Raw genomic sequence first — 144,179 nt, forward strand, 5'->3', positions numbered from 1 at the left:
ACCTTTAGAGATCATCTAGTTCCAACCTCCAGTGAATGCAAAGACAACAATTCTTAGTAAACATCTTACTTTTTCTACCACACGTTCTATTAAAGAAAAACGCAAAGCTATGATAACTATGAGAAATGTGTTTTTTCCCAGTTTTACTGACAGATGCTGCACTGTCTCTGCCTCACAGAAATGCTGTGGTGCAGACCTGGTCCTGAGCAGGATCCACGTCCTCCTGCAGGAATGGGCAGGCACCATCACTTGTCTCTCAGCAGGACGAGGGCATTTCTGGTCCGAGCTATGGGTGGTTTAGATGCATGTTTTACTAAACCAAGTGGTTTGAGAGACAAAAATACATTCCAATGAATCTCCCTTGTTTTCTCATCCAATTCATTGTGATAGTCTTAATAAGTTGTGGTAGATGTCATCCTGATGAAAACAAAATGAAAAATCTGCCATATTATCTTGAGTGAACAATATTACTGTAGTTTTAATGACAGCACTCATTCCTTCTTCCTTCTGTTTTTTAACTAGTTCCAGGTAACTGTGTGTAAGTTGTGTTGGAGTCAGCGCGATGCATGTTGAATTTCCTGATGGGAAATAGGAAATCACTGGGAAATGATGACACAGCAGGTTAATAACACAGCTCTCACGTGCCTAAGTTTGGTCCTAATATATATTCACAGGGGAAAAAAAAGCCTTGAGTGTTGTATTGTTCAGTAACTCACTATGCTAAAGACACACGACCATTTGATACAGCAATAAAGAAAACAATCTGTTCTTGATGACTATATATGGTGCCTTGTGATACCTGGTAGTGCAATTGCAATGAAATCAGAAAACAATTGAAAAATGATATCGTAAGACGTCACAAAAATATGGGAAGCATATGTCCCTGTGGGGAGATAGCTGTAGTGGGAGGAGAACAGCCACCAGATCCAGCACTGCAGACTGCTTCTCATCACAGAGCACAATGTAATAATCATCTGAGAGCCCCTGTTGCGAGGAAGTATTTAAAGATTAACGTTAAAGGAAGAATAAACCTTTCCAATCAATTGTGAAAGTAAAATCAGCAGTGAAGCAACAAAGGAAATTGAAACACAGCTAGAGGAAAATTAAAAACAGCTACCCCAAAATACCTGTTGTAATTAAATCTTGGTTGGGAATATGTGAATTAAAAGAGGTATGACATTTGAATTAATTTAAAAAAAAGCAGCAAAAGGATGCAGGTTATTTTTCTTTGAATGCTGGTGCAATTTACGGAGGTTCAAGGCATGTCTGCTGTCAGACAGAGCAGCTTTACATGGACACTCAGGGAAGAACAGCTCTGTCCATAGTTAATCGAGTGCTGTGCTGAGTTCCCTCACGTCATCCATCTGTAGAGGCTAATCAAGCTTTCAGCCACCAGGATGTTTCAGGTTGCAAAAAAAAAAAAAAGAAAAAAGCAAGCATGGATGTTTTTTTTTTCAGGCTGTAAACAAATGTACAGATTGAACTGCAAGAATACTGCAGCATCTAGATAGCTAAAAGATGTTGAAGTGCACATTGTAGGCATGAGAGAAACAACCTTGAAATCTGCCCAGAACATTTCTGTGCTAGGGAATTTTTCCAACACTTCCAACACTTCCAAACATATGTACAAATGGAAAAATATCATAAAGCCCCAGCAACTGGCTGTGTTGGCTTCTGAGTGCCCCCCAGGTAAGACTGTGTCTCAGCAGCGCTGGAGGAAGGCAGTGCAGTTCGATGCTCATTAGAAGTCTGTAGATGATCTCAGCCTCTCCAGGTATTGAAGATTCATCAGTTTCTTTTTCCACAGGAATGCAGCATTCTGAAAGTAGAGCAATAGGTACCAATTATATCCTCCTCCAGTCCGTGTCTGCATACAAAATTTCTGTTGGGGTGGAATGGTATTAAGGTTAACAGTATTTTGCCAGAATTTGCAGATATTAGCTATAAATTGTGGCACGGTGACAAAACCATGTTCTTGCAGTCTGCTGGAGCCTTGGAGGAGGAAGCTGGCCCCCTCCCTTCCCTTCATTCCATACAGGAAGCACGGAGCCTTCAAACTAAAATACCAAGAGCATTTTTGTAGGGTTGGCCATCCCCAGTGCTCATGGCCCCAGTGGAGCTGCCAGCTCTGACACCCTCTGCTCTGCCTGTATAGTTGTGAAAAGGAGTTAATAGTAAAATCAGCGAAGGTTTCAGGTGTACATCAGCTCCTCCAAGCACAGAGCATGAGCCTCTGCTCTTGTCTGATTTTTAAGAATATCCAGGTAAAAGCTAACGAAGCACATAAATTAATTATAAACACAGTTTAAAGAAGGGTTGACTTCAGGCTTCTGTGTGTTTGCACACAAGCATGAGTCACACAAGCACTTTCAAAAAGCTTATTTGTCATCCTGTTCTTGTACAAAGATGCCCTTGGTGCTTTGCAGCCTTACCACCAACAGCCAATATCCTATTGCATGGGCTCCCCACACACACCTGCAGAGAAGAACTGTAAAATGCTGAAGAGAAGGCTCACAGAGGTAATAAACCAGACAGAGGAAATACCTGAGGTGGGAGCACAACACAGCCATACATGCCTATGAGAATAATAACAGGATACAAGTCAATAAATACATGCTCATCTCTATACAGTGCCCAGCTTCTAACATAAAGATGTGTGAAATGAACTGCCTGGAGGAGCAAAGTATGAGGAGTGAAGGAAGTGGTGATTTTTGCTATGTAATGAGAAAACTTTCATTTATTGACTGTACGAGGCAGCTGGACCTGCAGCCAGCAGTCTGGAGTCGAACAGGAGGAGATGAGCCTTGGAAAACAGCGTTGTGATGGTGATTGCAGGGTGAGCTGGAATTACTGCTAGAGAATAATCAAAGAAAAGAAAAATTAAGAATATTAAATGAAGCCTGGAGAAGTGGGAAAGGGCAAATGCAAGGAAAAGGTTTGTAAAGAATGGGCAGCATGTAATCTGGTGAAAGCAAGGGCAACAAGTCCATGTGCTATTTCCACATTTAAAAGCAGAAGTAATCTTGAAGTTATTAAAAGCAAAACAAGAAAAAATACTATCTATGTGAAACAAAGGAAAAAACCTCAGCGTTCAGTTCATTTCAGCATCACAGAGTATTTGTCCTAAAGGACAAAATGCCTGTGCCTGCCAAAGCAACATCAGAGAGTAAAACAAGACTTAAAAGCAGAAAACAAAATTTGAACAATAAAATGACAGCAGAGACAGTTCATCCTTTACATTATGATAACTGTGTCTTCATGAGTCCTCCAAGTGGGGGACATTCCCCAAGAAGAATGCAGATGAGGGTGGATTTGCAAGACAGCAAGGCTGGAAATTACAGCAGATAGTACAGTGGAGAAAGAGAAGATGGTTTGGCTTTCCCCTGCTGAGCACGGTGGTCATGCATGCTCCATCAAGTACATATCCTTCACACACTAACAAGAGGGTGTGCAGACATTCTGGTGGCTGTCACATGTTTTCCTCTTCATTAACGCTGTGTAATGGGAACTTTATAAATCAGCAGCAGTGCCACCTGATAGCCACGAGCTGGAGAACGTCCCCTTGGCTAATTTTCCAGGCAACTTTTTGGAAGAAGGTCAAAAGTGGAGATCCAAGTACATCGCCCAAAGGAAAAAGGAGGTTAGCTGTGGCATTTCAAAGAGACATATTCAAAGCTCTTGCATATGAAAAATTAATAAGCTAACCAAACATTTGAAAGCTGAATAAATAACATTTCCCTAGCAAAAATAAAGCTGAACGATCTATAACAAAATAAGGGCATTCATCCAGCAAGAAGGAAAAGATAAGCTGTTTTCCTCTCTAAACTTTCCCAGCTTTCATTAGAGGTCACCCAGTTCAAAGAGGCTTGAGTTCAAAAAGGTCTTCAGCATTTCAGTCCAACCTTGATCACAGTGTTTTTTCTTGGGCAAGAAAAGTTAGGACACAGAATCATAGAAGCATAGAACTGTTTTGAGTTGAAAGGAACCCTTAAATGTCATCTAGTTTAATCCTCCTGCAATGAACAGGGACATCTACAGCTCCATCTGGCACTCAGAGCCCCATCCAGCCTGATGTTAGGTGTCTCCAAGGATGGGGCAGCTACCGGCTCTCTGGGCAACCTTATTGTAAAGCACTTCTTCCTTATATCCTGTCTAAATCTCCTCTCTTTTAGTTAGAAACCATTTCCCCTTGTCCTATCACCACAGACACAACTAAATAGTCTGCCCCTTCCTTCTTACAGTCCCCCTTTGTGTACTGAAAGGTAGCTTGGGTCTCCCCAGAGCCTTCTCTTCCCCAGGCTGAACAGACCCAGCTATCTCATCCTGTCTTCACCATGAAGGTGCTCTTCTGGTTGATGTACATGTAGAAGCTTCTCTTATCCTTCTTTGCACCTCTTGCCAAGCCCATTTCTAGTTGGCTTTCTTGAGCCCACCACCCCATCCCTACACAGCCTAGCTGCATCCCTTACTCCTCCCACGGTACCTGTCACTGCTTCCACCGTCTTGCATTTTCTTCTTGCTCTCCAGTTTGGCCATCAGGTCCCAGTTCAGCCATGCCAGTCTCTTCCTTTCCTTTCCTCACCTCCTCCACCTGGGGTGAAGAGATCTTGTGTCCTAAGGAAACCTTCTCTAAAGAAGCCAGCTCTGCTCTGCTCTCTTGATCTTGAGTACAGATTCCCATGGGGTTTTGTTGATTAATTGTCTGAGGAGATGCAAGTTGGCTTTCCTAAAATCAAGCTTCCTGCTTTTACTCTTTGCTGGTCCAATATCTCTCAGGACTTTGAACTTAATCATTGCATGATCACTACAGCCCAGGCAGCCTGCAATCCTGATGTCACCAATCAGTTTGCTCACACAGCTGAGCAACAACTCCAGCACTGCATCCCCTCTGCTGGGGCTGTCTATTACTTGGTTCAGGAAGATATCCTCAATTTGTTCCAGGAGCCTTCTGGATTGCCTACAGTTTGCCATGCTACTTTTCCAGCAGATCAGTTAAACTCCAAGCTAAGGTGGCACACCAGAAAGCACAGGCTACAACTTTATGTCCTGAAACAGAAGCTCTGTTCCATTTCCCCATCCCCTCCTGGTGGCATCATTCATCACCTTCTGGGGCCACACGGGTTGCTCAGCCCTTCCAGCCACCTCTGGAGTATTCAGAATGGCTCAGAAATAGCTCCCATCTTCTTACTCTTGCACAAGCCCGTAACTCCCCCAGGAAGGAGGACTCCCTTTCCTCCATGAGGTCCCTCTGGTTTGTTGCAGAGTGATCTCCACAGATCAATGCTCTTAGCCACTAGTACACTAACCATTGCATGGTCTTCCACATAGGAAGGAAGTAAAATGCTTGGAGGGTGGGAAGAAGAGATGGGAAGATGCATCCCACAGAGGGAGATTCAGGCAGTGGCGCATCCTGCTTGTACAGGCAGCAGCTTTTGAGTCATTAATTCAAATTATTCAACTGTGAGTCACATTAAAAGAATCTTTCCAATAGCGCTGCTCAACCCACTCTTTTTAAGGCTTGAAAATTCATTCTGAGTCAGGCCCGTCTATAAAGGCAGTTAGTTGAATATTCTTATTGGGTTCTTGGGATGCTTTTTTTCCGTGTGAGTTCAACGTACTGTGCTGCAGCTTTTCCCCGAGCCACGGAAGAATCAAAGCCTTTTGTCAGCTCTCCGCACCGCCGCACGCCCATTTTCCCCACTAAATACCCTCGTTTCAAAGCATCAGCTTGACTCACAACCTCACGCTAGATCTGCAAACCAAGGGTAATTAATATACAGTATATGCCCAATAACAAACAGCTGATGAGTCACTTCCAGATCTGTCACGCACTAACTTCACAGCCGATCTCCACTGGGAAACAGAGAGATGGTGCTTTGAAAGAGCTTCAGAAGAACTCAGGGGACGTGCTGAACTTTCAGTTTGTTCACCAAAAGGCACAATTTGATGGTATCAGTAATATTCTGAAACGTCAGAATAACACACTGAATTTCTCAAGGCTTTCTTTGCCTTGATATACAGTCCCACCCAGCTCACAAATAAAGTAGCACATCAGATATGCTCACATAAATCTGCCCGCAAAGCTATGGCCAAAATGTAATAAAGCCTACAGAAGATACTTTCCCAGCTTCACTGCAATGGCTGATAGTAACAGCTTCAATTAATTTCATCTTACTTTTCTATTAAAAAAACTCTTCATCCCTGGAAAGCTTGCACAATCAATAGTGCTAAGAGTGAAATGCAGCCTGACAGTTACCATTCGAGCATCAGAAGGTGGTCAGAAATCAGAACGCCCCATTGTTTCGAACGGGAGAGTATGCAGCAGTTGGGTTCAGTCCTCACTCCCTCCATCACCACATCTCTGAGCACATGTTACCATCCCCTCACTTACAGTCCCACATTCACCTTGCAAGCTGTTGTAAGACTGACACAGACCATTCCTCCCCAGGTTTTTCTCACCCAGAGCAGCTCTACCAGACAAGGACATGAGAAATGGGCCGGTACTGCATTGGACACATCCATGTTGTCTCAGCAGAGCTGCTGCCACCACTCCCTCAAAGATTTCAGTGCCCTAGAATTAAAAAAAAAAAGCTTTATAGAAAGAAAGGCTTTTCTTCTGGAACGTTTCAAATCAGGATCTATGCTGGAGCATGCAATTATCCTACATGTGCCCGAAATCAAGGAGAGCCAGCCAGATGCCTCTCTATAGCAGCGTGTTACTTTCACAGCATATAATTTTCAGATCACGCACATCACTATTATAATTGGGTTATGGAAGCAGAGGGTATCTTTATTTACATACATTTGTTTTAATTCAGAGAAGTGCTATAATTTCCCTTCTCCTTAGTAAATATTTTTCTCTCCCAGTCTGCACCACATTATAATGACTGTATGGCTGCATTTTGCACTTGAGATGAATGGCCTATGGCTGTGAGAGCCCTGCTTGCTTAAGAGGTGATTTCATTTGGTAAATTAATTCTAATTGCAGGTGTAACTCCCACAAAGTGTGTTGGATTGAAAGCTTGGTGGAGTAGAGTCTTTTTGTGGCTTTAATCAGAAAACATTTCAACACAAACACTTAAAACTCCCAGAAATAAGATTAATAATAAAATTAATTAATACGATTACCTACTTGAAAAAAAAAACGTTATGTATGGAGGAGTTATAGGCTTGCATACTTGCATTCCAGCAGCCATGAAAAGCACACAAACTAGGGAAAATATAATAAATATAAAGCTAGGGTTTCTTTTAATAAGTACCAGAATGATGCCTGAGTGGCAAATCCAGATGAATCCATTCCGGATGATTTCTTTATTTTGTTTTGCTTTGTTTTTAACTGTGCTACAGCCATTTTCATTAAGCTTGCCTCTGATTTTCCTGCAGTAAGTGCCTTGCCTAAGGAGCTTTTGGCTCGCAGTTTCCCGGGCTGACCTTAGTGCTGTCCTTGTGTCTCTCACAGCGGAGCCCGTTGCTCTGCCGATGCCATTAAGTAGATTGGCTCAGTGAATGCACATCTCTTCTGCAGTGGGGTAATTTAGGGGAAAGTTTGTTTAAGCAAAGCCTAGATGATTTAGCCTGCACAGAGCATACATCCAGTCACAAATGCAATGGTTTCCCTTTAAAAAATAATGACTAATAATAACCAGTAGCCTCTGCTGGGCAGCAGGGAACATACTGTCTTGAGGAAACAGAAGTGGGCAAGTTTTCTTCTTGTGAAGAAGAAAAGTATGGCTACATCAAATGGCGTCACAGAGGTATGATTATAGCACCGAATGCCACATGGAAAAATACAAGAAAAGATTTCTTTTGACAAGCTTAAGTAGCTCTACCAGTGTTCATAAACAAGGTACTTAAATTGTTCCTTCAATTTCATGTGGCTTTTCACTTAGAAATGTCCATTTGCTTTTAGTTTTTAAAACTCGTTCTTGCAATCAAACAGGGATATTACATTATAGTTTGATGTGAGGCTGTTTTTGAGAACTTGTGAAGTTATTTCTATTAATTATTATATTCTGAACCTCCAGTGAGCTGAAAAACAAGTTTCCAAAAAAACTCTGATTCTGTTGTTGTCCTTCTGCAACTCTGGCTATTACAGATGTTTCAGCATTCTCCTCTAGGAGTCTGATCACCAGAATGAAATGATCAATTGCTCTATTTTGCTTTTAAGCCAAACAGAATCTAGTTCTCTATGATGTCTTTGCTGACGGGTTTTCAAAACCCAGCCTCTTAGAATAGGGGGAGAAAGGTACTCCTACTGAGAGGTGGCTGCAACACAGCAGGCCAATTTCCTGCCATTTAATATCAGAATAGTGGAGTCACTGCTAATAACAAATTCAATTTATAAATCCATTAAACAACAAAACAGCCAGGTTTGCTACATAAAAAGTAATGGGTTTGTCCTACAATAAAAGGTGTTTGTCTCAACAAGACTGGTAAGAGCTGCTCTGTGATTGCTGTCCTTTATGTCCCTTCTGCTCACACAACACAGAAGATTTGTACATGTTCTTACTTGCAGTGGCTTTCCAGGGCCAGCTCCTGCCCTTAGCTGTTCTCAAGAAAACCTGCTTAAATCAAGAACTGAACCAACATCTAATTGAGGGCAGAAGCTGACCCAGATGTGCTCAAGCAAAAAGACTCAGGGGTTTGGCAGGAATTCAACTTTGAAATGGTGATGAAAAGCAGCAAAAGAGGGGATCCTATGCTGCTGTGGGTGCTGAGCTCCCCTTGCCCCAGTGCAGGGGATTGGCCCCATCTGACCTACTGTCATGCTGGACACACAGGTTCCTGCAGAGCTCCTCATCAGCCTTCCTTTAGGTGCCTCACATGGGAGGTCCCATGATAGGGCACAGCCTCTGTCACAGAAATGGTGGGACCAGCAGTACAGCAGTTCAGAGGCAATTATCATTATAGATGCTCACGGCAGCCATTCTGCAGTCAGAACATCAGGGTAAAGATTTTGAAGGCAAATATCAAAGTCAGATCACTTTACACGTCTTTCAGTAGAAATCTTTGCACCTTGCTAACTGAATTACGGCGAACAATGCAGACATTTGATAGGGTAATTATTCTTAATGAGATTTTGACACAGTCTTTGGGAAACAGGCATTTGAGTCAGACGAACTGATTTTCTCATGAAAAACTGTAGAAATGGCGAGGTTGTTCTGCTGAAAAGCCGACCACAACAGCTTAGTGGTAAGAGATAATCGCTTACACGCAGGAGAGGGGTCAGGTAATCCACTGTGAGGAGGTGCTGCAGGGACCCCAAGGCAGCATGGAGCCAGCTGAGGACATCCCAGCTCTTCTCATGTCCAAGGAGGCAGCAGCACAGCCCTGCCTTGCAGACCTCCCCCTTCTACCTCCTCCTGCTAAATACCCTATCCAGATTTCTGGTGTCTTCCCATTTTTCCCAGAGTCCTATTTCCTGCTGTGTGCCTTCCTCACCATGGTGTTTATGTTAGTCTGCACCTTACCCACATCTTAAAAATGGTCTTATATCCTAAGAGCTGCAATAAACCAAAAATAATGAGGAATAAAAAGAAGAAATGAGTTCCCAAGTAATTCCAGACAGGTGCTGCATCCCCTGGACTGCAAGGTGCCTGCTGCAGAGATCACTTCTACTTCTTTGTATAAACATTACAGAAAACATAGCTAGTGTGGAACAAGAAAGCCTGCAAGCACTCATTTCGGAGCCTTTGATTAGATTTCAATGGAAAAACAAAGGAAGAGAAAGTAGATTTTCATCATAAAACAAGAAGAAAGAGAAAAAGATCTGAGCTTTGCTTCATCCCTGCCTGATAGCAAGGAGGAATTCTCCACTTTTTCTTCCACTAAATAGAACCAAAATTTTCTGGAAGCTAAAAATAGGTTTGACCTGTTCTTGGCTCTCTATGACTGCTTATTCGAATTTTCCATTTCTTCCATTTATGCCATTTGCTTGAATAAATTGCAAAGACTCACTGGTTTAATGTGTGGCATAGAGATGTTTTCCTCTTTTCATCAAGATCCCTCCCCAGGGCAAAGAGCCTGCTCGTCCATCACTCATTAGGCTCCGAATAGCCGAGAGATACATCAGCATCCCCTTGAATGGAGCCTGGACACAGCTCTGCTCTTCCCACTTTCTTTCATCTGCCTCCCAAACAGCCTTTGGTAATCTTTCTATTTGAAATTCCATCTTCCAAGTGGCTGAATTTCACTGTAACTCTTTCACGATACCTGAGGAAGATCAGCACCAAGGTATCAGTCACGTTTACTCTTTTTCTCTTTTCTTCTGCCTCCAATTAGCTCTGCTACATCTTAAATACTTGACTTTGGGTTTTGACTTCTGAGTAGTCTGACAGTTTCCATCAGCTTCCTCGCATTTTCTGCCCTAAGGAGGTGTTGAGTACCTCATAAAACAATGCTCATGTCATGTTTCTTATTCCCTGTACCATCTTCAGGCCTGCAGCGTGCATCAAGTGCACGTATCCTGATTGTTGGAAGCATGAGAACAAAGGAAGTGTGTTCTACACCTATACACTTAAACTCTCAGATAGAAAGACCAGTATTCTTTCCATGTCCTATAGTGAAATAGGAGAAATGTTCATCCTGTGATTAGATTAACACCTAGCTTACACATAAATTGTAGCATATCATTTCCCTGCATTCCTTCTGTGTAAATCATTTTTTATTTTCTCAGTCTCAGTTGCAACCTGGCTCTCGTTCTGGGAGATGGACACATTTGACTCTGCCCATGATGTCCTCTTCAACAGTCTTTGATTCACAGTAGCCCTTCCCTGTAATTTGGTTTTCTAACTCATTCAGAAGCTGCTGCCTTAATATATTAGGAATCAAATTATCAAAGTGTCAAAAGGGACAGACTGAGGTGTGTACATTTACTCAGGTTTCCCCATTTTGCAGTAGGAGGCCCAGTAGATACAAGCAGACATTTTTCAAGAGATCAGTAATCAGTGTTGTTTGCCAGTGTTCTCAGCGTAGTATTTCCACCTTATTCCCAGAGCACAAAAAAGGCTCAATTCTGATTTAGGTACCACCGAGCAACAGGCGATCTTTATACACAGGCTTCAAGGAGGTTTAAAATAAGACAAAACAAACTCATTCTTCTCCAACAGTAAACATGAGAACAATAAATTGTCTTAACACAGATCAGTGGTCGTGGCCAGAAGAAAATAATGAGCATCACTGTCTGCTTCTGAGGGATTCCCTGGGGATGCTGTACAGCCAGCAAATGCTTTTTTTGTCTGACCAAGAAAAATCAAGCTGCAGCTCTGTCAGCCTTTCTTGTAGAAGAAATGAGACAGAAATACTGAAACAGCAATCATCAGCAGACCCATGAATTATGTAAAAAGCTGAATGTTGGCAGGACTGTTTCGAATGCGCTAACTTTATTTACTGCATGTAACACATGGGATGAGCATGTCCATAGTCAGACTTGGATGCACACTACACCACTGCAAGCACAACCTGTTCCTGACATGTGTATCTGTATGCCTGATGGTGTCAGTGAAAATCCCATTGTAACTGATGGGATTACCTATCTGTGCCTGTTAAGTTTCTCCACGACATCCCAGTGCTAGGCAGGAAAAGAATGACAGACTCAATGGAGTGCTAGATAAATTAGACTAATTATTTGGTCTGTTCTTTGACACTCTGAAATGAAATTGCCCAGTTTAGCTCTAGACTGTCAGAAAGAGTCATAATTTAGCTCTGATTCATGGGGAAATCTACCGTAGTCATCAGAAGTTCATGAGAGGTTGAGAGCAGAGGAGTGTCTGGAGTGAACTGGACTAAGAGCTCATGCTCCTCTGTCATGAAGGGGCCTGGCAGCATCACTGGAGCAAGAGCCACATGTACCTGCTCCACAAACAGCACAGTACTTCTGCTCTGCTTACAGATTTCAATTGCTGATTTATTCTAACAAGTTGCTGATTAGAAAAAAAAACCAAAAACCAGAACACATATTTTCTACCTTTGTCATCATGAAAAAAGAGATTACAGTTTCAATGGATTCAGAGTCAATAAAGCTGCCAATGAGTCAAAACCCTCTGTGTCCATTTAAAGATCATTGCCTTTTAGGCTAAGTCCTGGCAGTGCTAGCAGACTCCAGCATGGCATGTGGTGCCAGCGGCTGCTTTCTGCTGTGTGACTGGCACTTCAAAGATGCACCAACCTGATCTGGAGCTGGGATGAATTATGTAATGCTTGCAGACAGATGATCGTCAGTGGAGGCTGGCTATATTTGATCTTGCAAAATTTCATAGCTGAAGCTAATGAGAGATTTAAGAAAGAAGATGTAAAAGGAGATAAGAAAATGAAATGTTTCTAAAAACAAAAGTGAAAAAAAACAACAGCCAGTAAGAGCAGATACAACATAACATTGCTCTGCAGCCCTCTGGCTCTCCCATTTCTGAGGTGGACACGCTGGGGTTTGCATCTCCCCTGAGTTCTCTTTCCAGGTTGCTCCCACCAGATTGCATTACCAATGCTTCTAAACGTGAAGGCAGAGGACACTGAACCTGATTTCTCCTTTTGGTCTGCTTTCCCTGAGTACCTTCACAGTCTGTGTTATTTACCTCCAAACAAATTTTGTTTTCAACACCTTCAGGAGACGCTTTCTTCAGTAGCAGTTTGTTTGCTCCTCTAACTTGCAGATGCTGACTTTAAAGCAGAGGGGAACTTAACAGCAGTCAGCAGAAATGTCACCAGGTATAAGCAGCTCCTCCGTAATAAATACAGAAAAGCCTATTTAATTGGCACAGCTCTGGTAGCAGCAGAGAGGTTGCAGCTCAGGGCGTCCTCTCCGTGTCACAGCAGGACAGGGGAACACATGGCAGCCAGCAGGGAGCAGAGGGACACTCCGGGTCACCTTGTGAACCCCTTACCCTGCACCCCTTACAAGATGGGGCAGAAAGGGATCTGTTCAGCTGCTTTCCTTATGCACCCCAAAGCTATTGCTGAACAGCTAGCAGAGAAGGATTGTGCAGTTTTTCAGGTACATTGTGCATAGTCAACAGCACAGGTTAACCATGTCAGATTGATACCTTCTGCAAGTGATACCAACATGTCAATACCTTCTGCAAGTGCGTCTCCAGTACTCTCAGCTGGATCCATTTTGCCTAGCAGCCTTCTCTCACGAGGACTTTGAGATTCAAAATGCCACCCAGTTTCAGGTTCCAGAGGACCAAGTAATAATCATACAACAGTACTGAAGAGAGAAGGAAGAAATCTTGCAAGGTCAGTTAATCCCTTCCCTTCCCCAAGGCAGGACAGCTCTGCTAAATCAATCCTGACATTATTTGTCTAAAACGCTCTGAAAAACTGAACAGCAAACCTTACATGGGCAAGGCCAGAGTCTTGTCCTTCATACCTCTCCCAGCCACTCACTGTTCAGCTCAGTGACAGCTGAGCAGGGTGGCAGGAACCCCTCGCAGCAGTAATTTTGAGGTGTTTTGGACTTCAGAGCAGGCTGACAACACATCTCCCCGGGCTGGAAATGAAGCTGGACATTTAGGATCTACAGTTTGCATTCTGAAGTTTTCTTGCTGTGCTCTCACAATGATTTCATCATTTCTCTGCTAAACAAGAAAGTGCTTAATCCCTGTGTTAACTTTCTTTTGATATTCCAGGATTCTCATTTATTTCAGTCCCTCACAGCTTAAAGGCAACAGTAAAAGAAAACCCCATGGAATACTCCTAATGAAAGCCTAATGAATTTAAACCAGCCTCCATCCTACAACAGCAATATAAAACATAGATTCATGTAAAATACCACAGGTATATTCACAGCAACAAATGTTTTTTCTTCATGTGACACTGCCATGATAAAACCAAATGTGTTTACATCACAAAGCTGAAGGCAGGGACTCACGTGCAGGAGAAGTTAGAAGTACATGCCAATCTTTCCCCATTTTCCATCGCAGCTACTTCCTCCATACAGAAAGAACTCAAGAATTCATTTTTCCCCTACACCAGATCAATGGAGACTACAGGTCTCCACTCATGTCAGGTTTTCTGACATCCTTAAATGGGATTTCAACCACCCAGCAGATATCTCCTGAGAAAGCAATACAGCAATCTGCAAACACTCCAGGAGACTCCTGGAGTCTATGGATGACAACTTTCTTGTTCAGATATTGGACAGACTGACTGGAGGAGAAGCTTTGCTGGACCTGGTGCCCATCAGCATGAAGGAGATGGTTAAAGGGGTTGTGATTGGAAGCATCCTGGGCTGCAGCAACCATGGGTTGCTCAGTTGGTTGAATTCATGATCTGCAGGAACATGGGTCTGTTAAAGAGTGGAGTCAGGACCCTGAGCTTCAGGAGACTGAACCCGAGGCTATTTAAGGAATTGTTGGATGGGATTACAATGGGAAACTGCCGTTGGGGACAATGGAACAGAACAGAGCTGACAGCATTTTAAGGATGCCTTTCTGAGAGCATAGGAGCTCCTCCACCTCCAAGCATAAGAAATCAGACAGACAAGGCAAGAAACCAGCATGGATGAACAAGGACTTGCTGGTCAGGCTGATGGAAAAGGAGGATAAGTATAAGTACTGGAAGCAGACCATGAGTGGCCTGAGAAAAATATAGGGATAGGATTGGGAAAGGCAGGGGGCAGATAGAATTGAACTTGGTGAAGGATGTGAAAAATAACAAGAGATCTTTTAGATACATGGGGCAGAAAAGATAGGCCAAATAGAGCATACTCCTCCTCATAAATGAAAAGGGAGAACTGGCCCTCTCAGGCATAGAGAAGGCTGAGGATCTTAAAGAGTTCTTTGCCTTGGTCTTCACATGCCACTCATGTCCATGAAATTCTGTACAGGGGACGAGGAAACCAAATCTATCCCACTGTAAGAGTGGAGCAAGTCTGAGACCACCTCATGAGGCTGAATGTGTACAAGTCCTTGGGACCCAATGACAAACATCCCGGAGCCTGAAGGAACTGGCTGTTGTGGCTGCCAAGCCACTCTCTGTCATATTTGGAAAGTCCTGGTTGTCAGGCGAAGTCCCTGGTGACTGGAACGAGGGAAACATTACTGCCATATTCAAGAAAGGGAGAAAGGAAGACCCAGGAAACTACAGGCTGGTGAGCCCCACCTCTGTGCCTGCAAAGATCATGGAGAGATCCTCCTGGAAAAGATGTTAAGGCACATGCAAAAAGATGAGGAGGTGATCCAAGACAACTGGCACAGCTTCACCAAGGCCAGACTGTGCCTGAACAATCTCACTGCTTTTTATCATGAAGTGACAGCATCAGTGGACAAAGGAATGACAACTGATGTAAGCTACCAGGACTTATGCAAGGCTTTTGACATGGTCCCACACTACATCCTTTTCTCTGAGTTAGAGAGATATGAATTTGAATGCTGGACTGCTAGGTGGATAAAGAATTGGTTGGATGGTCGTAGCTAGAGCGTTGTGATCAGTGTCTCTATGTCCAGGTGGAGGCCATTGACAAGTGGTGTTCCCCAGGAGTCTGTCTTGGGGTTGAGGCTCTGCAGCATCTTTACCAACATTATAGCCAGTGGGATTGAGTGCACCCTCAGCAAGTTTGCTGATGACATTAATCTGAGTAATGCAGTTGACACAAGTGGTGCACTTGCAGTCCAGAAGGCCAAAAGTGTCCTTGGATGCATCAAAAGAGGGGTGGCAGCAGGGAAAGGAAAGGGGTTGTCCCCTTCTGTTCCACCCTTGTGAGGCTCCATCTGGAGTACTGTGCTCCCAGCCCAGGAAAGATGTGGAGATGTTGGAACAGATCCAGAGGAAGGCCAAACAGATGGTTGGAAATGATGTCCAAATGGCTGGAGCACCTCTTCTATGAAGAAAGGCTGAGGGAGCTGGGCTTCTCCAGCTTGGAAAAGAGAAGACTCTGGGGAGACCTCCTTCCAGTACTTGGAGGGAGCTTACAAGCTGGAAGGGGATTGCCTTTTTTACCCATAGATCTAATAGGACAAGGGGAATGGCTTTAAACTAAAAGAGGGGAGATTTAGGTTCGATGATAGGAAGAAATTTACTCAGAGGGCTATGAGGCTCTGGCACTGCTGTCCAAAGCTGTGGGTGCCCCATCCCTGGAGGTGCCCAAGGCCAGGTTGGATGGGCCCTGGGCAGCCTGAGATGATGGGGAGCAGCCAGCCCATGGCAAGGGTTGGAACTCAAAGATCTTTAAGGTCCCCTCCAGGCCAAGCCATGCTATGATTCTATGATTGGAAATCCCAGAAAGATCTAAAATGATAATAACAACAAACAGAGATAAAGAGGGAAGTAATGTCATATTCTTACACTGCTGTATTACAATAGCAATATCTGACTGCCTTCAAGCTGTTAAAGTAACAGTAATATTTTTCTGGAAGAATAGTGCTTCTAAAACCACAGTCAGTTAGAAGTGATAAGAAGTTAAAGAAGTTGAAGCAGTGAGAATAGAGATGGTGAAAAATGACCCATTTGACCATCTGTTGATAAAACAAGTCAGCTGTATACCCTTGGACTAAGAAAAATCTTTGGGCCTCTGAGAAATCATAATGCTGAGACATTTGTGAGTCATTTCCATGCTTTTCATTGCCACTTTTAAAGTGACTTTGAACAGTGTCTATCACAGAACAGGGTCAAACGCGCTCCCTTCGATAAGCAGAAGGAAAAAGCAAGCACCAAACAGATTTTTGCTCCCAAGTGCTTACGCATTAAGCTCTCCAGTCACTTAGACATTCACAAATATGTCATCTCACTGTTTTGTAACAATATCTGGTACATTATCCTGTCTGTCCCTGTAAGGAAGAGAGCTTGGACAGAGGCCAGCCACCAGCTGAGAGCTCTCCTTGCCAAGTCTGTCACATAAACTATTTTCTTCCAACCTTTGGGCTTTTTGAGCAAAAAGAAGCCATACTTCATCTGCTTTTTGCACAAAGGTTTTGGTGCAAAAATCTCAAATCTGGACTAGAAGACATGAAGTGTAACCCTACAACCCATCACCTACAGAATTTTTGCAAGTGACCTACGTTTGAGCCATCCAGACATGCTGTCTTCTGGTACTAAGTCATCTGGCCATCCGGAGGACCAGAGATGTCCAAAAAACCTCCCATTCCTCAAAACCACAGCCATAATACAAAGCACAGAGTGAGTCCCCACATGCACATCTTCTTGTGCTGAAGACCAGCTCTGTCAACACTGTCCCAGGCTCCTGTCAAGCATCTGTGGTGGCTTTGTTGTGTTTTTTGTTTGTTTGTTTGTTTTGCATTTCCATCATACAACTGTTTCTGACTTCATAAGTCAGAAATCAATTTCAGTTCTTGAAATCAATTAGTAGGCTTGTTAAAAAAAAAAAGTCAGTGAAGGGTATTGGTTGTAGTGGGGAATTTTGCTCAGGTGCATTGCTGCCTCAATCAAAAATAACCCTCAAGAGCAGTGAAAGAAACAAAATTTGAAGCCAATGGAAAAAAAAAAGACAAAAAAACAACACACTTCTGCTGTCATAAAGCTCTTATGATTTCTCTTGAGTTTTGCAAGAAGGGAGGAATAATAAGACAAAAGCTTTTATAATGTAGAGATACCACATTTCTTGTTTACGGACGTATTTCACATCAGCCCCTTCCTACAAATTGGAAGGAGATAATTGCAGTAATCTCTTCTGTGGAACAGCCATCAGAGCAGCAAAGAACAAACATCAGTGAGGCCCTTCTCAATGCCAGCCATACAGGCAATGCTCTCTGGCTCCCCAGCCCCAGGAGTATGTGTCCAGTCCCCTCCCTGTGTTCCAGTGCCAAGCATCTTGTGTGAGCACCACAGCACCTCCTAAAATCTCCATGCTGACTGTCAGGTTGGAAAAATGCTTTAATTGTCATAATTTCCTCTTCAAAGCATGGCAAGCAGACAGTCAAAATCCAGCCTACCACTCTCACCTCTAATGTATAATCATCTCTAACTTCATTTTCCAATTGCTTTGGTTATATCTATATATTCATTTAAATGGAAGGCTGATAGCATTGATTTATCTTTAAAAAACAATAAAAAAGAGTTCTACAGCAAGCCATAAAAAATGACCATCTGAACCATGAGAAAAAATTGGCAGAGATGTGGAAAGCTTGGCAGAGCAGATTTGCAATCTTCACAGCTGGAAACTGAGTATGCTGATAGCTCCACTCTGAGTGAAAGTGAGAGCCCAGCAAAAAGACTTGCTTGAGACTCCAGAGATCACCCCAGTGACCCAGTAGTGTGGTATCTGCTGGATGCAGGGCTCAAATCCTGTAGGTGTTCTAACAGCAACAAGAGTCACAGCAGGGCAAGCAGTGAGTGCCACAGCAGAGGATGGCCCAAACCTACTGAAACTCCTGGGGAAAATCTGTCCTTCTGTCAGGGTTATGGTCAATGTCCAGATGGAGATCAGTGCTAAGTAGTGTCCCTCAGGGGTCTCTACTGGGACTGGTGCTCTTTAATATCTCCATCAATGACATCAACAGTGAGATTGAGTGCACCCTCAGCAAGTTTGCAGGTGACACCAAAGCTGAGTGGTGCAGTCACATGCCTAAGGGATGAGATGCCACCCAGAGAGACCTAGACAGGCTGAGCAGTGGGCCCAGGAGAACCTCCTGAAGTTCAACAAATCCAACTGCAAAGTCTTGCACCTGGGTTGTGGCAACCCTCACTATCAGTACAAGCTGGGGATGTAAGGATGAAGCACAGCCCTGCCGAAAAGGACTTGAGGGGAGCTGTATGTAGGGGACAGGCTTTTTAGCAGGGTCTGTGTGACAGGACCGGAGGAAATGGTTTCAAACTATAACGGGGTGGATTTAGATTGGATATAAGGAAGAAGTTTTTTGCAGTAAGGGTGGTGAGGCACTGGAACAGGTTGACCGGAGAGGTGATGGATGCCGTCATCGGAGTCATTCAAGGTTAGGCTGGATGGGGCTCTGAGCAACATGATCTAGCTGTAGATTGCAGGGGAATTGGACTAGATGACCTTTAAGGATCCCTTCCAACTCAAACAGTTCTATGATGTTATAATTCTGCACACGCCGGGTGCTCCCAGGAGGGCATGCAGGCTGCACCTCGGCGTGACCCAACCAGGCCCTCCACAGCACCTTCACTCTCTAAAGCACCACACAAAAGTGTCTGACATTTTAGCAACCCACAACAACAAGAAGAAGGATCAATGTCTGCTCCGTTCAAACAAGTATGTGCCGTTTTAAAAGCATCCATTTGCTGTCCTTTCGTGTAAATGTTATTTGGTCATTTGGTGGAATATCATACAAATTTCCTTTGCTCTATAATATATAAGGGATGAGGTGAGGGAGTGAGGGATCTGTATATCACTGTTGACTCAGTGCTATCTAAAAGGGAAGCCTGTGCTGGATTTGACACAGTTTACTGTTTACCTCAAGCATATTAAATATGAATGCCAAAGTTCTTTATTTTCTGCTAAAGAACAGCCTCTCCAGAGCCAATCTCCATAAATAAAGATGCAGTTCAGCAGACACCACAGCAAAGGATGAGATTTCATGGTGCTCAATCCGACAGCTGTGCACTTGCTGCTGGGAGGGCAGGAGCCAGCCCACTGAGCAGCCGCAGTGCCTGCTGCTGGTTCACAGAGCAAAGCAAAACTCCATCCCAGTTTGCCAGCCTGCAACACCAGCTCACAGAGAACAAACCAGTCAGAAGACAACACTGATGGCTCTTCTCACCCCAGGAAGCTGTGACAAGAGCCAAGCTTTGTGGAACAGCAGCTGCTGGATGGAGATGTCGGGCTGAGCGCACTGCACTCATAGCTAAAGAGGCAACATACATGTGCAAAGTTCACCTATGAAAACAGGAAAGGAATGAAAATGGCTGACAGAAATAAGCAGCCTAAACACTGCAAATTCAATGTTTGTAGGGGAAAAAAAAAAAAAAAAAAAAAAAACTGTACGGGATTTTCTTTTTTTTTTTTTTTTTTTTTTTTTTTTTTGCTTCTCAAAAATGTCAAGAACTCTTTTCCAAAGAATTCACCAGGAGCTTTTCTTTCCAAAAAAAGAAAAAATAAGATTTTCACAGACAGTTCTGTAGAAAGCTCCTCACTGTCTCGCCAGCAGAACTGATTGCATACAGAATGAGCATTTTTTTTCCTTCTCCAGCAACTGCAAGCTGAGCTTCTTACAAGCCTCATGTCCTATCTACTGCAGGAGAGGCTTTGCTGAAGCTCACAGTTAGCTGTGAGGTATAAATCCATGAGAAATTAGGCTTCCATACCTTCTGGCTCCAGCAGACTTTCCTCATTTAGCTGCTGGCAAAGCACAGCTCTGCTGGTATGGCTGATGCTGTCTTTGGAACATCTCTAGTTTCCCTGTTCTGCCACACCACCAGACAGGCTATCACTCCCACTGCGGTGCAAGGAAGCATAGTTTCTATCAGAGACCATCTCCATAAAGACAAAAGGAAACTCGATAGATTTTTAAGAGGTTTTAAAATGTATTAGGCTCAAAATCGTGGACTGCTTTATTACTAGACTTAATTTTGCATAGCTGTATGTGTGTAACGCGTGTAACCTTTCGGTTTCAACACTGAAAAAAAAAAAAGATCATAATATCCAGGCTTCAAGAATGCGCTAAAAAAATATATCAACTGTCAAAACTCTGCTCTTAAGGAAGGGTTTATTTTCACAGTCTGTCACTATAATCAGATCAGTGTCTTCATCCCACCGCAATACCCTACGTTTTGCCTTGACAGTAACAGCAGTCACAATAACAACACGAGTCAGAAAGACATCAAAGAAGCAGTGCTTTGAGCCTGTCCCCAACGTACAGCTGTGCCCGTCTGTGTCTGTCTGTGCCACTTCAAACAAACTTCCCTGGTAGCTCCCTGCGGAGCTGTGCCTGCACTACCCAGACACACAGATGCATTTTAAAACCTGAGCTTCATCCCCAAGTGCCACACTACTTCCTCTTCTGGGTTTACAGTGCTGATGTTATCTTAATGCACTTTCAGGTCTTGCAGACTTATGGGAACCTTCTGAGTGCAGTGCAATTGATTTCGGCTCCTGCAAGCGGTTTGTGCCCAGCCTGTTAACCATCTCCTTGGAATATGTTGGCTTCCAATGATTGCTAATATACCAGAATCATAAAGGTTTGAAAAGACATCTAAGATCTACCACACAATCCATCCCCACCATGCCCCTCAGTGCCACATCCCCATGGTTCTTGAACACCTCCAGGGACAGTGACTCCATCACCTCCCTGAGCAGCTGTGCCACTGCCTCACCACTTGACCACTGAAGTATCACAATACTTAACCAAAGTACCACAACACAAGAAGAACAGCCCAATTACATCCAACAGACTACTCACGTTTCCACTAACGGTACCTTGAAGAATGTTGCAAGGGAAAGTTTTAAGTTCTTTACTATGAGAGTGGTGAGGTGCTGGAACAGGCTGCCCAGAGAGGCTGTGGATGCCCCGTCCTTAGAGGTCTTCAAGGCCAGGTTGGATGGGGGCCTGGTCAGCCTGGTCTGGCATTAAATGTGGAGGTTGGTGGCCCTGCATGTGGCAGGGCATTGGAGCTTCATGATCCTTGAGGTCCCTTCTAACCCAGGCCATTCTGTGATTCTGTGACTCTGAGAAAGCAATGCAGGAGGACAGGGCGCTGACTCCACCTAAGGCACAGTGAAGCATGCCTGAAAGTGATGGTAGAGGGCAGATGGCAGGCTGGTTCAATCAGCTTGTAATTCTGATAGTGAAAGACTAAAAATGCTCCCAGGATAGAAAAAAAGTTGCTTGCCCTAAAATGCTTGGGCAAGACCAGGGATACTGAAAATAAATACACCAAGATTAGTTCCTTAGGAATGGTGAGCTGGAGTTCCCCCTCCCAGCCAAAAGCTTTGCTGGAGAAGTTGGCTTCTTAGGAGGAACACAGAGTCTATTCACTGAAAAGGGCCATGCTGGAACATTTTTCAAATCTCTTGCCAGGCTACAATCAATGGAGTTACAAAGTGGCCAGAGCTCTCCTGGCTGCCCATGGCAGCAGATCCAACAGTTAACGCCTTTGGCCAAAGAGTTGAACGCTCAGCAGCTGCTGCAGCACTGCAAAACAGGTGGGATCAGAATCAGATCCTTTCTAAGGAGCAGCAAGTATCCTTGAAGAGGGGTATGAGCAGAGGTCACTTTGTTCAGTAGTTGGTTATACTGGCAGGACACTTTTAAAAGAGTAAACTCGGTGCACTTCCCTTGTGCATTGACCATCTGCTTCTTTCCTGGACAGCAGAGCACCTGGCATCTGCTTATCCACCATGGAGCAGCTCCAGCATAAAAGGCAAGAGCGGTGTGTATATGTATTTTCTTGTTTCTGTGAGGATTATCCAAGAGAAAAACAAACAGCCATTTGGTTTCCTTACAAAATCCCAATCCCTGCAGAACTCCTGAGGTGCAACCCCTATGTACGAGGCTGGGGCATAGCCAGGAGCTCACCCCAGAATGAATTCCAACAGCACGGGGCCACCATTCCTGCCCACTGCAGGAGCCCATATATTTCAGCAAGGCCTGTCCTTATTTTTCAAAGTGCAATGGAAGCACTGGGCCTATTGTTCACATTTCATTGCTAGTTTTTAGCTCTCTGTGACTTATGCCTTCCTTTAGAAAGCAACTTTCTTTAGCAAAGGCTATTCTTCAGCAGAGGTTCCTTCCAATTCATCAACTTCACCAGCACTTTTTTGTTTATAAAAATCATACCACCTTTTAAACAATTCTTCTGTCATCGTATCCTGAAAATCTCAATCAGTGTTCCTTCCAGTCCCATACAGGTCTTTTTTAGCTCAGTGCAGACCTCCAAAAAAGACACTAGCTTGACACCAGAGCAGTGGGATCTCTGCAATCCACAGCCAGATGGCTCCAGTGTACACTGGAGGAAGCCAGGCACTGACATGAATCTAACAGAGGCAGAGGAGCAACCCTTATATGGTCCAGCCTCCTTTCATCAGGGTATTAAGGATCCACCTTCAAGTACTTAGGCTCCTTTGCTTAATCTCCCTTTAACTCCTGAAAGGTCCTAGAGCAGCTTCTTTGAATTAATAATGTTCAGTGCTAAGAAGCTCGGGAATGGCTTTGGAGCACGCCGTTTTGGAAACGCCATATTGACTTTCCTTGGCTCCCAAAGCACCTATTTCTTCCCTTCATCTGCTACGCATGCAGCAACCCTGCTCAGTTAATCAGGGGAACCGCCTACTCAAACCAAATTCCGGATGGAAAGGACAGAAATAGCTACCTAATTTCTGAACCAAAGCAATGAATGTTGTGGCAGAAATCCACAGGCTGGGATGGTGTGGTCTCTGAATTTGTAAAATAAATAAATGAAATTTAAATAAACTAATCCTGTATATTCCGCTCCATGTCATGTATTTTCTTGAGCAGAAACAGAGATAAAACAATCAACTAACCCCAGATATCATATAGCTTTAGTGAAGACTCTCAGCCAAAGTCCGAGGAAGAGGTCTCTGAATCAAATACCAGAAAAAGCAATGAAAAAATTCTTACTACACTGAAAGGGCTTTAGATGCAAGCCATCTACTCCACTCTCTGGGCAGAGCTATTCCTTTTTACACCAGTGACAATATCTACAACTTGAGAAATAGCCTTTTGATGCCTTCCACATGGTTACCGTATCCCAGCTGCGCTCCAGAAGTACCCCATGCAGACCATGAAGTGCCTCACCGAATTGCAGGCATTTAGGCAAGTTATGCATCAGTAGGGCATCCAGAGTCCAAGAGTTTTATCCCTCCTTATCTACTTGATGAAGTGATTCATTCTTCAGCAAACATAGTATGGTTGCACTTTATGATTCTATGATTATTACCTGCATTTACACAGATTCTCCTGTGCATTTGAATAGAAATCAATGTCAACACGTTTATATAATTCACTGGCCTACAGAACAACTCATAATTTGGTTGCTTATTTTACAAGTTTTGAAAATACAAGTACCTAGCCTTCGTTAACAAGGACATTACAGTCAACTAAACATATACCCCACTATCTCCACAACAGTAAGCACAAAGAAAGCAACACCAACCCCAGAAGGCTGTATCAGTATTTTTAGTTTACCTGAATTTATTCCCAAGCAGCTGAAATCCCTTATCACTGGCAGTTATCTCTAAAGCAGAGCCACCAGACCACACTAGGGCCAGTTTGTACACCTGGTGCTGAGTCCAGGGCTAGGAGTAAAGGTTGGTTTTCCAATGGTAAATACAAGCAAGGCTCAAGTTTTGAGGAGAGGCGTTCTCAAATCTGGTTAGACTGAGATATTTCTGAGTGACAGAAAAGAGTGAAACAGGGCAAAATATAAATGATGATACTGCAGTAGGAGTTCAAGAGGATCCAATCCGTGAAATGAAATTTATTTTTATTTGTTTATGGCCAAATCAGCACTTTGAACACTGAAGAGAACTGGGAGGGAAGATGGAGCAACAAATACATACAATTTTTATGAAACTTTACCCTCATTTTTTGTTACATTTCAAGATACTGATGAAAAAGCCTATCTTTATTTGGAAATAAACCAATATTCATCTTTCTTTGGAAATAAAATAATAGGCCATTTTTTAACCCAATATCAGATCTTTGCAGAAGATATTTTCCATAATGTTCACCACTAGAAAGTATTTCTTTTTTTTTTCTTTCCCTAAAGAGATTAAAGTGCAATTATTGCTGGAATTTGTCCTACTTCTCTACTGAACTGTTAAAGGAGACGAATAGCATTTTCACTAGACTTAATTAAAGCTCATGTTAATAAGGTGGAGTGTAGCAAACCAAATATAGTCAATATTTTACTACTACTGACTATCTACCAAATATTTATTATGTATTTCTGCATTTAATGTATTAAGTTATAAGAACTGGTTTATTGAATATAAGTATCTATTAAGTATAGCTATCCAAGTGTATATAGATAGATGGACAAATAGATGGATATAGATGTCTGTTTAAATTCAAGAAGATTGAATTAACATCAATACTCTCTAAGTTACACTGCTTTCCCCTATGGCAGGTAACAAAATCACTGATTTATCACACAGCTAAAATCAATGTGTCAAGGTACCGAGCTTGTAAATACATACTTCTAGGCTTCCTGCTTCCCATAGCACTCTGCAGGCACTTAAGTCCAATATATCAGTCTCCCAAAGGATAAGACACCAGAAAGAAGCAGCAGAAATTATTGAAAATACAAATTACTACTAAATGCACAGGGAATTATTATTCAGAACTCCTCGGAGCTTGACCCGTTTTACCACACGAACAAGAAGCATATTCACAGCTGGCAAAACTCTGCCTGGGTTACAAACAGATCTGCTTCTGAAGTCCGTGCCCACCTGCTCTGCAGTGAGGAGTAAGCAGCTCACAATAAACTGAGCTCCTTCCCCACAGCTACTAGCAGTAACTTGAAGTACTCTTACAAGGAACATTGGCCTTTAAAGTCTGGTTTTGGAATTAGTGCGGTTTCAGAAGGAGCAAGTTCTCCTCAATCTGGGAGGTTTAGGTTGGATATTAGGAGGAAGTTTTTCACCCAGAGGGTGGTGAGGCACTGGCACAGGTTGCCCAAGGAGGCTGTGGATGCCCCATCCCTGCAGGCATTCAAGGCCAGGCTGGATGTGGCTCTGGGCAGCCTGGGCTGCTGGTTGGTGACCTGCACACAGCAGGGGGTTGGAACTGGATGAGCACTGTGCTCCTTTGCAACCCAGGCCGTTCTGTGATTCTATGACTTCTCTTTCATCTGTCCCCACTGTGTTTGTCCAGTTTCCCTCTTCCAACAAAAATCAAGATGCAGCTTCCTCTTCAATAAACAAAAAAAGGCACCAGACTTCATTTGCAGCATAGCCCTTTCCTCCTGGTCAAGTGCAGCACAGAGGAAGCAGGCTCTGGTTTAGACCCCAGCTCCATAAAACAAAGCAGGAAGGCATGGATTACGCCATCTTTCTTACCATCTAGCTGCTTTGCCATCACTATAACTCAGATTATTAAAGCTCCTTCCAATTCCTGCCCATGACATGGACCAGTAAAACAAACTAAAGCAAACACAGCCCCGTGGCATTCCGGTTGAAGGAAATGTACCTGAGGTGTATATACATGCTATGACAGAAGCATATTGACAAGAACATCTATATTGTTTTATTGGACATAAAGGTGGAAACGTGCTGTAATGGACTGCAGATGTTACAACTTCTAGCATCCAGGTGATCAGAAATTCAAGATCTCGCTTTTAAAAAGTGAAAGAACTGAGCTACAATTCCCATTTATTCACTTTTCCACTCCTCCATCAAAGATTTTCACTCTACGTGCAGTACTTACATTTCCAAAAGCTGTCAAGAATTTAAGAAATTTTGGCTTGAGGAAAATCACCCAACTTTTACTTAGTGTCCTGAAAGATATTAGCATGCATTTCAACCCAGACAGGGTTGCAGCAACTGTATGTATGCAGATTATACTACATTACATTTCCTCAAGGTAGGGAATGATTGCTTTTGAAGAGAAAGGATAAAGCTCCATGAAGGGTTCTGGAAAGACCCAGAGAGCCCTCTCAGCTCTAGGCTCCTGTCCTCCATTAGCTGGAACTGCCTCAGGGCTGTTTATCTGCCTCAGCCTCTCCCAAAGCATCATTTCTCAGCTACAGAGCGTGAACACATAACATCTTGTTCAACTAATTTCTCAGCATGTTCCATTATCATTCAACGTTGGGCTTATTTTGCCATTCCCAAGCTTACATCTTTGGTGCTCCCGGCAGAGGAGGCCTTCAAAAAATAAAGTTATGCCTCTCATATTTACAGCGCTTTTCATCTCTGCAACAGTTCTCTTTCACTGTTGGCTGGGTGAAAAGTGTTTTCCCACAGCTCTGAGCACCCACGTTTCTTAACAGAGCACGTTTTACTAATGCAAAGCCAGACAAAGGCAACAGCTTTCATTCTTCGTTCTTCCTCTTTCAGGGAGAGCAGAATATCTTTGGTACTCCTTCACCTCAGATTAGGCAAAGCAAATTTCTTCTCCTGCTTCATCCAACTTAAACCCTGCATGGTACATATCAGTGGCTCATTCCTGTGAACCTGAAGCTCCTGTCAGATCCGGGGTGGCACCTGTTTCTCCTGACTTCAGATTAATCCATGTATAACCTTAGAGGGGAATTAGTGTCACTTTCAGTGTCCCAGCACTTTGGGCGCAGTTTTGCCTTGGCTAAGGGAAACTTCCAAAGGGAATGTAGGATATAAAATCATTAAGGTTGGAGAAGACATCTAAGATGGTCTAGCCTGACCATCACCTCATCACCATCATGCCCACTAATGCAGCACTAGGCGCTTCCATTACCAATATGCTATAAAATACAAGGTGAGGCATATGCTGAGAGGCAAAGTTTATGAAGTTACGGCCCCATCACAGCATCAAAGCAGAGGTTTTCAGCAGTACTTTGGCTTCCTATATGCCTTTGTCTTGCAAAGTTGGTTCTCACCATGCCCTCATCTGGAGGACAAAGCTAAGTCATTGCAGAGGGCTGCAAACAAGCAGCTGATTACAATGCACAATTAAGAGTCAGCACACAGTCCCTGCAGACTGGTGCAATGTGCGACTCTCCATGAACAAAAGGTCAAAGAAAGTGCAGGAGTTGGGAAGTTGAATTCCTGCTGGCCACACAAGCAGATTCCTGTATTCTGGGGAATGCACAAATATACATTTAGATTTCAGTGCAAGCAGCAAGCCAGAATGCCAACCAGATGGCAGCAAGGTAGGCTATCACAAGCAAGTGAACTTCAGTCAACAGCCCAACGCAGAGAAAATGAACCTTGAAGGCTTGTGAACATTAATAATGACAATTATTAATTGTATCTTTGCTACAGGAGTATTAAGATGCTCTATAGCTGCTGTGGTGACTTGCACGTATTTGTAGCATTTTAGACATCTGTCTCTTAAACACACTCTTTCCAACAGGAGGCTGATGTGACTTGCACTGTGTTTGCACTTTTCTACTGCTTTTAATGAAACTGCCATTTGGAGAAGCAAACCTCTGCACGAGCAATATAGTTCTGTCCTTTATTTTAGGTTACTGTCTGAAGTAGAGACTCACAAGATTGCACACAGCTGCAGGAAGTAAAGGAGAATGGTGACCACAGCTCTCTCACAGCCCTGATCCACACTGTTACCACACTGTTATACATACAAAAACGAGGCTAAGGCTACAAATCTACAGGTTAAGTTTTGCCTCTCTGAATAAAACTAGAAGCATTTGTTCTCTGAACAACCCTAGGAAGCTTGCTCCTATCTCCAGGAACATTTCTATTCTTCCTTGCATCTTCCTGGGGTGAATTTCCCCAGCTGGATGTGCTGAGGGTTGGGCCATCTGTAGCCAGATGCCTATAACTAACTGCCAAGTGACCCCCAATCAGAGCAGAAGTGGGGGACTGGCACCGAGTGACCAGAGAAAGACAGACGGATGTTCTTAAAAATGTTCTGCTCAAACTTTATTCTCTGTCTCAAAAGAACAAAGCCTTTTTCAAGGAGGTTGTGTTTCCCTTTCCACCATGCACTTGTTGAGAGGGAGCACTCTCTCAGGCTCCAGAGACAAAAGATTAAGAAATCTTTCATGTCTAATTTTGGTTCAATGTCTGTTATGACTCCCTGGCTCCATACCAGGATTTCCTTTGACTTCTGAAGCACAAGTACACTCACATATTAAACAAAAACTTAGTTTTAAAAGGAAAACAACTGAACTTTTTATGTTGAAGATATTTGTTCCAAACTTTATCTAGCATCTACCATCTTCATCACACAATCACAATCAAATAAAACTGTTCTATTCCTCTTTTGCTGCATTTACAGTGAAAACATTCAAAGGCAAAGACAGCCATGGATGTGCTATAATAGAATTATAGCAAATGAAGAGTTAATAGTGAACAGCTGGTTTTCTGCTCATTTGCTGGAGCCAAGTTCTCTCGTGTTTAAACATCTCTATTGTACTGCTCTTCCACAGGAGCAGCAGGGCACCTGCAAGCCTTGATCTCTCTGCTTTGGGTGGCTGAGCCTTGTATGATCACAACACACATGACACCCTCTAGTTACACAGGAGACAAGAAACCCTAAGGCATCTCCTTCTGGGGCAAAAAAAACATCCAGTTCTTGTTTTATTACATAAACTACCTTACTTATTACCTTACATCTGTATTACCTTACAGATGTTGTGCTAAGAGACATGGCTTAATAGGTAGATGATTGGACTGGATGATTTTGGAGGTCTTAGCCAACCTTGGTGATCCTATGGTTCACTTAGCTAATAACACAACTGCAGCTAACTCTCCCAGAGCTGAGCACCACAAAGCCCCAGGGGTGTTTCAGGTACCAAACACAGGAGACAGAGTAAAAAAATAACAACTTCTGAGTCTATAATTATAACCTGCATCACCTCGGATGTGCATAGTGGAAGGAGAGAACAAACTGAGGTCACCCAGGAAACTTTGATGCTGGCGTTCCTTTGCCTCCAAGCATCTGACTTTGCTGCTTTAATAACGTTCCTGTCATGAAAGGATTTTGTGTAGCTTTTATATAGATTATGAGTTCCTGTCTATTGGCAGACTCCCATAGAATGGTCCGAATGCAATTTAAATACAGCAAACATTGCCTCTGCTGAAAGCAGCTGCCTTAACTGGAAGGGCATTTCAATGCAAGTATTACTTCCGCTCTGAAGGATATAGAAGCCTCATTTCGATTATGTGAGATGCTCAGAGATGACAGCATTGCTTAATGTATCTATCAGGTTCCTAACTTGACCATGATTGAATGGGGAAAGGCAAATCTGACCTTTCTTTTAAATTACCATTACAGAGTCTTAATGGGTTTCTCAAAAGTTATCGTTATTAACACGAGTATTACAGGATTGAAATCAGCCCATTAAAGCCAGTCATCACAATGCATACACGACACTGGTACCTGCAAAGAAGCTGCTGATGTATCAAGCACTGTCTTCTACCTAAAAAAAGGCGAAAGCCAGGCAAATGCATGGACAGGTTGAGATAGGGATAACAAGAGTTATCAATTGTTGTACCGAGAGTGGTGGAGGGAGGCAATTAAATGGGTCAGAATTCATGCAGGGAGGTGAAGGTACTTTACAGTATGTTCTGTGGTTGATAGGAATAAGCCAATCTTCTGCATCTTCCATGCTAGGCTTGCTCATGGTGGGGATCAGCTGTGCAGTGCGGGGCACCAACCTGTTCCACATGCTGTGAGCCTGCAGCTATCAGCACACGAGATCACACAGCTACATATTATTATTAACGTCAGATTTGCAGGCAAGGTTTGCGAGCAACACCAGGGAACAAATCCCTAGGCCACCATTAACCTCAGCAGTAATTGAATCATTTTGAAGATGCCTCTATTATTTCTAAGTCAGGAGTGAACTCACTGTTCAGTTATTTAGAAGTTCAACCCATGCTCTGCTGGTCCTCAGCACCTGCTGTGTATGCATGGCTTTTTCTCAGTGGACAGAAAAGTACAGCAGTGGTTCTGAAAGGTGCCCACTCAGCCAGGAAGAGGTAGGACACACAGAGCAGTGATAAATACCTCCTGTGTTGAGCTGGCCCATAAGCACGCCTCAGTCCCAGCCTGCAGTGGCCATGTCTGGGTTTAAGACAAGTGTTTGGGCTCTGTCCTTTGCTGATGAAAAAGTGGCTTGTTTCTGTGCTGTGCCAAGTTTTCCCACTAATCTCAGAGCCTTTCTCTTTACTGGGTTTAACATGCTAAATGCCACCCTATGAGCTAAATACCACCTATAGAAATCAATGCATAACTAACTTACTGATAGGTGCAATTGGCTACAAAGAGCAAAGGCATTCTTAAAGGGAGGATTCAGTTTTTTTCTACCATGAAACAATTTCCAGCTATTATTGCCCTTTCTTCTTATCAGGAAATACCCACCTCGTTTACAAAGAGACAACCAACATTCACAATCCTGCAGATAGGTCAACTTGAAAAACCATGAATGGTAACACTGGGCATTGGGGAAATGCAGTTAGCTATGTACCAAGCTTTGTGCAGTGACTGGGTATGTGTGATGTTGGTAAAGACATCAAAACTTACTGAAAATTGACCATACCAGGACCTGGGGAGTATCATGCCAACAGCCACCTTCTATCTGCCCCAGCTTCCAGCCCATTACCTGGTGTTTGGCCAAAGCCAGCAGAACCAATTTCTGTGGGACATTTTTTAGGAAGCTGCAGCGAGACACAAAACCTGGCTGCTCCACAATGACTACCAACAGGTTTCCTGTAGAGAAGGCAGCTATCTGCCTCCACTCCCTCCAGCACTGCTGTGTCGGTGATTCTGCTGCTCCTGGGAGCTCACAGCAGAGATCTTCTGATTGAGAGGACCCACATCTGAAAGTGTGTATCTGGTTGTGCAAGGAGAAAAGATGTCATGGTGTAAGAATGGGCACACAGAAAGGCTCTCAGAAGGCTTTGCCCAAGAAGGAATCTTCTCCTGGGAGACTGCAAAACCCTGTACTGTTACGAAAACACAGATTCTCATGGTAGTCTTTAATGAAACATTTACATGCAGATTCTTTCATTATATGCTGACTGCACTGCGCACATTACATTTTTATACATCCTTAATAAATTTCCCAATGCTGCATTTCATCTAGCTTGATCCAATATGCAGAAAAAAGATCCCTGTTGCACAGAATCCCCTCATTTATAGAAAAGCTTTCTGGTAATCATCTCTTCTCCACAGGAGCCATCAGACTTCACATCACAGCTGATCACACACCTGACAACCTCACTGCAACATGCTTTTGGCAGGAGACAAAGTGCCACTGGTGTGATGCAGAATGCTTGGCAGGAGGAGCAGGGGAACAAGAGAAGCTTCAGAGCCTTCAGCCATCACCCAGGGTATTTTGCACCACCCTACAGCTCTTCCCAGCCCAACAGCCAGGGCTATGCTGGCACAGAAAGTGCTGTTGGTATTTGCCTGACCCTCTGAGAAACTAATGGCAAAGGAAACTAAATACCAGTAAGGAAAAAGAGCGTTTGCTCAGGATGACAAAAACAGGAAGGTTACTGGATTAGGAGGATCAATCTATCTCCATAGCATCCGGTGATATTTAAGATGACACTTAGAAGTCATTTTCACTATTCCAGAAATGCTCTTTTTGGTCTGTGATTGCAGATAGCAACTTCAGAGCTGTCAAATACAGCTGCCCCATTTCCCAGTGCTTACATCAGCTCATCTTTATGCTACAAAAGCTGTATGCATGACAGCAAAATGCTACAACAACAGCTTTCTGCTCCTTCATCCTGAATCCAGGCCCAGGCTTCAGACTGGGGATGCCTATCCCTCCCTATGCATCTGCATTCCCATGGTTCTCAAGGCAGAAGTCACCATTTGCTGCAGAAAATACAGTTGAAAGGCCTAGGACATTACGTTTACTATGTTCTTTTGATTCAGAATATTTACTGCAAGGTGTCAACAGAAAGAATTTCATTTCGTTGCTTATTTCCCTGAATCAACGCCCACATCCTAAGGATCTCACTCTGAACCCTCCTGGAAATCCACTGGAGACACATTCTCTCCTGTCAACAGTAGCCCTGGAAACAGCAGCTGGTAAAAGGCCCCAAAGTAAACAGCAAATTAATAGCAGTTTTTAGCATAAGAGAAACACCAAATGTCCTTATGCTTGAATGAGAGGAGGCAGGTTTGAAAACACAGCTGTACAAGGAGAAAAGGTGTTACGGTGCAAGGATGGGCACACAGAAAGGCCCTCAGGAAGATTTCTGCCCAGTCTTTTCCTGGCAGTCTACAAGGGCATTTTTTTGTCTGACCTGCCACCCATTTACTCTGCTGCTCTACGGATCACAAGTAATCAGCTCCGAGTATTCAGGTGCAATAGAACACATCTGTCTACCACTAGTTTTCAAAGGAGCATGGGCAGCACACTGCCACAGACACCACAGGGTCACTGCAGTTGGAAGGGACCCTTAAAGGCACCATCTGGTCCAACCCTCCTGCACTGAACAGGGACACCTTGCAGCTCCATCAGTGCTCAGAGCCCCATCCAGCCTGACCTTGAATGTCTCCAGGGATTGGGCATTCACCAACTTTCTGGGCAACCTGTTCCTTTACTTCACTCTCCTTATTGTCAATGACACCATCAGACGCAGGGGCTGGACCAGGATCTGCACAGTTTCAAGGACATCTCCCCTCCCTCTCTGCATGGTACAAAGAAAGCTGTCTGAGCAGATGACTGCACCATTGTGGAGCACTTTTTCCACTGCTACTGGCATCACTGCAGGTTGCGAGCACTTAGTCCAGAGTTTTCACCAAAGTCATATGAATTTTGAAATACAATGACTCTGCAGCCCCGGCCAAGGATTTCAACTGCATTCCCCAAGCATTGTGCTTACTGTGCTAAAAAGCACCTGCAAAGCATATATTTGTGATATTTACTTTATGAAATTAAAAGCGCGGAGAGAAAAAAAAAAAGAAATCAGTTTCTTTCTACTACTCCTCAGTTTGCATAAGCAGCCAATTGTAAATGTCAGACACCAGTGGTGCATTAGAAATGGATCAGGCTGAAAAAACCCTGCCCTGATGCCCGTAGACCAGGCTGCTATCAGCTCCAAGCTTGTTCCAGTTTCACAGACAACATCCTACATTAGGTCTGTTCGTAGCAATGCCCAATACTGCCATCGGAACTCCAGCAACTAAAGAGGCTCCAGCAGCCTGGGTGCAGAGTTCTCACCCTGTGCTAAATTTTGGGCAGTGCCCCTTTGCTTCAGTTAGCTCTGTCCAGGTTCAAATGGGCGAACAGGGAATTCTGAGAGATCCGAGCTCATTAGAAGAGCAGGTGGGGATGTCTGCAGCTGAATAAGCAGGTTGCTTTGGGAATAGCATGAAACAGATGTCCTACCTTCGCACTCTCTGAACATTTTCTTCAAATAAATTGCAAGTGCAGAGTTTAAGGCCAACTCTGCCATTTATCTTGTTAGCAGCAATTCTGTTTTTTTCAGTCTGTTTCTTTAAGGGTAGCAAGTCCCTCCTGTGATAGGATGACTTTAGAAGCTAGAGAGCAAAAAAGGTTTTTTTCCATTGAGCAAGGGAAAGGAAGCGTTCTCTGGTGGGTGAGTTTACAGAAATTTCAGGTGGAGTTATGGGAGATGCTCTGCACACAGCATGGGACAGGCACATGCACAAACAACGTGGCAGCTCATTGAAGAAAGTCATCTCCTAGGATTTACTCAGGGGATTTCCCTTTGGGACACTTCCCCAGCAACATCAGGTGTTCAGGCTGGGGAGAGGCAGTTGTTTTATATAGACAGTGATTGCATACCCAAGCCCTGGGAAATACACAGGAAGATCCAGAACAATTAACAGAGAGATGGCAAAAACATGCTCACCGATGCAGAGAATAACATGAAGAGATGCACGCAAGGAAGAGGGAGAGACTTGATTTTTCCTCATTCAGAAAGATTGTATTTTGAAAGACCAAGGCACCCAGACTCCTACACAGACTCCTGTACACAGGCAGTTTGGGTGTCTCCCTTTTGGAGACTCAGCCTTTAGGAGAAGACAGCTCATCAGCATCTGCTTTCCACCTAAAAGTGGCTCAAGGATAGGCTCCTTTCAGGCAAGAAGTCTCTTTTTGCAAGGTCCAGGGTTTATATATCTAAAAACACATCGCCCAGAAATGTACAAGGGACTGAAATAGAAAATAAACTTATAAGATATGCTAGGAGAAAAAAAGTCCACTGTCTTTGCTTATGATTGAGAACATATCCCCCAGTGATGTAGGAGTGCCATTTACTGTCTACTTTACTGCCTGTGCTGCTGGAACAGCCCTTCTTATGAGCAATGCTCTTAACAACGCGCATAACTCAGACTTGTGCAAAGGAAGCTCCCAAACAACCTGCATGGGGAATTAGTTCAGCTTCAAGACAACGAGGCAATAATTCAACAGCTCCATCATCACTAACAGAAGTTAATGCAAAACAAATTCCATGGGAGTTTGCAAAAATGTCAGATGACAATAACACCTTGGTGAGGCAGAGCACATTTTATGCACCCTGCTCATTAGCTGTTAAGCCTGTCTGCCTGCATGACTGTTCTCTCTCATTTAAATTAATCACATTCTACATTATGGAGAAACAAGCTGAGCCCTTTAGTACATAAAATGCTTAAAATGGTGTTATTTTAAAATTTATTTTGGACATTTGCAATTGAACATCTTGCACTCAGTCCTTCTCCTACTTCACAGTTTGCATCCAATCAAAGGTTGAATAAAAAAGAAAAAAGCACAGTATTATTCTGAACGGCAATTAATTTTAAACTCTGAGCTACAGAGCGGCTGTTTGGCATGGTTAGATTTGTCAGACTAATTCACAGAAAGCTCGTATCTCACCTCTTCAAATGTTAGAAAGAAATATATGTTTTTTCCATATATGAAGAAGTTCCATATAAACACACAGAAGTACTTATTCATGGCGGGGCTGATGGAGCACTGGGACAGGCTGCCCAGAGAGGTGGTGGAATCTTCTTCTATGGAGATATTCAAGACCTATCTGGATGCCTACCTGTGTGCCCTATTGTAGGGTACCTGCTTTAGCAGTGGTGTTGGATTCAGTGATCTCTTGAGGTCCATACCAACCCCTGCCGTTCTGTGATTCTGTGCTTCAGAGCTCAGTTAGATCTGATATGCAACCTAATTCCAATACTAGGAACCCAGAAAGTCTATTTTCAGTCTAGGCCACAAATATCACAACTTCCTCAAAACAATGATGGGTGCTGAAGCTCCTCCATAAGTAATATCTTGGCTGGTCTGGAGTAATAACTATTTAAAGAACAAAAAAGGTCCTTTGCAAATCAGTGAACCAATCCTCCCATCTACCAGTCCTGTCTACCAATCCCCTTTCATGAACTGAGTGTTAATTTTAAAAAGAAATCCAAGTTTTTCCTTCTTTCTCTATAGGAGGACACTCCTGCTAGCTGGAAGCCTTCTCCAAGTTGCTACACAAAGTGCAGTCAGCCCCAGCTTACCCCCACCTGCTCCAGAACCAAACAACTCTTCTTCTTAGATATAAGGAAACAATCTTTTACAGTTAGGGTGGTGAGGCTCTGGGACAGGTTGCCCAGTGTTGTGGTTGATGTCCTGTCCCTGAAGACTTTCAAGGCCAGGCTGGATCAGGCTCTGGGCAACCTGATATAGCTGTGGTGTCCCTCTGCACTGCAGGAAGTTGGGCTAGATGGCCCTCAGACGTCCCTTCTAACTCTAAGGACTCTATGGTTCTATGATTCTCTCTAGCCCCAGTCAATCAACAGACAACAGCATGCAACATCCAGCCAGCCCTAACATGACTTTTGAACTGCAGTACTACTTCGAGTACCAGCCAGATGCAAAGCACTTCTGCAAACACAGATCCTCTGGCTGCTAAAATTAATAAAAACAGGAGGTAAACACATAATTAATTTCACAGCTCTAACAGTCTTCTGAAATTTGGAAAACACAGCAGACAATGCCATTTTACCCACTTAGCTCAGGCACCTGCGGACGGCAATGATTAAGGTTGGTACAAGGGCAGCAGGTCCCAGTGCTAAATGGGCAGAATGGCATCCCCAGCAGTTTGGTTTTTTTTTTCCCTCATTCATTATCAGTGAATTTTTAGAGTCACCACATAACCCTGCCCACCCTTCCCCGCAGGGATATCGGTATCGAGCCATTTGTCAGCAGAATATTGTCACATTTTACAATATCACCCTTCAACGCAGCAGAAGCACAGGACGGTGCTGGAGGTTATTGATTCTGAACCACTGACACAGCAGAGCATCCCCAGCAGGAGGGATGCCCAAGGTCAAATGCCTCCTTAAAATACACATTTGGCTACTGGGAGGTTCATTAGGTTCCATACACCATCAGGTATCGATGGGTGGCACTATTTATAATCGTCCTGTACAGTGCTGACAGTCTTTTTATTTAATGAAATTTGGGTTTTGTTGTCAGTGTCAGGTATTCTGAGCCAGCAAAATGCCGTGACCTCTCCCACACTAAAAATGAAACTGTATACAAAGATGGTCCTAAAAGCCCGGCAGTAGCAACAGCTCCCGGAAATAGCACGTATCTATTTAGGTAATATAAACAAGATGTCAAATCTTTAAAAGCATCAGCTGCTAAACAAAGTGCCAAACCATCCATAAGTGTCCGTGTACCACAGAGAAGGAGAGAGCTCCATCCGTCATTCAGACTCTGTAAAATAAATAACAAGCTATGCAGGAGTAAAATGTGCATTATTGCAGCAGGGGCATCAAGTCGCCTTGAATCAGAGGGTGGTGAGGCACTGGAACACGTTGCCCAAGGAGGCTGTGGATGCCCCATCCCTGGAGGCATTCAAGACCAGCCTGGATGTGGCTCTGGGCAGCCTGGGCTGGCGCTGGTGACCCTGCACAAAGCAGGGGGTTGGAACGAGGTGTGGTCCTTTTCAACCCAGGACATTCTGTGATTCTATGAATCGAGACACCCCAGAATTAAAGCTCTGCCTCTTCCTGCGTTTCCTGAAGGAGAAGAGTTTCCCAAGGCACAGCTTTGTGCAGAAGGCTCCGGAGCTCACCTGACCTTTAAGTTCTCCCACACCATATGCAGGGGGAAAAAGAGCAAATCCCAACCACTAAAAAAATAAGGAAAAAAAAAAAAATCAGGAAATCTAAGCTTATAACTTCAGGCCACACTATATTTAGCAGTTCCCTAGTGTAGTGCAATGTTCTTAATTGCTGTTGTCAGAACATATGCAGGAGAAGTCACAGAATCACAGAGTCACCGAGGTTGGAAAAGACCTACAAGATCATCCAGTCCAACCATCCATCCATCACCAATAGTTCTCACTAATCCATGTCCCTCAACACAAAATCCAAATGTTCTCTGAACACCTCCAAAATCGGTGACTCCATCACCTCCCCGGGCAGCCCATTGCAGTGCTTGACTACTCTTTCAGAAAAGTAGTATTTCCTAACTTTTCTGAAAATAGCTGCTGTTTTAGGAAAGGAGAGCCCTCTGCATACAGTTCGGAGCACAAGTGCCAACAGGCCGATGAAAGAAGCAGAGGCTATGGTGTCAAACAGCATGATGCATGTACCCATATTTATACCTATCCTATTGCCTCACAGGACTTTGAATTGCAGGCAAGCAGTGTTCACTGACATAGCATGTAACGTGTGGGGGAAGGACAGACACAGAGTTATCACGAGGCAAGATTAAAACTCTTCACTTGATCTGTATTGATTTTCTTTCTGCAGCAGCGTTTGCCTGAGCATACATCTTCCCATTTCCACCCCTCTGCTGGGCAGGAGGGGATGCACAGAGTACATTACATGGCAGAGAAACAGCTGCTGGCATCCCTGAGTGGGCACAAATTGTTCACCACTCACCAGGGGACCAAACTGAAGCCAGGACCCAGCTTTCAGCATGCCAAAGCCAAATGCTGCCAGACTATACCCTTGCCTGCTCTACTTGCGGCTGGGCCCATCTCATGCGGCCCTGCTCACTGCTGTGGGTTGGACTTGATGATCTTCAAGGTCTTTTCCAACCTGAGCAATTCTATGATTCTAAAGCATGATGCACTGTGGGCTTGCACCCAGATAAAACAGAGCTGGGAGCATCTCCCATACCACCAACCCATTCCCAGCCCTCCTGACTGACTCTCCAAAGCAGCAGATGACATGAAAGCAGAAAGAACACCTCCTTCCCAACCTCGTTAGCATTTGCCAAGCATCAATTCAGCCTCAGCACTGCAGATGTTTACCAGGTCCACACTAAAAGTCTTTGAACCTTGCAATCAATACAAGCAAGCCTCTGCACAGAATTCATCGTTATCCATGTTACGCCCCGTTAAATGTTACTTTTACAACATCCAGATGTATAAAATTGTTGAATAGGTTGTTGCATCATGAGCTCCAAATAGCCATGCAAAACTGACTGCAAGCAAAGTCACTCAGCTTTTGCCCTACAACATCAGTTTGGCCACTGCCAATCTTCCCACTCGTGGGTTATGAGAAAGGACACTGTAAAACTCTTGAAACTGTACATATATACATTTTAAAGTGTATCAGCTCCCCTGGAGCAGGGAGACAGAAGTGCTGAGATACAGCAGCGCTCCTTTGATGCCTATACAACCCTCAAGCTGACTGAGTTACACAGATTTGCAGCGGTATGAATGTGCCCACTCGACAAATTCATAATCAATGCTGCTTCTCGGCCTCTCTTTCATGATCCATGGACTTAAATGCGAAACAGCAACTCTTGATCTATTCCTGCTGCACTGGGATGGCAGGGAGCGCCCAGCAAGCCCTTAGCCCACAGTCAGTGTACTGCACAGGCTAAACCACGAGGACTGATAGCAAACCATCACTCTCCTACTGCTGCTAACAGCATTATTTATCTTCGGGACAAGTGCAGTATTTCAGTATAAATGGTTTTACGTACTCATATTCCCCCATTTCTATGGCCTTGGGTCACAAGCCTATATTTTCACTTGCAGAGACAATAGCTAGTAATGAAGAAAAATATTGTACGTTCATTACAAAGGGGAAAAAAGTATGTTCAGCATTCTCATGATTCCTTCATGCTCTGGTTAAAGGTTGGGCGCGCCTCTCCATTCTTGTCTCCTTTAATTTATTAAACCCTCTGCCTCTATAAAATTAATAGCAAGTTTTTGGAGTAGATAACACATATTTCTGAAAACAACTGTCACACTGCACAAAGAATCAGTATGATTTAAAATTAAAAAACATATGCTTTTAAAGATATCAAGTGCAGATCAGCTGCACCACCCACCCCTTGAGATGCACCATGGCCACCACGGAGGCAGGGACCTCCTTGCTGCACCCCCATCTGGATGAAGGAAATTTGCCCAAGTGTTTTGGAAATTGCAACTCACTTTTGCTTGCTGCAAGAGCCACGATGACATTCCAGCAAACTGGAGCCGTGACAACACTGGGGCATACCACTCCTTTTGGGGACTGCGTGGCAGCCTTCAGAAGCATCCCTGTTTAAGAGGAGGCATCAGAGCATTAGACCAGTAGCCAAGAAATAGCAGCACTCTCCTTTGTGAGGCAGGTAATAAGTGCCAAAACATAGAATACTGCCACTTTCACCCTGGCAGTCCATTTCACAGAGTTAACAATTACCTAGTACAAACTCTCCAGGCCATCATTCACTTCTCAAGTCAACAAATGAGTACTGCTAAGTTTTAAGGGAAATCCTTCAGTTGCTACAAACACCACGGCCAGCAAAGGACATACGTTCAGGTTTGGAGTGCTGCACTGCACAAAGTGATCAAAACTGCCTGTGCAATCACATCACCTGGCGTTTCACAGTGCCCCCTCAAGCAGCATCAGCAAAGGCATTCAGAACATTCTCCTCACTGGTATCTTATTTCTCTTCATCCCTCAGTTTTACTTTGAGCAGTGAAACCTCACTGGCTGCACTGGCTGGGAAGCAGTCACTTTGACTTCACAGCTAAAGCATCGTGCAACACAACACGTTGCATGATGTCCTTTGTAAGGGCAAACGTGTCATGTTGCATGATGCTTTAGCTGTGAAGTCAAAGCACCATCAGCAGGATAAATAGTTGACAGGCTGAAAATCATACAGCGAATAAACAGACATCCTACAGGACGGAAGGAACGGAGAGCAGCTCTTTGTTTCCAATTGGTTTGGCATGAAGCTTTCCTCCAGCACAGCCATTCTCTCAGCACTGAGGCAGTAAAGGAGAAAGAGAGCAGTAAGCCTTCCTTTGCAAAGTCTTGTTTGTCTGAGCATCGACAAAACACAGATGGTCTTTTCTCTGAGTGGAGACCATTTAGCACCTGGAAAACACTAGGCTAGGAAGAGAGACCAGAAGGCAAATACGTTTGTACTGACACTTTGCTTTGCAAACTGAGCTGTACACCTTTAATCAGCAGCAAATGTTCCTGGACACAGCAGTACTGTGTGCCAAGCAAGTGTATCTGTCAAACAGATGAAGGTATTTCTTTGTGTAAAGAAAGAAATATTTTGCACTGACTTAAAAAAAAAAAAAAAAGTGCCTGTTAGAATTTTTAAAATAGAGGGAAAAGTTGTTAATAGTGTTAATGAGGCTGCTTGGGACCTGCTTTTTGCCAAAATCATTTTGAAGGAATAGGGATGAAGGCAGGAGTGGATCAGAGTCCTTCCCAGGAAGGCAGTTCAAAAAGCAGTACTTCTGTGAGCAGCATTCCCAAGGGAAGAGCACTGGGGACACCCACTGCCATCTGCATCTGCCATTTGCAAATGGTACCATGGAAAATGAATTCGTGTCGTGTACTAAAACACAAACCAAGAACAAATGAACTGCAGCTCCAGAGTGAAACCCATCCAGACTCACCCACTGCCTTCACCAAGCAGGTCCACAGGACTGTCTGTCAGTGTAGTCACACTTCCCATCTGATAGATTCCCCACCTAATGCAGCAAAGCATCCAGTAAGCTACAGACCAACAGGAAATGACTTCACGTTCTCATCAGCAGAGAAGAACCTGGTCCAGGCTGTGCTCTACTCATGTAAAGACATTGGTTACATTCCCACTCCCTCATCGACTTGTTCTGAGCTGGATAAATGAGTTACACAGGAGGGAACAGGAATGGGAGATTGCAGATCGACCCCACAGACTGCCTGAAGGCCTTTGAGAATCTGAGCTTCAAAATGAGGGAAACTTCCTTTTGAACTCCGTTAAGCTGGTTTTTAATTACGAAGTACAGATCACTGCACTTCACCCAGAACTTTTTTTTTTTCTTTTTTTTCTGGTACAACACGGTTGCATTTTTTTGTAATTCAAACCAGCACAACAGCTGCATCCTTTTGATAAATACTTAATTGTCCTACCATGCACCACTCTGTACGGTTATTCATGAGAGTGCCTACAAAGTGCAACTATCTCTGACCTAGACGATTAGATTTCTACTGTTTATTGACCAAACTTTGCCATGAGGTAAAGAGGGAGAAAATCCACTTACAGCAGAAGTATATCAAATGGCATTAGTTCAGGAGCTTACCTAGTGTGTTTAGCTTTTATTGGGACAGCTCTGGCACTTCCTTTCAATACATATTGCCATTTTTACCTTAGTTAAAGGTTTTTTATAAACTGATTCCATTTCTGGCCCTTTGGTCTTTCCCAGCAGTCAGTAAAACGGAATGCCCACCAATGCCCACCAATGCCCACCAAAGCTGATGTCATTGGCCACCTTCAGCATCTGCTCGTCTTTATCACCAACCGTGCCACCCATTGCTTTCAACAAGAAGATATGTTAAATTAAAGTTTACACCTAATTACTACACATGACAGTTTGCATGTAATTCACCTGTTCCTCAAGCAATTGCAACAGACACACCAAACAGAATAGGAAATGCATCATTTTGAGATAATTTTCCAGCCATTTCTCTGTGTGAAATCCCAGTTTGTGAGACTATGTCTGTGAAACGGCAATAGAAATGTGAAAGAAATCATGTCCTTTCTTTGAAGTGAATCTCCACCCAGCTAAACCAGAAGTACCTTTAAATGTTGTGCAGACATTTAGGTGATTAAAATAGAAGATGTGTTCTGCTGTGCAGTTCTATCTTAGCCAAGACTACAGAACTGCAGTGGTACTTTTCCTGCCCTGCAGTCATCTTCATTCCTCCGCAAAGAATGAAAGCCTACAGGGGGCATGTGAGCAGAGAACAAACAACCCAGTGTTATTTTGGATCACTTGCACAGCTCTCTTCTAATATCATGCTTTAATTATATAATTTTAGCTCCTCTTCTCCAGGCCACCAGAATTAAGGGCGTAATTACATGAGAAGAAGAAATTAGAAATGTGACCAATAGTTCACTCAGAAACCTGTTAGGGAGCGTATTTAATTACTCCTAGACAAAAAACAATCTGTCTGCTTAACACTTCCTCCAGGTCCAAACAGATAGCACGAGATAATTAAAGAAAATACATTTCCAACTCTTGCACTCACCCCAACTTACAGACTTGGCTGTTTACATTGTTCCTATGATGACAGAAAGCTTGAATGCGGAAGACACGATTTAGAATATGTTTTTGTACAATCTGCATTCAAAACCTTTCTTTCTAATCTTTGGTACCCATGGGCCTGCAGACCCTCAGCACTCTGCAGCACAGCAGCAGAGATGCAGCAGCAGAGCCTGAGCAGCACACCTCCTGCTTCACTGCTGAGCCACAACTTCCTTGCTTACATCCTTTCTGTTATTTCTGGAAAGCCTTCTAGGCTGGGTAATAGCAGCACACAGGCAAGCAGAGGCTATTTTAAGATATTTTCATTCTATCTCTCAGACAGAATTGCTTTCTCGTATAAAATGAGAATCATCTGGAAATTCCCCTTGCAGGGAAGAGCTGTGGGATGCTGGAGAGGACCCAGCCTTGCTCTCCTGCCAAATTCTGGCATGTAAAGAAAGCACAAAAGTCACAATACCTGCTGTGGCAACAGCCTACGGGGCATAGTTACCAGTGGTGCAAGTGTCCTGACTTCATTATCTGGCCCCAAAACCACAAAACTTTCACCCCGTATTGCTGACCCTAAGACACAAGTCTTTGGAGTTTCTCCACACCATCCCCAGGCCAGAGTGCAGGAACAAACTCCTCCATCCCTTCACCAGAAGCACTGGACCAAAACAGACAACGAGCTTTTCGATTGACAGCTGAGCACTGCTAAAGGAAGCTGAGAGTCAATTATCTCATCAAGATCAAAGATAAAAAACGTATCTGCACTTGTCTCAGCATCACTCAGTAGCAGACCAGATCACTGGGAACATTATCAAAGGTCATCTGCTCTCTATTGTTCCCTTCTCCTGTTAATGTGGGGATATTAGCAGGGAGAAGCTCGAGCACACAGTCACATGGGCCTTTTATCTGAGGAGAGGAAGAACTTCAAAGGGCCGAGGAATGCTTATCAGATAATACGAAGTAGTCATTTTTGGTTCTTGTTGAGGGAAACACAGCATCTTCCTGAACCTGAACATTTCTCCAAAATGACCTCAGAGCAGAATGCTTATTGCACACTGCTTTCACAACAACCTCAATTTTGTTGGACACAGAAAAGTTATGACTTAACATAGGCACGTCTCGAGGTTTAGGAAGGTTGCATACTCTGTCAAGGTACCAGCATAGCCTTCGTCTCTGCAGTCCAGCATCTGCAGTGCATGGAGATGACCTCTGCACGTCTATAGGGCCAAGCCCAAGAGTCCCACCTCTCCCTGCTGGCACTCACCAACAGCAGCAGCTTCCCCTGCAGACTATTGCATGCCTCTCCTATCCTGTGCACTTGTAATGAATCACTTCAGCATGCCTTCCACAGCCTAATTAAATCGTGGCAGCACCTCTAGTGTACACAAGTGACTTGTCGAGGTCCTCAGGGGCCTGACCCCTTTCCTCTGCCACCACAATCAGTCAGGTCCTGATGTGCAACCATCGGGCAGACCTGCTCTGCAGACAGCTTAATTACAGCCACATGCGACTGGGGTCAGTGCAGAACTTAGAGACTGAACTCCAGGTAACATATGGCATAATTTATGATGACAGAAATATAAGAGTCCTCCTGTCTTTCTCTGTGTCTGCCCAGTTATGTGTGTGACTGCAAACCATGTGGAATGCATCGAGTGGAAACAGCCCTTTCCAATCAAGATTATCCATCAATCATCATCAGTAGGCTGATGGTTGGACTAGATATCTTAGCAGACTAATTTTCCAAATCTTCCCTTCCAACTCTTCTATGACTCTAGAATTCATAGGTTCTATGATCCTAAAAACTGGGAGAAAGTGGGATAGAATGGAAAAAGATGGGACAGCATGAGAAAAGTTGGGAGGTGTTGGAAAAGCATGGGAAAATTTGGTGAAAGTTGGGAAAGCAAGGGAAGAAATGGGAAAGGTTGGGAATGCAAAGAAAAAATTGGGAAAGGATGAGAAAAATTGGAAAAAATTGGGAAAAACTGGGAAAGAAAAAGGTGAGAAAGCAAGGGAAAAGGAAGCAAAAGTAGGACAAAAGTTGGGAAAGCATGAAAAAATGGGGGAAATTGGGAAAGGAAGGGAAAAGTTGGGATAGCACTGGAAAACTGGGATACTGTGGGAAAGGAAATTATAGGAAAACTTAGGAAGCATGGAAAAACATGGGAAAAGGTGGGAAAATAAGGAAAACATGGAGAAATTTGGGAAAACGTTGGAAAAGGTGGAAGTAGAGAAAAGGTGGGAAGAAGTGGCAATCTTAATGATTTTATTCTATGATCAAACCCTCAGGCTGGGGACAGACTGGCCAGGCTCCCCATGGGTGCAGCAAGGGGATTACTGGTCCTTCTCCATGTTCTCTGGTGGAAACTGAGTGAACGTTTTCCTGCATGGAAACTAAGAGTAATTTGCAGCTTTGCTCCTCTAGTGAAGCTGTCTTCATGTCTTCACATGCTGATCCTGACAGGTAAAATGCCAATGATTTATACAGTTCTCTTCCTATACTGTACATAAGTTCAGTAGAACTTTTTACATCATGCATTATGAATATATATTCAGATGTACAGCCACTGAGCTTTTGCTCTCCTTCCAGACCTACAGGTCTGTTGGCTGTTCCCTGGCACACAGGGGTGATTCCACGTGCACCAACAGACAGATGCTGATGGACAGCAGTGTTGAGAGGCAGCTAAATGAGGACAGATGGGACTATGGTTCAGCAAGAGAGAAAGTGAACCACAAACGCTGAGATTTAGAGGTCCTTATGCTATTTGTGACTTCTTGTTCCCTTGGAGAGCAGTCTTCTTCCCTTGGTATGGAAGATCTGCCTTTGTAGATGGCGTCACCCAGAGCAGAAGGCTCCAAGAAGCAGTGTTTGCATTATGCATATTCAAAGCAAGATAAAAGAAAGCCAAACCCAGAGCAATTACTGCACTGTTACACAATAGTAAGAGTCAACCTTCAACCCTAGCCAATTGCTATTCCACCTCTTCGTGCCCTTCCTACAAACCTGGCCACACACACCTGGAAGTTCATCAGCACCACTCCCACTTCCTATGGAGCCATGCAATCACTCAGCCTGAGCATCAGTGGCTCCAGCACTGGTTAATCACATCTGAGAGCAGCTCAGTTCTGTTAGTCACTATTGCCACTTCAGATTTTAATTGTCCATGACTACACATGCTAACCCTCAGCTAAGCTACTGTGAGAGCACATCCCTTGCATGCTGCAGGTAAAAAGCACAGGACAATAAAACCTCCAGTTAACATTTAGTGGGCTACCAGCAGTCCTAGCAACATATTGCAGCCCTGAAATATCCAATCCAAGAATCTTTAGTGAGAAGCCAAGGTGATGCTCTGAAATGGCCATAACAGGCTTAAAAATTAAAACAAAACACAAGAGAAAGTGTAAAAGTCACAACAGAAAGAAAAGAACACATTGCTTCAACGTCAGCGTAAGGTGAAAACATACTAAAACAAAATTGGCTTTGAGTGGAGTTCCACAGTCTGCTGATATTGAAGGAAAAACCTTATTCAAGACAGCATTCATGTTGTGCTTAAACACAGGCATGTGTTGGGGTTCTAGCCTGAAACAAGGGGTTAATTCTCCATTCATTTCACAGGATAAGAGCTACACATTTTTCCCCAGGAAATGCAGTGTTACTGTGAAGCCCATCCGCACACGCTACTTTGCTACTTCATAATTCATGCTTAATAAAAAGTGAATTCTCTCCTTTGTCTAAATAGTTTGCTTTGGCTCAGCCAGGAGCAGCAATTAGCAAGACAGCCTCCCTGAACACATTTGATCTGCTACAGAGCTTCCTGCTGCGTACCAGAAGAACAAAACTGATTTCACACAATCCATGGGGTTTACGTTGGCTGGATGGTGCTATAATTAAAACAATCTTTTTTTTTATTTTTTTTTCCCCTCATTTTCCTGAGGGCTTTGTTTATATGCTTGATTTTTTTGTGGGGAGGCATGCACGTACCTAATTTAGCAGGTTTATTCTGCTCTTTACTGGTTCCCTTTGTGGTGCTCACTGTTTGTAGTTTGGCACAGAAACTGAGAGTTGCTACAGGTTCATTTTATTAGCAAGAGTTCCCATGGAAACACTTCCATGTTTCTCAGTGTGCTTTTCCTGGGATTTTCAAGGTTGCGTAGGGTGAGTTCTGGTTCCTTTTAAGTAGGAGCGTGCAGCAGCCTGTGAACACATCCCCTTCAGTAGTGGGAGAACAGCAATGTTTTTAGATTGTTTCCACTCTTATGAAGTCTAATGCCTGTGCAAACAGAGCAGCTCAACATCCCCATGCCACAGAGAGATGCTCCCATTGCCCTACCTGATCCTGTTCTGAAAAGCCACCTCAAAACCAAAAGCAAGTGCTTTCCTTTCACTCTCTCACCTTTGCTTTGAAACCATGAGTGATGCTATGGTTTAACAGTGCTCAGTGCACTCACTCATCTCAAGATGCCCTCATGTCACTAAGGATTTTCAAAGCTCCTTGAAAAAAAGATGCCATCATCCCTCTGCAGCTGAGGTGCTCAGGAGCAGACAACGCCACTGTTCATGGGCAAACCCTACCCTTAGCAGTTTGAAAGAGCAATGTTTAAAAAAAATAATAATTTAAAAAAAAAATCATAAATGAAAACTTTAAAATGCTTTCTTTCTCACATAGTCTCTCTTGGGCCATGCACACAGCTGAGTTATACTGCAAGTGGGTTATGCTGCTTGTGGCACTAATGTAGCAGCAGGTTGGCCTGCATCAGACCCTAGCAGGGCAGGCTTTCAACCCCCTTCTCTACGCCCTCCTTTCCAGAGTCAGGACACGGCTTCCAAAGTCTTTTTTTTCTTTCATTTTTTTCATATGAAAGCCTATAAGTAAGTTATTTTTAAAATCTACTTCCACCTATTCGCAGCAGCGAGGAAAAAGAAACAAACAACAGCACACCAAGCAAACTTCAGCATCCAGACCTCAGGGCCAAGGCCACTGCCTTGAAGGGAGAATTACGACAAATTTTTATTCAAGTGGAGAATAATTACCGTGTTCTGACATATGAAATAATTCATTATTATTATTTTGGCACTTCATGAGCCAGGTATTCAGGAAGCAGCTCAGATGGAAGCAAGCAAAAAGGCCCTTCCCATTGGCTGGTACTACAGGAGTTACCAACACATGGACAAGGCTGGAGCCACCCAGAGCCCCAGGAGACCCCAATACCCCCCCCCCCCCCCCTCCCCCACCATCACCTCTTTTTCTCAAAGGAAAAACAAAACAAAACCACACAGCCAGAGAAAAGAATATATAAGTCCAGTGGGAAGTGTGCACTGAGAGGAAGGGAACAGCAAAGGTCATGTTGAATAGGGCTTATAATTCTTTGGTCAACACGTTTATATGAGAAGTGGGAAGTGCAGCCACAGCCCCAGCCTGGGGGAAGAAAGTGATGCTGCGAATACGATCATGGTAGCAGTGAAATAGCTGAAATGACAAGGCTCCCAGCACCTTCTGGAAATAAAAGCAAAAATACTAGTTGCTCTCTCCTTCTTTTACTGTATGAATCAGATAGCGTTTGCCAGAACTAACAACCCATATCTCACAGTTCACTTCTGGGCCACACCGTAGGTGCAAGGAAGTGCTGTAATTGTGATGCAGCCCAGCAAGCACCTCTTGGCTGGTTGATTTAACAACACAGAGTCTTTACACATTTAATCCAGGCAGGGCTGTTATCGAGTCAGCTGTTCTTACCTTCATGTTTCTGGGAAAATGCATGGCTGGGGTCCCCAGGCACATGGTTCACCCAAGCATGAAAAAGAGGAATCTGGAGATACAAAGACATCTTGGCATTACATACCTGGCAGCTGCTATCATGACCGTGTTCTGCAAGATTTCAAACTAAAGGACAGCCTTGCTGAGATATTCCCTCCCTCCCCCCACCCCCCCATCATTATCTTTGGTTTGAGCCACTTTCTTCTACATTACAATGGTGAGATTACAGGACACGTGGAAAGTCCACGGTGCTCTTGGGAGGCTGGGGCAGCACAGAGTTGGGTGCCATCCCTGAGGTGCAGGGACTGTTTGGGCTGGCTTCCAGCCTACTCTTGAAATACTAAAAAGGGCATGTTGACTTGGCACCATGTTCATAAACACGTCCATCAACTGCAACCTTAGGGGAACAGGCTCTACTGAAACCATTCACTTGCAGAAAAACAAACTGCCATTCTTTACTTTCTGACTTTTATGCAAAACAGCTTTTTTCCACCACAGAAAATAAAATCCACTTGCCATATATCTGCTATGCAAGTGCTAGTTAAAATCCACACGTGTAGGGAATTTTATAGCTCATTCATGCTTAACTCTGGAGCTGAGCATGGCCCTATAACAACACGTCCATGTTTTGTACTGAAGCAGTTAAGCTAAAATGCAACAGAATGAGGAACCCATGAGGCTTAGTGTGACTACATCTTACTGAGAAGCATCTGCATGAGCAGAGAGCATGACAAGGCAGACAAAGGTTTCTAACTGCTACAGCAATGATCACTCAGCAGTGCAGGCTACTGGACCCCACAACAGCACTGACCCTCCTTGCACACATCCCACATCTTTCCCCCAGTAAGCTGTATCTTTAGGAGCTCTCATAGGATTCAATAGCTTCAAAACACTGACTGCCATTCTTTGCTTTCTGGCACGAGCAGCAGCAGGCAGCCCTCCCCTGGCACGCACAGGGCACGGGGGAGGCAGCTCCTTGGGCAGAAGAGTAGCAGGTGCAGAGGGCCTCTTTGGGTCTCTTACCTGGGAAAAAGGCTCCTGGAGCTCCACATTGCCCATCCTTGCTCTGAAGCAGCCCTGCACAAGAATGGGACCAGATCAACCACGAGCAGATACTCCAGGGCTGCCCTTGTAGCACAACTAGGACTTCAAGGGGCTAGTAGCATAGCTACAGCATTTAGCTCACAAGGTACAAGCAAGTCCATGGAGCCAGGATTACTGGAGACAGCTGGAGAGAAGGTGAACAAAAACCCACTGCATGCAGCTAACATCTCAGTCAAACAGCAACATTTCAGCAAGCTCCTTCAAATCGCTCCAAGAGCGATGTATCTCCCAGCTTTGGTCATTAAAGGAGAGCAAACAGTGGTGAGATTCTATAATTTATTACCATTGCTAAGATGAACACAGATACTTGATACCCAGTCGTATGTGGAACTGTAAAAAAATAGTTTAATACAGTATCAAAATTTACACAAGTATAGTGTCAAAAGACCAGTGTCCCTCAGCTCTGCCCCTGCACATACATACTGCAGGCACAAGTACATGGTTTACATTTTCATACATATATATAGATACATAGGAATACAACAATTTAAGTTTTACTATGCAAACGATATGTACGGGAGAAAACAATGTGTAAAGACAGCAGACAGCTGCTGGACCTGGGTTATATATGTGAGAAATTATGCAAGAGGGCAATGTTTGAAACGCAAGGCCAACGGCACGTCCAACTGAAGCAGACGGAGCAAACAGGAATTCTGTTGGGAAATCAGTGCTGGGTCGGAGGCCTTATACTGAATGGTACCAAGCAAAAATAACAACAGAAACCAGTCTAATTGCTGCTGCAAACTAACACAGTTTTTTGTTTCTGTTTTTTTTTTTCTGAAGACAGTTAGCAGATTTTTACACCATATTCCTACACAACAAAAGATTGTACAGCAACGGAGCTACATTCCACCGCAAATAGCTCACAAACACAGCATGTTGCAAGCTCAGAGAAAACTGATTCTGACAGACCCAAACCTTCGGAACCAAGAAGAAACCAGAAAGAAACCCAGGAATTGTTGCATTCCTATTATTTTTTCTTTAACTTTTATTATTTCTTTAATGCTTGGCTACGGTAAAAAGTTAAGCAACAGCGGTCACAAGCCTGTTGCACATTCATACATGAAACTATTGTTGCTTTTAGATAGACACAAAATACCTATCATTGCAGTTTGATACACACAACTAGTATACACAGAGGTAAAAAATAAACTAAGCACATCTAGTCATCTTCTGGTCAAACCTCAGGCAGTCTGAACATGAGCTTTCTGCCTCGTAACAATGAAAGACATGCTCCCAGTATAATAAAACCTTCTTCTTTCAAAGAATGCTACGGTAGCAACAAAAGCTTTATTATGATGCAGTACAATCCTTTACATTTCTATTCTTACAGACTCTTGTTAAATAAACCAGCATGTTTCTAAATTAAACAGTAGAAATTAGCATCCTGACAACTGGAAAATACTTTCTGAAAAAAAAACTCTGATGGAAACTCTGAGTTGAGACCTGTGACAGCAATGCCTCAGCGTTCTGTTTGTGACAGGGCCGTGAACGTCAGACACATCTTCAGAAGATTCTCATCAAAGTAAATTGAACAGAAAGCTATCTTCACTTTCATTTAGAAAGAAATCGTGTTTCACTACAAGTACTGTAGTTATGCTACACTACTGGCTGGTTAGGAGACATTATGGTCTTTTAGCACCTCCAAAGGCAGGTATTCTACCAAAGCAAATAATAATAATAATCAGCCGTAAATTGCTTAAGCACCATTAGCTGATACCTTATAGACTGAAGTGTGAGTTGCTAAGAAATGACTTTGTCAAAACTGTGGGGACCAAAGGCACAACAGTTCATCAATGTCTCTCCAGTCTGGCGAAAAACTGGTAAATCTAGTGGACAATTTGTTCAGACTTACTAGAGACTCACTGTAGCTGACCAAAATAATGACTCCCTTCATGTAAGTGCTGCAAAACCCCTATCGTCTTTTCGTTAGGAATGGAAATATCTCAGTGCTTCTAAATGTGGTGCTGAAGGGACGATGCCGCGGCAGCGTTTCAGTAGCCAGCATGGTGAGACAGCAGTCCGTGGGTCACTGCAATGCCAGCACCTCTGACAGACCCCCCAGCACCACTGAGGAGCCCCCAGTGCAGCCCGTAAGGGCATCCATCGTCAGCCAGGATGGTGCTGAGCACACCGCCAGTTCCTTGCCTCTCGTCAGCAGTTCCAATTCTTTCTCATCAGGCAGAGGATGTGCTTGAGGCCTTTTACATCGGTCCTTTGTATTGGTTTCCTGACAGATGTTGCCTAATTCCAGGGCACGACCCTGCAGCATCTCCAAGTTTCCTCCACACAACCTAAAGGGAGGGATGAAAAGAGAGACCATTAGCACCAGTTGGGACGGACCAGTGTTCATATAGGCATGCATCAGGACATGCCACACATCCCTTACACAGACCATGCAGTGCAGGAAAAGACAGAGCGGAGGGACACAGAACAGGAAAACAGTGCTTCCCAGGAGATAAAATGTTCCTTCCAACGGGGAAAGCACATGCCTCTAAAAATGGTTAAAAATGGAGACGAATGGACCAACACGTGCATCACCAGGGCTCCTTATGCTTCAGACACAAGACTGAGGGAATTTACAGGACTCTACTGAAATTTCATTCAGGCATTTCCCACGCCATGTCTCTTGAAGAACATAATTCAGAAGCACACGACTCACTCCAGCAGAGTCTAAACATGTCCAGTTAAAGAAGCATAGAGAAATTCATCTCGTTTCTCTTTTCAGACTTTACTTGTTCTCTTAAAATCAAGCAGGGTGTTTGCTTTCATTCATTCTTCCTTGAGCTCAGAGGAATCATGCATGCAGTCACTGCCTGTGTGTTATGCTGAAACAGAGTGAAATCTACCCATTAGTAAATTTATCAAGTGGTTTTCTTAGCATGGACTAGACATTATAAAGATTTCCTTCCTCCTGCTCACATCTACTCCCTTCCATGATTGCATACCATCCATGTTACACGTATGGAACTAAAAAAGCAGAGATATTGTAGCAAAAAGCATTCATTCAGGAACGTGTTTGATGATGAGTTATATATAATGAGATGAACCAACAACAAGCAGGGGAATCCACAGTGAGCATGGTGTCCCCAGGCACAGCCAGGGGCCACCAGGAGAAGAGTGGTGATCACTACTGCACTGCGTGGTGCAATTCAATATGCTGTCTGTTTAGTAATCATTATCAACTAGCAACCAGCTAATGTATAGCTTCTATTAAGCTGCTCATTAATCTCCGGAGCAACAGCGGTATGTCTTGAGAAAGGCTTTTCCATTGTCATTATTTATTATTTGTGCCTAAATCCCAGAAGCGAACTGGCAATGAATATAAACACAGAGAAGCTGGATCCTGCAATGTTAATTGTCTGAAAAGACACGAGTCCTGGCTACTGCCCTAAGGTCTCTGTGCAGGAGATGGCAAAATAACCCTTTAATGGCTGGATGTGATCAGACAAGTGTTTCTTTAAGATATTTGCTTGTTGTTCCTAACTTCTTACCAAGAGGCAAGGCCACTCCAATGCCTTTTGTCAGAAGACACACTGTACAGATATGCCTTTCAACAATTGTTCTGGTCAATAAACATTAGACAATATTTACTGAGCAGTTCCTGCTGACACATAATAAGTGAAAAGATGACACTTCTCAAAGTCCTTCATTTCCAGTTGAACAACTGACCTTTGATTGCTAGGAAGGAACACATGCATACAAGACAGCCCTGCAAAGCTGACATCCTAAGCAGAACTGACAAGGTGTGGTCAAAAGAAATATTCATGCCACATTTCTGGGTAGAAAACAGACAAATCGTTACCAGAAACCACTTCTGCATATGCATGCGGGGCAACAGAGGCGTGGGTCTCAAAGACATCACAGTCATTCTGTTTGCCTCCTTTTCAGAAACACGAGGCAATACAGACTCCAGTTCTGAAGATTTGTCACCAAACTCTCCTTTGGTGCTGGCATATGTACAGCTCTCTGCTCAGCCACGGCAGCTGCACATCCTGCTGTCTCCTGCACACACAGTTGTTTGGCACTCTGGATTTGCATCTTAAATTCACCCTCCTCTCAGCTCGCGAGTTCAACACTGACTTGTCATGCAGCACTAATGAAATTGGTTTTTGCTTGCAAGCACTCAAGAGTTGATGTAATACCTGAGCATTCTTGAATGCAATTTAAATACTTACAGCAGAATAAAAAGTCCAAAGACGTGGTTCAACATTTCAGCAGAAGCTTTCACCAAATAAAGGACAGCTAGAAGGCTCACAATAACATCGTGGCGATTCCTTTCTAGCTTCCTTCCAACACACAGAAACCAAAGGAGGGAGAAACTCCCTCCTGGAAGTCGGGCAGGAGCCTGCCCCCTAATTGTGGGTGGCATTTCACGTGCAGTGTGAAATACTGGTGTAGCTCCCTGGGCTCTGAGATTCCCAGCCCTGCTGTCCCACCGACCCCACACAGCATCCCAACCCTCCCTGTGGCTCCCAGTGAGCGTGTTGCAGCCCTGTGAGCAAAACTTACCGGTGATCAGAGGAAACTCATCATGAAAACATCAAGAAAATCATCAAGAAAGCCACCTGCCCTCTCCAGACTTAATGCAAACATTCCTGAGCTTTGAAATTACCTCCACGCTCACTAAGAATGTGATAAACTGCCTCTAAAGCTGCTGCTACGCATTGCTACATTCTCCTAAGACAACGCAAGCATATAAGCACAAAGCAAAAACATTCTCTAACATATTTTGGATGAGGTGGCATAAATACCATATTCCCACCTCCATTATCTTGATATAACGTTGGTGAAGAACCAGACAACAAGAGTTGCATTGCATTTTGGTACCAACATCAAGCCAGTCACCATGCCACTGTGTTCACAGGCAGAGCAGTGCTGTGCGAGTGTTTCACACAAACAAAAACATGCAGAATAGGAATCTGGAGCAAAACTGTGAGAAGGGACTGTAGCGAGAATGCAAAAGAAAAGAAACATCATGATAAGTTTGTCACAAATCCACTGCGCTTTTAACACTAGACTGACTAGAAAAAGTGAAAGCAGGAAGGAAACAACCGACTGTTTGAAAAGTCTAATAACATAGCAAGGGTCAAAACGGACGTAGATCATCAAGCTGGAAGCAAAGGCAGCGCTTCAGTGCCAGCAACAGAGCCCTGAATGGCTAGGGAACGGAGAGGCAAGGCAGAAGACAAGTTTGTACCTGGGACTGACAAAAATGAACTGACAATATCGACAATAGCATGCCAGCAGTTCTGAAGTGGTGCTACTTATATCCTGAGAACTCTCATGGATTGCTACTAAATATTTTTGAAAATGCCTTTTATCCATTAATTGCAAAGCAACAGCGTAGGCAGGAAAGTACAGATGTGTCATCACACAGCTGGGGAAAATGAAGCTGCCAGACTTCATCTCGCTTGCAAATTTTACTCTTCTGAAGAACAAGCTGAGGCCAGCTGAATCCCACCGTATCCCTAATTTATTGTCACATTAGAAAATTCTTATCAATACAAACCAACATTGCATCCCTACTAAAACATTAATTCAGGCAGTTAGCTGACTGTTGTCGTCCCACAACTATAAACTCTAGTCTGCTTCCCCAGGAAGCAGCAGGATCTGCTCTCTGTCTGGAGATGGGAAGTTTGGGCAGTCTGCTTGGCTGACAGCTCGCTTTCCATTTCAAATATAACAGCATCATTTATATCTATTTCTGCCTGCTGCAAGACCTCCTAGCAAACTAAAAGCTGAGATTTCACACCATATTGAACTAAATTCTGTGTACTTCTTATCAATTTATTTCAGCAGCCAAGGTATCGGCCACCGTTCAAATATTTCACTTACACTAACCAGCTATTACAGGTTGTCAAGAGCACGCTGTTAGAAGTTCCATTCAGTGAAGTAGCTTTGCCAATGGGTATTTTAAGAGGACTGCAGAAGGTTTTTTTCAGCAAATACGTGTACTGTCTTGGCAGAATCTGTAGCTTTATTTCCCAGGCAGCAGCAGGAGATGTGCTGGGGAGCTGCACCAGGACTCCATGCACAGCCTAGTCATGGAAAGCAGATTTGCCACACTGCTTGCCTTAATTGCCCCTAGCAATGCAACATAGCAGTGAGGCATTGGAAAAGGTTACTCAGGGAAGTGGTAAAGCCACCATCCCTGGAGGTGTTGAAGAACCATGGAGATGTGGCACTGAGCGACATGAGTGAGTGGGCATGGTGGGAGTGGGTTGTACTAGATGACCTTAGAGGTCTTTTCTGAGTGATTCTATGATTCTGTGCTAGGTCTTGGCAATCCAGCCCTGACTTCAGAGCAAATCACAGCTGCTCTCACAAGTTTCAGCAGCAATGTATGGTCTTCAGTCCAATATTCTGTTCACTGTACTGTGAATATACCATGCATGCTGGCTCCACCTCTGCAATACAGGTTTTCTCTCTATAAGCTACAGTACTCCTTTACACTTCCCCAGAGAACAAATGTGCATCCTAGCTGAAGCAGAAAGACTTGCTTATTCAGAAAACCACCACTTCCATCTTCAAACAAAGGCAGTACTAATGTAAGTGAACTGGACTGAGCCTACAGCTGGCACCGTCCCATGGCAATGGCCTGCCCCTGCCCCAAAGAACACACAGCTCACAAATGCAATGAGTGACAAACAGAAAAACAATCCTGCTGATGACAGCAGCATCCCGGTGGTGCCCACGGGAATGTTGCCAGGACAATATGACACATGTTGAGGAACAGACAAGATGTTTTGCACAGACTGTACCGGAGGAGCGTTACCTTCAGAGCATTTACCACTGATTCAGACTGCTGAGAAGCTGAGCCATGTCCACTGATGCTAGCTGGCTCGTTTGCTGAGCAGTAACTCCCCTCTGACCCTCCTGGCATCCTAATGGGATCCTTCGCAAAAAATTAAAGACTATTTAATAAAGAAAAGGGTTGGTAACTAATTAAAACAGATGTCATTTTTATTTTTTTTTTAATGCTGAGAAGCACTGAAGGCATGTTTTACTCCAAAGTCACCCTCCTTTTGAGCCACAGTAACCAACGTCCATATGAGTATCTTAAGCACCACTGTTGAGCATCATCCACACACTCCACCCCCCAGGGTTATCTATCTGGAAAATCAGGGCAGAGCAATAAAATTTTGGTATGCTTCCTCACAAAAGTGAGGTTCAGAGAGACGATTTTGACTTCAGGGGAAGGATTTCAGAACACCTAACTTTATCCCAGGCATTTTGGAGGTCATAAACTTTGATGCAGAGAACATTTTTAAGCTGTGCTGCAAAGTGTGGCTGAGCAGGGAAGGGGCTGGAGCAGCCAGCACTCCTTCTCCAGTTGTGGCTGCTCCAGATTTGCACCAAAGAAAGGCAACGTGGAGGACTTTCTCTCACCAGGGGGTGCTGAGAAGGGTTTGGCAGGATGCCACTAAATAAATGCAGGCTGAACTTTGAAGGAGAGACAGCACTCCCTGGAGCCCTGCAGTGCCAAGGGAACCTGATGGAGCTGCTGGCTAAAATACCCTGACAGTAGTGCCAAGCTACTGCCAGCCTGACCCACTCTTCAGGGAGGGTCCTTCACTGCCACTCGTGCTGAATTTTGTTTGAAAATGAGGAAGGTAAAGAACAAGAAACAAACATTTCAAAGAGAGAGAGAGAGGAAAGGTTCCTTTCTTGCAGAATCAGGAACACCGTCACATTCAGAAATAACGTGGCAGTAATTCCTGCAGGATCACATGGCAAATGCATATGTGAAAGACAACTAATGACAGTGGAAAGAGCCTCTGATCAGATCCAGGGCCCCTTCGGCACTGATTTGCCCCACAGAGCAACACATCACATCCAGCGACTGAACTACAGGAAAGGTGAAAGCGGGGCTGGGATAAGAAAGGCGTGAGACTACAGGAAATGTAGGGAGAGGTGGCATGAGACTCAGTTCCACAGAACTGGTCTCCCTAAAATACCTGAATGAAAGGCAGCCCAGTCCAAAGCCAGTGTGCTATTACCCTACAACACTCCGCATCGACTGTTACCAATTTGCTGTGATCTACGGAGGAAGGTTTAGGACTTACTTTTCTTTGGGAAGGATTTATAGATCTGCTAGTGACAGATCTGACTTAATGCTCTACTTTGGAAAGGAAATGAAAGAGGAGGGAAAAGGGGTAATAAAGCAAAATGAAGCGCTTCAGGTTTAGGATTAAATTCCCTCAGCTATGGGTCGGTTTTTGGTTTGTTTTCTTTTTTATGACTCAAAGTATTCTGTTTCTTTATTGACTCCCAGGCCAGCAAGATTTTGGCCAGTTTTGGGTGGTAAAATGAAAATACTATTACCAAGAGGCTTGGAAAATTAGAATAGATTGCACATCTAAAGCCTCCTGACCATGAGAAAATCCCACAGCCTTGTGAATCGCGCTGCTCCAGGCACCTCTCCTCCACAGCCCCTTCTGCCGTACACGGCACAATCCCATCTCAACACGTGTTGGTAGGAGATGGAATCTTTGTGCTTGCCCTCTGGATAACCTTTTCCCTCCCCCCTCTGTCATTGAGAGGAGACATAAGCTTTTCCTAAAAAAATAAGGCAAGTTTTGCAGTCCTTTGTGCAGCTCAGGGATGTCCATGGTGAGGCCACTCCAAAAGGCAGCACAGCGCAGTGCCTTCTTTGGGGAAGCTCCATCCAGGACAGGCTGGGGACACTCAGAACACAGCTCTGCTGTTCCTCTCCATGTCCCGTGGGCTTGTAGCCCCCTCAGCACTACCGGCTGCAGTCCAACCTTCTGAGGCACTGCAGCTAAAGCAGGGGAGAAGGCACTCTGCCACACTGGTGATGTCTGAAAACAAGGTGCCCTAGGAGACTGGAAGAGCCTGCTTTGCAGACCTACTCTCACAGCTGCTGCTTGCCACGGAGTGTACGGCTACGTTCATCCCTCCACCCAAAGCTCACTGCACTGTGTCCCTTCTCCACCGCTGCCTGACCTGGATAACAACCAGACCCCACACAGGACCTTGAGGACAGGAGAAGAAACCCACTCCCTTTCTCTTCTCTGACCTCGTAGAGCACTGACATCCAGCCACTCAAAATAGGCATCCCAGATGCCCACGTGTTTTGGACAAATCTTTTCATTTACTACCCAGAAACTAAGCTGTGGAAGTAGGACCAAAGCAGACAGTAAGGGATGAAGTCATGGTTCCATAGCTGCAGTGCTGAAATCTGCACTGCCTTTAAACATCTTGAGCTGTTTTGAATAGGCAACACAAGATCAGCATCAGAACCAACTGTGCTGACTTCGTCCTACAGCCTTCCCAGCTGCCCAGTCCTTCTGCCCAGGCTGCAACATGGTTTCATTACTCAGAGTCAAAAGTGCAGATTAAAGGGCTGCAGAGACCATTACCAGAAGCAGGTAAAAACCACATCAGATCCTCTGTGCATTTCACCAGAAAGGTAACAGAAGTGCAATCACTGAACACGCACAACCATTTTGCTGTTGCAAGTACATCTACTAAACATCCAAGCCAATGAGCAACTCCTTAGTGAACAGAAAACACAGGAAATCTCACTCAAGTCCATAAGGCCACATTACAAAAAAAAAAAAAAAAGATGAGTGGAAATGTATCATCTCCATCATGCTCCTGGAGTGCCAGAGGTACAGCCACGGTCAGAATGGAGACCCCTGGATAGAACAGGTGGCTCTTCATGGAGGGAGCCAACCACAAACTCTATCTCTTGAGCCAGTAATGGACAGTTTTTCTGAGGAACTTTCCTGTCAATTAAAACACATTGGTCTTGAACAGCATGGCTATTCACTACAATTTCTGTTTTTCAAGAAGACCTTTGCTTTGCATCGTGCTGCCAGACCCACAACCCCTGTGGCACATTGAAAGCCACTCAGGTTGCTGAGGGGGCAAGTCTACAGCACCTCAGTGTTCAGTGGCCCTTCATAAATCTCTTTCCAGACCAATGAGCCTATTAATTCAAACTGGGGATGAGATCATATGAAAAAACAGGGTGAAGAAATGCTCTTGATTTACTTTCAGCAAATATTTGATGACATGATGAGTTCAGTGGGTTTGAATTACATCTTGGTTGGCTTCACTGTTCTACTACACGCTATGAAAGGGAGGAGATGAACAGCATCGAACTGTGTGTGACAGATTGCACACACAAAAAAAGTACTAACCAAACACTTCCCATCCTCTAATTAGATTTCTAACTAAAACCAGGCCACGCAGAGGGAAATCAAGAATACCTATCTCAGCAAAAAGATTGTGAAAGGATTGGAAATGTAGGTTGAAATAGAATGCAATCAAAGCGGGAAGAAAGAGGGAACTGAAAAGTGTTGGAAGGATTTAAAAATAAATGAGTATGTGCCTAAGGATCAGGCCTGCTGCTTCACACTTAAACACACCAGGACTGGAAAAGGCCAGCAAGGATGAAAGCAAACAAACAAACAAAAACCCAACCAACTACCAAGAAAGTGCCTGAAGCAGCGCTGAAGAAGAAAGAGGTGCAACAGAAGGAGATGGAAATGAAGGGAGATTCACGGTTGGAGGAAGAAGGAAATAGACAGACATGGCCCCACGACATGAAGCAGAGCAGCTCAGCCCCAGCCCTGACCACAGCTGCTCCATGGCTCTGGTGCTGCAGGAGCTGGGCTCTCCAATAGCTTTGTTTGCTCAAGGGCAATAACTGCAATGCTTCCTCTCCCCTTTACTAAAAGGCACAGCTGCCTCACAAGGACGAGGAGTTAGAAGAAGGAAAGCTCTTTCCATCTCTGTTTCTTGATCCCTCCTCCTATGCAACAAATAAAATTGAAGCAATTTAAGTTGGGGACTTGCCAAGAATATCTTCTGCAAATGCATTCACTGTCATTATATGACAGATGTCCACATTTCCGTAACGTTTCAGCCGAGCTTATCGGCCCTGAAATTCTACCCTCACAAAATCCAGGGATATCTCCAGTTAACGGACATGTGGATGCCAGACCCTGATCTCACTTCCCCCAGTGTAAGACCAACCCTGTGAGGACTCTGCTGTTTGCAGCTATCTGGAATTACTTGCTCACATAACCGAGCACTAGCACAGCCCAGGGAGCTGTAACTGAGATCCAGATCCATTATTTGCTCCTTGCATATTTTCTTAATTATGGCAGGGTATCTTCATTAGAATATGCACAGAGTTCTGGTCTGGCTACAGCAGAGCTGTACTACTGTACACTGTTATGGATGTCAGCAGCAGAACTTGATCCCCAGGGATGCTGTAGCTTCATGGACATTCAGCGGCAGCAGCAAAGGCAGAACCCTGGGCTGCAGGGAGCTGGATGAAAAAAGGATGCTGAAAGGAGAGGGGAGAAAGAAGAAAAGCACAGCATGAGGAGTGAAAAAGTCTCGACTGCCCCTGCACCAGGATGCCATCAGGGCAGTGACGCACAAGCGAAAGGCACACTCTTGCTGCAGCACTGGTGAAATTTTAAGGCACAACAACGGAACTGAGCGAGAGCTGTGCCAAAAAACCTTCATCAGTTGTGTCACTTGCTGGGTGTTTTCAGCTGATTTGTTAAAAGCTCTTAGTCTGGCTTGACGCCTAATAAACTTTCACTCCTCTCATTCAGAGGAAGGGAACCAGTGCCAGGAGCTGTGGGGTTTCCACTCCATGTCCTTGCCTGTGAGGTGGGACCTGACTGTGGCTGACAGCACGGCCATGGCGTTAGTCACAGGAACAACAAACTGCCAGAGTTGAACTCTACTGCAGATCCCAGTGCCAACAGAACCAATCGTGAGATAAACTTGGACCTGTGTACTTAAAACACAAAGCAGCTGCAGCTCAGCACACCTGCAGCCCCACGACAGCAATGTGTGGCACCTACATGCTCAGGCTCTACTTTTACAAGCACTACTTTCTGGCTTTGGCACCCATCTGAGATTTCTAATGAACTCTACATGCACAGCTCGGCTGTTCCAGTCTCTGGCAAGATCAGGAAATGCACATCACTGGGACTCCACCTGACACCCCTGACCCTACACGGATAAAACACACGGTCACTTCTAAAGATTTTGCCCACAAAGAATCTTCTGCACAGTTTATCCCCCAAAGCCATCCCACACCTGAAACAAATCACAATTCTGTTCACGTTTGCTTTGAGCACCTTTTTCATCAAGAAAATATTCTTTATCAGCAAAGATCAACTGTTGTCTTTCCTACTGCATGCATGTTCATGGGGAGACGTTCAGACATGCTTGCAGTCCTTCTCATCCAGATCAACACATTTGGGTACAGAGAAGTTAAATAAGTGGCTCACGATCATACAGCAAGTCAAGAGCAAAACAAGAGCTACAGAGGCCCTTCCAACTGTCATATTATGGGTGAGAAAGAAGCTTGGCTTACAATCAACCAGAAGAAAAAAAATCCTTAGCCTGGCTGAAATCATCTAGCTAAATCAATTTGCATTTTGGGTGATACAAACGGATATATCTGAGTCACTGGATTTTACTTCTTAATACTCTTCATTTTTGTCTTGAATTTTACATTCAAATCAGAGTACTTTACATTTAATAAGAAGCACTTCCACTCTTCAGACTGACGTCTTCTTTTAAACTAAGCACAACTTCTTTTATTTTCCAGTGAGCACCTTCATTTGGAGATACTATGGATTTTCCTAAGGATTATTTAATGAAACACGATAGAAATATGCACCAGCATAACAAGAAAATGACAAGTATCTTTGATTCATTCTTAATGAAATTCTATATTTTCCATTCTTATATTGGGAGAACCTTTCAGATTTGCTTAGTTATTCAATTTGATTTTTTGTTTTTATGCATAGAATATACAAATAATATAACTCAATTATTATTACTTAAAATATTTGCTTTCCAGAGCAAAACATTTTGGTTAACCTCAAGAAAATACTTGATTTTTTAATGACAAGAAGAACTTGAATAGTACCAGCGTACAGGTTCGCTTCTCTTATTTGCATCCCTCACATTAATTTTTAACTATCAGCAACGGCTTCCAGCGAATTTTCCTTAGCAAGTTATCAATGCCCGTGAAGGAGAAAAATGCATGAAGTACTGTCACAGCCTTCAGTAAATAGCCCACTCAGTCCCCAGCAAGACGAACAAAAGATGTGAGTGTCTTTGATTCCCCAGATGACCAATCTGAGCGTGCAGATGCAGCAGCGCCCAAGGACATGTAGTTGAGCACCAGGCCTTCAGCGCTGCTGTCTAGCTGCCGGCTACTGTTCCCACAGCAAAAGTCACCCACCTGGGGCAGCACGCGATTTTCCTCCTCCAGCTGTCTTACTCTTGCCTCCAGCTGCCTAACATAGGACAAGGTTGATTCTAAAATCAAAAAGAGAAAAACTCGTATTATCCACACAGCTCTGCTTGCGTACGCTGGTGTCACAGCCTGGCTCTGCCTCGTGCTGGCCGCAGGTTCCCTATCTGATGGCTGCCAAGCGCTGCTCCTCTCAAGGGCAGGGCAGGTAATGGTGTCCTCTGCCACCAGCTGGCTGCCTTGGCATGGCTCAAGTGCTGCTTGAACCCAGACATACGTGCCCAGCACCCTGAGAGAGGCCAAGGTCAGGCAACGTGTGCCCAAGAGCCCAGGCATAGCGCTGCTGGCAGCCCGTGTTCCTCATCCCACTCACACACAGACACGCTGCTGTGCTGCACAGACTCATGGCAGGGCAAAATCCTGCCCCCTCTACTGATGGGCAACCTCTCAGACCTTCCTGAAAGCATTTGGTTGGTTATGGAGAACGAGACTTCCCATGGTATGAGTACTGAAAGAGCATCTCTGTGCTGCCTTCAGTGACCTTATTTCCCTTGCATTGATTCCAAGGAGAAGGTCGACAATCAGTTCTCAGAAATGTCTCAGAGTTTTCTTATGGTGCATTTCTTGGGTTGCACAGTGTGTCTGCTATTAAAACGCTATACCTAAAAGAAATGCGCCACAGCAAGTAGCACTTGTCACCTGCAAGAGAAAAGATGTCCTCTTGGTCCAGAATGGCTGTAGTGAGCCTCATGCCTCCCTGTACAGAGCTGCAAGCTCAACAGGTACACATTCCCCATCCAATGAGCTGCCCTGCCCTCCCTGAGATGTCCATCCTACCACCACACCTGTGCTCACACAGCCATGCCAACATAGAAATTGCACCTTGGATGATTAATGGCATGGAACCCATGGCTATTGGGGCAGTACTGCCTGTTGCCACAGACTTGCAAAGCTGCACTGGCAACAGCAGAGCTAAATTTGGGCACCAGCTTCCTCTGATATCTAAATGGTGATGGGTCAATGTTTGGACTAGATGATTTTTTAGTGCTCTTCTCCTTAATGACTTTATGATTCTATCAGTCATGATGCCAGCCGGCCCATAAAAGACCAGCAGCAGGAAATGAGGGGGCACTTACCGCTCTCACAAGACTGCAGCAGGTTAAAATATGCACACGTGGATAGTGCATAGCAATTTACACGACAAGAAGACAACACACCATAATTTGTCAAAAATGATTAATACACAGCAAGGCACAGAGCAAGTATTAAAACAGCATTGTGCAATAAAAGGGAGAGAGGTAATCTGAGGTTCTTCATGCTCTGCTGCATAAGGATTTTCATAGCTAGCGATGGGTGCATCTCTGGAGAGTCACTAAGCATGGTTTGGATGAGCCCTCCTGAGATGAACAGCTCATACCATTAACTCTGTACGACAGGGTGCCTCCTACCAACCATTAGCACTGTACGACAAGGTGCCTCCCCCCAGACCCACGTCCAGCCCAGCAACAGCACTCCTGGGAGGAGCTGCTCCATTGCTATCATGGCTGAGGCAGAGGCAGCATCTGCCTCGCATCTCAGCCCTCTTCCCCATGGCTTCCTGCATAGTCACCCTTCTGGAGGGACCACTGGGTGCCTTCCTTGGCACCAACCCTCCCTGAACTCACTGGTTACATGCTCATTGCCATGTGGGCTCAGGCTTTGAGGTGATGTTCAGCTTCCCAACTGTGCCCAACAGTCCTCACAAATTCCCATCTGCATTCTCTTTGGGTTTTTTGTCCTTTTCCGTGTTACCATGATGAGCTCCTCAGACAGTGTACAGCCCTTGGCAAAGCCATACCCTCACTTCTGTTTCTTCAGCCAGTGTGGAGGTCTCTGCTGACCTAGCCTTGCTTCACCAAAGCCTCCTTGCTCCTTAACCCCTCTAAAGTCTGAAACATGTATTTAAATCTTTTTGTAATATGATTAAAACTGAAAATTAGGTCAGCTACAAGATCTAGCAAATCCTTATTTATGCGAGTATTCTTGACACATAGACTAGACGCATATATATTTCAGTATCTCTTCATATATTTATGCTCTGATGCTATGAGCTGAGAGGAAAAACTGAACAGAAAAGGCAGCCAAGGACACAAGAGATGAAGGCACTGGAAGTACAAAATGAAACAATGTCACCAGTGATGGCAACAGCAAAATTAAAAAAAAAAAAGAAAAAAAAAAAGTACAAGAAGGATTATATGATCCATCTATTCTTAATCAGCCCGGAGCTCAGTAAAGAGCAATAAATAGAGAGCAAACCAACACTGCTGTTCAGGTTGCAGCCACCCTTTCCCAAACTGAGTTATCTAATGCTGCTGGTTACTCAGAAAGCCATGCCTTATCTGCACATCCTAAGGGTCACAGATGCAAATTCTTACAGATACACTTCCACACCCAAACATACTGAGTTTCTCATGTCCACAGCCCAATAGTGAGGGACGCCATGTGTGTTAACAACCCCAAAGCCCAACTGCTGAGCTCTGAGCAACGCACAACAGCTGTTAACTATGCTAAGATGGAGCACGCCCTCATAAGAACAGACACACGACTGAATCATTTAGGCTAACAGAGAGATGAGCCGCAACACTGCAGTGGCCAAACTACCACCAGTGTTGTTGGGGGGGTCCTGGTTATGCCATTTCTGCCCTTTCCCAACTCTCTTTGCCAGACACTTCTACCAGAGCAGCAATTTTGAACAACTCCCATGCTCATGGATGGGTTCCTACCAAGCCAACTTCCCTATTACAGCTTCCTGTGCTCAGAGCACAGCTGAAAATGATTGCTGTGCAGTGCTTCACTACAGGACTGAGACTAAAACTCTTTTCCATGTTATGATGGAGGCAGTAACATCTTGCTTTTAGGAAAATTCCGTGACAATCTGCCCCGTTTCCATATCCATCATTCTAACACGTTAATAGAGAACATCAGTATTTACAGAGCTGACCTCTTTTTCTTTTGACGTCCACACTCTTGAAGCTACTAGATATTTTTGGTTTATGTCAAATTCTATCAGACGCCAAGGGCGTATTTGTGCCTTGGCTTTATCCATTTTCATGTGACAGTGCCTGTTCTCAATCTATCAAGTAATTTGTAATGTTCTTTAAGCTAGATTATCCTCTGCTATTTTAGAATGGTTGAGGATGTCACATGAAATTCTAGGTTTCTAAGGACACTTTCCATCTATTTTTTTTTCTGGATTTGGGTATTTTGTTGGGCTTTGTTTTTTTTCCCTTCTTAAAGTAGTAATAAGGAAGCATCGATGCCTTGAGCACAAAGCCAAAAGCTGCATGTAGCACTGACAGCCCAGCAGGAGAAAGTAATGCAGGGCTGGGGAGTGCGAGGCAGCATGCTGCAAGGATAACAGATCTGCTCATTTTTTGTGCTGTTTGTGTGAAACTGTGTTCAACAGATAACAACGAGCATAATGGTTATTGTGCCAACTTCTGCTTCTGTCTGTTACAAATCAAATATTATATGACAAAACCAAATCATTAACAACATTGAAACATACTCTGGGCATCTGTCCACCCGATCTCACTTTTCCAGCTTTGGAGATGCTCATACCAACACAGTCTCGGGGTGATTTTTCTAGAAATCATAATTACCTCTAGTACCTTCTCTCAGATCTGCAAAAAGCGACCACAAGCTATATGCAGACCTCCTTTTGACCAACTCCAAAGCATAAAGCTGTCAGTGTAGAACATGCTGCTTGGTTGATGGATGTTAAAAGCTTGTGTAGAACCTTCTACTTTGGAGAAAACAGGTAGTACAGTGGATAAGCAAAGCACATAAGCCACAGGAAGCAGAGAAAGTCCTTCAAGCTGAAAATACTTGGAGGCTGGAGGTATCAGGAGAGGAGAGTACTACTGTTTGCCCTGACCCCTAGCCATTACCTTATGGCCAGGGAAGACGCGAGGCTGCACAGCCTGCTGCCCTGGAGCCATCCTTACCTCCTCGTGGCCAGAAAAAGGAAAAACGTGATTTCATGGGGAGGCAAACATCACCTCGCTTCTGTTAACATCAACGTTTTGTGCTTCCACCGCCTCAGCTCACTTGGTGCTCATGCGCCTAAAGGAGGTCACCAGAATCTGGAGAGCTGTCACATCCCAGCACGCATACTTTAAACACATGCAGTACAAATGAGTGAAACTGCCAACAATTTACTACAGTAAAGAATTCAGCGTGGTATATGAAGTGCTACTTTCATGTGTAACAATTCAGTTGAGGCATATTCAGCTTCAACAGGAAAAGTCACTTCTTGTTCTCCCTGCATTGTGCTGGCAGATGCATATCAAAACAGATTTTGGTCATTCTGATCCACACCCAGTATCCCGCAATGAAACCAAAATCATCTTTCAATAAATGAGAGATGAACAGCAAGACTGAGCAAGGGCTACGTTAAATGCTACTGTAATTAACTGACAACTTCGTACATTTATGAAAGGGTTTCTAAGCTAACTGAGAAGCAGATTCAACGACACGTAAAACATTTCCCCATCCTATAATTCCTAGACATCTGATTTAATTACTTCAAAATGCATATTCATGACTAAAACATGTTATTACTGCAATCCATCCCCTTTCAGCTGCTTTGCATACGAGAAAAGCCCCACTGCTGGCTTTACACCAAGGAAGATGTTGCACCACCTGCATCTCTCCGTGGGTGAAGCTGCTAAGCCCAGCAGCATCCAGCCTCCAGCATGGACACACGATGACCTCTGAAGGGCATCTGTAGCCCTGTCTGCTATGATTTTCTGTTAAGGCTGCACACCTTACATAACGCTCCTATTGAAAAAATGCTGGAGAAATACTTCTTACAGTGGTGGCAGAATTGCCTTGCAGCCAAGCAATATTAGGACTGGTGTTATCACGGGGGAGCTCGCCTAAGGCAAACTTTGATGAAGCTCACCAGAACATTCAGGTGCTGCTTACTGATGGGGCACGTACTCTGGGAAAGTTTTGTGACAGCAAACACCACAGCATTAGGGCTAAGTTGGGGCTGGTGACTCAGCACTGCTGCTGTCCAAAATTCTCCCAGCCCAAGCTCAGATTTCCCATCATTACAGAATCACACAGAATCACAGACTTGTAGGGGTTGGAAGGGACCTCCAGAGTTCATCGAGTCCAACCTCCCTGCCAAAGCAGGTTCCCTACAGCAGGTCGCACAGGTCGGCATCCAGGCAGGTCTTGAACATCTCCAGAGAAGGAGACTCCACCACCTCCCTGGGCAGCCTGTTCCAGTGCTCCGTCACCTCACTGTAAAGAAGTTCTTGCGCATGTTTGTGCAGAACTTCCTATGCTGCAGTTTCCAGCCGTTTCCCCTTGTCCTGTCTCCACTCACCACTGAAAAGAGTCTGTCCTCGCCATTCTGCCCCCCACACCTCAGATACTGATAGACCTGGATCAGGTCCCCTCTCAGTCTTCTTTTCTCAAGGCTGAACAGACCCAGTTCACTCAGCCTTTCTTCATAGGAGAGATGCTCCAGGCCCCTCACCATCTTTGTGGCCCTCCGCTGGACTCTTTCCAAGAGATCCCTGTCTTTTTTTGTACTGGGGAGCCCAGAACTGGACGCAGTGCTCCAGATGAGGCCTCACCAGGGCAGAGCAGAGGGGGAGGATCACCTCCCTCGACCTGCTGGCCATGCTCTTTTTAATGCACCCCAGGATGCCATTGGCCCTCTTGGCCACGAGGACACACTGCTGGCTCATGGCCAACCTGTCATCCACCAGGACACCCAGGTCCCTTTCCGCAGAGCTCCCCTCCAGCAGCTCATCCCCCAACCTGTACTGGTGCATGGAATTATTCCTCCCCAGATGCAAGACTCTACACTTGCTTTTGTTAAACCTCATCTGGTTTTTTTCTGCCCAGCTCTCAGCCTGTCCAGGTCTCGCTGAACGGCAGCACGGCCTTCAGGCGTGTCAGCCAATCCTCACAACTTCGTATCATCAGCAAACTTGCTGAGGGTGGCCACCATCCCCTCATCAAGGTCATTGATGAAGATGTTGAACAAGACTGGATCCAGCACAGACCCCTGAGGAACACCGCTGCTTACAGGCCTCCAACCGGACTCTGCACCACCAACAACGACCCTCTGTGCTCTGCCGGTCAGCCAGTTCTCAACCCACCTCACTGTCCACTCATCTATCCCACACTTCCTCAGCTTTGTTATAAGGATGTCGTGGGGGACAGTATCAAATGCCTTGCTGAAATCAAGGTAGACTACATCCACTGCTCTCCCCCCATCCACCCAGCCAGAGACAACATCATAGAAGGCCACCAGGTTGGTCAAGCACGACCTCGCCCTGGTGAACCCATGCTGACTACTCTTGATAACCTCCTCTTCTTCCAGTTGTCTGGAGATGACATCCAGCACAAGCTGTTCCATCACCTTTCCAGGGGGTGAGGCTGACTGGCCTATAATTGCCTGGATCTTCCTTCCTGCCTTTTTTGAAGACCAGGGTGACATTGGCTATCTTCCAGTCTTCAGGCACCTCCCCCGTCCTCCAAGACTTCTCAAAGATGACAGAAAGCGGTTCAGCAATCACCTCTGCCAGCTCTCTCAGCACCCGTGGATGAAACCCATCGGGTCCCATGGATTGGTGAACATTGGTGTTGCCTAGGCGCTCCCGGACCACCTCTTCCCTGACTGAAGGGAGGTAATTATTGTGCTATATATTTGTGGTATTACGGCTCCTGCCCTTCTCAACTTCTTTATTTAATTATAACTATCATTAACTAAGCTCATTCACTCAGTATTTCAAAACTGGAGAAAAGAGAAAAATGCACATACGTTCCTTCTAACATCCAGACTGCAGTGTTAGGTGACAGACCTAGCTTTATTTCTCAGGCAATGTGTGCCAGGGTTCCCCATTTCAGAGCACACTACACATCGAAGTGCCAATTAGGATACCTCCATAATCAGATATTTTTACCCTGATTTTGTATGAAAATAGATTTTCCCAGTTGCAGTGGCATTTAATCACAAATTACCTATTTAGTACAAGGAAAATACTTCTCAGTGCTTTGAGGCAGCCTTAGCCATACTCTCATAGAGAAGAATTTGCCTACAGGGATCCCTAAAAATGACATCAAATGGTAGATGAGGTAAGGCTGTGTGTCCCACTTCTCAGAAGCTATCCATCGTGCTCTTGCTATCAGCTGGATAACACATCACACTAATGGCTTGCTGTAATACTACCCTTCATTTGTTTGGATTTCTGGACACCAGAAATGACAACAGCAAAGCTTTTTTCCCCAGCCTGCTTGCTATCCTGTTAGCTCCACTTCAGCCCATGCTATGTTATTTGATGAAAACTGCCATGTTATTGATGAAGACTGAGGAAAATCAAATCTCTTGCGCTACTGCTAAAGGCTTTCCCAGTGCCTGTTGGCTTGTTCTCTCAGTTTTGTGTGGTTTGCGACTGGCAAAACCCTTACTGGCTCCTGGGCTGCTTGGGTTCATCCTGATGTCACCACAGTCCTTTTGCTCCTCGAGGGCAGCCTGAGCCCAGAGAGCAGTGCTACAGCAAGCTCTAGTTAATAAATTACACTGGCTTCCACTGGGAGCTCTGTAATGCAGGCTGCAACTGAAAGCGAAACTTCCAGTGATCCTGAATTAGAACAAACCCATAAATCACTTCTCTGCTCATCTACTTCAGTTAGGAAGTAGATTTACCCAACCCATAAAGTCCCCATGAAGAGGGTCGCTATCTGCCTGACTCCAAATCAAGTTCAAATGGTGTCCTTGAGAGTAAAACCAGAAGTCTTCACCTTAGGCCAGCAAACACCAGCACATACTCTTGCTGACAGCAGAAAGGCTTTCAGAATGCAGCCTGGGGGACAAGGAGAGCAATGTTTACAGTCAACACGCACAGGAGGGATGGCAAATGTTAGAACCAAATGAAGAAATCAATTCCATAAGCAATGTCAGTGAAGAAAAGGAAAAGGTAAGGAGGCAGAAGAGAAAAGAAAAAAACAAGAAATACATCATTTGGGTTTATTGCCAGAGTCGTAAACATTTCCAAGAAGGTCTTACTACGTCAAAAGCTCTGCCAACATACAACTTCATATTGGAATAATGAGTCAGACTTCCTAGTGAGCACTGCAGCTAGTTTTGAGTCTCCAAGCCATGCAGCTTTCCTACAGCCCCCCAGTGTTCTGCCTGGGCACAGGGTGGACCAGGGAGCACCCAGTTCTGGGCCATGCATGGCAGAGATGAAACACTGAATAGAGCAGGGCTCCAAAGGGAAGAGAAGCACCATGGGTGAGCGAAGCACTGCCACAACAGTGAAAGCAGATGCTGGGGACTCACTGGAAGAAGGTAGGCTAACAGGGGCTTGGTTTAAAACCACCAGGAAGTACCTTAGAACCTGAAAGTGGTGAATGAACAACGGCAGCAATTTTGCAGGTCTGCACCTCCTTCACTGGCGATGCAGGACTTTGTTCAGTCATACAGGGCTCTGGCATCAGGGCGCTGCTCACAGCGATGCACAGTGCAGCCCAGTGGGAGAGCTCCCACTGCTCCTTATCTGCACCATCTGAACAAAACACCAACCTTCCAGACTAGATCTCCTCTGTTTATTTCCCGATTATTTCACTGATGGGAAAGTAGTTTACGTACTTCCTCTACTCAGAACATAAATAATTGAGCAAGGCTTTTGTTTCTAAAGGCTGTTAGAAGCCACCACGTGAGAAGGAAACCAGGATGCAGGCAGAGCAGCCCGTCCCTGGCCCTCTGCCCCATGCATGGGGATGGACACTATGACCACGTATCTGCTGCAATTCATACTCAAAATACAGCAAAAATAGTCTACCTACTGTGATATTACCCAGCATGAGCTCTGCTACCACAGTGCCAAGGGCAAGGGAGGTAAAGTAAGTCCAGAACTGAGCTGCAGGGCTGGCTGCAGACAGCATCCTGAAATTTCTGAAGAAAACTCAGAAATACAGACTATCTTGGCCACCTAAGGCTAGAAAATGCCACTGAAACAATACAGTCCAACTTCCTGCCTTGCGGAGACAGAGGAATTTCAATAATAATCCCAGGAACGTCCGGTTTCCTTTTCTCTGCTGGAAGTGAATACGATCAAAAGAAGACTGTGAGCCTTTTTTCCCACCTAAAATTCTGGCTGAAATGGAAAAACTATCTGACCAAAATTCAGAACAACATTCTTGATGTTATAAATATAAGATCAGAGTTGATAAGTTTCTGTAGAAGATTTTTATTTTCCATTGCAGTGGCACTACAAAGCACGACAAGCTGTTGCAATCCAACTGCGTGACTTCCTGCCATTCATCAGCACAACCCTGCTGTCACGTTTACCTATGGAAACAGCAGAAGAAAACCTCTTTCACCCAACCTCTGTTGCTTCATTTACATCACATCGTGCACAAGGATTCCACACAAACTTTCAGATTTAATGAAGACTGAAAAAAATCTCAGCGGATGGGACAGGAGAGCAAAAGGAATCTCCTTTCCTCTCATCCTTCTAATAGCAGCAATTAGGACTCCAGAAGTGGTTGACACATAAACCAACTTCTTCCTGGAAATATGCCACAGGCTCAGGAAAATTACAAGCTTGACTTTCCTGTTCACAAACGCATTTCGATGAGGCTCCACGGTAACAGCAGCAGCAGAATTACCAAGCACAGCAGATGTTGTTCACTCCCCACCTCTATGCTGCTGCCTGCCTGCACAGCCCGGCCAGACACAGTGCAGCTTCTCAGGCAGCTGAGAGCACCTTTCCTTGGGACTCAATGCTGCTGGCAGCTGGACTCTGCCCATCACTCAGAGCCAGGTGTCCGAGAGCACTTAGGCAGCAAACAGAGCAAGAAGAGCAGTAATGGAAGTACATCCACTCTCTTTGCTATGCTTTCCAGGGCCTTTTTTTCTGTTTTTTTTGTTGTTTTTTTTTTTTTTTTTGAAGTCCCACTGTTACTAACAGGTAATAAGGCATTTGACCCACCATTAAGCCACTTCACAGGTTGGAAAGTTGTATTAAGTCAACATTTTTCCACCATAGAATCCCCTGTTTTTCTGCCTCTTTGTGGACAGAGCCCTTACACTGCCCTTAGCTCTTCAGGTTCCACCATGCTCCATGCCAAGAGATGCTCACAGCACTGCCGAAACGGCCAGCTGAGCTTTGCTGAGAGCACTGCTTATGTGGTGAGCAGCAGCCCAGCTCCAGGCAGGATTTACATTGTACAGGACAGCAAAAAAAAGCGCTAGGGTGGCAGAACACGTGCAAACCAAGGAAGGTTACTGTAAGGCCACACACTTTTTATGGTGTGAATGAAACAACTTCCTTTAGAAACACTGTACGTGGAGATAACAATGCTGGCACTCAGTAGTAAAGATGGGCAGGACTCAATTCCTGTATTCCCCGCAAATAGAGGCGTAACATGCTCCAATGACACGCAAAGAGCACTTGAGAGCACTGTTGTGTTTTGGTTTTCTGTAAATTACTTCAAATTGCCTTCAGAAGCAAACTCTGAATTTCTCACTCATCCCACTAATCCTGCAGCTTCCCACAGTCAGCAGAAAATGAAAAGCCCAAGCTCCAACAGCATTCTTTGCAGGCTTTGCCAGGTGTAAGGCTTTGGGCAGCCATGGTGGACTCCACATGTAAACAGAATTAAAGCTTCAGCAATGTCACCCATGGCCCTGAGCTTCCTCTGGCTTTGACTTCACACCAGGACTTCACGTTTGGACAGCAGACACAGTGCAGGTCCCACTCCAAGGCAAACAGCCCAGGAATACCTTTTTGTTTCAGACTATGCACTCACCAGTTTTCAGCTTTCTTTACAAGCAAGGCTAGTAACAAAGAGAGCCTCTTCCCAACTCCCAGATTTGCTTGTTGATTTTATTACCATCACCACTGCAGACATCTTCTATTTTGATAAAAATGCTTGATGAAATGTTCAGCATGAGCATGAAAGTCATTGCTCGGTCTTAAAAGAATATGAGATTAAAGGGTCAGGTCTCAAAGGGATTAGATCTTCTGGTAAGAAAAAGATTAAGGGAAAAGCTCGCACTTGGTTTTGAAGCTTTAAGAAGGGAAAAGAAAAAGGGAGGGAGGCAGGGAGCTGGCAAGGAAACGCGACCTCAATCTGAACTACCGCGTCAGACAAATCTCTTATTGCAGAAGCCAGAGGAATGCAGACCTGCTGGAAAAAAAAGTAAAATCAGACAAAATAAGTAATAATCAGTAAACTTACTTTCAGAAAATCACCTTACGTTTAATCCTTATTCTTAACACAAATACAGTGTTTCTTATGTTGCAGAAAATTCCCCAAGAATGTGAAGAGAAGCAAAACTATTTTCTAGACAGTTTTCTTCAAGTCACCCCTTACCTCCAAAGAAAGCCCACGAGCCCTTGAGCATAGCCAACGCTCAGAAATGCTGACCACACAATGGCAAGTCCAGCTTCAAGCTGAAGCCCAAATAATTCCCACTGCTGGTGCTACATAACCAGCTTCTTTCTGAAGCTGGCAGCGAGGTACGCTGCACAAGAAACACACTTAAATTATCTGAAAGTGTCCTTCACTGAAAACTCTTACAACCTCACGTTCATTAAGTACCATGATATAATAGTTGCAGAACTAACAAAAGTGACATTTCACTCCGTTTTCTTAAGAAAAGTGCTACTAGCAGGTAAGGTATCTAATGGATTGAGCCAGCAAGGTCAGAGATGGAATTTGGTGACTGCCCCATCGCAACTGAGTTTTCAAAATAACGAACAAATGTTAAAAAAAAAAAAAAAAAAAAAAAAAAAAAAAAAAAAAGAAAGAAAAAGAAAACCCACAGAAGCCTATAAACCATGTGTTTATAGCAAGTACTGGCCAGACCTAAGCTCTGGTTTTTGATCAGTACAGAAATTTCATCTGAAAAATATTCCCGCTTGCCTCTTCTGTACGAACTTTCTCACAGGTAAGCAAAACTACCAGCAGAATTGCCTGCTGTAAGCAAAAACAAATTCTGTCTATTCAAGGTACACACAGCAAATGCTCAAGCTCACCAGACAGCAGCGCAGCAACTGCACACCGAGCTGCCATAAGGCTCACCAGTGTCCACGCCTGGTGCTGAGCAAGCATTTCATTCCCACCATCAGCCTCTACAAGTACTATCTGCACCTTTAGGAAATGTGGCCTTAATAAGGGGGTAATCCTCGCATCCAGATGTGTGGAATGGCCATTTCTGTGCCCTCTGTGAAGGTTTCCCTGCCCACAGCCAAAGCGTGCTGGGCTCCCACGTATCACACATGGTCTAGCAGAAAGTAGCCCTACGCCCATGGTCAGCACCAATCGGAGCACTGGGCAAACATCTTTGCAACTTCTTACCAACTGCTGGTGACCACAAAGACATTTCACACCTCACAGAAAAGCTTTTCTACACTGTAAAAATAATTTCCCACACTGTGTATTGCAACTCTTCTCTAACTTCCTTTCCCTGCTGAAACAACGCACTAGAGCCTACTTAGTGCACTGAATCGAGCACACATCAAGCCAAACTCTCTCCTAAATAAGAAAAAAAAAAGACTGTTGAATCAGCAGTGGCACACACTGCATTAAACTCACGCTGATCCAATGGCATACAACACTCGCTTTGTCCTACATGCTAGGTATGCACACGCCCAGGCAATGAAACCACGTATTTCATTAAATAATGCTGGGCCATAACTCACAGTTAATGTCTCGGCACAAATTAAAAGGGAGTTTAAACTCTACTTCCCCTCACTGATGAGTATCTCCGCTGGCTGCCTTGCCACCCTGGCAGGGTGCACAGCCACTAATCACTTCTGTTTTTACAGGGCCATAAATGGGCTGTATCATGTTGGAGATGACTGATAGCAGAGGCAAGGCGCTGGGATCTGCACTCCTGGGCAGAGGCACGTGCATGGATAGTACATTCATTCATAGCTATCTACATTTATTTCCACATCTTTCTCTTGAAGAATTTACCTACTAACCGATTTATATACTCAAAGTGAGGCACGGCACGTGGGGCAAAATTACTTGGATTCCCACACAACTCCTAGCCAGCTGTAAAGGCTGTGAGTGGCAGGGGAAGCTCATCCAGGATGATCTCCTCTGCTGTGCCAACAAGCAACAATCTATATCATTTAATTTGTATACATTTTCATCATGCTGAGAGTAATTTCCCAAATGCTAGTCTTTACCTGCTAATTGCAAGTTTATATTTTTACCAGTAATTGCTTTCACCTGCTGCTCCTGATGCTACAAACTTTAAAGGACTCAAACACTTTTTACCAAGAGAACAGTTCATCAGAGCACGTTGAGACGTTTCGCACTCTAATCAAGTCTTCTTGGCCCTGTGAGCCACAACATAAAAGTTAATCAAGCATAAAAGAAGTCAGGGATGTTGCTAGTCAAAACAGCCAAATTTTACAAGTCATATTTCTTAACTGCATGAATATTTCACATCTGTTGTTCATTTGTTCTTGCTTCTCTGCAAAAAGACTGCAGAAAAATGTTTATTTGAAATGTCACCTTTAGCAATCTTCACACCAAGTTTAAGTTCAATAAGCTCACTGCACATTAAATTGAAAATTCATTGTATGAAAGATGAGTTTGACTGAACTGCAGTTTTCGTAACATAATAGCACGTAATCAGAGGTAAGATTGCTATCCCAGCAGAAGAGTCTCTAATAAAGAAATCTGCTTCACGCTAACAGGACAGGTTAATCACTAATTCCCCCCAATCAAACCTCTCAGAACCACAGAAAGATTTGGATCAGAAGGGACCTTAACACCCCCCCAGTCCCACCCCTGCCATGGACTGGCTGCCCCCCACCAGCTCAGGCTGCCCAGGACCCATCCAGGGATGGGGCACCCAAGCTCCCTGGACAGCAGTGCCAGGGCTTCACCATTATCTGAGAAATTTCTTCTTTATATCTAATCTAAATCTACGCTCCTTCAGTTTAGAGCCATTCCTACTTGTCCTATCACTCGAGCTTTCCTGCAGCTCCCTTTAAGTACTGCAATGCTGCGATGAGGTCTTCCCCAAGCCTTCTGTTCTCCAGACTGAACAAGCCCAGCTCTCTCCTGTCTCCATAGGAGAGGTGCTCCAGCCTTCCAACCATCTTTGTGGCCTCCCCTGGACTCATTCCAACAGCTCCAATACTTCCATGCCGGAGGCCCAGAGCTGAACGCAGCACTGCAGGCAGGCCACGCTTCTTCCGCAGCCCAAGACATGGTGGGAGCCTTCTGAGCTGTAAGCACGTGTTGTCAGCTCATGTCAAGCTTCTCATCCATCAACAGCTCTAAGCCTTTCTGCTCAGAGCTGCCCTCAGTCCATCCTTATACAGGCTGTATTCATGCTTGGGATTACCCCCACCCTGGTGCAAGACTTTACACGTGAGCTTGCTGAACTTCAGGAGGTTTGCAGGGCACATATCTTTAGACTGCCTAAGTCCCTCTGCATGGCACCCCTGCCACGTGGTATGTCTCTTATACATTTCCTGCTTACTGCGCTATTAAAAAAAAAAGTTCTATGCATCTTTTTTCTCTTCATATAAGCAATTGTAATTAGCAAACATTAAATCAATTCTCAGTTTTTACTGCGTTTATTTGAAGAAACACTAAGGATCAGAGTGAAGTCTTCTAACTTGACCCCATTTTCACTACTGCAGTTGTCTGACAGTTCCTGAGACAGAAATTAATACATAGATATTTTCCTTACTCAGTGACTTACTTACATCTTCTATCCATCAACACAACCATGTGCTTGAACACAGAGATATGCCAACAAAAATAGCTGAAAGCTTGTGAAAAGTAGTAAGAGTGGGCACTAGCCTCCATGTCCTCAAAATTCTGCTCCCTCCCTTCCTGTCAAACATTTCTCTTTTGTTTGACGTGTTTATCAGCTGGATAAATATGCACATTGTCAAATTTCACACTCAGAAGCATCACCCTGACCCTGGAGCAGACATTCACATTGCGTATTTTTGCAGCTGGGGAAGACAAATATGCTTTGAGAAGAGGCAAGAAGATTGAAATCATATAAATGATGAGGTGGCCTCAAGATTAAAGCAAAACCAACTTTCTAAAATAATTATAATAACAAACAACGCATTCAAACCAATTTAGATCACGTAGCAAAGAAAAGTCAGAGAAAAAGTTTCAAAAGAGTGAAGAAAGACCCATTTACAAATGTGCCACTTCTGGCCCTTTTCAAAGCTCTAACAAATACACACACACTTCTGAATGCTCATACAGCCACAATTAACATCATAAAAATATGTCCTATGTATGCTGCAGATCCTGTATTTGCTGTGAGAACAGCTTTGCGCCAATTCCCATGAATTCAGCATTTTACAGACGTGTTGGAGAATGAAATATTTGACATAGAATGCAAACAGATTGTTTGTAAGAGTATTCTGAAGATCTGCACAAGATGTTCTGTTAACTCTGCCAGCCTATCCCACGATAAGCCACTTACCAAGAGGAGCGGTGCATACGTGAGCACTTACGGTTAAGTGCTGCTCTCTCTGCATACCTGTATTTCCATCCCAGCATTTCCACAGTGCTTTCATTTTCAGCTAACAGTTTTCTCTCACATATAGTATCTGCCACACAGCTGCAAGTTTAGGATATTGAAGGGTGAGATCAATGATTTCAGCAAAACTAACTCAACCCAATCCAAGATTAATTCTAAGAGCTAGTTGAAAATACCTTCCCCATACTGAAGATTTCATTTTGCTACTATTTTTCAGGTTAATAATAGCGTGCAAAGGGAATGCACAGGGCCAACTGTGGCTGCCTGTTCTTTTATGCGACCTGTCACGTAAAAGAAGTTTCAGCTTGAAGATTGTGCCACTGAATATCAGACACACATGCTGTTCAAGCGCCAGCTGCTAGTGTGCTCTGAAGGGATGTGCTGAGTGATTTTACTCTCATACATTTGCTCCTACCAAGCCAGTTTTGCCACAAGAACAAGTAGTAACCCCTCCAAGCGGGAGTCACAAGAAGCTGTTGCACTTCTTAGCATCACACAGTGTGGAAGGAATAAGAAGAGAATTAAATCACTACAGGCCTACACTCTGCACTTCAGACAGGTGATGCCAAGGACAGCTTTCCTCCTTCCATGCATCCCTTAAAGCAGGAAGCTGTTCTCACCTCTCCCCAGGGCATACTGAGAGAAAACACCAACCTCTCTGCTCATTTCCAAGGTTCACTAACAGACTCAGAAAGTGAGCACTTAGGGCAGTTTGGTTGAATGGATTCTAATTCTTAACGTGTCCTAAACATAAAGGACACGATGATATATCTATTAATGGTATATTTCCTGAAATAAAAGGCTTCAAACAAAGAATATCCTCACTGTAAAGAGCCACAGCGAGAAGCTGTATGGATAAGATTAATGATTTGCAGGGGCACAAACTGGTCCCAAATTGTTCATTTGAATTATTGAATACAAGCAAGCATGAAGAGAAACAATTTTCCCCAAAAATACAGAAAGGCAAACTCCATGTTCTCTGTTCTCTCTTGCAATATGCTCTGTGCAGCTCTGCGACGTGGCACACCTTGCATTTCTCTGTGCCTCTCCCCATGATCAGAACTCCTGCAGCACAGCACCCTGGCTTTCACTTCAAGTTCAGCAAACTCCATAGCAAACACATGCACATTTGCATTTTCCTATACACCAGTGCTGGCAGCAATTCCTCCAGGCACTTTGAGTGGGTGCTCGCTGTGACAAGCAGCGCAGCCCCGCAGAAGGGGCAGAGGAGCACAGAAAACCACCAGCCTCAGGCACAAGGGTGCTGAGCCCTGCTGACACCCAGCTTCTGCACAAACCCCAGGGCCTCCTCATTCCCATCTCCAAGGCCATCAGTGCCCTGTGCCCACGTGCAGGCTGGCTGTGCTGCAGACAGCAAGCAGCCAATGCCACTGAGTGCAACTCCCAAGGAGAAAGCCCAGTGCAGCCAGGCAACACACCACAACCAGGCTTCAGTCAACAGCCCAAGTCCCAGCTGAAGCTAATGGTAACTCTTCCCCTTCTGTAGTGATTTGTCTACTGGGCACATTCACACTGCAAATGCAGTGAGTACCCACTGTAAGTGCTGACATCCACTGGAAATCCTCTGCATATGCTGACAGTGATTTGTTGTTTAATAAAGTACAGGTCAGATTTTCAGAAGGCTCCATCCCCATTGAGGCCAGCAGCAAAAACTTCTCTCTGGAGTCAAATGGAAGTGAGAAGTAAACTCAGAATTCTAAAATCCTTCCTAAGGTTCACTAAAAGAAGGATGAGTATACAGACATGTCAACAGCTTAAACAATTATTTAAATTCAAACCTGACTAAAATGTGTAGTTTGCAAGAATTTTACACCAAACCATAACAGCTGTGAAAGCCAAAGGGAAGAACAGAGAGAGAAAAATCAGAGTCACAACTGTTGTTTAACTCTGGATACAATGCAGGATGACTGAGTCCCAACCTCCCCCTGAATTGTAATACAAGCAGTACAATGTTTCTTATGGAAAAAGTAGCTCTATGTCATGGCAGTAACATGTAAAATTTAAATTACATGAATAATTAAGAGGAGATTAATGGTTATCATAAATAAGTTTCATGAAAATAGTGTCTCATAAGGGTTTTAAAACCCTTAATAGTGTAGTAAACAGAAAAGCACTTGCAGAAGACCATTTTTACCTTCGCAGCATGGCTCATCTGTCCTAGTAGTCCATTTCCAGCAGTAACTACCATGTACCTGGAGTTGCAGTGCTGGGTTTTCTTAAGGTCAGCTTGAAGTTGCAGCCATGTCAGATCTAAGGAAGGGTCAGACCTGCTGCCACCACTCTTGCTGAGGTCACATCACTCAAGGCCTGATCCTGCACAAACCCCCAGAGCTGCCCAAGGTTGAGCTGGTTACCACAGCTCCCTCAACAAAGCCGTTTCCTCAGGAAACCCAACTGCTAGAACACGCATCAAGGTGCAACGCAAGCACCAAGGCATTCAGGCACAGCCAAACCTCGCAACATTTGGGTCCACAGATGAGAGATTTCCAAAAGCGCTGGTGAAGCATGGCCTCTGCCAGCCTCCCAACCCTCCCAGCTCTTGGACGGAACAGAGCTGAAATCAGCATCTCACACTCACACAGAACTAAAGGAAACCCTTTGGCCTTGAGGCAAACTTAACAGTTACAGGAATCTTATAAAAAACTGTCAAGCAACTTCACACGTGAGGCTTCACAAAGGCACTGGGCGAACGAGGGGCACTAAGAAGCTGCTATAAATCTCCAGAAACGTTATTTCAGGACTATCATTTCCACTTCCTCTTAGCTAAGGTGTTACTCTAAAAAGAAAGTGCTAAAGAGAGCTCTGCTGCCTGGAGTAAGATTAAAAATAACGTTTCAGGGCATGCAAGGTAAATGCAGGAACATACAGGTATTTCAGAGACCTACTTATTCCACGCAGTTGTACTTTTCCCTCATCTTCCCTTTCTCATCATGCAATTATTTCTAGAATTAATAGGATGTAGGATTATACTTAGAATGAAACAGTAAAAACTGCAGAATTGGTTCTGGCTTTATATGATACTCAGGAAACCAATTTCTCAGCCTCCTGAACTGCATTTGCAGGTGGTTTGTTGTTTGGTTTTTTTTTTTTTTTTTCTATTTTGCAATTTTACAGATATTCTGATTTTAAAAACAAATGCTGAAGGAAAATAAAGTCTTTAAAAAAGACAAATGCTAATAACAACCATTTGCTTAATAGTAGCAGTAGTGCAGCCAGACAGCACTCACATCTGCAAACAGGAACCATTTGTAAAAATTAGTCTTATAAATGACCACATATAAATCTATGGGAAATCAATGCCCACAGTTTCTATTATAAAGTATTAAGGCATTATTACTTCTCCAGGAAGTAAAATAAGCTCTTTTTTTTTCCCCTGTATCTTTTTGAAGGTCAGATGCAAAGCCCCTTATAGTCAGCAAAGGCTCCCCCTGACTTCCGCAGGTGCTGGCCTCAATCTTGTCCGCAGTTCTATTGCATCCTTCAGAGAACACCCTGGAGTTGTTCTAAGTACATCTAATCCATAAGGACAACACTTCAATCAGTTTCTAAATTTATAACTTGGAAAGTAAAACAAAACAAAAAAAAAAAAAAAGAAAAGAAAGTTAAACTGTGACTTAAAACCTGGTCCAAAGCACCACCCATCTTTCCTCTGGCTCCATGCTCTCTCCTGAGCCAGAGCCACTAGCTGAGCCTTACCCTATATCCATGCATTCAGAGGCAGAAAGCACAAGTTAACTCTCACCACACAGAAACAGGGCTGCCCCTGGAGGACAGCAAGGTGGCCATGCTCTGCACACCCACCCTTTACTGCAGAGGCTGCCAGCAGCACCCTGACTGCAGCCACACACAGGTGGAACGCTGCACACCTTCACTACGATCACATGGTTTGACATGCAGTTGTTGCACATGTGTGTTAGGAGATAGACAGCATGCAAATTTATTTTATTTACTTAAAGGAGTGGGAATGCAATACTGATATACAGCGAGTCTTCACTACAATCTCTTACCAACACAGAGGAAAGACTGTGCCTATCAATGAATGAACAGCTTCTTAGCCAGCTGGGCAAGCACAGAAGTGGCTCCCACTCCCTGTAGCTTCAGAAGGAGAACAGCAATGCTGTAGGGAAGCAGAAGGTACACAAGTGTGGGTCTGGGCCCTCCACCAGTGGACAAACTACAAGCTGCAGACGTGGCAGAGTCCCTTCCCATGAACTTCCCACATGCATGGCAGGCAGCACATCACTGTCAGAGGAGGGACATGAGTTTTCGTGAAAGCAAGAAGTCCAATAAGTGAGAGATGGAGGAGGCCTCTGGGAACAGTAAAGGCTCCTCCTTGAGTCTCACCATCCCTCCCTCAGGTGGTTTAATAAAGAGCAGGATATTGCACATCATAAAATGAAAGATAAAATTCATAAGAACTTCTTGTGTTCCACTGAGTCTGTTTATGAGTTGGCAGCCCTGTAATCTATAAGAATTGAACAGTACTTTCCATACAGAAATTATTAACCCAAGAACAACAATACCGTCATCCCTCATCTGCAGTTTATTACATTTCTAGCAAAATGACAAATAGAACAAGCATCAGCCTTTCACCTGCTTCAATAATTCAAATTCCTTCAACTGACCCTTGTATCCTACAGGATACTGCAAGCCAAAAATTACCAACTTGCACCCTTTTTGGTTTTTCATTTACGTTTTCTTTCACCTTAAGAAAATTTAAGCAAGCCAAAGCTGGAGATGAGTAAGTGAATGCATAGGAAAGGTAATTCAAGCTTTTTATTTATACATTTAAATTTAATTTAAGGAGGTGTTCAAGGCCAGGTTGGATGGTAGCAGCCTGATGTAGTATTAGATATGGAGATTGGTGGCCCTGCATGCAGCAGAAGGGTTGGAGCTTGACGATCCTTGAGGTCCCTTCCAACCCAAGCCATTCTACAATTCTATGATTTAGCATGCAAATAAAAAGTCAGGAAAATACATGAACAATGCAGTCATCACCCCACTAATCATCACAGCTGCTTGGTGTAGCTCTCATCACACCCCTCTTATTGCCCTCCTAGCACGCATTGTATTTGTGGGAAGAACAATAACCCTTTGGGCTCTCTCAGTGCAGGACACAATAGATTTTGCTGCAGGCAGTGTCTGTGAGCCCCCAAGGCTGATGTGGATGAGACACAGCAGGGAAAGTACAGAGATAAGGTAGCAGAAGGGCAACAAGCAATGTCTGCAGCAGCCGATATAGTACAAATCCAACTTTGCTAAGTGTTCTTATTATGAGTAGATTTGGATACTGCTCTTAAGGCTTGACCTGGAATATGCTGTGACTACATCAGAAAAAAAAGTAGGTCAGGATAGCGGAGGGCATGGGTCAAGAAGACGTAGGTTGAGGTTACATTGTCTAGCTCACCATACTGATAAAGCTGCCACCCCTGGTGTGCTGACCTTCTACCAGCTGGGCAGACCCTTACAGTAAACTTCCTTCTGCAGAACTCTGTAGGGCTTCAGAGAGCTATGGCAAGGAGCTGCCAGGCACACAGCAACGCAGAGCACTCCCACCACACTGCTGCATGACCTGGGGATGAGGCCAGAGGCCCTAACAAAGCTCTTCTGTACCATGGTAGGTTTAGCAGCCTCAGCCCTGTTTTGAATCTGCTGTGCCTCTTCTCTGATTTCCTGATACTGTTGGAGTGTTTCTTCCTCATCTTTGTTTCATGTTTATATCTATCCAATCTCTTTTTAACTGTTGAGACACATTTTCATGCAAAATGTGTGTGTATCTTTCGGATTCAATCCATACAATGTTCTTCCCATACAAACAGCCTTAACTAATTTTCATCTTGCAAATTCCCTTAAATATCACCATCCACTTGCACTAAAATCAGCTCAAGTATTTAATGCTCACAGACTTCAGAAATCAGAGCACCCTCAGGATGAGCTCACCCTGAGTGCCAGCCAAAGGAGGCAGAGCAGCCTCATCTCCACTGCACATACAGGCAGGCTCAGCTCAAGGTTCCCCACTCAACGAGCAAGTCCCTGCGAGCCACAGGGACCTATTAAAAAAATAAGTAATGCAAGCATTTGACAGATGAATTAAATGAATCTGCAGCATAAAAGGGTAAATACAGCCTCTAAGTGGAGGCCTACTCAACTTGCTGTTTGAGCAACACAGGTATTGTTGCACTGAAATCAGACTAGTCCTTACCACATATAGGGGGAAGATGCTGCAGACAGGCAGACTCCTGGCTAAGTCATCCCTTGCAGTAGAAAGCACAACTTGAGGTTTTGTAGAGCAAAGAGAATCCTGAAAGACACTGGGAAAGAAAACTTGTTCTAGTTGATTATGACCCTGAACATTCCCAGAAGTCAAATTTGTTTTTTTTTTTTTCTTTTAAATTGTAATCATTTTTCAAGTATAATTAACCTTTCTAGGCTGTAAATGATATATTTCAACAATGTGTAAATTTTTTCCATTTTGAATTTTGGATTACTTTTTTTTTTTTTTTTTTTTTTTTTTAATCTTGTAGAGTAGTTCCTATACTTTCTAGGAGAGAAGTAAAATAAAGCTTCAGTCTACCTTCTGCCATTACTCACCCTTCAGAGTCAATTTTTCTTTCCCCTCCCCTTCTCCTCTATTACTTTCTAACCTTTCTTCATCAGCTTACCATTTTTTGTCCCTGATCAACAATGAATTCCACTTATAATCACAATAAAGCTTATACAAAACATACACACATCACCATGCTCTCCACAGCATTCACGATTCCATGTGACCCAACAGCATCTTTGTTTTGTCCAGGCAGTGCTGTACATGCATAGAACTGTTCCAGCTTTAATGCTCAGTATTAATGCTAGTACTGATATGCTTAGGTTGGATATTAGGAGAAAGTTTTCCCATACAGAGGGTGGTGAGGGACTGGCACAGGTTGCCCAAGGAGGCTGTGGATGCCCCATCCCTGCAGGCATTCAAGGCCAGGCTGGATGTGGCTCTGGGCAGCCTGGGCTGCTGGTTGGTGACCTGCACACAGCAGGGGGTTGGAACTGGATGAGCATTGTGCTCCTTTGCAACCCAGGCCATTCTGTGATTCTAATAAGTTTGCTTCTCTATGGAATTGTTCCAAGCACAGCTCACATATTAAGCAAGTCCTATCCACAGCGTGGTGTTACTCCTAAAGACATTTGAATCTTTTTCATGGAAGCGTATTTAAAACCTCCACTGGGGAAAAGCTTTGTCCAATTGCTGCTCTGTTGGGGTTTTCTTCCTGTACTCACACTTTGGTTGTGAATTCTGAGGATGTTTCCTTTCTTCTCTCAAACCTCACTGCCTTTTCATGTTCTCACAATGTGTTTAAAGGCCATTTGTCTTACTCACTTGAAGGAATAGCAGTAGCCTAACATTCTGGTTCCAATCCTACACTGTGTCAATTTCATCTCACTGCTTGCCTGAAATTCCCTTTACATTTCTCCTTCAGGAACCTGCAGACATAGGGCAGTAGTTAGCAGAAAGAAGCAAGGTGTCATGAGCAAGAAATAGCAAAACAAAAGCTACAGTTTTTCTGTAGAAGTAGCAGCGTTAAATACAGTAACTGAAGTGTCTCAGGTAGAATGCTGGCACTTTCTGTAGGGGTGAATGAGCTACAAACACCTGATCTTCAAGTGCCAGGCTGCTGGAATGCAGGCAAGGAGCACTACTACCCCTCAGGTGAGGCACCAGGGCTACGTGGGGTTTCACACTCAAGTTCACAGAAGACAACAGATCGCTAGCAGCAAGTGCCAGCAAGTTATCGAGCAGCTCAGATTCATCTGCAAGGTCAATACTTTGATAGCACAGCATTTTCAGGGTGTCCTTGCAGGTACTTCCCCGGCTGTTTCAATACTGCTAGAACTAGAGGTGCTGCTCCAGAGGAATGCCTGCTGGGGGACCTGCTCTGAACTCATGGGCCAGCTCCATCTTTGTGAGCAGCAAAGCACAGAATGACACTAAGGGAAAGGACTCTGAGGCTATGTAGATGCAAAGTTTTGTCTCTTCTTCCTTAACCTAGCACGTTCCAAAGCAAGATTTAAGTTGGTGGGCAACACTTTGGCTGTAAAACAAACAGTGTGATATAAATGCTGTTGAAAATAAGAATTGGATCCTGCTATTCGACCCCTCCATGGTGCCACCTGTCCTGAACTGAGCAGCAACTTCTCATCCAGTCCCCTGGGATGTCCAAACAGCAGTTGAGAGACAAGGTCCAATGTAAGCATCCACCTACACCACTAGCTGTGCAAAGCTGGGTATTCCATTTTAGCCCAACACTGATGATGCTTCTGTCAGATCTTTATCACTCCAAAGAGACACTGAGAAGTCTATTATTTCAGTAAGCTTTACTTCTAAACCTCTAAGGTTTAAAAATCCCTGTCAAAGTGACATACAGCTTATTCTTCTCGCAACTGTACATGCAGAATGCATTTTTTTTCCTAAAGCCTCCAAAAAGGCCAAGAGACAAACAATTCATCAGAAAAACATCAAGCTGAAATTTGAAGTCACGCAAATAAGATCTCAACTCAGCTGCTCACTTATAAATAAAATAGCCCACAAACAAGGGAAAGAAGGTTCATCTCCCTAGCTTTGAACCCCAAAGAATGCTGTTCAATCCCAGGCAATTCTACCCACAGTTTAATTCATTTTATTTTTGAAGTCCCACTGTTGCAATCATTATCTTTGGATTTGCTACCAAGCCTTCCTTGTGCATCAAATTATAGAATTCACACCACTTAAGCTCTTAGCCCTTACTGGAGAAAGTAGAGATTCAGAAATGGCTCTGAGTACCCCCAAGTAAAACATGATTCCCTTTTCACTTCAAAACCTTAAACTTATTCAGTCTTGACCTCATCCAGATACTATCAAGGTAAGTGTACAGATTCCAAAAATAGTGTTAGCACCAAGATTACTTGTACTGCACATATTCCTGGACACTTTCCTCCTATCTATCCCCTCTGACATGATATCCAGAACATCACTAAAGCTTAGTATCAGATGATGGCATTCAGCATCTGTCACTGCAGCAATTACTGAGCTACTGTGACTGAATGCCTCTCCCCACGTAATCCTCCCCACGCTGGCACTCACATAAGAACCTGACTTTTGAAGCAAGCACTGATCTGCACTCTGACACAGGATGCATTCCCAGGTTGCATATCTGACATAATGTAAAGCAGCCCTAGCATGAATTTCACAAGCAGACTAAGAGTTCTGGCATTGCAAGCTCTATTATACCCCACATACTTGATTCATATGCACTTCCATGTCAGATGCCATTGTGTCAGACTGTCCCCCTGCTGCCATCTGTCACATGGCAACAAAATGGAATGGAACATTATCGAGAAGGATCAATCTCTACTGCCATCCCACCAACATCCACTTCTGATATTGTGGGCCAACATCATAAAATAGGAGGCTTTACTTTCAGGACAGCCCTCATACTTGTGCCTTTTATCTAGACAAAAATCACCAAAAGCATACACCAGGTTTCCCAGCTTTCTCCCTTTTTTCTTGGCTCCAGTACAGCATCCTCAAGCCTTGACACCACATCTGCTCCTTGTTTTAACTACTCATTGCATTTTGTGTAATGAATACTGCCCATAAACCATGCTTCTTTACTGCCCTCCTGTCCTTCAAAGGCTTTATGATTCCTGCTGACACTTCCTACTTGGGAAACCTCAGATCTGGGAAAGGATTTTGCTTTGATTACTTTAAGAATATACACAAAAAACCCTCAAATCAATCAATCCATTCCCTTTCTTAATTCTCAGGAGACAGATATTCTGGGGGTATTTCATGTGTAAGAGCTCTTTTTCAGCTTCCACACTAAGAACCAAATCTACCATTAGACTAAGAGTTATTCTGCATCTGATTTGGACTTGCAAGACATTCATTCATACCTTCATTATGACATTTGAGCCATTCTTTTGTCATTCAACTGAGAAAAGCTGTAGCAAGCACTATTTCATGGTTGTACTGAATAAAACCTGGTCCTTGAAAACAAACCCATATTTGTGGCAACATCAACATTCACAGAATCACAGAATCACCAAAGGCTGGAAAAAAAGTCCTCCAAGATCATCCAATCCACCTGTCCATCTATCACCAATACTGCCCCACTAAACCATGTCCCTCAGTACAACATCAACACGTTCCTTGAACGCCTCCAGGATGGCGAACCTACCACCTCCCTGGGCAGCCTGTTCCAGCACCTGACCTAATAGCCAACCTGAATCTGCACTTTTCTTTAAAGGGTGAAGATTGAGATGCCAACATTTTTAAGGAAACTGCCTCTTTCACAGCCACAGCAGCTCATCAGGCAGTCAAGCCAGATTTAGGTATGAAATTCCAAACACTGATTGTTCCGATAAATTTAGGGTGACAGATAACAAAGCAGGGAGATGTACAAAGAACGACCATGATGGATTTTCATCAAGCAGAATATTTGCCAGTTTGCTGCTCTGTAGGGCTTACTATTGAAAATGTACAGCAATCAGTGGTGAGCAGCTCCGAGGGCACTGCAGCTGTTCTCAGGTAATCAGAGCAGGGGAATTACAGGTACCTGAGAGTTACTGCCTCTCCCAGCCAGGACAGACACAGACCTGGCTTACAAGTTTTGAAACTGCTTAGCATTGAATTTTCTGAAGAGATGTTGCCATAGTAGAAACAGCATTTCCTAAAGAGAAAACAGGTCAGAGAAAGGAATTCTTCCCAGATGGGAATAATCTCCTTAAGGCACACCCTCAGATGGTTTCCATCCTCAGCAGGCAGTTTTGCTTATAATTACATTTATTTCTCATTCCAAAATCATAGCACAGAAGGGTGGCAGAGTATTAGGAATGACCCAAAAGGGGCAGAAAACATGAGGTAGGTGGTGTTTGTAGTAGAGAGAACACCTAGTTGCTGCGATGAGAGAGAATGAAGTGCTTCAGGTCTCAAAACAGACTGGCAAGCAGAGCTACACTGGCTTTGAAGCACACTGCAGAACCATGTGGTTTCCAATGAGTGAATATAACCTATGCCACAACCCATGTTTGTAGAGAACATTGGGAAAACTATGTTCTTGGTCATCAGGACTTCAAATATCAAGTAGAAAGAATTCACCTTGCTATTTCAGCCTTAACCATACTTACAATTGATTCAAAAGATATTTTTTCCCCATTACCTAAACAGTGAGAAGAGCCTCGCTCACAGAAGTGTAGCTTTTCTTAATTGGAAAATAAAGAAAAAAAAACAGAAATATGCTGAGCCTTTGCTTTTGTTCGCCAAGACACTGCCGAGCCCTTCTGCCATCCTGGAACTGCACGAGAGCCCGTGTATAACTGAGGGTAATGCAACACCCTCTGACCAAAGCTAAGCCAGTGGCTCAGCAGATAGCTGTAGGGTAGGAACCAAAGTTACTCCACACCTGAAAACTTCCACTTGGATCCAACACACAGGTGCTAGGGAGACAAGCAACATAGGATAAAAGCTTTGACAGTCTCCACTGACTCCTGTAGTGCTACTGGCACTGACAATTCTATCAGCAGACACATACAAATGCAATTCCTGATAATACTGAGCTGTTCAGCAGCTCAGTTCCTCCTTCCTCTGCCAAGACTCCATATGCACCAGTCACCTACAGGATCCAATGTACAGCTCCTTTTACATAGTCAAGACTACTGAGATGAGACATTCAGTGTGGACGAGCTGCACACATTTACATAGCACTGAGCTTAAGGAACCAGCACAGTTATTTCCAACCCGCCCCAGTGCCAGCATCAAACCCACATCTCTCTGTAGCAGGAGAAGCCCCTAAGCCCTGTGCCACAGAGGGGCATTCTTGTTGTGAAAAGCACAATTTTAAAATCTCCAAATTTATTTTTCAAGGGCTTTTGCTTGTTTGAAATGTTTATCAATCATGCAAGATTCCAAGGGGTACAAACAAGTGATAACATGAATAATCCACTGAAAACAAATTCTGCATATCGTTTCTACAGTTTTAAAGGTGATAAATCATCAAATCACCAGCACAAGACCACAGCATGTATTTCATGCATGAGGCAGCACTTCATCATGGTAAATTTAGCAGTGCCTTTATTGAACTGACTGCAGTCTCTGTCCAGCTTCCAGAACCCAAATAGGTTTTTCACATTATATTTCTCAGAGCTCAAAGTAAATCACAGTCTCAGCTTCATTCATCTACGGGATTTTTAGAAAGCAACTTCACCTTTTCAGATACTGAACTCCTCAGTGACTGAGGACAGTTTGAGGACTGGAGTTGAAGGAAAAAATCCCCCCCAGTCTCCATGGCTCTGGGCAGAACAATCACATTAAGGACTGAAGAGTTAGTTTAGTTCCCACTCAGTCAAGCTTCTGTTTGCTTACTTGCTGCACGCTGCCTGGCTGGTTGGTTTTGGTGGTTGTCTAAAATAAAGGAAGTAACTAAGTTAGTCAATTAGCAACGGAAAAGAACTGAATGACAGGCCGGCAATGTAGCTACATGCTCATCCTCTGGAGATCAATGGCAATTACTTCTACAAGAAGAGATCAAACTGAGTGCAATCAATTTCCTTTCTCCTACCTACCAAAAACAAAATCAAAGCCATTTCAGCATTTTCTCAAATCCCTCTGTCCCTCCTCACCAGTTTGCTGGCCATTCTCTTTTGGCACAATCCCTGCTTGTGTTCTAAAGGATACATTACACGTGTCTGACTGTGCTAAGCCTTCATTCCAACCCCACCTGTTTTCTTCACTATAAGCATTTAAGTATGATGCCTCATACTTTAATTATTGCAGGAAGCAAAGTTTTTGGCAAAACAATGTCAAGAACAACACGTGTTCCTGTGGAAAACAGCAAATCCCTTGGCTTTTTCTGTCTGATATATTAAGAAAAACAAAGTTCTATAAAGAAAAGCCCTTTGATAAATTTAAAAATACTTTTTTTCATCTATATGGAGTTCGGAGACTTTTCCCCTACCACAGCTTTCTGTTTGCCTTTCCTTTTACCCACGCTGCCTGGTAGAAGCCAGGATCATTTGGCTTTCTACCCATCTACTCAGCCAGCCAGGCAGGAACAAGAGCCAAGGGGAGACTACACATACCTCATCTAAAGATGTAGTAAGAGTAACAGCACAGGAGAACCACAAGCAAAGGCAACACAATCCTGCAGTTCTCTTTTTCCACAACTTCCACAATTCCCAATGCAGTTCCCCATGCAGTTCTGCTTTGCTGAAAAGCAGTGAATTACTCAGTGCAACTCCTTGACTTAAGAGGGAAAAAGCTCCAAACCACATCCACAGCAATTGTAACTTCCAGTGTACTGCTGAGTACAATCTGTATTTATTCAAGAACATCAACGTGTCATTATTTCCTAAGCAAACTCTGCTGGCCTTCTGCAGTCACCTGTGTCAAAAGCAAATAGACAAAGCATCATTCCAAACCCCAGAAATGTAATCAAAGTTCATAACACAACAGCTCAAGTGCTACTCACATACAGTTATTCTTCTGAAGCATTAGATAAAGCTTCACAGACAGCAAGAACATCTCAAAGAGATCCTTAATACTTGTTCTTTTGCATAGAGCAGACCTAATTCCTGCACTCAATATACTAACAGTTTGGCAACATGTATGTAATAATTCTATTCTACTTTTTCTTCTATTTGTTGAATCTCAGCCTGTATAACTAAATAGCTTCCATATAATCTGCTAATACCCTCTGTACCTTCTCCTGCTTGACCTAACCTTTGAAAGACAGATTTAGAACTCCCTAAAACATCTTTCACATCCTACCTGCAGTTCACTACATCAGCATGGAAATAAGGGGGGGATATATACAGCCCATACCTACTTACTTTCCTGCAAAGCCAGGCCACATGACACCTGAAGATACAACTAGCAGCAAACACATCAAGATCCTGCTGTAAGATAGCAGTTTTAAATAGTGTATATATATATACACATATATATAAATATATATGTATGACAGTTTAACATGCTATTTAAATGTGGGTCTTGCATCTACGCAATGTATAATTATATGATTATCAAGCAAGGCACTGCAGCTTTTGACAATGAAAATAATCTATTGCTTTCATTGTCATTAATCTGATACAACTATCCATCTGTATAAATATTATCATATTTATGCAGTTGGGTGACTATTTTCAATTTAATGTTAAATGAAACAAGAGGTCCCTAAATTAATAAATATTGTTGTGTAAGAACACACTTAAGGGACCAGCAGTTTCCTCCCTCATTCAGTAATGTGTTTCTTTCATTTGTTCCCAAGTACTAAGGCACAGGCACATAGAGGATCATCACACTGCCATTAATGAAGACTGCACCATGTCATTTGAATAGCTGCTCAGAGGAGGACATTTTGTACTGAATAACACCTCAACGCTATCAAAAATAAACCAAGGGTAAGTATGATTTTAGGAGAGTCATCTTTTTAGCCAAATTACAGTTTTACACATCAGTGCTGGTACAGGTAACAGTCAGCCTTCATGGGAACAGGCACAGCACTGCTGAAACTACAAAAATGACATCAGCTTTGGATACACAGGCAGGGCTCACAGCAGCCACAACTGGGTTGGAGGTGTGAGAAGGGAACCCATGATCCCAGAGCCTTCCCCTTTTTGGGGATTCTGTCAACGTTACCTACAATGTGATCTACATAAGCTCTTTTGAAATGCCCAAAGCAGTTTTCCAAACCAAGATTTAATTAACGCTTACCTATCAATATGCTCTGAACTGTAGGTGTGCATCAGCTCCCTGAAGCACATGATTTCTTCCAGTGCCAAGTTTAATGAAGAACATTTCACCCTTTAAAAGACAGTCCTCAGATGAGCAAATGCTGACATTGTACATACAAGGAAGATGCAGAAAAGCTTACGGAAGTCAATAGAACCACTTTGGCATATCAGGTTAGAGCAGTTCAGAAATGACCATAATCCGGGCCTAAAGACTCAAGGCTGCACAACTGGAAAAAGCACACTCAGCACATTAAGACTGCAACCAAACAGATCTACTGAGCTCTTTTTCTGTTTCTTTTCACACTTCAGACTACCGTGCACTGTGCCCTGCCTGATGGATTGTTCTGATCACGCTTACATGCACATCTCTAAGCTTTTAAGCAGCTCTATAGTGGTGAAGGAACATAGTGAAAGCCATCTGGGTCTTCCACTGAAAATCTTTTTTAGATCCTTACATATTGCTAGAGCTGACCTCTTTGCCATATTGCTGAATCTGTCCAATTTTGTTTGAACCATCAGTCAAATCCAATCAGATTAAAGCAGAAGTACAGGATCTTGCATTTTGAAGAGAGAAAGCTGACAAAGACTCTTAAGAGTACATACAGTTGTGGCAACAAATTATTAAAAGTAGTACTTAGCTGTTTAATAGCGAAACTGAGAATCCAAGTAATTGCATCACCTCATTTTTGCCTGCAGATAGTACACAGAGTTTATAAGAGGCAACAAGAGAATGTCTGCCCCATAAAAGTGACAAAAACGACAAAAAAAGTGACAAGCACTGTCACTTGTTTCTCCATAGTTGTTAAGACTTTTATTGTTCTAGCATAATTGCTTTTTCAGCAGCAATAATAACTAATAATCAAAGGAGTCCTAGGAATGGCTTTTAGAAATTAAGATTAATTGGTTAAAAGTAGACAGAAAGTTTTCTTTTCTCCTTTTTAAATAGGAAAGCTCAGATTCAGAGTATTTCAGCTAACACAAAGTTCTCGCAGACGGCACAACAGCAGTGGTTAAAGAAGTTAGTAATGAAAGACTCCTGCTGTCCAGTATGCAGAAGAGTCCTGCTGTACAGAAAGCTTCAGTAGAGAAATAGAAGGTATATAAAGAGACTCACATTTCTACAGTACCAACTGCCAGGATTACCAAACCAGCCCCAGTCATACTTCTCCACTGTCAGGCATTACAGCAGACTTGCAGTAAGCACCATGAAGTTTGAGACACCAAAAGCCCAGCACAGCTCAGAGGTACCATGGAAATAAAGTCCTAAGAGCCCACTGTGAGCCAGGCAGCATTAGTGCTACCACAACGGCACCTATAGCACAACAGGAGGATGCTGCAACACATCTGGTTTTTATCTGATAGCAGGATAAGGGGGTCAGGATATCAACTCTGTATCTGCAACTGACAAAAAAAGCTGCATAGGCAGAAAGAAAACCCTTCGGTTGGTACATTTATCACCCACAAGTAGTGATATATGACTGGCCATTGCCTACATCGTTTCCTACCATCTCAAGTTTGGAAACACTGGAGCTCTGGTTGCTCTTATTATCTAGTTCTTCTTTGTTACATCTCCATTTTCTGGAAGCAGGGATGCAGTTAGAAAACAGTGCAAACTCATCAAAAAGCACAGCTGCAGGAGCCAACTTTAGCTAACTTGATCATGACATTCTCCTTTCTTCAGTCCTTCATTTTGCAACCTCTGCACTCTTTACTACAACTCAATCTAACCTCATTTAGATTCCTTTTTCCTCAATACACACATACACACAAATCAACAACCAGAAACTACATGCTCTCCTCTGAGCAATTTCACTGTATGTGCTCACCAGGGTGCAACTCAGCACCCCAGGGACAGCAAGAAAGGCCACAGCTGTTATCTGACTGCCTTCAAACCTGGATGGAAAGCTCCATGTCTGCTACCAGTCTTACTGAAAGCAGACAGAGCTTCTTGTAAGAGAAGCTGCAGGATTTCCTTTGTATTATGGGCAAAAAGGGATTTCTGCCTGCTTCCCCTGGAATCGATTTCTAAGGCTCAGCTCCTATTTTCACATGACACCATGTGAAGATGAAACAAAGAAAGCTTCTGCAAGCCTGTGAACTCAGTGGGAAGGTGCAAGTGTATAAAGTCAGTCACCTGCACAAACAAAAGCAGTTCATTACCTAGATCAGTATCTCCAACATGACAGCATGGTGAGTCACTTCGTTCTCGGAAGCAGCAAGATTTCAGTCCCCACAGCTGCACACACATGTACTGTTATAGCACAGCACACAAGAACACACAGCAGGCAAGCACTTGCTCACCCCAAGCAGCAGCCAGAGCCTCACTCATTGGCCTGTCTGTATTCCTGGAAGGCGAGCCAGGATATCTGCTGATGGTTTGTGTTCCTAAGCCTGCCCAGTTCCATCTCTACACGCACTCGAGCTGCAGGCTTTTGGATAACACTGCTTCTGGAAAGCAGTAGGGCAGCACAGTTGTCCTCCTGCTAACTTTCTCTCACACTGGATAACAGCCCAGACACACACAGAGGTATTCTGGTTCTTCTATCACTCTGTAACTTTTCCAGCCACGCCATGGTCTCCAGCCTCAGAAACATAATTCAGCACCTCTTTGTGGTAGACAGATAAATGTGTTGCTATGTTGCATCTTTTAATGCATGCTTATGACTCGAGCATCTGTCCTGTGGTCATTTGGAAAGCATGTTCACTTGACTGAACACAAAGCACAAGATCACAGAATGGTTTGGGTTGGAAGGAACCTTTAGGATCATCTAGTTCCAATCTCCTGCTATAGGCAGGGATGTCTCCCCCTAGAACAGATTGCTCACAGCCCCATCCAACCTACCCTTGAATGATTCCAGGGACGGGACATTCACAACTTCACTGGGCAACCTGTTCAGTGTCTCACCACCCTCACAGTAAGGAATTTCTTCCTGATACCTAGTCTAAACCTTCCCTCTTCCAGTTTAAAGCCATTTCACCTTGGATGCAGCCACTTGTCACATGGATGTTCTGGACACTGCATTAGAGAACCATTCTCTCTGACTGACATTGGTACCCCCAAGGTTTCAGCTCAGAAGTAAAACAACTGGGACTGTACCTTGACATTTTGACCACTTTCAAATATCTGGGAGTTGTTTTGAGAAATTACTTCATTTTTTTAGACAATTATTACTGTATCAGATTTTTTCTAGTCTATTGACATCTCTTTAACTTCTTACTGTTAACTTTACCTATCCAGCGGTTCAGAGTTTCATTTCCTGACCAATATCCAAGAAAAGTTTAAAGTGACAAACCTATGACAGTCCCATGTCATACCATAGGAATGCTCTCATAGGAGAAGACTACATGGCTCTGCAGAAGACTTTTTACAAGGAAAGATATTCAGACAAGTGCCACATCAGAAGCAGCACCACATGTCTCCCATGCTGAAGTATGGGAACAAGACACTTCTTAATTGAAAAGCAATAAAGTTTTTCCCAAAAGCTAACGCTCTGAGAACTTAAGAATATGCATTTATATCAAGCACCAAATGATCAGATCAATCTAATTAAGAAGAGGATAATTAGAAGACTAACAGGTTGCTAAATCACACTCAGAACACACAACTTGACGCTTGCTCTAGTTTATAAGAGAGATTAAAATAGTAACAAGATCAACGCTACTTTAATCCCTGGACAAGTTTCAAACATTAAATCGCACTCAGACCACAGCCACATTAAAAACCTCAATACTTAGCATGGCAGGAAGCTGCCATAATTGAAGTAGTTATGAGAGTAGAAAGCAAGAATCGTGGCTTTGCACTATCATCCCTTATCAGAGAACGGAACCCTTCAGGCTGTCATTTTTGAATGTCAAAGCCTGGTTCCCCAGTGAGCGTACATTACTACAGAGCTTTAAAGCCCTGCACTGGATTCCAGTTGGTGCCATTCACAATTTTTAGAAATGACTGCGTAGCAGTGACATTGCACAGCAAATCTCCACCTTTTGGTAGGCAGCAAGAGCCTTCATGCAACCTTCCCTCCAACACACTGCTCCTGCACGCTGCTCCTGTGCTACCCACAGCATTTGGTAGCAATCAGCAGCCACCACCCACCTGCTGGAAATGAGTGGACAGAAAGGAAAGGGCGCTCAGTCAAAAGTCTCAGAAGGCTCCATGTCACCAGGAGCCCATCTTGACTTGTGCCATGTCAAACAGGTGCTCATACTACGAGTCCTGCCACAGAGATTTAGACCTAAGCAGCCCTTCCCCCCTTCCCTGCCACATCCACAAGAAGCCACACTGTGGATTGACACTAGGGGTTCAATGACTATCTTGCCACATTATTATATTCTTATTTCTCACACGTCTGTTTTGAAGAGTAAGAGCTTCCTTTTCAACATTTCATTCTGATGAAAGATGAATACCCCCTTTGGTGGTACCAGCTCAGTACAACCCCCAGCTGATAGCTGACCACATCTCAGCTTCAGACCAGCATTTCCATCTCCCAAAGACAATTACAGCTACACAGCTACCCTGCAGTGTTAGAAACAAGACAGAAAACTGTCATTTCCTTTAGTAAAGCTATCACAGTGCTTCATTTAAGTCAGTTTGGTAAATGTTTAAGTGTTCTCAAGCACACCTCTTAAATGCAAGAGGTGCATTAAGATCATACAGTATGCCTGTTGCAGGCACAAAAGTTAAAAATATCTTCAAACTACACTGGTCTGGTTAGTTTAAGTCACGATATTCAGAAAGGAAGGAAACAGATTGCCTTAAAACTTGATTTTGAAAGGAAACACATTGTGAGCAATTGTAGCAAGCTAATTGTTCACAAAGGTGTTTTTTAGGCATGTGAGTAACCTCAGCCCCACTTCTTGCCCCACATTCAAAACAAGCTAAGAAAAAGCTGTTAGAAGAGTGGTATGATGCAATGGAATAATCATAGCTAAAATGCAGGAAATCTGGACCGTAGATATAGCTGGGGGCTGTCTTGTCATTTGTTCAGCCCATTGTTCTTTCATGCACAAGATGAAGATCACGATATTCTTTTCCTTGGTAAACTGCTTTGAGATCTACTGATAAGTGCAGAACAAAACTCAGGCACTACCAACAGGTGTAAGAGTTTATTCAGGTTAACATCACATCCACAGCTCTCTGCAAGCATCAGCTTCAAGACCACCAGACCCAGAGGTAGAGATCCCTCCAGGCAGCCAAACCCATACAGCCCTTCTCATTCAAAGCAAGAGTTTATTTCACCAAGATTCCCCATTAAGCAGTACTGCTTTTTCCAACTCCAATCATGCCCAGCCTCTGAAGAGCTGCAGAACTGAAGGAGCGAAGACATGGGAAATCCAGAAGGACCAAAGCTCTGAAAGCCTCAGTTTTGCTCACAGGATCCATCTGCTCTTCCACCAGGTTCTACCAACAGCCATGCTGCTAGATCCTGAAGCCAGCTGGCTGCTTTGTTCATCACCTGCCAAGCACAGCCACTCACACTGCTGAGGCACGTGAACACCAACTGCACCAATGGGTGAAAACAGGCACTGTGAGACCAAAGTGGTTAAAATTAAGATGCTCCTGGCTCCCTGGGAAACAGCATTTCTTAACAAACAGGATACAAGCACTAACCTAACTTTTCTCATTCCAGGCAGTGAAAGTCTGATCACTTTCACCTTCTATAACAAACCTTTTCCCATGAGGTTCAAGAGCTTACTGCATCATGATGGAATTCTAGGCAGCACTGCAAGATCAATCAATTAAAATTTAACAAAACTCAGGGGCAATTAAGCACTCAAAAGTGTTAAATCAGAGAACAAGGCGCCTGACTGCATCTGGTCAACACCTTGTTTCTCCAGTAACTAAGACAGCAAATACTCAAAACTTCACATTAGGGCATAACGTGCAGGGTGGGCACCTAATGTAAATTTACTGGGAAAAAAAAAAAAAAAAAAATATCTGCTAAGCACACCTCTACCAAACAAAATAGACACAAGAAACTACATTAGAAGTACAGATTTTTTTTTCAATACTGGTGAATTCTGAAGTTATTTGGCTTTGAAAGCAAAATAAAACCTATTTCTCATTCAAATATCCTACATTAATATCTTTCAAACACCCATCCTGGTATTAGAATATTCTCTTTAGTCAAGAATGTTTAAACAAACACCATCAGGCAACAAAGCTGGAATAGAATATATTGTCCAGGGAACTGCTTCTGAGCTTCAGTGCCCACAGTACACACTTCCAGGTGGCAGCTGATAAGCATTGACTTGTCTCTAACTACAGGGCCTGTTTAATTTAGGTTACTGGAGAGCAATAAGGACAAAACAAGTCCTTCTGAGCTACATCTCTTTTAGACCACTGCTGCACTCCTTCACTCTATAGCTGGACCCAACTGCAGTAGTGTGAGCAATACAAGGAGCTCCTCAACACCACATGAAGTGCTTGAGAGGACAGAACTGAGATCCATGCTTCTGAAAGTCTGATCAATCACTTCCATGCTGTCAGGCAGTCCAGCCAACCATTTTAATCAGCAGAGTTCAACTTGCAGTGTACACTAAAAGATAGCAACTCTTTCCATCATATTACTTCTATAAATGATGTAAAGATGGGCAAAAAGCAATATTCAATTGCTGAATAGAACTTAATTTAATATGCTCAGGATGCTTTTTTGTCCTCTTAACTCCCCAAAATATTCACATGTGCTATGGTAGCAAGCTGTCAACATGAAGGATTTAGCATTACCAACTGGAGCATAGATCAAACATCAAGTTCCAATAAGAAAATTAAGAAGTTCTTAGCACCTGTACCTGGAGGAGACATTGATTCTGGTATCTTCTACTGTTTAGTTAAGACTGCAGAGCCTTTGGTCTTGGTGGTTGGAAATCTGGTTAGGGAAGAAAAACCGTTGTTGGAATGCTTTGCTTTTAGGTTTTGTTTATGGACTTAATGATATTGCAAAAACCTAAAATTCAAAATTCAAGTTAGAAAAATCTTAAAAGAGACACGAGGAAGCAAGGCAAGCTACAACGAGAGGCTACTGACTCCCATTCAGAGCACTGAAGGGGCATGGCTCTTTAGGCATCTTGCTTCTCTCCGGGCCTCCCATCTCAGTATAAGTCACGTGTCCAACAAGGAGTGAAGCACTCACATGCTTCGAAGGATCTAAACCAGTTTTCAGGGCCTACTTCACAGCATCCATATGTTCCTGCTTGATGTATTTGGCTGCCTTTAGATGAATTTTGGCTGCTCGTTTTTGTTAGGTTTTTTTTTTTTTTTTTTTTTTCCCCATGTTATCCTCCCTACTGTTACCAGTAATGTTTTCTGACCTACAAAAATCCTAAGATGGATTTTTAACATTACTAGGATTCATCCTCTGCAAAACCAAAATAAACTCAGAAACCAAGAGGGGATGTGGGTCACCAATCAATGCTGTTCTCCAGGCTTATCTGAACCTCACATAGATGTGAGCTGCATAGTGATGAATCAGTTCTGCAAGTTCCAGAAAAGCATTTTCCCCCCTGCTTCAAATTCAAGGTACAAATACACCTCTTCCAGACTCCTACAAGAAGTGTTATCAATGCAAGTTTTCACTATTCACACGAAGATAAAGAGACGCAGTGACACAAACATAGTGAGTGAGCTTTGAGGCCAAACACTTGCAAGCAGCGTCCTATTACTGATCAGATCAGATTTGACAGGCATGGAAGTGATGGAACAATTTGGGTAGCCTTGAGAAGGTACAAGAAAAAGAACTTTCAATACTGTTGCTTACCACGTGGCTCACTGCAATCCTCCAGCTGTTACTCATGGCAGGGCTTCAGTACAAGCGTGTTGTGTCAGTACAAATAACCCCTTTCTTTTTTTTCTTTAAAGGATAGGAACTTTCTCAAGACAGTATAACTTCAGGTTACAGAGGAGAAAAAAAAGTCACGACGTAACAGCCATAGTAACTCACAGCATACTACACCAAATGATGTAAAGGAAAAATAAAGGGTTAAAGAAACATTGAGTTGCTGAAGTATCCAAGTGCATAACTGCTGGCTCACCAAGAACATACAGAGGCGATGCAAATAAGCCACAAGTCGTACAGCAAAACCAACGAGCTGAACTAAGGCTACTTGTTATTCACAGGCTTCACCTAACTGTTCATCTTTCTAGGACAGCTGCTATCTTGAGGTAGGCTGCCCCATTTACAGTCAATAGATCTGCAAAAACTTTGATGCCGTGCATCCCTAAATGCTCACGTGCAGATCTCAAACCATGATCCCAGCACTTCTGTGTATCCTGCAGAATTGAAAGGACCTAAAAGACTTACAAACATACGAAATGTGCACAGACTGGTATCATCATGGCATGGGATTTCTTTTGTTTCCATGCCTGTTGTAAGAATACTTTAGTATGTAAGCTTCCCCCCTTTTTATACTTGTATAATTAATTTCCTCAGACCCAACTTACTGTTATGACCAGTGTGTATCTCACTGTCTTTTAGTCCTACTATTCAACTCCTTCTCTGCATTCACCTTTCCTTATTCTTATTTTCTTTGGTATTTTTCTGTTCTGACACTTTAAGCCCCAAAATAAGAGAACCTATTTCAAGAGAACCCGAAACAAAACAAAGAAGGGAAAGAGAGAAGGCTGAATTCATCCTCCTTGTCTGTTTAAACACACCTTTCCATTTCTCAACTGTTTACCCCCCACGTTACAGGAGATTTTTAATGTGCATTCCTAAAGGAATCAAAGGACAATACTAAAACCTCTTACATTACTTGAGGTTCACAATAAAAGGTGAAAGCCAAATTCCTAAGTTCTTGAGCAATATCACAAGCCAATGTTGGATATATGGGAATGAAAATCGTATGTCTTGTACAAAGGAAAAATATCCTTAAGAAAATGAGAAATTGCTGTAGTGAATCAGCTCACTGGGACAATCAGCATTTTATCCTCTTCTTTCCCCCAGCAGGAATTAGGGCTGGCTGTTTTAGATGACAACAAACAAAAGTTCTTCCCATTAACAGCAATGTAACAAAACACCTGAGTGAAGCTCATTCACAGTTCAAGCTACTTAGAAGCTGAGGTTTGTCTTAAACCAGATGAATCCATCTCTTCCCCCAGCATTAATTACCATGTCCTTACACATTATCTTTTGCTCTGTGTTACCCAAAGGGACACGTGACGCTTCCCAAGGCCTTGACATCATTTCACAGAGCCTGGATAGATCTGCCACCGTGGCTGAAGAGTTTAGTTGTGTTTTAACAGGAAGCTCAGCCATTTCTCCAGATTTCTCAACACAATGCTCTACCCCTTTTTCTTTACTAAGGGATATCACAGTTGTCTTTGGATAGACAACAACACTGAGGTTACAGAGTGGACTCTTCCACAGCTTCAAGCAGGATGCTGTAACACCAGTTCTCCCACAACCACCATGTAGTTCAGATGGAAACCCTTTGCCAGTATGGCTGTCATAGGTCAAGATACACTTCTTTCTGCATTGAGAAAGAAAATTCAGAACTGAGCACTGCAGCCCTACCTGACTCCCTGAATGGAGCCCACTTGCCAGATACTCAAGAAGTATATGCAGGCAAGATTTATATCAGTATCATTAGTTAAATACATTCTAAGTAATAAATACATCCTCACTATGGATGCCCCATAACACCTGTCCATGCACAGAATGTCACTGGCAGCACAAAGCCAAACCCCACACTACACTGGCTGCCATGCTCTCCCCTCTGATTACGAACCCAGTCAGCCCCAACACCTACACAGCTAGCAACAACTCTCCATCACTAGCTAACGAAATTTAATACATCTCAAAAGTGAACATTCAATTTATAGATAGCAGAACAAAAAAAAAAAAAAAAAAAAAAACTAAAACAGAATTGACTTTAATTACACACATAGTATATCCAGAATTGCCTTTAATTACACACATAGTATATCCTATGAGGCTGAAGTACCTGAACAAACACCAAGAATTATTATAATAGCCAAACTCTACATTAGAGCTGCCAGAGATTAAAGGATTTCACAATGTAATCAGAGCAATGTTCTTAAAAATACATTTTACTATAACAATACCAGAGCACAGTAGCTCAGAAAGCCATGCATGGGTCCATGTTAGATGAGGTCCTGCCCCCAGGCAAAAGGCACTGTCCCCATGCAAGAACTCAGGGCTTCAATGTGAGGATTCTCCATTCTGGCACTTTCAAACGGAATGAAGTCTGCCCACGTATTTCAGGCAGACAGCACTAACTGCTCCCCAGGCTCCTGATGATTCTCCTGCTGATGCAGAAGAAAATACCTTGGGACTCACAGTGACAGGATCACTGCCTCCAGTGAATTAGGAGCAAGCCCTTAGTGCAAAGTCATCTGTTTTGCAAGATATGACATCCAAGAAGGAATGTGAAACCCCTATGTGATGACTTCATGTGCCCATCTAGCATCAAACAGACAGAGACAGACATGAACTTCTACAGTCAGCCCTAGTCTGGTCAGTTACTGCTGTTGGTATTACAAGTCACAATTTCAACCTGAAAAAAAAAAAAAAACCTCCACAGAAATGAGTTTGGTAATGAATACAGCATGCTCTAATCACATTCGTGCATATTCTCTTACAGCATACAGTAACACTGATTTACAAGGCCGATGTGAAACGTACGGAATTCAACTGACAGACTCCCATTGACACAAAAGATTCAGAGCTCTACACTTAAAATAAACACCAAAAAGAAGCAGTAGATTAACTCACACTGACAAGCAAAAAAAAAAAAAAAATTCCACCAATCCTGAAGCCTCAGCTTACATACCAGGTTGCTCTCAAGAGCAAGCAATGCTGTATCAGGCTTCAAATGGCAGCTGTACCAGCATGGGTGCCATTGGGAAAGCTGAAGTCCCAAGTGCCATGCTGTGCACTGCCATTCTGGATAGGAAAATCACTTCCATTTCAACTGCAAGAAGAGAACGTGAGCAAAAGTGACATCATTTCACTGTTTGGCCTGCACAATGTGAGCTGTTTCCATGGAAAGGCTATCATTTGTTTCAGTAATGTTACTGCAAGGTTTCTCTCTCTGAAGAGATACTGTAATTTTCTCTTTTTACTTAGAGAAGCAAAATAAAGATATTTTCTTACTGCGTTCCCCTCCCAAGAAGCACATTTACAGCAGGAATGGCTCAAGATCGAAGCTGAGCTTAACTTACAAATAGTCTTGTTCAATTGAGGTGCTGCTGCATTTGCTCCACAAGAGCCCTCACACCTCCAGCAGCACGCAGTGTTAGTCAGCAGTTTTACTGCTCCTCTGTAATAACCTCAGCAGGAAGCAAAAAGCACACACGAAAGCCTTCTGATATTTTCTCTGCACACAGAAGTCAAAGCCTGGGGTAAAGCAAAGGAATTCTTAAAACAGAGAGTTTACAATAAATTGCTACAACACCACTTACACTGCAAATGCTAAAGTGACATGAATTTCTATAGAGGCAGCTCCACCCCAGGTATTTGTGTCAGTTAAAGACTATTAAGGGTTATGGTACAATCTAATTTCATGTATTTAACACCACTGGCATTTTCTCTTCTAAACTCAGTGTCTGTTCCAAATATCTCTGTGTTCATTAACCAGAGCATCTGAGAGTCATCACAGTTTTATCATCACCTTCATTTGGTTGAAGCCTCGAAAAACAAGATATGCAAGTTTGGCTTGATGCTTGTTAATAGAAAACACAGCTTTCAGACCTCATCTTCTGTCACTCCAAGAAACGAGAATGCACTTTTCAGAAATGCATGTAGAATACTGGGTAAGTTATTATTACATACATACATACACACACACACTTACAGAAAGCTTCTCAAGTGTTTTCAGGTTTTGTTGATAAGTCACACAAGAAAAAAAAAAAAAATGACAAGATCAAACTCCTGAGAATAGAAAGTGAGAAAAATTATGAAAGTAAACATTATCACCTCGTTCTCTGCTCCTTCAGCTGTTCCTAAGGACCAAAGATGCTCCTGACCTGCAGCAGCTTCCTGTGTGCCACACGACAGCTTAAAACATGCATGAGGCCAAAATGGTTAATGCAGTGCTGTAAAGCACTGTGCAATAACTAAAACTGATTTATAAGTCTGATATGTATCACGTTTCTGATACCACTGGAATTGATTTAACTGTAGCTGACCAACTCCATTCCCCATGTGTTCACATGCAGGGAAAGTTCTGGTTTAAATAACTGTACCTGACTGAACACATTGCTTCCCTGTGGTCACCTAGGCACTAACAAGACCACAACTCAGGGTGAGCAGGCGCTGTCAGCAACGTACAGAAGCTCCTTCCAGCAGAAATAGCCAGGCTGTTTTTATGCATGCTTTTCAGACAGGAACAGCAATTTCAGATAGACAACACAGTACTTTGCAGAACAAGATCCAGTGTGCAGAGGAATACTTTCTCCTCTCAAACATGGTTTGGAGTCAAGACCAACAGAGACAGGTCAGTCCTCTACTGAGACACCTAAATTCTGATTATTTATCATTTTATACGTTCATCGATAAGTCAGAAGATGTTAACATTCATCATTTAGGATCACAAGCACTTCATCCTCTCTTGCTGCCAGTAGGCGAGTCCCATAATAAGATCAGAAGTGACCTGCAAAATAATTGAACAGATGTGACATCACAGCCCCCACATTTTAATGAATCAGCTCTGACATAGTATATATACTACATGATTTGGAGGTAAGAACCCAAAGCAGCATCCTTTTATACTGCTCATCAGAATGACCAAGCCATGTTTTACGCACTCTCACCAACCCTTACAGCAGATGCAAAATACAGGGATGTACACAAAGTGTGCAAATCATTATTTACTTGATTATTTTTGCCACGACAACAAGCAGTGCTGTAACAATGATAACAGCCAGTGCTTTTAGCACTTCCACATTACTTGCCCTTACCCACATTAACAGCAGCTGACACAACCAAAACCCACAACTCAACCCAGATGTGAAGACCAAGTACCTCCTTGAAGTTTAAGGCAAGTCCCTCACAGCAAAGCTGTCACACATAACCACTGACTGAAGCAAGACCAAGGCCAAACCAATGTTAGAAGTAAGCCTCCCAGCTGACATCCACTCCATGCCAGCATCAAGTTACATAAACATGAAAGAGGAGACATTTGACAACTTTCTGGTGAGCCAAGTCCTCTGCAAAACTGATTATATGAAGTGCAGGACAGGCAAAACTCTGATTAAAGTCAATAAACAGACTCCTAGATGGACAGCTGCCACCTCCAGTTCCTCATGGCTTGAAGCCAAGCTACAGATCATGGCAATACACTACATAGAGGACACCAGTCATCACAGCTTTAACACAACCACTGCCTTCCTATTAGTAATAATGCTGAGCTCTCAGCATGACCATTTGGACAAAACAAATACCATCGAAAAGCCCACCATGCTGAGAGCAGAAAGCCATATATTTGTCTGTGAATGAGTTTCAAAAATAAACACTTAAAACCTGACATCATTTTTTCTGCTTTACCAGTAACTAAACTGATGAACACCAGTAAGAAAAGGGCAGCTTTGGGGTTCCATAGTTCGCTCTACTTACAGCTGAGTCAATGCACTCATTTCGAACAAGAAGAAGTGAATGATGAAAGAAACACTGTATTTAAAAGGACGTTTTATAAAATCAACTTTCCTAACGTATGCATTACACATCTTCACAAGATTGTCAAGCATTCTTCTTGCTAATCACTTTAAAATGCTTCAAAAATTAATGAGAAGTCTCTCACACTTCCCACTCTGGGGTTTGTCAGCCCTGTCAAGTATATCCATCTCACCATAAGTAATCTGGATTTGTCCCTGCAGAGCAGGTTAACTTACAGAATGCCTTCAGCAAAGATAACCATCACAGATAAATGGACAGGTGTGAGAAAGAAGCATGGTAAGTGATGAGGACAGCACCCAGCACAGAGCTCACTCCATCTCAAGCAGATCCAACAAGCATTCACTTCCACCAGTGCCAAGACAACTCCTCCCAGCTGCTTATAAGACAGAAATATGTGAATTCTATCCAAGACAATTTCTTAAGGCAAAATCCTCACTTCAGAACTTGATTTCAGATGTGTAGAGGTCCAAGAAATGGGCTTTCAAGTATACAAGATGCTGATTTCCTTTATGAAAACATCTTTAAGCACAAAGAAAATAGAGCAGTCTACAGAAATTGCACCATGTCTACAGAAAGTTACTCCAGCAGCACCAGCAGGATGTTTCAATTTTGTTGTAATCATTTGCTCTATTTCATTCATTTTAATACTGTCACAACTGCTTGTCTTTCCAAATATTGACATTGTGCCTATCTTTAGGCAATTGCAATCAGGGAGAATACACAGCTCTTAGAAGCTGTCCTGCTTGTTGGCCATCTTCATTAAGCGCAGCAATAACAACACCCACAAAAAAACCCTGAGATCATCCCTGATTTTTTTTAACTTGTTATAATTAAACACATGCAAAGTCAAGACTTTGAAAAGTTTTAGAGGGCACTGCACATTCAAGTATATTGAGCCTCACCCTATCATTTGTGTACTTTTCTAAGTCCATAAAGACAGTTATAAGAAGCCAATAAACCAATAAACATTAGATTTTATAATCCTTAAGGCTCCACACAGGCTAAGTTAGGAAGGTGGAAGAAAAACTGGAGACCTTCACCTCCACTGCAACAACTCACAAAATAGGCAGGACAAGAAACACAGACAACTGGTCCCTAAGGATGTAAATAAGCCTATTTAGGACAGTCTCTCCTTCCACAGAGCTGGATTAAGAGCAAGAACTATTGCTTTATACCCTACAAGCAAGCACCCAAGATTCACATCCCTGCTTTTTTAAACCACCCAACACCTACTGGACAGACAGAGTTATAATCTAATTCATCTGCTTGCTACCAGAATAATGTTGACACCAGACTTCTTGCCTTCCATTTCACATAAGAAAAATACTCCTTTTCCATAACCAGCCAAAACAGAACTGAAACCACCTTGCTAATTTTCACAGTGACTTTTCACTAAGTTTATTGACCCACCATTCATTCCATTGTATATACTTCTGTGGTGAGGGGACAGGTCATCTGTTACTTGTCTCCTGAGGGTACCTTCTCTGCTGCCTGCACTGAGATGCTTGAGATGCTCTGGGCTCCCTCCATAGTGTTTTTTGAGGTGCTCAGGGCTCGTGCCCCTCACTTTGTGGAGATGTTCTGTACTTCCACTGGGTGTGTGCTTTTGAAGATGATCTGGGCTGCCACCGCTGTGCTTTTGATGCTCAGGGCTACTGCCAGGCCTCTGCTTTTGAAAGTGTTCAGGGCTACCACTCAAAACATGCTTTGGGAGAGTTTCTGGACTGCTACTGCTGTGCTTTTGTTGTTCAGGTGCTTTGACAATGGTTTTCTGATGTTCTGGACTCGGTCCTTTCAGGTGATGATCAGGACTGCCCGAACTCCTGGGCTTCTGGAGATGCTCGGGGCTGATACTCCTGTGCTTCTGATGCTCGGGGCTTCCTTCACCCCGAGCTTTTTGAAGATGTTCTGGGCTCGTACTCGGATGATGTTTATGATGATCTGGACTGTCTGTGCTTCCCGTGCTAGAAGTACTGCTCCCATCACCGACATCTCTTATGTACGTGCTGGTGGCAGTTAATTGGCACAGGCTGATTTGGCTGTCAATGGAGCTCCGGCTGCCCGCTCCACCACCCTTCTCCTCATCCAACAACACACACAGTTCCTTCAGCTCCAGGTTTTCCTTAACCACTTCTTCTTGTCTCACTTCCAGTTCTTTCAGCTTCTGCAGGTACAAGGCAACCTCTTTGTGCATAATACTGGCACTGTATCTGCCCAGTCTCTGCCACTCACGGGACACCCTCTTGCCTTTCTGCCTGTCGTCATCCAGAAAGCAGCAGAGGTCTCTCAGCTCCTGGTTATCTTCTTGCAGCTTCTGATTGATATCCTTTAAAAGAAAGATAATCATGACTGAGAGGTGTCTAACAGAACCAGCGTTACATCACCACCACGATACGAGCCAGCAAACAGCACTGCCATAAAACCATCATTTAAGCACTCGAGCAAGGCAGAAATAATTGCATGTGTGGATCTGCCACACAACAACGTGCTCCAAACAAACAGAGCTGCTGCCCAACAAGTGACTATAACCTTTCAAAGGTTCAAAAGCTCAATTCTGATCAGGCAAAGAAAGCTTCGGGTGTTTAATTTATGCTCATCCTAAATATCAGGATAGCTCTGTTCCCAAATAAAGCAAAGATCATACGCTTTCTCATCAGGATCTCACTCCCTTGACAAATATTCATGTGCATGGCACTGCTAAATATAACTAAAGGATATGAGAAATTGTCATTCCACTTAATTATTAATGCTTATGCTCTCTACTCTTGAGAACATAATCACATATGAAAGTGAGCACATGTTAGAGATTTCAGATATTTGAGTTTTGATTTCATTCCAGATTTGCGTAAGGGAACCTTATCAGTCACCAGCTTACCAGCACAACCTCAACCACTCTGAAATGAACCCACAGTGTTGGGTGCCTTAACAGATTCTGCATTCCAATCCAAGCACGTGACTCCACATCCTTCCTTAGGTGAGGAAGCACCCAAAGCAAATGCACCGAAGCAGAAGTGTTCAAGCTACTACTAAAGCAGAACATGCCAAAGAAAATACTGTCATTATCTCATGTTTCTAGTGGCAATATCTTACTTTCTCTCAACTCAATATTCATTCCTTCTTCTGTGGGATATTAGAAGTGGAGATGAGTCACAACCATTAGAAGGCAAGCCTTACAGAAATGCCATTTTAGCACAGTTTCTGAAGAGCATGAAGCTTTTGCAGCCCCACTAGACGTGCATTTGTCTGATATTCCTCTCAAAGCAAACTCAAAGCAGCCTCAAGAAACCTGTGCTGGAGAGAAATACTTTAAGTGATCCCACAGCTCAGGCAGAAGCAGGAGGACCCACATACCAAGTGCAGGCATCGCTGCTGCTCAGGGCCCTACTTTTTCTCATGGACAGAGAGGCTCAGGCACCACAGCAGGGTGTCAGACCTCGTTCTCCCAAATTCCCTGTGGAAATTCCAGCTAAGACATCTGAACAAATGGTGGAAGTCACACGTCACTTAGGGAGTTAGGCACTGCAAGGGGAACTTGTCACTCCTTCCTGCACATCTTGGCCTGGCTTGTTCCTCATCTGGCAGATAATCCCACGTGATGGCACAACACGTAGCTGCATCACAAAGGTCACATCTGCTTGCACTGATGCACTGCCATTGAGAGGTCTCCCGCCCAGGACATCACATATCCTCAGAAGGGACAAACTCACACTCTGCAGAACGGGAAGGCGGAGGAGCAGCCTCCCCCTGCACACTACTTAGCTGTGTCACACAGCTACCAAAGATGCTTTTTCAACAATTCACTCGCCTGGAGCTATTCTGCAAATCGGGAACCCTCTTCCCGTATTCCCTCGTGTCATAACGCAAAGCCCACGCTGCGTTTGGGTGCCTCCTTCCCTTTAACTTCGAAAGGAATTTCTTAAGACAGTTTCATTTCTCGAAGCAATAAGACAGAAGCTGCCTTTTAGCCATCTCTAAGCTAACACCCCCGCACGTTGCACCGGGGCGATCACCTGTAAGCAACCGCACCGCCTCCCCAGCCTTCAGAAGCTCAGAAGGAAGCGCCGGGATCTTACGGCTCTCACCGGCCGAGAGTTCAACGAAGGAGGGACGCAGCGTCGCAGCCGGCAGCGGCACAGCGCTAGAAGCGGAACGGAACCGCGATACGGCTGCGGGATGCTGCCGAGCAGCCTACGGCCGAGCAGCTCGTATCAAGTCACCTTACACGGCGGCAGCGTAAAGCGGGCACAGCCTCCTGCACGCCTATCGCCGCGCTTTCCCGATGGGGACGCGTCGCTTCGCCCGGCGCAGCGAAGCCCGGCTCGCAGGTGACGAAGCTGCGCCCCCCGGCCCGCCCCGAGCGCTACCTTCAGGCCGCGGATCTCGCCGAGGTGCAGCTGGAGGCGGCGGTTCACCTCGCGGATCAGGTTGCTGTGGTCCAGCATCGCGCTCATCTTTTCGGCCTCGGCGCGGCGGAGGCTGCGGATCAGCTCCTCCTTGCTCCACTGGAGCAGCTCTTCGTCCGACACCTTGGACAAGTCCTCGGCCGGCGCCGTCCCGCAACTTTCCGCCGCCACTTTGGCCATGCTGCGGACCGGGGGAAACCGCGATGGATCCAGGCAGCGAGGAGGAGGAGGAGGAGGGAAGGGCGTGGAGGAAAACCGGCCGCGGTCCGAGGAGCAAATTTCGCCGGGGGAGGAGAAGAAGAAAAGAGAAGAAAAAAAAAAAAAAAAAAAAAAAAAAAGAAAGAAAAAAAAAAAAAAAAAAAGCCAGGAAAAAAAAAAAAAAAAAGAAGAAAAAAAAACCCAGCTCAGCTCCCGCAACAAGTCGGCGCGCACCCCATGCCCCCGGCCCGCCGCCTCTCCGCCGCGGGACGCCGGGCGCGGGGCCGCGCGGGCGCTGCCGGCGCCAGTAGCGGGCGCGGGGCCGCCGGCGGCTTTTAGCGGGCGCGCCACGTGCGGGGCGGGCGGGGAGGGGCGCGCCGGTGCGGGCCGCGCGGCTCGAGAGCGCCACCTGCTGAGCGCCGCCCGCATCGGCTGCAGCCGTCCTGCGGCCGAGCGGCTGCGGGATCAAAGGTCGGGCCGAGCCCGTCTGCTTAGAGATGCTGCGCGTAAAGCCGTCTCGCGGGCGCTTTGGGAACGACGCTCGACAACCCGTCCGTGCCGCTTAGAGAGAAAGGTGACGTGATGCAGCTCGGAGCTGGGTGAAACGCCACTACGCGGTGAGCTATTGGCTGACAGCCGCCTCCCATCTTGCCACACCTGCGCATGAAACAGCTTCTTCCCGAGGGGAGACCCCGAGTCTGTCACTCAACGGAGCACGGAGCTTCGCCATCACCGTATCCCACAGTGTATCCCACAGTGCTAAGCACAAACCTTGTGTTTTCACCCTCCCACCACTCCCTGAAATCTTCAGGAAGCAAAGCTTTAGATAAAAGCATTGACCAGCTACAGCGAAAGTACACCAACAGGCCAAGAAGATGAGCTGTCGTATTTTATGCCAAATACATTCCATTTTAGTGCGACTAAATAAGAACAGCTTGGGGGGAAAGGCAGTGATAAATAAAGGCGTTTCTTACTCTTGTAATTCAGCAGGGTATCAGCTGAAAGGCCTCATGATGGTAGATTTCTTATTCACAGGAATGAAGACTTTAATCCAAAAACTCCAACAGAGACTCAGCTCCATGTTAACATGAGGTGTGGCCACTGGAAATACTTCAGTACGGCCCAACTTGCACAGCTGGAGCTAGTTCTGAACACAGACCTGAAGCATGTGAAGTGAAACTCATCTGGAGTGCTTCAGTGTGAGAAGGGTCTCATTTCACACTCATTTTGCAGGATCAAGATGAGAGTGAGAAATGCCAAGCAATTATTTCCAGCTCCTGGCAGGTTCCAAACGGTCTGTACAACAGCCCACTCGGGCTGGCATTGATCAGCAGCAGCAGTGATGACCACAGGTGCCCCAAAACACACTTATATTTCAACTTGAAGCTGCTTTTTTGCAAGGTTGTCTTGTTCTCCTGAATCATTCTCACCCTCAGGCTGAAACAATTGGGCACAGGGGCTGCAGTGCTGGGAGGTCCCTGAGGGCCAGCACAGTCCTTTCACCACTGCCTGCAGGTTATCCAGCACTTCAGGGCTCTGATTTCTCCAAAACATTATTCTAACCACTGATAAACACACAAGGATTTGACCAACACTTCTGGGCACCTCCAGTGAGACTCCATCCACCCATGGAGCACCCCAGTCCCGTGAGCCATCCAACCATGCCTCCATGACCCGATAAGATTGCAGACATGCAAATGCACCCTCACCCCTAACTCCTCCTATCCATTCCCTGTTGGCAAAGATGCTCGATTTGGGCAGGGGGCCCTATTTCTTCCTAGCAGTCCTCAACATTCAGAGAGGATCCCAGGGTCAGAAAAGCCAAGAGCAGCTTCACAAGCACTCAGTGACCAGCAGCTCCATCCACTCCTCCTCCCTGGCAGGACAGAGGGGAAAATCACTGGAGCCCTCATGTCCTAAGAGCCACGTAGCTGCACTAAACATGCAGCTTTCTCATCCCCAGAATATTTTTGAGAAAGATGAAGGTTCGTGGATTCACAACTAGGAAAATGTAAAAGAAATCTAGAAAAACAGTATTTTCAAATTAACTGACAGAGGGAAAAGAAAGTTTCTGCTTTAAATCTTTTAATTAGTTGTCTGTTTGTGGTTCTGCTTAAATTTAAGCATTACTAACATACATTTTTTTCCACCCCTTTCAAATTAAAACAACAACAAACCCACCTTCAGTGTTTGGGCTCCTATGAAGTGAAGCATTCAGAGCCTTTCTTGCAGAAAGTATTAATTCCTAATGATATAGTCTTTGTTGCTATGGCAGTTTAAAAAATTATAGCATCATTTTTCAAGTATATATGACTCTGATCAAACCCTCAGTCTCTAGCTGTCTGGCAATTCTTTGCAGTGATCTGGTGCAATATGCTAGCCATACAGGTGGAGAAGGCAGCATGAAGAGTTCTTTGAATGCATTCAACAAACAGACTGATCCTCATTTCATCCAGTGAAAGCAGTACTGAAAAGCTGACACCAAAAAAACAAAAATCTTGGAGAAGAAAGAAGCTAATAATAGGTGTGTGAAGCTATCCCAGTGATCACAAGGGCAGGTGGAGCTGCAAGCTGAAGCTGGAGCTAGATCTGCTAACTCCATCCTTTCTCCACCTTCTGTTCTGATTCTGTGGACGTACCAAAGGATGCACCAACTTCCAACAGCGCTGCCATCTCAGCAAACAGCCACCAACTCCACATTTACCATCATCTCATACAGTAAGGCTGTGAAGTTTTTTACTGGCGTGGGGCTGCTGAGATGCTCCTGGGTGTATGAATGCACGCAGTGCCACACATGGCAGGAAATAAGAGGGTGTGCCACGATGGTCATTGAATGAATGGTGATCCCACAGATCACCTTCCTCTGCAGCTTCCATCTCCATGCACAGTTTAATCTACCCACGGCTATTATTCAGTTGATTTCAAAGAGATTTCCCGAAGCTGATTTAGGCTAACTGGAGGGCACCAGAGTGATGTTGGCTGGTTGGTTCGTTGCTTTTTTGTTTTGCACATAGCAGAGCAGAAATTCATTGGGAGAGACAATCACAGTGTATGGTTTGCAGAGGCACAGGCATGATTGCCCAGGTAACAACTTTGAACAAAACAGAGGTAAGAGAAGAGAGGGGGACGATTTGGGAAAGATTCTGAGAAGGAAAAAACAAAACAAAAAACAAAAAAACATTTAGCTTAACTATAGCACAAAACATCGCTTCACAACTGCCAGCAAAGTATTGCCAACCTCAGCCAATTGCCAGCAATTAGGGATGACATAGACTGCAATATTTGGAATACAAAGGGAGCAGAAAGGAAAGAGAGACAAACTGCTGTACATTTTGTCACAGCTGACGTATGGCCGTTGCCAAGGGCAAGGGCTTCAGAAGATAAACTGCCAGGCTGCAGGATAAACCATTGTTCCAACAAAGAAATATTAGAGGCCAAAGAAAAACAGGTTCTTCAGGGGATGAGTATTTTCTGTTTGTAGCATTAAATAAATAATGCACACAAAGCACGATGACTGCATGGGGAATTCGTACAAGCGCAGCGCCGTGTGAAATAAAAAAGGATCTAATACAGTGTCTTGATTTCCTAGGCTGACACAACAAGCATTCATCCAGGGTTTAAACAAAGGATCTTAACCTTCTCATATCTGAAGATAGGGACAAATGGTTTCAATCGTACGAAGTTTGAAGAGCTGGGGATAAGATGCCACCGGTGTCCAGAAGTGACCATGGGAAGAAAGCAGTGATTTCCAATGGTTCCCACCCTGCTCCAGTCCTTAGCCATCAGCTTGATTTCTGATCTCTTACTAGGAGCAGGCTGCCATGTGCACAGAGAAACAAGACATAAAGCAGCAGAAGGGGGAAACAGTTAATACGAAATAATTAAGAAAAAAATAAATCGTGTAATTTACTTTCAAGTGAAATCCCCTTCCAGTTCCAGTAATACAAGCAGTAAGAACTTCCTTCCAGTGCCAAAAATGCAATGATGTTAGAGTCTTGCAAGTTAGCTGCACATCTGAGTACCCCAGCTGACTTAATTCTGATAGATGTGTTTTACAATAAGAGCAAAACTTCCTCCTTTTTTGAACTGCAATGCCTTTTTTTTTTTCTTTTTTTTAATGGTGGGAGGTACCTTATAAGCACTAAAACCAAAACATTCTGAAAAAGGCAGGACAGAGAGGCTAGCTGCAAACAAGCAGGGGGAGGTTTGCCAGCTGCCCAATTGCTTTTGGAAGTAAAACAAATTCTAGAAGTAAAGCATGTGCAAATTTACACAAACTGAGAAAGTCCCTGATGCTGGTGGGGCAGCAGAGCAGTGGTTTGGACCAAACTGAAAGGGAAAACTCCCAGAGTTTTTCTCCCAACAGGATCTTGTTGTCTCCCTCCAAAGTAGTCACTTCTAACTACATGAATATGACTGAACAGAAAGTTATTTACTCTATAACTTTCTGAGCCACGGGCAAGAATGAAAGACAAGGTCGGCAGGTTTTGTCATTTCTGCACAGAAAGGAAAAAGAAAAACTGCAAAGCAGACACTGTCAAAGATACCATTGGTTTAAAGCCAGCTCCTCATCTTGAAAGGGTGACAGAAATGCGCTGACCCCACAAGGAAATTGAGACTCGGCTCATCTCTGTGCTATAACCTTCTTGTTCCTTGTTCTCCAAGGCCATAAATCACTCCTTAGCACTGTAACACAGCCTTCAGTACAAATGTCACAGCCAGGCCAGGCTGAGCACGGCCTGTCTTGGTCTTAGACGAGGACACGATGAAGGCAGAGCGAAGCCATCTGATGCTCGTGCAGGACTGATATGAAGATTTAGCAGCCCATGGAGTAAGCAAGTAAACAAGTGCATCTTCTTACCTATGCATATGAGCATTGCAGCTGTTCATTTCACCAGGAATTTGATGGCATTCAGGCCCAAACCATATTCTGTAGTTTACATCTCAAGAATCCAATTAAAATGTACACAAACTAATTAAAACTAGTAGATAACAATAGTAACAATAGCACATAGCATTTAAAGCATTTCCTACCTTCAACACACTTTATGGTCATTAGCTAATTAGTGGAGAACACGAATTCAAAAATCAACCCAGGAGAACAGCATATGTTGAGAATTAACATTTCAATTGCCCTCCTCTGACCGCTCCATTTACAAAGCACTTCTTTATTTGTACTGACGTGTAACAAAGCATCCCATACAACTCACTGCAAAGTAGTAATGGAGTTCCAGTCCACCCTATGCACTCTGAGAAATGACATCTGCACATGGGCCAAAGGCAGAAGCCTTCCATTAGCAGGAACTCAGGCTTTCAGAAGCAGCAAAACAAAGACGCATTTTGGCAACTCCTTCCCCTGGGCTGCCAACTTCAATCTTGCAGTTCCAATTACTTCCTTTCAACATCTGTTGTTTTCGTGGCTAATGGATTGGCCTTTTTGAGAAGGGAAACGTTTGTTCTGGGCTTTTTTGTTTGCTTTGGTTGATTTCTTTTTTTTTTGTTGGAGTTACCAAAGGCGTTGAGATATGAAAACCAAAACAAAGTGACCTTTGAGCACCCTTGTGCAAGAGCAGCCATACACAGCCTACAACAAGGCGAAACCTCCCCCAGCTGACCACTAAGTGCATTTCTGTTTTCTTCACAGGTAATTCTCAAGAATTGCACTTGAGCTTCTAAGTGCAGAGGGACAAAAGCATTTACCCAGCCTGATGCAGTGACTTCTTTTAAACGCCTTCTCATGTCTTAACTCTTTATCTCTCTGTAAAAGCTTCAGAGCAACTGGCATCCCCTCTAACTTGTCTTTTCCTGTGTGCCAGTTACACGTTTCCAATCAATGAAATCAATAGCACGCTCCTGGTGCTTTCCTTTTTACGTAAATAAATGGAGATCCAACACCTCCAGCACACAGGTGGGGACAAGGACAGGGAGCCCACTCACAAAAACCAGCAGAACTCACCCAAACCCTGCTGAACAAAGCTCTCACTAACAATTCAATTAGCAGCTTTTTTTCCCCTGCTGAAGTTACTTGCATGCTCCCAAGTTTCTAACTGGAAAGGCCACTACGGATTTTAATCTTGCTTATTATACCATTTGCTTCTGACTAATAGGGCTGCAAATATCCCTTCCTGTGCTAATTATTCTTTTTTATCATTACTCTTCAAAATGACCTGTTTTGTTAATTTTGCATGTGAGACCCACATAGCAAAGTTTCAAGCTCATTACGTTTTACTCTCAGACATAAATTAAATCTGCGCGATGCTGAATACAAGATCCAATCAGAAAGCATTTCTGTGCACACCGTGGAAAGCAGAACTGTGTTTATTCAGTGCTAATGAAGTTTTCTGGGCCCTGAACAGAAGTTCTCCTTGGTAAGGCAGGACAGCTTTACATTCTTTCTAGTGCCCGTAAGAAATAGCTTACAACAGCAGCAGGGAGGAAAAGAAGTTGAAATAAAAAATGAAGTCATCACTTATAATTCACGGTGGAAGGACTAACAGTAGTGTTGTTTTTTTTTTAAAGAAATTACTAAGAAGTGCTAAACGTTGAGAAAGAACACCGAGAGTTGAAATGTTTGGTTCCTCCAGTGAGATCTAATGGCAGAATTTTCCAGGCAGCCACATGATGGAAGGAATTGCTCTGATGTGGAGCTCACCTGGGCCCACTCACGCATGCAGTGACCATTGCTGCTGCCACTGCCCTGTGACCTGTAAAGAAGGTTATGACAGAAAGCCATCCAGTTTCCAAGGTACAGGAGAATAAAGAGCACGGAAATTCGTCCGATCTCATTAAGTGTGGGAGAGATGCTGGAGAATAAATGAGCAGTGGAGAGCGTTCTCAGCCCACAGGATGATTTTTAGTTAAAATTCAAGCACTGGCCCAGAGCACGAGGAAATTTCCATTGCTGTTCATACTGTCCATCATCTGGACAAATAAAGGCTCCCACAAGCTGTCATCTTCTCATTGCCTTTCAGTAGTGCTGCTCTTATAAAGCAGTAAAAACCCGAGGGCTGCAGGAAATGCAAAGCATTTCTCTTCATTGAACAGTTCTAAAGGAAAGAAGTAGCATACGGAGAAATATTTCATATGAAATCACACCTTCATTCCTCTCCCATTTCACTTTTCCATTTATCAATTCCATCCTCCTGCCCTTCCACCCACACACCCCTGGAATCATTAATGCTTGTGAAAGAGCATAAAGTTTTCACAATAAAGAACATTTTTGTTCATTATCTTGAGAATAATATAGTTCATTCAATACATTCCCTTGAAAAAAATATATATATATATTTAGGTTTGCTGTGAATAGATGCTCTTTCCCAGGACAGTACATTGCATCGAACTACTCAGTTTTCTTTTGGATTTATAAAGGTACAGAACAGTTCTGTCTGGGGATGGTGATTTTGCATGTGGAAAATGCTCACTAGCACATGGTGCCTGGTGTGCTACTTTACAGGAGCAGACACGATTCCCTGTTGAGCCCTTCTCTAGCAATGCCCTCTCTCAGCAGCCTCTGCAAGCAGAGGGAAGGGAGGAAACTTCAGTTTGCATGCTGCAAAGATACAGAGCTGTTCTGCCCCAAACCCCGCTGGGGAGGAAAGCAGCATTCCCATGCACGGGGACAGCAGGCCACAGGAGATCCTTCGCGATGATACATTCCCTTTCTTATCACTCTGAGAAACGAGAGCAGCAATTGCACAGCAGCCTCGCCTGTGTGTGAGAGGTACTGCACGAGGAGTGCGGAAGAGAGGAGTGACCTCAGTCAGCACGGTGAGTTTTGAGGTGCGCTTTTTTAATGAAGCTGAGTTTAAAAAAATAATTTAAAAAAAAAAATAAAAATAAAAAAAAACACCTCAGTCATTCCTTGGCATTGTTAGAACGTGACTCCGAGTAACTTAAAACCTCAGAGGGGGCAGGAGGTGCAAAAGGAAGAGGCGGCAGTGCCGCAGTTCGGCCAGCAGGTGGCGCCCGCGACTAGGCGGAGCGTGGCCGGAACGGGCCCGGAGCAGAGCTGGGTGCAGCGCCTGGTACAGCGCCCCGCAGGGCCGGGCAGCGGCTCTGGTGACAGGCGGCTCCTAAGCTGGTAGAATAAGCGCCACAAAAGACAGCATTGTACCTTACAGCCATCGTATCTTCACCGTCGTGCACTAAAATGAGATCCTTCTGTCTCAGTCATTCTCTTTTTCTAAAGGAAGGCAGTAATAACAGAACGCCCCTCAAATCACTGCGGACAGAAGCTGGGTTTCTGTAGGATCAGACAATTCGTTCTGTAAGCCCACAGCATCCACACAGGGATCTCTGCCAGCGACCACTGGCAGAAACACTGCTGGCTTGTTCAGGCTTGTGGGGCTGAGTAAGTCCATTAGGTTTTGCAAGGAAGAACAAGCTGAAATAAAACTGCACACATCAGTGTGCCTTGCCTTAATTAAACTGTATGACCGTCACACAGCTGACACCTCCGATGCAAACACAAAGGAGCCACATGTGTTCCCCAGTTAACGGTGCTTTATCTTCTGACAGAACTTTCCAGGCGGAGTTTGACGGGGTGAGTCTCCGTTCGGTGGGTATCAGAAGCTGCCCCACGTGGGACCAGGGCTCCTCAGCTTCTGGATGTGTTCCAGAAAGCACTTGGAAAGTCAAGATTGCCAAAATAATAATTGGAAAAGATGTGTATCTTTTCACGAGCCTGCGATTTTTAGTTTCGCCACCCACCCTGAGTGTGCTGTCAAGGAGTCTGCTGCCTCGAGTGCTCTGTGCGCTCACAGGACAGACAGGAGAGCATCTTCTAAGTAACCCTCAGCCCCACAGTGCCCTGCCCTCTGCCCAGTGACTGTAGCTACTACTGCCAACAAGCTCCATACCCCATTCTCCAGCCTGTCTAAGGCGACAGGGGGCTCTGGTCAGTTTCCAATGGTGGCCATTAAGCCAAGGCAGTGTTGGTATGTGTTTGAGAGAGGATGGATATGCATACACATACATCTGTCGACACAGCAGAGACAGAAGAGCAAAGGCAGAATGCAGCGGATCCACCCCAGCAAGACTGCAGCCATTGCTCCTCTCATCTCACACCCCTTCTCTAAAGGCCTCACAGCACTCTGAGCAAGCTTTCTCCTGCTAAGTGGACTCCGATGGGTTCTGCACTGAAGCAAGGAAGTTCAGAGCACAAGCAGCCTGCAAGATCAGCCCTCTGGGATGAGCACTCTGTGCTCAGTGTCAGACACAACAGGGAGCCCAAACTGACAAGCTAGTCCAGTGTTTGCTGGGCATAGGGCTTCCATAACATGGTTTTAAATTGCTGTGTTATTTTTACACTAGGCAGTAAAGCATAATCATAAAGACTGATTACACAGGTGTTTTGGTTTTTTTTCTCCAAAAAAAAAAATGGGAAAAAAAAATCTATCAGTCCTGTGCTGCATTTTTAACGTTGAAGAGCCAGAGCTGAGGTAATGAATGTTTGCTGTGGGTGTTTCAGGACCGCTCTGTCCGCTCAGGGTTTGTGAATGTATGATCTTTGCTTTCCTCTGACACCTAATTAATGGATTCTCAGAGAGAATCTGCTTTCTAAAGGTGAGAAAAATGTTTTATGCAAAGAAACAACAGCGAACATGGCTGTAAAGGAAAAACAAATTTTGCTTGGAATATGACAGAGAAAACACTTCAGCAAGCAAAGTGCTGCTGGCTCTGGTTGTTTCTGGGTAGAAAAAAATATCTGTAATTTTTCCTTTGTTCTATTACTTGTGATAGACAGACTTTAGATTTGAAGTTATTTTCTCCATGCCTGCTTTTATCAATATGATATCTTTCCAATCATAGTGTTCATTCTGGCTGCATAACATTATGCCATTTGCAACCCATTATGGCATGTTTTTCCAATGATTGGCAATAGAGTGCAATATAAAGCTGTTTGTAAGGCAGCTTCTTGTGTATGTAGCTTAGCAGAAGTAAAAGATATTGAAAAGAGATGCTTCCAGAGCCATCATCTTTTTTCTTGGCTCATAAAACTGTTTTGGAACTTGAATATTAAAGTGTAAAATTTAAGCCAAATTAAAGTGCTGAAATGTTTACTGAGAGTCATATTTTAGGACCAAGTAACTTCAAAAGTATTAAGAAAACAAAAAATAGGATTTGAGGACAGAACAGGAAAACCCAAACAGCATGGCTTAGCTACAAAACACTGCATTCACTGAAAGTGGGAAAGCACTAAATAGCCCACTTATAAGGGCACTTCATATTGACAAACCCCACCAAGCACAAGAGGCTGAGAACCGTGTTCAAGCCCCTTTGAACATCAGGTGAAAAATGTGAAGCCAATGCACACAGACTTTTCCTTATAAGAAGCAAGTCTTTGGCAGTTAATAGTCGTGGAACTTTGCTAATTTCAGTACGGAGCTTGAAAGTCATCTGCAAGTGATCTGGATTTAGCAATGCTCCCAGGAAGCCAGCGTGCTGATGTGCCTATTTTACGGAGAACTTGCTTTGAACAGGTATTTGTTACAGGCTTTGCCATCATTCTTTGCCCTCCCTCCTTTCTGGGAGGGGAGACAATCCCCATGAGGTGCTCTGTGGTGGTATTGGGCAATTCTGTTGCTTTCCACATCTTCCACTGTTTTTGCATTGCTGAAAAAAAAAAAAAAAAAAAAGCAGCACGAAGTGGAAAAAGTGCATGTTTTCATAGAGAGCACAGAGGCAGTTCCTGTCAGTCTATAGAGCACACTGTGCACGATGGCCCAACTATTTTTCTTTTCTGCAAAAAAGATTCCCTTGAGCAATCCCAGTTCCAAACCAGTTGGCAACCAGCAGCAGCCGAGTGCTCCAGATCATGCTGCATCACAATAGAGTTACAACTACTTAAAACCCAATTAATTCTCTTTCATACTTTCCCATCAAGCTGTAAAGTTCCAGTTGGCAAGGCTTTTTACTTTGATTTTGAATTCCTGCTTGGAAGATTAACTGAAAATGGATTTGGCTTGAATAGCCGCACCGAACATACTCTGTTTTATTTTGTTGCCATCTCAAATAACAATACTTAGCACTCTTCGTCTTCAAAGCATTATACAAACACTGAGTCACATCCCCTCACAACACTGTCGTGACATCACCTCCTGTAAATAAAGTCGTTCTCTTTGCAAGAGGTGGAGGCTGAGCAGGAGACCGGCAACTCGTGCGAGGTGACAGGAAGAGCCCCTGGCAGAGGAGGACGTAGAAGTTTCTTGACTTCTAGGCTGACCAAAGCCATCTCCTGCTCTGACAAAGCTGAGATCTGGCAACATTTGGCAAAGACCCTCGGCTCCTTGCTCAGTGATACAGGTTCACAGCAAGGTCTGTGCTACGAGGTCTCTGCCCTGCCCAGCAAATGAGAAGTGTGCAGGGTTTGAACAGGGTATGGTTTGTACAAGGCTAACACACACTGGGCCGTCCCTAACCTGTGTGCCTGCGGGACCTGTGTGCCTGAATTAGGAGCCTCAGGTCGCTCTGTACTCAATAGAGAAAGCTGAGTCCTTTCAAGGGAATTCCAAGATGTTAATTTAGGCTCCAGTGACTACAGAGAGAGCCTATGCTCCTAAATTAGACGTCTAAATCAGTAGCCTGTGTGAAGCAGATTTTGTGTGAATATAGCCCTACAAATACATACTCTCTGCAGTGCCAACTCCCATGAAGTGAACTGATCTCAAACATGTAGGGAGTATAGTTCTCACAGCTTCTTTTCTTGAAGAAAACTGACAGAGCAAATATACATCTTATGTTCCTTTGTTCTCCCCCTTAGTTGGCTTCTTCCTAAACACATGAAGAGATATTTCAGACTGAAAGAATTGGATTACTCTCTATAAAGCTGTAATGTTACTCACAGAACCCTTTTGCTAAACATTCCAGGGTACAAGCAAGGGAACTGCATCTCCTAAGGAGCATGACAGCTATGTGGAAACCAAATCTAGCAGGTTTTGTTGCATTTATACCTCTCCCTGTGGTCATGTACCCTTGTTTCTAGACCTGAAGGTGCTGTGAAGAAATCACATCACCAAGAGGCTGAATGAGCCAGAAATGAAGATGCTGCTGGCTTAGAGTCGTAGCCAGGCCCATTGCTTCTGCTGCATAGCTTTCAACAAGTTATTGCACCTCCATTTTCTTCCAGGAGCTAACCTTGGTCTCAGGAGATGCTCAGGAGCTTTCTGTAACAAATCCTAGTGCCATTTTTTGAGTTATGTGAGAGCTGTCAGTAGAATTCTCAGCAGTATTGCCTAAACTGCAGAGTGAGGTCTGCTGGTAGGCAGCATAAGCAGGCTTGTGTGATACCCTTATGCTCTTCCTTCTTCTGACAAAGTTTCAAGCCATTAAGCATAAGAAGCAACAGCTCTGTCAAAGTCTTAAAGGTGCTTCCGGATCATCTTAAAGCAGGGAAATGTTTGCAAGAACTCTAGCTCACAGAAAATAGTTCAGGGATATTGCAGAAGGAAAGAAATAAAGGAAAGGGGAAAAAGAAAAAAAGAAAAGACCATTTTAATATATATTTTATGGCGTGGTTCTGTGATTAAACTCTACAATTGTACCAGTCCAATTTAGCCCTCCACCTCTGCAGAGACAATAATATGAGGTGTGCAGGTTCTCACTGTTCACAAGAAAACTTTGGCCCTCCAAAATAAGCTCATTTCTTTCTGCCTCAACTACAGGAAATTCCAGCAAGGAGAAAGGTCCTGAAACTATGAAAGCTGGAGCCAGTGAATCTGGCCACAGCAGGACTAATGAAACTGGACAAATGAAACGTCCGAAACTTCACCCATAGGTTACATCACCCTTGCTGCTCTTCTCAGCGTAGGTAATGTATTCTGATCTCTCTAATTAAAAGGAAAAACAAAAATGCCAATAGGCAGCTTTTCAAGCAGCAAATCTTATTTCCACAGCTGACATTGTTAGGAGCACAGATTCAGCCTATGTCTTCAGCAGCACTTTCTTGCACTCTTATTCTCGCACAGAGAGCCATTTATGTCCTTTCTATCAGCGAGGCAGAAGGAGCACAAAAAGAAGTAAGAGCACATAAGAAAATACAGGAATAAAAAGAGGACGTCTGTAAAAGAATTTTGGTGAAACTTTCTCTTCCAGTTGTGGCTTTTGCTTTATTCTGGATATCCTTCACTTCTTCGGAGTTTGTGCTAACAAATTCACACCCAGGGAATAAAGTAGAAGCGTAAATAAAGTAAACCCATCATCCAGACTGTATCAAGTGCATAAGGATTCCATAGCCGTGTATTTGTCCTCCATCTCCAGACCTTCTAGTAGCAGAATGGTAAAGTACAGCAGGATAAACTGCGTGATGAAAGAAGCAGAAACAAAATTTTGTACGTTCCTTTTGCAGTGCTATGTACAGTGAATAAAAGAGGTGCAGAAGGACAAGTTCTAAATTGATATTTCTCATTCGATGATGTCTGGAGGTCCCTTCCAACCCCTACAATTCTGTGCTTCTGTGATCACATAATAATTCTAATGAAGTTAACAAGTACCAACGCTGAAAGCTGGATCAGGTTCAGATTCCCACTAGCAATTCTGCATACAGATCTGTTAACCACTACTGAATTTCAGATAGTTCCTCTTACGGGTACGGAATTACATCCTTGTGTTTCGTATAGCCTTCACAGAAGCTTCACTGTTTTTCAGGTATAATGAAGCGATGAGCTGTGGAATAAAAAGGAAGAAAATGAGCAGGGTAAGTAGCTAGACACCAAAAGACTATATGTATTTATTACTTCAAAGTGAAAACGCAGCGCAGACAGGAAGGGGAAAAGGCTCAGCAAAAGCACTTTCAGCAGAGCAATTTAAAATTATTCACATATTCCTTGGAAAGAATCCACAGCACTTTCATCTGGTAACAGTAGCACTGTGTTAGGAAACAGCACTTAGAAATGTTGGATTAAATAGCTATCTTGTAAAAATCAGGTGGAGGCCATTAATCCCATTCATCCTTAACCAGCCTGAAAACCCTCCTAAGAAAGCAGAGATATGCAGCAAAGGGCACTTGTGATAAGAAACAAAAGCACAGCTGTCATGATTTTTCTTTTCCAAGGGTAAACTTGGTTGGTTTGATGGTAACACCTGGTTAACAGCTCCAACTCACCAGGGCTCCACTGCCATGCAGTGCTTACATAAAGAAATGGTCAGGACTGGAAGAGCCCTTTCTTAGATCCACACTTAACGCTTGCAAGTTCCTTGTTTTCATCATGCTCCTTCACACCTTGGGAGTTTCTTAAAGCAATGTAAAGGCAGTAATTTACACACGGAGGTGCCGTATGCATTTTATACACAGGCAACTTGCAGCACCAAAGTCAACATCCTCACCTGACGTAAAACATAAGGCCGTGGTAATGAGGAGCACAAACGTGTGGGGCCAGATCTGCCCAGCAACACTTCACTGAAATAAGTGGAATTTTACATTTTTAAACAGCTGCCTTCTCCTCCCAGTAGTGATACTGCTGGGGAAAGGAAAAAAAGGCAATGTAAGCATGAGCATACCTGGGTGCAGTTTTCACTAGGAACGTGTCAGGAGGCACCATTGGTGCCAGCTCACTCTCAAACTTCCCAGAGGTCTAAAAAGGATACAAGAAGGAAAGGAGAAGGACGTGTAGGTAGGGCTTAGTTTTGAATCAGCTGGTCTGGCTCAGAGAGTGCAGATTGCAAACAAAGCAGTATGGGTCAAACAGGAGCACAAATAGACCCCAGCCAGACTGGGCAGAGAGGAAGCTCTGTAACAGCACGGATTCCCTCTTCAGGAACAGCTGTCACTCCAAATAGCTCCTGAATAGCACTTTCATGAAAATTCCACTGCTAAAATAATAAACAAGCAAGCAAAATAACAGCCAGAAATACACAAATAAAGAATAAAAATATACCTGCGTGCACATATATACATGTGTGCATGTGTAAAAATATACACAGAGAAGAAGTGTTCTCAGTGTTCTCAGTTAAGCCCAAAACACCACGCAAAGAGAACCTGGTGTTCTTGCAGAGCCTATGGACAGAAAAAGCCTAGCAACTGTGGTCATTAAAGATATAGAGAAGATTTCTTTAAAAAGCAAGAGGGGAAAACCCAAGAGTCATCAGAGCTCCTTTCATTAGACGGGCCAACTTAATTAATTAATTTGTTCAATTTGCTGCTCTTCTATGCATCGGTGTAAATGCAGACTCAAGAGCAGGAGGCTAGAGGTGATGGGAATGAAGCTCATTAGGAAGCAATAAAGAAGGAAGAGACACCAGAAAATGAATGCCAGTTCATTGGGAGAATTCTTAAAAATGCCATTTGTCTTCATGACACAGAGGGAGAAGAGCTTGGCGAGCCTGTGCATATGGTTAGCTTGCAGAGACCTTTGGCTCCTGCTGGCCTTTGACCTCAGCGTTTCAATCAAGGCAGCATGAGGCTGTGAACAGGGCCACCTCTTAGCATTCAGTAGCTACAGCTCTTAAAGATCACGAGCCAAACCCAGAGTAAATAAATGAATATTTTTTAAAGGCACCAACTATGGGATTTCATATGTGACTCATACAAATGCTGAAAGTCTGGCACAATACTGATACAAATCTGAAAATCCAAGGTCATTTGCACCGTAGCCTTTGGCACACCTTGCCTCCTATTTGCTGACATTTCACACCCTCTGGTCCCCTTTGACCCACAGTCCTTTTTCCGCCCATCTGAGCTCAGCCCACTGCATATTTATTTCCAAATGAACAGGCACAAACCAACCTGAGCTCCTCACAGAACAATAGTACTGACAACCCTTTTTACCACAGCTCCAAGTACGGACAGCCTGCTGATTACAAATCTGTGGAACACATCAGAGATTTTGCAACCAGCATTTATCCTTCTTGCCATCTTTCATACCAAGGAGCTGGAGCTGCACTGCTAGGTAGGAAAAAAGAACTCAAATGTAGGAGCAAAACCCTAAGAACGGCGAGCTGCAGCATTCCCCAGGGAACCAAGCTCAGAAAAGGAGAAAACTCTCCCACATGTCTATACAAACTTTGGGGTAATTGCTCTGGAACCAGGACGCTTTCTCCAGCCAAAATCATAGAATCATAGAATGGCTTGGGTTGAAAAGGACCACGATGCTCATCCAGTTTTAACTCCCTGTTATGTGCAGGTCACCAACCAGCAGACCAGGCTGCCCAGAGCCACATCCAGCCTGGCCTTAAATGCCTCCAGGGATGGGGTATCTTCATACCAAGTGATGGCGCACGTGCGTGAGGCCGGAGGAAGGCTGGCACCCCCTGGTGAGGAGAGGCTGTGGCTGGGGAGCAGAGAGGGGTGCAGAGCTGTATCCTGGGCTCAGCCTGAAGGACGCACCCAGAACACACGACTGACCATCGTTGTACCCACATCTAGCCCAGAGAGGCCAGGAGCCACGCTGATGTAAGGAGTCATCCTCTTGTAACTGCACTTATCAAATTATGCAGTCAGTGTAAGCTGCTTTCCCAGGTGGCTTACCAGCCCTTTGTCCCTGACTGCTCCAAACCTTCCTGAAGAAGGTGTTTTCCCTTCTCAGGCTCTCTAAGAAGAGCAGCAGTGGTCATTTTCTGTGCATTTCTTTCGTGCTTCACCTGGCCAGGGGTTGCCAATGGGCACCAGTCACCTCTTTTTCCTCCACTGGGGCACAGAGCCAGCAGTCTTTCCAGGGAAACTCTACAAGCTGAGACAGCCATATCCCATAAATAAGTCAGACTCAATTATTTTATATCAAAACAGTATCTTAGTGTTTAATGAGTGCAACTGCCAATACAAAGAGTCACGCATTATGAATCACTATTTTCTCCTTCCCAGCACTTTCTAATTTCCTGCTAAGGAGACAAGCTGAATGGGGTCATTAATCTGAATTAGAAATACTGTGACCTGCTCGGCACTTTATCCGCTAACATTTTCTGGCATAGCAATAGAGGATGGGATTTTGTATTTCAGACAACAGTAGGATGTGAGAAATGTAGGCTCTCATTTTAAATAACCTCAGGAAGAGGGGTATTTTTACTAGCAAACTCTTAAGTGTAAATGCAGCATAGGATTCTTTGCCTTGGAGCTTCACAGAAAAGAGCAGACAGCAGATAACATTCTCCTGAAACAAGCTAGCTTGGGGACTTCTCTCCTCAACCTTCCAGTTAAATATTGGAGTACTTTTGAAATTACGTGGAGGAATGAGATCACAAAACAACTATAAGGAGAAATGTAAAAATATGAGAAGAGTGTAAGCAACAGCAATGCTCAGAAAACAAAGGAAGAGCATTGTCCCTGATTTCATTTTCCATTTACAATGCAATTTTCCTCACCTGAGACCCCAAATGCTCTGACAACAGATAGGTCATGCTGCATCTATGCTCCTCAGGCAGAGCTGTGCTCTCAGCTCTCCAGGTGTGCTCAAAGACACAAACATGACAGAGCCCTAGGGGTCTGATATCTGAAAACATCTGGGCATTCAAGCTGGGCTTTCTTTTTTTAATCCTACTTTTATTAGACTAAAATGGAAAGTGCAAGCTCTAGTGATGGAGCACAGCCCCATTGTGCAAGGCACAGAATGAACACGGCCCAACAAAAACAACACACCAGAACTGAGACCGAAGCGCTGCCCGGACCTGTTGCCAGCCGCTCTACAAAGGAATGCACTTCCCTCCAAATAACTTTCCGCAGATGGATAATCCCAGCAAAGTCAGTGGGAGTTTTCCACAGGCCTTAAGCTGCTCCTGGAAACGAGAATTTCCAGCCTGCAGCCCAAGGCCCTGCGTTTCCAGAGCTGCTGGCAGCCGCCAGCTGGGGCTCTGCATCGCGAGCGGCAGCGCACAGAGAGGGAAGCGCTGGCAGAGGATGCTGCAGTGAAGGCAGCACGTGCATCTAGCACGACAGGGAGCAGCCAATTCTCACTACAAATTGTTTGGTAATTATTCTCCATTCCCTTGTATACATTTGAGAAGCCAATAAGGTCAGAAGCCAGTAGTAAAGCTTTTTTTCTCTTCTTCAGTAAAGTCATAATTTTCCCCTGCCTATGGCAGTTTTACTATGCCAAGTTCCCTTCAGCATTTAGTTTGACTTAGTTCTAAGTCATCTTTCTTCTGACCCAAACCTCTGCCTCCCAGCGTGTCAAATTTATCATCAGGTTTTGATACCATGCTAGAAAGTTGTATTTTATAGCGCAAACAGTTTTCAGTTTTGCCAGTCTCACTGCTAAACGTGTATTAAGGCAGACTACAAATTGGAGCCAAGTAAATGAACTCAGGCTGAAGAGATCGGCTTACAGCTGCTCAGATTGCTGTGCTTTCAGTTCCTGGCTGTGCGCCCGCCCTCAGGCAGGTGACAAGCACCTGTGCTTCAGCATCTTCTCAGCCGGTGCCACAGCAGAGGAGGAGGAGAAATGTTAATGATGCAACTATTTAATTAAGAGGCATTCTGTGCTGGAAAACATTAAAGAGGGCAAAGAGACAGAAACTCCTCTCTTGATTTTTATTTATTTTTTAATTATAATTAAACATCCAGTGCCAAAAAAGAGCAAAGTAGCCTTTAAAAGTCTGCTTCTACTTAGAAGTAACCTATCTGCTGTATAATCAGATCTGACTTCCTTAAATTCAACAGAAAGAATTGCAAATGGCAGTGCTTACGACCTGTGGCTTGACAACTGTTTTAATATCAGGAAACGACTTGCTATGCGCTGTGCCAGCACCGCATTGCGCTCTTCTATTTTTTCCTATTTTCAGTCACTGGCTGTAAAAAAAAAAAAATAATAAATTACGTTTTGGCAAACAGTAAAGAGAGCAGGAACTGCTGGTCAGCAGTCCTGCTGTTTCAGCAGCCTGGCTCTGCCAGGAGCTTTCAGGAAAGCCACCTCCTCTGCTCAAGCTTTACAGGTTACTGCTGTCACAAAGCCTCGCTCACGGCTGTGCATCCCAGGCCAGGCACACCAGTGGCTCTGCCTTGGCTTTGAGGATTGTCCAAGCAGTCATCTCATTGACTTTCTTTACTGCACGCTGCTAACCTTTGAAAAATTTCATTGTTCCTCAAAGAAAACCTCGTGATTTTCCACTGACACGTTTCCACTGCTGGGCAGCACCCCTGTCCTCACAGCAGGTCACAAGGCGTTGAGGACAACAAACTCCATCCTCAAATGAATTCCGTGTCCAGTTTGAATGGTGACACCCATCAGTACATCCGAAACTCTCTGACATTTCCAAATCCCCAATAAAGCTGTAACACATTCTAACACTTTTGATTTTTTTTTCTTACACTGCCATCCTGTTTTTCCAAAGGAAATACAGCAGCTCTTTTCATGGGCTTTTTGAGAATTTTGGAGGCTGACACACTGCCATGCAGTAATTCCTAGAAAAAGGAAAGTAGAACAACTGAACATTTGAACTCCCACAAATAACCTCCACAATGATTTTCCACATGACCCAGAAGAATTATTTTTAGAACCAGAGAAGTAGTTTTATCCTCTATTTCCACCTAATCCCTGCAATGTTGGATAGGACATTCACGAAGGATGAGCGTTATTATTTCTCCGTGATGCATATTTGTTTGGAAAAGCTGTAATTCTTAGAAATACCAGCCATGATGAAGACATGCTGTACTGAGCACTGAGTAACCCACGGGATGAGACAGCTTCTGCCTCCTGAGAATTTGCAACCAAAACAGACAAATTAGAGAAAACAAGATGATGGAAATGCACTTTGCAGATAGGGGTTCTTCAGCTTCCAGTTTCATCCCCCATTTGGTGTGAGGACAGGCCACCAACCCTGCTGAGCCTTAGGCTCTCGTCCAAGCCCAGTGACGTGTCTATCAAACCTGCAGTGACTGTAATGCCACGGCGAGATACAGAAGGTAGTGCCTTGCACAAGGCAGTCAGACTTCCCACACAGATTTACTTATTTGCTAATCTTTTGTTTCTACAGCTGGAGGACAATCAGCAGCCAATGCCAGATGCTGAGTAAGCAGCTGTTCCCCTATGACACGTCACGGAGCTCTCATTTGCACGCTGCAGCAAATGAAGCCATACATTTTATTTACTGTAAAAGCCCCTTACTACATGTCATATGCCAGAATAACACAAATTGTGGTGCAAGCAACTAAAGTGTATAACAGCAAATGTTCGTGGAGGAGCTAAGGAAATGTGCACAGTGTGATCTATCAAGTCCCAAGAAAATGCTGCTTTCCACAGATGGGTGATTTTCTTATCAATTAGTCTTTCGGTGGGATAGAATAGGCTCTGTGCATTGAAAAGCTCTGTTTATGTATTACAGAAGTGTAATGCATATAACAGTGAGATCAAATACAAATGCTCTGCCAAGTAAAAGCCCCAACAAATATCTCAGCAACTATTTTAATAGCTATTTTAGTAGCTAACAGCAAACATAATCCAAATCTTTAAGCACTCATCTATTTCCAATACCATTTCTAGAACTGGTAACAAGCACTTTGTGGTCTCACCCAAAGTAGTGCAGAGTGCTTCAGGAACCTACTGAAGGCATCTCATCTCTCCTCATGACACCTGTCACACAACACTGCTTGTTTTAAGTATTTTCACACAGAGGGTGGTGATGCACTGGAACAGGTTGCCAAGGAGGCTGTGGATGCCCCATCCCTGCAGGCATTCAAGGCCAGGCTGGATGTGGCTCTGGGCAGCCTGGGCTGCTGGTTGGTGACCTGCACACAGCAGGGGGTTGGAACTCGATGAGCACTGTGCTCCTTTGCAACCCAGGCCATTCTGTGATTTGCATTAATGTTCACATTACAGAAGGTTAACTCCCTGTTCTCCTCATTCTGTGGGTAGAAGAAGCTACATGATAGACTGTAGGAGTGTTGGGTCAGCGTGGAACCACATCTCCTCAAAGATGTGCAGGGCAGCTCAGGGTGCAAGCTACACATTCACTTACTGTGAAAACACATGGGAATATCATCAGAACACATCTGACAGGCAAAACAAAAACATCCCATCAGCCCTTCTTCATTTCCACGAGCCCTGCTCTGCCCCATCCTGGAGAAAATCAGGTTACTTGTCACACAATGTGCTGTTGCTGTCAGGTTGTCCCGGCAGGGAGCAGGCTGTGCTGAAAGCCAACACTCTGCAGGGACCAAGCAGATCTGCAGCTGCATCCCTGTGCTGTCCCCAGGTGCTGCCCAGCTCATGGGAGGTGCATGCTTGGATTTTTCCCAACCTTCCAGTACGCATGGTTAGAAAGAAAGCACGAAGCTCAGGGAGCAACAGGGCTCAAGGGCAGTGGGACAGCAGCAGCAAGCGTGAATGCACCTTTTTGCTGCTCTTCAAAAACAACCTGACCTGCATTTATTTTAAGAACAAAAGTCACTATCATCAAAAACTCCAATTCTGAAGAGCCCGGGAGAAATTTACCAGCAGCTCAAGCAGTCCCATCCACAGCTCCACGTCTATGTGCAGCATCATCAGACATTCTGGGTTTGATCTGCTTAGAAGGCTCTCATCTTTTATCTGATTTCTTTCCCTCCCTCCTGTACTGGGCAGCATGTTCTCATTTAGGCAAATAGCATTTCTGGTTCTTTAATTATAATGCAGCATAATCAGAAACAATTGACCAGGCATCACCAAGGCACAAGATAGAACAGCTTGTAGCACAAGCCACTGTATTAAGGCTGTAGACGATTTTCATTTATTTCCTTGTTAAGGAACATAAATGAAGCCCTAAATTATTTGGAGATGCTTAAAGAATATAGGTACGAGCACTTGGTGAGTTAATCACATCCAGACAGCGGGCTATTGGTAATTTCTTTAATTACAGTACAACTAATCAAACACGGGAAACTCAAAAGAGTTGGCTGGTTCCTATGGATTAGGCTGCAGGGGTCCCATCTCATTTCAGCGACTTAACTCACAATTTGAAGCAACGTATTTTCAGCTCCAACTGCAGAACACAAACTAAGCTGCAGAGCAGATGGTGAGGTTACTATACCATTTTCTGTGCTTCTATTTAATACGGCTACAGCTGAGGTTTGGTGAAAGGAGAGTATCAGTGATAAGGTTATCGAATGGGGCCTCTTTCTATGCCTTTACTACAGTCAGTTGAGCCCTGCTACAAAAAAATAAGCTCATAAACTTGTAGAAGCCAACTAGTTTCAGCCTTTCTCCAAAAGAGCAAATACAATGACCAAACAAATGCAATTGTATAAATTGCTTCTTTCAACTGTTTTAAGGCATTTCTGTTCAAGACTGAAACTTCCTTTCTTTATATCATTACTTAGTTATGCTTATTTAGGTTTTGTCAAGTATTAAGTTAATTACTGTCATTAGCTTATGGTTTTCATGAATTGCAATCTAATTCGTTTTCTAATTATTGTAGCATGACTTTTTCATATTTCTAAAAGTCTTCCTGTAAAATAATTATAAGCTTATGCTTGGCTAATTCCGACGTATAAAAAGAATGAGAGCAGTTAATCAAGAGTGGAAATCAGCTCCTGCTAGAGAAGACCTAAAGAATCTTAAACGCATTCACAGTGACACGTGGAATAATAATTACTTTAACATGGCACTGTAATGGAGGAGCTAACAGAGTATATTACAATGCATGAAAATAATACCCTGTCTTCAATCCAACATATGGTTTTCATGAAAGATGAACTTAAATTACAGAGCAACCATGAAAAAAAAATAAAAAAGTCGAGCAAGTGAATGCAGGGACAGACAATTTACTGCTTTAATATCAATACAGAAGGAGAAATATCTTCCTGGCAAAGCCAATTTACACACAAGGATGAAAAGTCAAACTTCAGGGAAATTCCCTTCATTAAACAAAGCAGTTGGAAAGAATGTAAGTGCTGTCCTTTGCTCTCCTGTCTTGAAATAGAAAGGAATTGCCCAAATACTTTCAGATATAGCTAGGTTTTCATGGTTAGACTGTCATTTGCATTTCTGCATCTTGATTCTCCAGAGAACTTAGTAACTTCCCGCTGAATCTGAGTTATAGTCCAACTAATTCTCACCTTGAATTTTCTAGGAGCCTGCTGACCTCGGGTGCACACAGTTAATTCTTCTTAGCCAATTTGTCTTATCCTTCTTTTCAGCTAATTCAATTACTTCTTGATTAGTGATACAAGACAAGGAAGAAATTAAAACTAGCAAAACATTAATGAGCAGCAGCAGGAAATTCACTTAAAGGCTTTCCTGGGAGAAGCCTTCCGAAGACCCCGATGACAAAAGGAGTGAAGGGGGTGTCAGTGCTGTTCCCCCAGGTGGTCCTGACACAGTGGGACTGGCTGTGCTCTGAAATGCTCACCTCATCTGATTTTGTTCAGGCTATGTGTAGACAACACCAAGCTGAGTGTTGCAGTGGTGCAACAGAGGAAGGTCCCATCCAGAGGGACCTGGAAATGCTTGAAAAGTGAGCCCACGTGAACCTACAAGGTTCAACAAGGCCAAGAGCAAGCTGTTGCACTTGGGTCAGAGCAATCCCAGATGTGTGTACAGACTGAGAGAAGATCTCCTGGAGAGCAGCCCTGTGGACAAGGACGTGGGGGTTCTGGTAGACCAAAAGCTTGACACGATCCAGCAGCATCATGGAACCAAGCACATTCCACTTCTGTGCAGACAGAGCTGCCTTCCATGTCTGCTAGTGATCCTGATGATACTGCATCCACTATCTAGGGGTCAGAGAAACAATCAGAGCGTTTAAGAAATAATTACTGCACACTGGTTTCTGCAAAGGAACGAGACATTCATTACAAGGTAATTATGGGAGGGACTTTTTCCATGACTTTCGTAGAAGAAACAGCAATAATAAGTTGTAAAGGAGAGGTCCCAGTCCATCCCTTCATGTTACCTGACTCTCTAGCTACAATTCCCAAGAAAACATCTTCAGATGAAAAACAAGTTAGAATAAATTAGTTCTGCCTCTGTTCAGTACAAGAGAGTACATTTCCTCTTACAAAAAACAGTTTTAAAACCATCCTGGAGCAAATGAGTTGAGGAAGAAGCCAGGTCTGTGATGGAAGACATAGACCTCTTCCAACAGCTATGAACACCTGTTCCTTTTTGGAGAGTTGTGTAATTTTCCTGAATGCAAATTCCCCAATTAAAAAAAAAAAAAAAAAAAAAAAAGCATCATCTCATGCAGGTAGATGAAAATCAAAACAGCAGTGCCTGAGAAAAGCACTGATCTTCAGTGCACACCAGCAATAGATAGCTGAAGTCTGATCTGACAGGTAACTCAGAAATTTGCTTATTACTGAAGTTGTTGGTTTAGGATTAACTAATTTAAGCTGCAGCACTGCATACGAGTACAAATGTTTTGCTGCACATGCATTCACCAGGAGCTTTGCTGGCTACTGAAAGGTTTAATCAAATACACAGAGGATTTTGAACAGATACTTAGGCAGAGCATTCCTTCTACTAACTGTGCACTTAGTTGTAGTGAGTTAAATGCAGTTTTGCTGCAAGAAGTAGAGCTATAGACAATACAGAAAGGCATTCTTTTCCACTATTTACAATTGCACATGCACAAAAGCAGTTTACCTGAGGGGGTAGCATTCATCTAGCTGTCCCTTCACAGCATATAATGTTGTTATCTTCACCACAACTAAATGATGCTGCACAATGTGATTCCAGATAAAGAGCAATATGGAAAGCTTTTGAACCCTACAAAATTAATCACGCTGTAAAGATGAAAATGTTTCCTCTATCACAGGCATAATATAATAAAGAATACTTGCAGCCAGAGCAGTGGATGGTGAAAAGGACTTTGCAGTTTGCCACGTGGTACTGCAGCCTGAAGTACTTCAGCAATCAAAGCAGGAAGGTGCCTCCTGGTGCCATGCTCAGAGTCATGCACGTACTCCTCTAGTTAGTAGCTAAAGAGCCAAGTACATCATTGCTTGGGGGGACTTGAACACCAGAGCAAGTTTCAAATGAAAATCTTTACACATTGCCTCAGAATGCATTTTTCTCTAGCAGCAATTTGAGACACCCCACGTCCTTCAGTACTGTGCAGTTCTGCTCTCTTAGTGTTTGCTAACATTACCATAAGCTCGGCTTAAAAAAGAGACCCCTTTAATCAAAGCTTACTTAACAACTGGGCTTTTGGAATGAGGGGATCACCAAAGGACCCAACTTAGTGTGACAGTGGTGAACAGAAATTACTTTGGCTTAATGGGAAGTATGAATTCTGATCCACGAGGAAACAACCACCTTGTGCCAAGTGGGTAAGCAGAGCTTACACAGACATTTAATTCATATGAAATTCTCAGATCCAATCTTTGAATTCGAAAATTATCATAGAAATGGAGATGCAGAGGTAAATATGACCTCTTCATGCAATGTCAAGAGTTATTTTATTGGTTAAGCCTTCGAAGCACCATTTTGAGCAACACCTTTTGGTTGGGCTCCTCTGCCATTTAAACGTGTTGCATATTGGTTGATGAAGTCTGGTCAGCATTGAGCTGTCACTGCCATGTCCTCACGACGTGTTGCAGCCAAGCATCCCAGGGGCTTCCATGGCAAAGTACCTGCCATTAGCATCTCCTGCCAACACAAGTGAGGCCCTGTTCAGGCCACATGGTGCTGTGCACATGCAGGATCAGAATTCATGTAGACCCTGTAGGCCTCACGAGCTCTTTAAGGAACAGCATTTCCTAGCAAAGCACATTCGTAACTCTCCCAGAAACAAGGGTTCCAGTATGACTCCAGTCAAAACCTGCTCCAAAGGAAGGTATGCTTATTTATATTCTGGAGACAGATTTGAGCCCTCAGTATCTTGTTTTCCATATTAACTTCAACAAAGTATGCATTTTCCAAGGCTTGCTAATGAGCCTAGCATACTTAGGAAAAAATTTGAAATATACAAACAAACACACTGTCAGATGGGTTTTTCCAAGGCCTGGACTGAAGCTCAGGGAAATAGGAAATAAATGTTATGTCCCTCCAAATCTCTTACAAACTCTGATGAAGAAAAAAGAAAAAACAACCTTGATTCTCAGGCCAAATCTCCCAGCTGCTTTTGCAATTCGTGACAGATCTGGCTGAAGAATCGGTTCATTTTTCTAAATCCTATTCCTTCTCACAAAAATGTTGTTAAATAACATTCAAATCCTGCTTATTTTGAGTTTAAAAAACAAACTTTGTTATAAGACAGTGCCTTTTCCTGCAACGCACTTTTGCTCATACGTGAAAACACCACTGTGATGTTTCTTTTGGAAGTAGAACGACTCTGCCAGAAGCAATGCTGTTACTCAGAGATCAGGACGTTTGAGAAGAAAATTAGCAAATAAAAATAGAATGATAAGGAGACTAAAATCCTGGTGATCAGTAAAACTATCACAGCATGTAAGACAGTAAAGCTCTAGAAACTATATGCGTCGTAATACAACTGATGGGTGAACAACCAATGCAAGCTCCAAACGCCAAAACATATAAGTGTCAGTTTTTGAAGGACATATTTCACCACATATCACATATTTCATCAGTGCTAGTCAGCACTGAATTCCCAAGGACTCTTCTACCTTCTTGCAGGTGTAACTTTTTCAGCAGTTCACCACCTAGCAAATGTTTCCGTTTCCTTTACAAATTCACAAATAACAAGGATTTTATACCTCAGCCGTTGTAAGCAAAATCAGAAACCATTTCTGCACACAGTTCTTCGTGAAATTGTGTAACTTTGGGTTCGAATACACGTGTAAGCTGTAATCCAACTCCTCTGAGCATGTTCTCCTCACTGTTCGATTTTTCCTGTCAAAACACACAAAAATAACCATATAGGAACCGAATGTGTTTCTCAGAAATGCATATGCTAGGTTTGCCACAAAGCCTTTTTCCACTCCCAAGATCCATGACTCAAAATAGCCGTAGCTCTGAAGTACTGCCAAAAGACTGGCAAGTCACAAAGCAGCTTTCATATGTGCTCTGTTTCTCACCTCCCAAGTGAGGGTGAAGGGGTCTGGAGAGGTCCTGCTCAGATCAAACCTTTTTTCTGCCACGGGTAGCAGAAGCCTGTCTGTATGCAGCTTCTTCCCATAATAAGGTCATCTGTAAGTATGCTGCCTGTGCTGAAAAGTAGTAAATATTGTAACTTTTGACATTTTATAAACTTCGGCTGAAGGAATGGGCCTCAAGGAACAGGGCATCTCTAATGCCACTGCTTACAATGAGACAGCCACTCCCAGCTCCCAAATCAGTACACAGTTTTGATTGGTGAAAATTTAGGAAACAAGTTAGAATGCATTCCATTAAATCACACCGGCATTTGCAGACTGTTCATGAAATGAGAAGCCTACTAAGGCCAAATTACATCACCTGAAATGGGACTTATCACCAGACAAGTAGATTTAGATGAAAACTTGCTTCATCAGACTAAGTTCTCTGGCTCGTCCTTGTTGCATGCTTCCTGAGCATGTCCTCACTTTCTCACATGCAGCACAACCACAGCCACCTTCCTGTTCTCTTCCATGAGCATGAGACAAGAGGCCACCTCGATAAGCCAGGCATTTGGAGACCGAAGGGAGGATGGAGACAGCATGGACTCCATCACACAGCAAACCTTCCTAGGTGTCCCAGAGTGCCACACCACGGCACGATCTGAGCCAGGTGCCATCCAACACATGCAGGAACACGTCATCCTGAGGGAGGGAAACAGCAGCAACCTGGAGCTCAGCAGCTCACGTCGCCTCTCCTCAGAAGCCAGTTCTGCGGTATTTCAGGGAACAGGGCTCCAAGCCAAGCCCCAGCAGATCTATGGGACGATGAGGACTTTGAGAATTCCAGAGGTTGCCGCTCCAAAAATACACTGTTTGACCAGCCTGCTGTCAGAGCGATTCCTACTAAAGCAAACATTTAACATGTGCAAATACTAAAAGATGAATTTCCTGTTTGAACAGTCAGCACAACAGAATATTGCCAAAAGAATCATTGCAACATCTGTCAATGTAACCAACCAGCTACCAGCCAGAAAACAGGATGGCCACGGTCTGTCATCAAGAGCCAGAAGGAATGTCCCAGAAAAGACTTCCTGTATCCAAACTAGCCCACAGAGATAAATGAATGGCAGGACAGGGTGCAAGCAAGATGGTCACTGGCATCTCCTGCCCTTCCCTTTGTAGCCAAGTAAGCCAACAACCAGCTGAACAGTGGAAGTACCTTTGGTGTGGGGCTGGAGGAACACAGGAAAGCAGGAAAGGAGCCGTGCTCTGAGCAGCGATGAGCCTCATTCTAGCACCATGGCTCTGCCCTCCCCAGGTTTAACCCAAGTGCTTATGATCACAGTGCCACATGTCCACAACAGACATGCAAAGACATTGCAGTGATGGCAATGACAGGTGATTAATATCAAGAAGACACCTGGCTTCCATTTCTTTTATACAAATACTTCCCATGCCTTTGCTCATTTTCTAAGCATCCACATCGCTTGAAAAGTCACACTAGATGCAAGTTAATGGGGCATTAATGGGGCAGATCACGAGTTTTTCAGCTGTGACCAAAGTTTAAAAAAAGAACAACAAAAAACCACACACTTTGAATCCAACTGACAATAAAAATCATTACAAATTCATAGCAAGTTGAAATACTTTGTTTTGTTTGTAACAGTTTTTAATGAAAGAGGCTACAAGACCAACCAAACGAGTACAGAGGGACACTGGAGGCAGTGGCAGAAGCTACTTGCCCTTATGGAGGGACTGAGCAGTGGGGCAGAGCAGCACAGCAAAAGGTGCAGGAAGCAGGAGGAAAGAGCAAGCCAGCTGTAAATGGAAAAGATGACAGCAGAACTGGTGTCCTGCAGTCCTCAGGGCTTGAATCACTGGCTGGAAGCACACATCTCCAGCCATGTCACCTGTCAGCATCTGCCACAGCCCAGATGTAGGCGTGGGGACCTGTATTAGGGCCAAAGCCACCAACTACTAACCCAGGGCATCACGTGGGTCCTTACACATGGTCAGAAAGCAGGCACAGGAGAAGGATTTCTCTTTCCCCAGCTTACTGTCCTTTCAGTTCCTCCATTCTTCTGTGTACCTCAGGTAGCAAATTTAACAATCTTTGAGGGCCTTTATTAAATACAAACAGGAAAAAACATTGTACGACAAAATGAAAACCTGGTCACAAGCTTTCTGACTTCCCTATTACACAATTTTAATGGGAAGATAATGCAATAAACAGAGCCACTTAACGATACTCCAAAAACAAAGTAATTCTGGCAAAATTTTACATCCATTAGAGGTAAAATAAGATAAATAGCAAAGACCACAAAGACGCCCTTCAGAGAAATGTGACAGCATTGGTCTGGGGAAATTCCCTTTTCGAACTTACTGCCGGTGGAAAACTGGTGTAGGATTTTCTGAGGTGATTCCTCCTATGGCAGTGCATGGAATGTGCCAGAGCAGACTGTAACATCTCAATTTGAATATGCCAGAGCAAGGCTAGCACTAGCAAGACAACTGATTGCCAAGTGTTCTTCCTCTCAATACCTGCAGATCCCCTGTCGCTGCAGCCACAGCTGGCTTGCCTCCCATTTGTGCATGTAAACAGGGTCATGGTTTCCCAAACCCCTTTTCCTGTTTCTATTTTAAGCTAAAAGGAGCCACTGAGAACTTCTGGCATGAGGCACGTCCATAAATCTCTCTCCCAGCTCAGAGCATCAAAACCATCTGCATAAACAGTTGGCTTTGCATTTGGTGGCAGGTTTGCTGCCCGCTATTTTTAAGGTTGTAAGATCACAGAAAATAAAAAAGGAAATAAAAATAAATAAATAAGTCACTTCCACTCCTCAGCATTAGGAGAGGAATCTACATAGCATGGACTGACACCTGCATTAGTCTGACACGTGCATTAGTCTACCTAATGTTTCTAGTGTGTTACAGTGCCTCCAGCCTACTTGCACACATTGCAACTGTAGTCCTCCTTGTTTCCTTCGGGAAACCACCCCCAGACATAATCCACCCCATTATAAGCAGCTCCTCTCAATAGCCAAGCTCAGTACTTTTTTTTCTTTGCCAGTCTTAGTGATGTTTTTCCCCTTTCCTAAGTTACTCCTTTATTATTTGATAGGTAACGCTCTGCCTTTCACTAATAATTAGCAAAAACTAACATTCTGTAAACCCCAACAATAAATGAATGGAAGAATATTATAAACCACCTCACAACACACAGCTTAGCATTTCTGTACATTAGCAAAACCTATCTTGGCAGGATGGAATCAATTCTCAGACACAAAGTTAGGAAGAAACCCTGCAAACACCTCTCAGCACAGCGTGGTCCGAAGCAGTTAAATCCAGCTGGCTGAAAGATCCATACAGCTGTGGCTTCCCTCAGCTCTTAAATAAAATATTAGGGTGTGTTCCTATTGTTTGTTAGCTGTCATCAGCCCATCTCTCAGCTGACGGAGGTTAAAGGCTATGTAGATTCCTGGGACAGCTGTTTGGTAATTGTCACAGCCAGTTACTTGGTAACCCACGAATGGCAATCTCAGGAGGTAGTTTCTTGGTTGCTAAGCGGTAAATTCAGGTAAAATAACCTGTTCCTGGATTTTATTGCAACTATGGGCTCCAACTCTACTGTTCAAAACTATTTTATTTTTTTTCCTTCCTGGGGATGGGATTTAAAGTTATTGCCGAATAACTTTTCAGGGTTCTCAGGCAGCATTTGGTGTGGGTTAAATGAAGTGACACTACATCCCACTCCTATTGAAATGGATAAACCCGCAGCAGCCCTCCCACTGCACGCTGCAGCACGTGCAGTTAATTTGCTGGATGTAACAGAGTGATTTACACAACAACAGGCTGAGGAAAGCAGAAAAGAAGGCAGGCCCTCCTACAAAAAAAGATGTTCTGTTCATATTTCCTTTTTCCTTTCTTTCTTTTTTTTTTTTTTTTTTTGAGAAAATGCAACCTACAGGTTTGAGCTGAACCAGATGCTTTTCTGACTAATGCTTGCTAAGCAAGCCACCAAAGATCTCTGTGTCCTTGGCAGTGTTATAGGGGTCAAGCTTCCCCACGTCCATGGTCCTTCAGCTATTTTCCCACGTGTGTCACGAGCAGGAGCTCTCAAACACCATCACAGCTTCAGTGCCAGATCTTCCCATAATTTCTTCGCCTATGAACTGCAGATTCCTAGCAAGGACTATTTTTTCTCCATCATAAGCTTATTTATGAAGGCCTTTGAGAATGAAAGCCTGCTCTTGCCCAACAGACACCTAATTTTCAGATGTGTCACAAGGGGAGATGCAGCTGTGCGCAGTATGGCATGGCACTGCTGACGGGGGCCAGGGGACGGGGTCGGCTCAGCAAGGTTGTCTGCAGCTCTCCTGAGCCCGGATGCAGCACACGTGTGTGATCCCAGGGGTAGCAGTGAGGGCTGATGGCTTCCCATGGCCATGGGTAAGAGGGCAGCTGCCCTGCCGCCCTGCCTGGGGAGGGTTAATGTCCCTGACCGTGTCACTCCATCTTACACAACCATGGAGCGCAGTCTGTACGCCTGTCTGTTCTTTTCATGTGTATTTTCAACAAAGACATTACTTATTAGCTGCTACGTGACAAATCCCCCTGACCTCTTGTCAGTGTTATTTATTAATTCTCATGTCCATCTTTGAGGACCAGTGTTCGCCTTCCTCAGAGTGATGCAAAAGGAAGCTGCACCAAGTTAACCTTGCTATTGCAAAGCAGGACAGCAAAGGGCTGTGGTTGGGGCTTGGTGCACAAGAAAGCTCCAGCATGGGCCAGCTGCCATTTACATGTGCCTATGGGCAAGTGTGAGTGAGTGCCAAAGGCAGCAGGCGGCCAAGGGAGCAGCTGCAACCCTTTTCCAACCAGGTCTGAGCAGTGCTTCATGCCATGAGTTCTCAGTGAGAACTTTTAGCTTAACACAGAAACAAGAAAATGGATTTGGGAAGCCGTGACCCTTTCACTTGTACAAATGGCAGACAAGCCAGCTGTGGCTGCAGTGACAGTGGCTCTGCAGGTATGGAGATGGAGAACACTTGGCAATCTAAGGTGTTCTCTTGTCTGTAACCTAGATGCATGCATGAGGTATTTCTGTGTTGTGCACGTACAGCTTCTGCCAGGCCTTCAACCAAAGTGTCCCAGAGCTGTGAGCTGAGCACAGCCTGGTAAAGGGGCAGCATAGGCTACAGGAAGAATACTTTAATGTAGATAGGCCAGTTATCTTGTGAATCTCCAAAACTACAGGCTGAGTGCCTCCATGGAATCCTATGAAAGGGAAGCATGCCCCTATAGAAGGTGAGTCCTAAAAGCTTTGTCATATTCAGAGTTAGACTAGTCTTTCTTTAGTAACTTTGTGTTATGAACGGTCAACTACTGGTGTTCTGCTGATAAAGTAACACCTCTCTTTTATTAATAAAGGTTAAAGGAGTGAACTTAAACCTGAGACTTGGTTTGAATGCCTGCTATACGGACATGTAGCAAACCTTTTGTTGCAGCCACTGCCACAAAGATATGTTTCTCAATGGGACAAAGACCCATTTTTCACTGATGGTACTCCTCTGGTGAAGAAAGAAGCTCATTTGCTGAAGGCAACACCCTGCCCTTTTCCTCAGCAAGAAGA

The 144,179-nt window shown here is 43.9% G+C and overlaps 1 protein-coding gene across 2 annotated transcripts; it reads right to left on the reverse strand.

Annotated features, from left to right (window-relative positions):
- Positions 1–52,043: 52,043 nt before the first annotated feature.
- On the reverse strand, positions 52,044–111,651 carry CCDC85A (coiled-coil domain containing 85A; the record flags this gene model as incomplete). Of its 2 annotated transcripts, XM_079550227.1 has the most annotated exons (5): positions 52,044–52,133; positions 56,618–56,737; positions 63,095–63,171; positions 108,479–109,394; positions 111,433–111,651. In XM_079550227.1, the coding sequence occupies 5 exons, from the start codon at positions 111,649–111,651 to the stop codon at positions 52,044–52,046; spliced, it is 1,422 nt and encodes a 473-aa protein (XP_079406353.1). The 2 variants fall into 2 exon arrangements, with proteins under 2 accessions (XP_079406353.1, XP_079406354.1); XM_079550228.1 differs by lacking the exon at positions 56,618–56,737.
- Between the last annotated feature and the right edge of the window lie 32,528 nt (positions 111,652–144,179).

The sequence above is a fragment of the Tetrao urogallus genome, assembly GCF_951394365.1.
Source record: "Tetrao urogallus genome assembly, chromosome: 2".
Taxonomy (NCBI): domain Eukaryota; kingdom Metazoa; phylum Chordata; class Aves; order Galliformes; family Phasianidae; genus Tetrao; species Tetrao urogallus.